At 45.7% G+C, this 144179-nt stretch overlaps 8 protein-coding genes and 1 pseudogene across 8 annotated transcripts; 8 read left to right on the top strand and 1 right to left on the bottom strand.

The window, feature by feature from the left end:
* The first annotated feature begins 15364 nt into the window (after positions 1-15364).
* Positions 15365-16300, top strand: LOC140895660 (olfactory receptor 51G2). The gene has a single exon (XM_073305950.1). The coding sequence runs from the start codon at positions 15365-15367 to the stop codon at positions 16298-16300; it is 936 nt and encodes a 311-aa protein (XP_073162051.1).
* A 10855-nt stretch (positions 16301-27155) lies between these two features.
* On the bottom strand, positions 27156-28091 carry LOC140895621 (olfactory receptor 51G2-like). The gene has a single exon (XM_073305812.2). It carries the CDS (start codon positions 28089-28091, stop codon positions 27156-27158), a length of 936 nt encoding a protein of 311 aa, XP_073161913.2.
* A 14487-nt stretch (positions 28092-42578) lies between these two features.
* Positions 42579-43514, top strand: LOC140895581 (olfactory receptor 51G2). Its single transcript, XM_073305666.1, has one exon. It carries the CDS (start codon positions 42579-42581, stop codon positions 43512-43514), a length of 936 nt encoding a protein of 311 aa, XP_073161767.1.
* Positions 43515-50683: 7169 nt separating this feature from the next.
* Positions 50684-51619, top strand: LOC140895544 (olfactory receptor 51G2). Its single transcript, XM_073305531.2, has one exon. It carries the CDS (start codon positions 50684-50686, stop codon positions 51617-51619), a length of 936 nt encoding a protein of 311 aa, XP_073161632.2.
* Positions 51620-63434: 11815 nt separating this feature from the next.
* Positions 63435-64451, top strand: LOC140905598 (olfactory receptor 51G2). The gene has a single exon (XM_073329112.2). It carries the CDS (start codon positions 63435-63437, stop codon positions 64449-64451), a length of 1017 nt encoding a protein of 338 aa, XP_073185213.2.
* A 15808-nt stretch (positions 64452-80259) lies between these two features.
* On the top strand, positions 80260-81195 carry LOC140895508 (olfactory receptor 51G2). Its single transcript, XM_073305396.2, has one exon. The coding sequence runs from the start codon at positions 80260-80262 to the stop codon at positions 81193-81195; it is 936 nt and encodes a 311-aa protein (XP_073161497.2).
* A 6697-nt stretch (positions 81196-87892) lies between these two features.
* LOC140905597 (olfactory receptor 51G2-like) lies at positions 87893-92239 on the top strand (annotated as a pseudogene).
* Positions 92240-101793: 9554 nt separating this feature from the next.
* Positions 101794-102729, top strand: LOC140895475 (olfactory receptor 51G2). Its single transcript, XM_073305259.2, has one exon. It carries the CDS (start codon positions 101794-101796, stop codon positions 102727-102729), a length of 936 nt encoding a protein of 311 aa, XP_073161360.2.
* Positions 102730-116522: 13793 nt separating this feature from the next.
* On the top strand, positions 116523-117458 carry LOC140895438 (olfactory receptor 51G2). The gene has a single exon (XM_073305124.1). The coding sequence runs from the start codon at positions 116523-116525 to the stop codon at positions 117456-117458; it is 936 nt and encodes a 311-aa protein (XP_073161225.1).
* The last annotated feature ends 26721 nt before the right edge of the window (positions 117459-144179 follow it).

The following is a 144179-nucleotide window of genomic DNA, read 5'->3' as shown; positions in this document are numbered from 1 at the left end:
TTCCATGGGTCCAGATGATGAAGTTGTCATCAATGTAGTGCAAGAAGAGTACCCAGAAGAGTACCCAGAAGTTAGTTGATTAATACCCCTGGCATAGATGCGGCGGTGAGATCTTTAGGAGGGTGTTTCCGTAATTCTGGACATTCCACTGAGATCTATGAATCGTAGTGTGTGGTCGATCAAGCCCAGTATCCTGTCCTCTGACAGTGGCCAATGGCAGGTTCCCCAAAGGGAATGAACAGACAGGTTATCATCAAGTGATCCTGATTCATGCCCTGTCACCCAATCCCAGCTTCTGGCAAACTTAGGCTAGGGACACCTGCCCATCCCAGTTAATAACCATTGATGGACCTAACTTTCATGAATCTATCTAGCTTCCTTTTGAACCCCGTTCTAATATTGGCCTTCACAACACCCTCTTGCAAGGAGTTCCAGTGGTTGACAGTGTGTTGCATGAAAAAATACTTTCCTGTGTTTGTTTTAATCCTGCTACCTATTAATTTTATTTGGTGGCCCCTAGTTCTTATATTACGGGAACAAGTAAATAACTTTTCATTATTTACTTTCTCTATACCACTCATGATTTTATGGACATCTATCATACCCCCCCCCCCTTTGTTGCCTCTTTTCTAAGTTGAAAAGTCCCAGTCTTATTAATCTATCCTCATACGGAAGCTGTTCTATACCTCTAATCTAATCTATTCGCTCCTTCTGACCCTTTTTCCAGATCGTTTGTGAATATGTTAAATAGGACTGGGCCCAGTACAGATCCCTGGGCGACAACACTATTTATCTCTCTCCATTCCGAAAACTGACCATTTATTCCTACCCTTTGTTTCCTATCTTTTAACCAGTTACTGATCCGGGAGACAACTTTTCTTCTTACCCCATGAGCGCTTATTTTGCTTAAGAGCCTTTGCTGAGGGACCTTGTCAAAGGCTTTCTGAAAATCTAAATACACTATATCCACGAGATATCCTTTGTCCACACACTTGTTGACCCTCTCAAAGAATTCTAGTAGATTGCTGATGCATAACTTCCCTTTACAAAAAACATGTTGACTCTTCTCCAACAAACTTTGTTCATCTATGTGTCTGACAATTTTGTTCTTTACGATAGTTTCAACCAATTTGCCCAGTACTGAAGTGAGGCTTACTGGCCTGTAGTTGCCAGGGTCACCAATGGAGCCCTTTTAAAAATTGGCATCACATTAACTATCCTCCAGTCATTTGGTACAGAAGCTGATTTAAATGATAGGTTACAGATTACAGTTAGTACTTCTGCAATTTCACATTTGAGTTCCATCAGAACTCTTGGGTGAATACCATCAGGTCCAGGAGACTTATTACTGTTTAGTTTATCAATTTGTTCCAAAACATCATCTAATGGCACCTCAATTTGGGACAGTTCCTCAGATGTCTCACCCAAAAAGAATGGCTCAAGTTAGGGAATCTCCCTAACATCCTCTACAGTGAAAACTGATGCAAAGAATTCGTTTAGCTTCTCCGCAATGGCCTTATTGTCTTTGAGTGCTCCTTTAGCATCTCGATCGTCCAGTGGCCCCTCTTGTTGTTTTGCAGGCTTGCTGCTTCTGATGTATTTAAAAATGTTCTTGCTATTACTTTTGGAGTCTTTGGCTAGCTCTTCTTCAACTTCTTGTTTGGTCTTTCTAATTATATTTTTACACTTCATTCGCCAGAGTTTATGCTATTTTCTATTTTCCTCATTTGAATTTATCTTCCACTTTTTAAAGGATGTCTTTTTGCCTCTCACTGTTTCTTTTACTTTGTTGTTTAACCATGGTGGCTCTCTTTTGGTTCTCTTACTATGTTTTTTTTAAATTGGGATATACATTTAAGTTGAGCCTCTATTATGGTGTCTTTAAAAAGTTTCCATGAAGCTGGCAGGGATTTTACTTTTGGTACTCTACCTTTTAATTTCTGTTTCCAGCTAGTTATTCTGAGCTAGCAAGCAGGAGCGGCTAAAAGGGGAGTTTGGCATGGGAGTTTACAGGGGGAGTGTGAGCAGGGGATAGATACACCTAACATTCTTTGCACTCAAAACACCACTTGATAAAAACAAATCACCAACAAGGGAACAAGCCTTGGGAGTAAAAAAAAAAAAATAAAGCAGGCAGAAGTCCAGCAACAAACAGAGTGGAAGCTACCCAGTTTACTGTACCCAATGCAGCATGCATGATTACCTGCCCTGTGGGCTGGTGGCATATGTGTGCACTGTGTGCAAGGAGCTCCTGGCCCTCAGAGACCGTGTACGGGCTTTGGAGACCAGGGTGGCTGAGCTGGAGGAGCTAAGGGAGACAGAGAGGTACAGAGATGAGGCTTTCTGGGACACAGTAGAACGGTCCCACCCCCAGTCTGACAGCCTCTGTGTTGTTGAGGAAGTTGAAAGCCTCAGGGAAGGAGAACATCCAACTGGAGCAGAGGGAAAAGACCCCACAGTTGGGACCCTCCTCTCAGATGATGTTGTGGTATCCTCTTGCTCTGAGGATACTTCTCTGCAGGAGGGAACTCCAGTTATTAGGAAGAGACAGGTATTAGTAATGGGCAATTTGATCATTAGAAACACAGATAGCTGAGTTTGCGATCATTGGGAGAACCTCATGGTAACCTGCCTGCCTAGTGTGAAGGTTGCGGATCTCTTGAGACATCTAGATAGGCTTATGTGCAGTGCTGGGGAGGCGCCGGTGGTCGTGGTACATGTAGGTACCAGTGACATGGGGAAGGATAGGAGAGAGGTCCTGGAGGCCAAATTTAGGCTCCTAGGTAAGAGATTGAAGTCTAGGACCTCTATGGTAGCATTCTCTGAAATGCTTCCAGTTCCATGCACAGGGCCAGTTAGACAGGCAGAACTGCAGGGTCTCAATGCATGGATGAGACGATGGCATAGGGAGGAGGGTTTAGATTTATTAGGAACTGGGGAAGCTTTTGGGACAGGGGGAGCCTCTACAGGAAGGATGGGCTCCACCTAAACCAAAAGGGAACCAGATTGCTGGTGCTTAAAATTAAAAAGGTCGTAGAACAGTTTTTAAACTAAGGGCTGGGGGAAAGCCGACAGGATTTTGAATTTGGGGACTTTGTGGTACGGCCCCTCTTGGGTTTGGTTTGATTTTAATATTATTACCTGACCCTTTTGGACCAGGTGATTGTTCTTGTCTAACAGTTTGTGGGCCTTTTACTTTGATTACTGATTTACGTGAGCCTCCTTGAGCAACTGCTGTAGGAGGGTGAGTTCTTTTGGAACCTTTTTGTTGAGTTTGAATATAGCCATAGGCTTTAGACAATAAGTCCAGCACTTCTGGAAGTGTGCTCCCGGGTTGACTTTGCCCCGAACTGCTGATAAAGAATGGTTAACAAGCAAATTAATAAATGGTGGTTCTGTTTCCTTTCTAGGCATTTTATTAGATGTCCAGGCTGCAGAAAGTCCGCTATGAAATTCATACAGTGTCTTGCCTTCCTGCAGCTTCATATGAACTACCAAAGGAACTTCTGCCTGGTCTGGATGCATATTATTTTGCTAACAGACACACAGTGTCTCTGAATGATTTTCCCCCTGTTTGAAATTCTGGTAGTCCATAAGTCTTAGCGTCCACTTAACTGTAACATTTCAACTAAATCCTCATTAGCTAACTGGAGGAGTTTCACTACGGTTCCCAAGTGTGCTGGGTGGGCAGCCGCTGGATCTCCCTTTTAAACTGGCCCTACCATTTTTGAAATGGCTTCTACGTTTTTTACATTTGCTAACATGGCTACTGGACAGATATGAGTAACTGGATTTGACTGGTTCCACTTTAGAAATTAATTCTTTCTCCTTCTTCATGGTTATATTGGGGAGTCTGGGTTCCATTTCCTCTCAAGGAATTCTTATCTCCCAAGTTTGGGCAACTTTAACAGTAGATAATTTAGGTGCAGGATCTTGCCTTAACCTTTTACATTTTCTTGGGGCTGGGGTAGGTGCCTGTAGCATAGAAAGGTCTGGAACTGGCATGGGTTTCTGTGGAGCTTCTGGTTTTGACTCTAAGGTGGCTTGGGGTACAATGAGCATATCAGATTTAAAATCAGTTATGTCACTTGTTCTTTTCATTATTCCTTCTGACTTAGTTCATTTAGAGTTATCAGAAATACTTCCTGGAATCTCAGGTTGCAAAGACTTTTGTTTTTCCTGAGAAGTGCTGTTATCTAAAATTGCTTCCTTACAGGCCTTTACATCATCTTCTACACTTTCCTGAGTTTCCTGTAACAAACAGCACAATTGCAGAGAGGTTTGTGACATGTCTGGCTAATTCATTCTTTGTCTCTCTTTCTCCTCACTCTCATGACAGCTACTCATTTCTGTTCATTCCATTTCTTGCTTTAACCTGCAATATTTAATTTTTGAAGAAAACTTTCATTAAGACTTTCTATGACTTGCTTTTTCCTTTCTTCACTACTGACAGCTTCTTCAAATCCTCCATTCTCTCCCCCTGAATCTTCTATGTCTGTGTCTTTGTTTGATACTTCCTCTATTCCTAACTCTCCAGCTTGTTCAGTTTTCTGTTGTTCTTCCTGTCTGAGTTTGGCTTTCAATCTGCTTCGTGGGGGTGAGATTTTTCCTCCGATTCCTGTGGGCTGTTTTTCCCCAGGTTCTGCTATAACTACTGGAACATCTGGAATTATATTTACAACATATAAGGTGGCAATTCCATCTCCACACTATTATTTTCCTCATCTACTTGGGGAATCTGCTCATTTTCAACTTCAACATCTATTACCTGACAATGCATATTCTCCAGAATGTCACAAACTATTCTCACTTCTTGCCTAAATAAATCCTGCCCCATCATTCTGTCTCATCACACCTGGATTTTATTACCGGCCTTTTGCAGCTGTTGCTTGTTGTGGTCCAGGTCTCTTGCCAAACTGTCCCTTTGATCAAGAAGTAAGGAAATTACTTCTCTTGTCCTGCTAAGCTGTTCTCTCAATGTGTCACTAGTCTCCTGCTCTCTGGACAAGGCTTGGCTTGCCTCTTCCAGTTGCTCTACCTGTCTTTTAAATCTTCTCCCCAAATATTACATGCCATATATACACAACCCATGGCCATTTGTTTCACCTCTTGAGCTTTTTTCTTTATTTTTCCCTTCTCAAAGAGGGAACACATTAAGTTCCAAGGATCTCTATGGGCCCACCAGATGCCACTGCGTGGTCTTCTAACGAATCCTCCCCCATTAAAATAAATGCCTATACAGATAATTTATTCGGTTTCATACTTTTCTTAGAAAAATAATAGAATGTGTCCCTTCCTTGCTCCTGATAAATATTATATAGGGATTTCTCTATTTGAGAAGGGTTTGTGGTGCTTACTTCTCCTTCAGCTGTTTACAGCTGTGTCTTAAATGTAAAGGGAAGGGTAACCACCTTTCTGTATACAGAACTATAAAATCCCTCCTGGACAGATGCAAAACCCCTTCACCTGTAAAGGGTTAAGAAGCTAAGATAATCTCTCTGGCACCTGACCAAAATGACCCAGCAGGAGACAAGATATTTTCAGAACTTGAGGGGGGCGGGGGAACAAAGGGTCTGTCTGTCTGTGTGATGCTTTTGCTGGGAAAAGATCAGGAATGCTCTTCAGAACTCCTGTAAAAAGTTAGTAAGCAATCTAGCTAGAAATGCATTAGATATTCTTTTTTTTTAAATGGCTGGTAAATGCTGAATGGAATGTATATTCCTGTTTTTGTGTCTTTTTGTAACTTAAGGTTTTGCCAACAGGAATTCTCTATATTTTGAATCTGGTTACCCTGTAAGGTATTTACCTTCCTGATTTTACAAAGGTGATTCTTTTACTTTTTCTTCTATTAAAATTCTTCTTTTAAGAACCTGATTGCTTTTTCATTGTTCTTAAGATCCAAGGGTTTGGATCTGTGTTCAACTGCGAAAATTGGTGAGGATTTTTATCAAGCCTTCCCCAGGAAAGGGGGTGTAGGGCTTGGGGGGGATATTTTGGGGGGGAGACGTCTCCAAGTGGGCTCTTTCCCTGTTCTTTGTTTAACATAGAATCATAGAATCATAGAATATCAGGGTTGGAAGGGACCCCTGAAGGTCATCTAGTTCAACCCCCCGCTCGAAGCAGGACCAATTCCCAGTTAAATCATCCCAGCCAGGGCTTTGTCAAGCCTGACCTTAAAAACCTCTAAGGAAGGAGATTCTACCACCTCCCTAGGTAACGCATTCCAGTGTTTCACCACCCTCTTAGTGAAAAAGTTTTTCCTAATATCCAATCTAAACCTCCCCCACTGCAAATTGAGACCATTACTCCTCGTTCTGTCATCTGCTACCATTGAGAACAGTCTAGAGCCATCCTCTTTGGAACCCCCTTTCAGGTAGTTGAAAGCAGCTATCAAATCCCCCCTCATTCTTCTCTTCTGCAGGCTAAACAATCCCAGCTCCCTCAGCCTCTCCTCACAAGTCATGTGTTCTAGACCCCTAATCATTTTTGTTGCCCTTCGCTGGACTCTCTCCAATTTATCCACATCCTTCTTGTAGTGTGGGGCCCAAAACTGGACACAGTACTCCAGATGAGGCCTCACCAATGTCGAATAGAGGGGAACGATCACGTCCCTCGATCTGCTCGCTATGCCCCTACTTATACATCCCAAAATGCCATTGGCCTTCTTGGCAACAAGGGCACACTGCTGACTCATATCCAGCTTCTCGTCCACTGTCACCCCTAGCTCCTTTTCCGCAGAACTGCTGCCTAGCCATTCGGTCCCTAATCTGTAGTGGTGCATTGGATTCTTCCATCCTCAGTGCAGGACCCTGCACTTATCCTTATTGAACCTCATCAGATTTCTTTTGGCCCAATCCTCCAATTTGTCTAGGTCCCTCTGTATCCTATCCCTGCCCTCCAGTGTATCTACCACTCCTCACAGTTTAGTATCATCTGCAAATTTGCTGAGAGTGCAATCCACACCATCCTCCAGATCATTTATGAAGATATTGAACAAAACCGGCCCCAGGACCGACCCCTGGGGCACTCCATTGATACCGGCTGCCAACTATACATGGAGCCATTGATCACTACCCGTTGAGCCCGACAATCTAGCCAGCTTTCTACCCACCTTACAGTGCATTCATCCAGCCCATACTTCTTTAACTTGCTGACAAGAATACTGTGGGAGACCGTGTCAAAAGCTTTGCTAAAGTCAAGATACAATACATCCACTGCTTTCCCTTCATCCACAGAACCAGTAATCTCATCATAAAAGGCGATTAGATTAGTCAGGCATGACCTTCCCTTGGTGAATCCATGCTGGCTGTTCCTGATCACTTTCCTCTCATGCAAGTGCATCAGGATTGATTCTTTGAGGACCTGCTCCATGATTTTTCCAGGGACTGAGGTGAGGCTGACTGGCCTGTAGTTCCCAGGATCCTCCTTCTTCCCTTTTTTAAAGATTGGCACTACATTAGCCTTTTTCCAGTCATCCGGGACTTCCCCGGTTCACCACAAGTTTTCAAAGATAATGGCCAATGGCTCTGCAATCACAGCCGCCAATTCCTTCAGCACTCTCGGATGCAACTCGTCCGGCCCCATGGACTTGTGCACGTCCAGCTTTTCTAAATAGTCCCAAACCATCTCTATCTCCACAGAGGGCTGGCCATCTCTTCCCCATTTTGTGATGCCCAGCGCAGCAGTCTGGGAGCTGACCTTGTTAGTGAAGACAGAGGCAAAAAAAAACATGCCTGGTGGTGGCAGCATAGGGTTCAAGGACAAGGCAAAGTTTGTACCTTGAGGAAGTTTTTAACCTAAGCTGGTAAGAATAAGCTTAGGGGGTCTTTCATGCAGGTCCCCACATCTGTATCCTAGAGTTCAGCGTGGGGAAGGAACCTTGACAAGCTGGAATGCACCAAGAGGGGGGGCAGTGACCAGAGTAACCCCACAAAGTTTTCCTTGATCCTCCATCGGTGGTGTAGTCTAGAGGAGTAATTTGGTAAATCATCTGACTCACTCTGCCATGCCTGATAGGGTTTCTACCCATACGTGAGTGCTAGGATTCTTTTACACAACAGTTTTTATTTTTTTCTATTTCTTTCCCATGAGCTTCATTCTTGAACATCACACAGACAGACAAACAAAACATAAAATGCAAGCAAGGGTAAGTGAAAGCAAGAAGTCTCCCATTTAGTTCATTACGACTTCTGATCTCTCTATATTATTCCTCAAACTTTTGTTTCTTATTGGTTTCATGTGTTCTATGGGGCCCCACATTGCGCAGCAAATCTGTAACCTTTTATTCTATTTAATGCTAATCATATTTCAGTGGGTTAGGCTCTGGCACCTAGACTTTTAAGTTTGTTCTAGATTTAGACTTCATAGCAACACGTGAAACCATAGGCAAATAACACATACAATTACAAGAGCGTCTATCTTTTAGTAGTTTTATGAAAGTTACCAACAGAGCTATAAATGTTACTGCATATACAATTCCTATATTGAAGTATGAAGAACTAGTTATACTTACAGCTATATTTACATCCTCGAAGATGATGTTAGAGTCTGCCCGCTCTCTCACGGATTGACCGTGGATATGGGAGTGGTTCCTGCTGGAACTTCCCATAAGAAGAACGGTTTTCCTGCTCTAGACACCCCTTTTTGTACTGTGAGTTTGTTTATACCTACGCTCTATGCATACATATGAAAGTGTTAACCCTCTCTTTTTTATTGGTTGGCGGCCCCTTGAAACACGAGGAATCCTGAATTCTATAGGTTGGGTAGTTGTTTTTCAACATTGCTGTAACACATTTGCCCTGTGGTTAGGGCACATGTTAGAGACAATATTTGTTGTTACAGCATTTTATTATTTAAATTTAAATTTCCCAGCTATACATGTGCAATATTACCTCTTTCCCACCATCTTTTGGGTTATTTCTCGGTCATCGACTTGCGCCATCGTTTCTTCTTTTCAAGGCCCAAAATAGCTGAGCTACAGTCTTGCAGGCCTCGGCATACAGGCTTTTGCATTTCAGCTTGTCTTACTTATGTCTCCTAGAGAGTTCCTCTTAAAACTGATTAATATTATACAGTTATAAATCTAGAAATTAACTTTAATTAACATACAGCAAACATATGTAATAAAACATATTGATTAATCAGAACATTACACGATACATGAATACTAAACTAAAATCATTGGCTACACATAGCAGCCATTATCCATAGGTTTCAGAGGGGAGCCGTGTTAGTCTGTATCAGATGAAGTGGGTTATAGTCCATGGAAGCTTATGCCCAAATCAATTTGCTAGTCTCTCAGGTGCCACAAGGACTCCTCGTTATTAGCCATAGGCTGTCTCTAGCATTTTCAGGAAGGCTCAGCAGGTGGGGGATAAACTTTTCCTAGGGCTTATTGTTTCCACTAATGGCCCATTACCCTGAATAAGCCTTTCACAACCAGCTGTCTGGACTGGAAGCATTTTGCCTAGTGGGTGCCAGTCAGGTATACCGACTTTTTAAATACAGATACATAGTCACTATTCATAACTTCATATACAAAAATGTACATGTATACGAATAGGATCATCATATTGTGCAAATCATAACTTTTCCATAGACCCTTCACAAGACACATTTTGTTCAAGCTGCATCATAATTATGTCATAATCATATCATAATAATAGTACACTGATGAATATGGGGGCATTGTCACAGCTGCCTCCTCAGGTTCCTTGGAACCTTCATGGCCCATATAACAACCTCAGGTTCATTGGGAAGAGACAAACCTTTCCTGTGGGGCCACATGAGATCTTAGGAGGGGAGGTGCAGTGTGGCTGTGAGGGCTCCGACCAACCCAGGGTTCCTGCAACCCCGCACGGGTGGGTGGAGATCAGGGCTCCAGCCACAGGAGTTAATGCTGTATGGGGAGATTTTGGTGAACCAGTAAAGTGTGTGAAACCGCTATGGCTTATTGCTAAAAGCAGCCAAGTCAGCAGGCCGTAAAGTGGCCATGCAACAGCCTCAGCTTAACCAAGGCAGGAGGGGAGTGGGTTTTTGGGTGCCACAGAAAGGACAGCTTCCCCTCCCCCACCCCATGTCCTTCCTGATAAGAATTGTGTTGAAATTACTGATACATTTGTCATCAATATAGAGAGAAGGATAGCATAAAATCCCTCCTTGGCAGCTATACTCAATCGCCTTACTTTTAAGGGCTTAAGTAGTTCAAATAATCTAGTTGGCACCTGACCAGAAGGACCAACGAAAAAGGAACATACTTTCAAATCTGGGGAAAGGTTTTGTTTGTGCTCTCTCTTTGTTGTCCCTCTCCGGACAGAGGGAGAAACAAAGCAGGCACAACATCTCCTGAAAGTATACCTCCAATAATCCATCTAAATTCACAGAAATTTTAAGTAGGGCAAGGAAATGTGTGAGGTTATCTTTTGTTTTAGCTTGTGAATTTTCCTATGTTACAGAGATAGTTTTATTCCTGTTATTGTAACTGTGAAGCTGAGCCCAGTTGGGAAGTCTCTGTGTTTAAAATCTTCTTACTATCCTGTAAGGTACATCCTGATTTTGCAGGTGTGAGTCTTTTATCTTTTTTTTCTAAATAAAGTTCTTTTTTTAAGAACATGATTGATTTCAGTGTCCTGAAGACAAAGGGACTGGTCTGTGCTCTAATTGCAAAGGCAATTGGTTGGTAGTTTATTCTCAAGCCTCCCCAGGAAATGAGGTGAAGGCGTTTGGGGGGATTTGGGGTGGGGGTATGGATTCCAAGTGACCCTTCCCTGAATTTTTGTGTAAATCACTTGGTGATGGCAGCAAAACTGTCCAAGGACAAGGAAAGGAATTTGTGCCTTGGGGAAATTTTAACCTAAGCTAGTAGACTATAAGCTTAGGGGGTCTTTCATGCAGGTCCCCACATGTGCACCCCACAGTTCAGAGTGGGGGGGAACCCTGACACATGCGTTTTAGGGGCCTCAAGGCATGCAAACTTTGAAAACAAAACACCTGGTTAATCAATGACCTGAAGGAAACCCCTTGCTTGACCTTCGAAACTCCTTGCTTAACACATTTTCTTTAAGTGACATGTCATTGTGTTACTAATGTATAAATTCGAGGAGAAAGTTTGAGTTAGGTGGACTCTTCGGGAAGGTTTCTTCAGGACTCTCCCTCTGGACGCATCTTGTGGTCCCCACTGGCAGGCAGAAGATTTGTCCACTGGAAGGTTCCACTGTGCCATTCGAGAGCCACAATCAGTTTAGGTAATTATCAAGGGTTGGGGGTGTTTTACTAACCTGTTGCGGATGTGGGTAAGTGCTTGAGCCTAAGTAAAGTTTAGCTATAAGTGAAAGCACTCTTGTGTTGCCATCTTTGTGCCAGCCATCTATCTGTCAGATGGTTGTGTCTCCCCTGATTTATTTCCTGACACCACCTCGCACAGAGTAAAAGTTACCAAGAGCTTTGGGTTAAAAGAACCCCGGGTAACAGTGCCTCAGGCAGAAGGAATTGGACCTTGGGGGCTAGTGTCCCTAAATTGGGCCTCCACACTCAGCCCTAATTTGGAATCATTAATAAAGGGATAGTTAATGAGAGAGAAAATATCATCTTGCCTCTATATACATATATGGTATATCCACACCTTGAACATCATATGCAATTCTGGTCACCCCATCTCAAAAAAGATATATTTGAATTGGAAAAAGTACAAAGAAGGATGACAAAAATGTTTAGGGGTATAGAACAGCTTCCAGATGAAGAGAGATTAAAAAGACTGAGACTTTTCAGCTTGGAAAATGGATGACTCCGGGGGGATAGAATAGAGATCTATAAATCCATGAGTGGTGTGCAGAAAAAGAATAGGGAAGTGTTATTACCCCTACACTAGAACCAGGGGTCACACAATGAAGTTAATAGGCAGAAGGTTTAAAACAAAGAAAAGAAAGTACTTTTTCACACACTGCACACTGAACCTGTGCAATCTCTCTTTCCTGTAATGCAGGAAAGGTGACTGCCAGAGAGAAATCTGGTCAAATATTCTTCTTCTTCATTATTTAATTTAAGAACGATCACAGCTGTGACAGCATCATGGTTACCACTCGGCTGCCCTTGAGGTAGCCTTGTGATTAACAGGAGACATAAGAAGAGTGATGACAAGCCCGAATTCCAGGAATAGAGCCTGCAGCAGGGCTGGTGCTGCAGTCCCTCGCCACTCATCCCCTGTGATTTGGCCTCTTGTATTTGCCATTGGCCACGGCGGGGGTTAAAGCTGGTGCACACAAAGCCAAGCAGCTGAGCTTCCCTGATGGCCAAGTGGCCTCCAAGGGAATCTGCAGGCATGCTTCATAAAGGCAGCTGGCCTCCCTATCTGAACAGATACAGCCTGCTGCCCATGCAGCATCTCTGATTACTTTGTCCTTTAGGGTGAAGACCTCTGTTGTCAGCAGCTCCCCGTCTAGCAGGATTGGGTACGTTGGCAGGTTTCACTGTCTTTAAAATATGAAGTGAAGGGGAAAGGCTGGAAGCTGTTTCCATTTGCAGATGTTCTGTGCAGCGGCAGAGGACTCAGCTGAGCTGTCGGGGTCACTCAGTGATGGGGCTGGAGAGCATGCAGCGCTAGGTAGCTTGGGAACCCCTCCTCTCCATCTGCCCATGCTCTACATTGGGCTGTTCAGGCTACACAGAAATATGAGATTCAAAGTGAGCTCGGAATGTTAAAACCCTGATGCCACGAGTCAGGATTTCTCATGGGCTCCCATTTCTGGAGATGCCATGTGCTCTGGGCCCGATCCTGGCAGGGGTTGTGAGAGAGGAGACCCCACGGAATGTCAGTGACTAGTTCCCAAATCAGCTCAGGTTTATTTGCTCCTGGAAATGAGAGCTGTGTTGCTCTGTGGTACCAGGGATGATAGGTCATATTTCTGTTTTCTGACAGGCTGAGGACTCCAGCATTTCTGCAATGTATATATCCCTCAGAATTACAGACACTCCTGCCTCTCTGTACCCTCTCTGGTCTCTAAGGGCCACATGTCTGGCCTCATAACTGACCTGTCAGGCTGTGAAATCCAGAGATCCTCCCACCCTTGAACTTGCCCCTGGCCTACTGCACACTGCGGGTGGACTCTGCTTACCCTGCAGGTTCGAATGGGTTCGGCCCTTGTGATTCTTCCCTCTAGGAGTCTGTGACTAGCGGTGAGGAGAGTGACCAGCCAGCCTTCTTCAACCAAAGTAGTATTTCATCTGAGCAATAGGAATAACACATAAAAGGAGAATGAGGGTTTTCAAAAAGCAGATCATAGGCAGTCAGAAAGCAATAGACTACCTTAATATGGGAAATGAATTTCCACATGCATTTGACTTTGAAATCCTCTTCCTGCAAACCCTCATCGTGCCTGAATAACAGGTGCTGGAGTTACTATGTACTAGAGAGTGAGACTACAGGGAATGAATATATTCTACACTGATTCCAATGCCTGTTACTTCTCTGGATAGAGGCTACCGACAGACAGAACAGAACATGAGGAGAACCAGTCAACTATTAAGCCAGGGACAGGGGAGCTAGTAGACTATTGTTTGCTAACAAGCGACTGAATGAAAGCTGAGATGCTGCAAAGTAATACATATATTATAAACCAAACGTTCATGACATGACTGTATATCGGAAGCGAGCAGCAGAGTTGTTATAAGCTCTATAGGAAGGAGCAGTGTTAACTTTATTGCTTAACTGGTTTTGCTTTACATAGTATTTCAGAAGTACTCCACATACTGTTTGCAATGGGTTTGTGCTATTAACTCTTTGTTCAGTGAACAGTTTTATGATGCTATGTCCTGGTAACTGACCAAATGCTGTTTATAACACTGACCTCAAGGGTCGTGAACACAATCGCTCAGCAATACCTGCGAAAGCCTTTCCAAAAAGTCCTGAGAGAACAGAACTGTTTGTCAGTGTTTCAGCAGATTACAGCTTAGATGCAGGAAAGGGGAGTGTCATAATGGTTGTATGTCATTTACACCCGTCACCTGTTACACAAGCATGGCTGAAGTAACTTGTTTCAGAGTAGCAGCCATGTTAGTCTGTGTTCACAAAAAGAAAAGGAGGACTTGTGGCACCTTAGAGACTAACATATTTATTTGAGCATGAGCTTTTGTCCTATGAAGTGAGCTGTAGGTCACGAAAGCTCATGCTCAAATAAATGTGTTAGTCTCTAAGGTACCACAAGTACTTTTTTTCTTCTTGACGTAACTTGCATACTCAACTGTATATTAGTGGAAATATATTGTTTGAACTCTTCATCCATTTGTGATGCCCACATGTCCCCCGCCGAAATGAGGTAACTGTCTATCTTAGCTTGTAACTTGGTGGATATCTACAAACACTTGCATGAGGACAGGATGCAGGTCCTGTGAGGATGAAGAGAAGCCTGTAGGTGGATCAAACTCTCTGGATTCAGAGAACACTGGCAAGGCAAAGCACTCCAGCTTCTCTTAGAGGGATTCTTGGGGGTCAGATTGTTTCACTGGGAGCATTTGATAAGGGAAAGTGAATAGAACCCAGTTCTGATCGAATTTACACATGTAAATCTGGAGTGATGCTGTTGAAATCAATGTTATTGAATTAAACACCTACCCCAAATAATTTGTCCCATGTGCTCAAAAGAGGCAATGGCATAATTTGAACTCTCAGGAGTGGAGAAAATTATAGATAGATCAATAGATCGATAGATAATGAGGCAAAAACCCCACATTTATGAATAGCTTCAATGCAGACAAAAAAATACGGCTGTTTTAACAATGCAATTGCCATGTGTTTACACACATGTCAAGATACAATGGGCCACACTTGGAATTGGAGGGCCAGAAAGGGTATAATTGGGAAGGTCACAACTGTAAAATCACAGAGTACTGAAGTAGGCTACAGAACTCCCAGCCACAAGTTATAAATGTGGCCAAGAGCTTAGCAGGATTCAAAGAGGGACTGGATGGGTATATGTGTAAACAGAAAATTCAATTACCATGATCAGGATTGATTGAAAAATGGTAGGAAGGGCTGTAAACCTTCAAGATTTATACCACAATATATGTCTAATTAGTGCTTGTCAGGGGGAAACTTTCCCTGGGTTCAGGTTATCTCATAGCTGCCTCTTGCAGGGCTTTTTCCACCTTCTTCTGAAGGATGTGGAATTGGCCACTGGATACAGGGCTAGATGGACCACAGGTTTCATCCAAACCGTCAATCCCTATCTTGCTATTGGTGCCGTATATCCAAGACTATTTTTTCGCTCTCTAGACTTGCATTGAGAGCAGAAAAATGTCTTCTTAAATATCATCTGTTCTTTTTCCTTTTAGAAAGGAAAGTTCAATACTCCTTGGACCTCCCCAGTTCATTATGTCACCTCTCAATGATACCATATTCAAATCTGCAATGTTCCTTCTTACCGGGCTACCAGGTCAGGAAGACATTCATCTCTGGATCTCTATTCCCTTCTGCTTCATGTATGCTGTTTCATTAGTAGGAAATTCAGTCATTCTGTTCATTGTAAAAACAGATTCAAGCCTCCATGAGCCCATGTACATTTTCCTTTCCATGTTGGCCGTTACAGACCTTGGCTTATCGATATCCACCACACCGACAATACTGGGCATATACTTGTTTAACTCTAGGGAGATCAGCTTCAATGCCTGTTTTGCCCAGCTGTTCTTCATCCACTCACTTCAGTGCATTGAATCCTCCCTGCTTTTGTTGATGGCCTTTGACCGCTTCATCGCGATCCGTGACCCGCTGAGATATGCTTCCATCTTAACCCTGCCAAGAACAGCCAAGATGGGACTGGTGTTTGTGCTAAGAGGGGTGGCTGTAATACTCCCACTCCCCTTTCTCCTGAAACATTTCCAATACTGTCGAGCCAATATCCTTTCCCATTCCTATTGCCTGCACCAGGAGGTCATGATGATGGCTTGTTCTGATATCAGAATCAACAGCATCTACGGTTTGTTTACTACACTCTTAACGATGGGGTTGGACTCGCTGCTCATCTTCCTCTCATATGTGATGATCATCAAAACAGTATTAAGTGTTGTTTCCCACACGGAGTGCCTCAGGGCCCTCAACACCTGCGTCTCCCACCTCTGTGCCGTCCTGCTCTTCTACACACCAGAGATCGGCCTGTCTGTGATACACAGATTCGGGAAGGACTCTTCTCCCATACTTCAGATCCTCCTGGGCTATATCTCCCTGTTGGTCCCGCCCCTGATGAACCCAATCGTGTACAGCGTGAAAAGCAAACATCTTCGTGTGAGGATAATCAGGGCCTTCATTAAGTGAATGGTCAATTCATCATCAGGGTCCAGCACTGGTGACATGGGAGACAGAAAAAAAAGGACCTCCTATTCCAACCGAGACCCTTACATCCAAGATGACATGAGCTACTTATCTCCACACTGTAGAGAGAGGTTCCCCTGGGGTCTAAGGTCTGGAACAAAGGTAGAGGATTGTGCCCACCTCCTGGTGAGGAAGGACAGTGTACTGGGCAAAGGAGATTAGAAATCACTGTTTTCGTTGACAGCCCAGGGACCGGTGGGATGTTGGCCTATAAAGAGCAGTATTGGTGGTGACTGCAAGCTCACTATATCTGTCGATAAAGTCAATAAAAGGAAGGGATGTGGATGCTGTTTCCTGTTACACCTGGCCTGTCACTCTCCCAGCTCACATTAAACATCCAGGGGCCATGAAAAAAGGCACAGAGCTGTTCTGTGGTCACAATTTTGGCCCTTAATGAGCACTCCGGGTGCTGTGTGAACCATGGGGGCTGCACCAGCTGTGGACAGCGTCTATTCAAGGGGCACGGACACCCACCCTTCCCCTAAGGCCTCAGCCAGGTGCTTGTGACTGAGTCGTGTCAGAGACATGATTAATGCAGAAACCCCAGGAGAAGCCATGGAGACATATTTGTCCACCCTCCCACCCCCGACCGTTGATGTATCTGCACACCACACACCTGCTCGGCCCTCTCCCCACCAAGGCAGAGCAGAGCTGCATGTGTGAGTGAGGGTCTGACACACAGGAGTCCTGGCACGAGACTCAGGCCGAGATTCCCTCCTACTCCCCTTTGTTTTCCTGCTCCATCTGCTTGGGAATTTGTGGAAATGGGATTCATCTCCCTCACAGAGGTACAGCTAGCTCCTATCCCAACCCTGACCCAACCTCTGCCTCCTTCTTCCCCCTTGATGCCCCACTCTCTGCTCCTCCTCTTCCCCTGAGACCCCACCCTCTGCCACATCTCTTCCGCCAACACTCCAACCTCTGCTTCTACTCTTTACCCAAAGCTCTTCCCTCTCTCCAGGCAAGAAGCCAGAGTTGAACCATGGTAAGAGACACAGGGAAACTAGGCTGGGTGCCACAGATTCTTCCCCAAAGAATGTAACTAGGGCTGATTTTGTTCCTGTAACTCCAGAGCAAAGCCTGTCTCACTCAGATTGTAATGATACATTAGATAGGTGAGTGTAGAAGTGTGACAGCTGCCTGGTATTTTAAAAACATTTTACATGAGAACATAAGAATGGGCATACTGGGTCAGACCAAAGGTCAATCTAGCCCAGCATCCTGCCTTCTGACAGTGGCCAATGCCAGGTGCCCCAGAGGGAATGAACAGAACAGGGAATCATCAAGTGATCCATCCCCTGTCACTCCTTCCCAGCTTCTGGCTACCAGAGGTTATGGAAACCATCCCTGCCCATCCTGGCTAATAGCCATTGATGGACCTATCCTCCATGAATTTACATAGTTCTTTTTTGAACCCTGTTACAATCTTGACCTTCACAATATCCTATAGCAAGGAGTTCCATAGGTTATCTGCATGTTGTATGAAGAAATACTTCATTTAATTTGTTTTAAACCTCCTGCCTATTAATTTCATTCGCTGACCACTATAAATAACACCTTCTTATTTACTTTCTCCACACCAGTCATGATTTTAAAGACCTCTACCATAACCCCCTTTAGTCGTCTCTTTTCCAAGCTGAAACATCCGTCTTGTTAATGTCTCCTCATACAGAAGCCATTCCATAACTCTAATAATTTTGTAGCCCTTTTCTGAAACTTTTTTCCGTTCCAATATATCTTATTTGAGATGGGGCGACCACATCTGCATGCAGTATTCAAAGTGTGGGCGTACCATGGATTCATACAGAGAAAATATGATATTTTATGATATATTATCTATCCCTTTCTCAATGATTCCCAATATTCTGTTTGGGGTTTTTTTGACTACCCCTGCACGTTGAGTGGATGTTTTCAGAGAACTACCCACAACGACATCAAGATCTCTTTCTTGTGTGGTAACACCCAATTTAAATCCAATCATTTTATATTTATCAACCCTGTTTTTTATCTGCCATTTTGTTGCCCAGTCACCCAGTTCTGTAGCTCTTTGCAGTCTGCCCTGGAGTTAACTATCTTGAGCAATTTTGTGTCATCTGCAAGTTTTGCCACCTCATTGTTTACCCCTTTTTCTTGATCATTTATGGATATGTTGAATAGGACTGGTCCCAGTATAGACCTTCTCGGGGATACCACTATTTACCTCTCTCCATTCTGAAATTTGACCATTTATTCTGTGACGGGTTTGGTCACAGAGACCCCCTTGGGACTGTTACCTGATGTGCCTCTGAGCCCATTTCCTCTGCCACTTTGGGACTCCAGAACCCTGTCTTGTTGAGTCAGGGACGCTAAGCTGCTGCAACACAGACCCAGGGTCTGACCCACACCCCCAAAGCTGCAGACTTAACTGAAAACAGCTTAACAAGTGCTCCTGTCTCTAGCACCCAGGCACCCAGTTCCCAATGCAGTCCAACCCCCAAATAAATCTGTTTTACTCTGTATAAAGCTTATACACCCTCTATAACACTGATAGAGAGAGATGCACAGCTGTTTGCTCCCCCACGTATTAATCACCTACTCTGGTTATTTAATAAACAAAAGTGATTTTATTCATTATAAACAGTAGGATTTAAGTGGTTGCAAGTAATAACAGACAGAACAAAGTAAGTTCCCAAGCAAAATAAAATAAAACACACAAATCTAAGCCTAATACATTATGAAACTGATTACAGATTATTCTCAGCCTCCGAGATGTTCCAATAAGCATCTTTCACAGACGACACTCCTTTCAAGTCTGGGCCCAATCCTTTCTCCTGGTACACTCCTTGTTCCAGCTCAGATGGTAGTTAGGGGATTTCTCATGAGTGCATTCCCTTTGTTCTGTGCCACCCCCTTATATAGCTTTGGCACAAGGCAGGAATCTTTTGTCTCTCTGGGTCCCCACCCCTCCTTCTAAATGGAAAAGCACCAGGTTTAAGATGGATTCCAGTACCAGGTGACACGGTCACATGTCCTGTGAGACCCCAAGCCTTCATTGTCCTGGCCTGACTCACAGGAAGGCTTGCAAGTAAACAGAGCCATTTACAACCAGTTGTCCTTGTTGATGGGAGCCATCAAGATTCCAAACCACCATTAATGGCTCACACTTTGCATCATTACAATAAGACCTCCGAGTTATATTTCATATGTAACCCTTCTGCCCGTCAGAGTTGGCAGCAACAAGGGCCGGGTTCAATATCTAGGGGTTCCATTCCAATAACACAATGCAAACCGGCTCGAGCCCCCACCCAGTGACCTGGGACAAATATATACCACCCCCGCTGGGCGCCTCCAAGAGGCAATACTTCCCCTCTCGCAAACACATAGTCTGAGTGTAGCAAAAGTCTTTTAATAACAGAGAGAAACAATGTGGCATTATGTTGGGGAAACACCACCAACAGGATTCATATCACAACCCATGAGCAAAAAAAAACCCACCCCAGGCAAATTGGGGCATGCCCTTTTCCCTTTGGTTCTTGAGTCCAGCAACCCCAAATCACCCAAAGTCCCAAAAGTCCAATGCCCCAAAAGTCTCTGTCCCTGGTCAGGGCAGCCCCAGAGTTCGAAAGTTTATCTGCGGAGCTTTACCTCCCAACCTGGGTAGAAATGGGACGGGGGTAAGAGGCACCTTACGTGATCTGAAGCTGACCGCCCCATAGCGGCGCTCCACTCCGCCAGCCGCCCCACAAACTCCTTCGCTCAGCTGCGCTCCGCTCCGCCAGCCGCCCCACGAACTCCTTCGCTCAGCTGCGCTCCGCTCCGCCAGCCGTCCCACGAACTCCTTTGCTCAGCTGTGCTCCGCTCCGCTCCGCCAGCCATCCCACGAACTCCTTCGCTCAGCTGCGCTCCGCTCCGCCAGCCGCCCCACAAACTCCTTCACTCAGCTCCACGGCCCACAAGCAGCTCCTGCCATCCACACACTGCACCACGTCGAACTGCTTCACCAGCCGTCCCGCAAACTGCTCCACAATATATCTTCTGGCTCCCCCACTACTTAACACAACACTCAGTGATTTCAGCTCTTAGGTGAATTCAGCTTATAATAGGGGAGCCCCAGTGCTGGTGCACTGTCAGCCCAAAGTGAGCTCAGCAGCCTATAACTAGACTTCTAATGAAATCAAAATTAGCTCTGATATTCCACAGTGGAGAGAGGAGGAAGTGCAATTAGCATGTAAGGCCCTCACCAAGGGGCCCATGCCACCAAGTATTAATACTTGTCCCCAGCCTCTCTCCATTCACACAGTTTTGGAACCCATGACCCTTGCCTAGCGAGTGCTACTTAGTTGATGGTGAATCCCTCCATCATAACAAAAGGCCACGTACAGTTCCAAGCACAGTTCCCATAATCAGGGTAATAACAATTTATTCTTCCTGCCCCAATAACAGAGACACTGGGGATCCCACAGCAGCCAAAGTGACCATTTAGGCAGCTATGGCCTCATTCTAGGTGTGGTGGGTGTGCCTATGCAAATGAGATCGGCCCCTGAAGTTCTTTTCCACAACTTGCCACACCTCACCACCAGATGTCAGGGTGGAGCTCATCCTGACACTGCTTACACATATTTCTAGTTTCAGATACAAGAATGATAATTTATACAAATAGGATAACCACAGTCAGTAGATTATAAGCTTTGTATTGATACCTTACAAAAGACCTTTTGCAGCAAGCATATTCCAGTTACATTATATTCACACTCAGAAGCATATTTTCATAAACTCATATGGAGTACAAGGTCACACCCATTTTCGAGATCACTTATGGATATGTTGAATAGGACTGGTCCCAGGATAGAGCCCCTCGGGGATACCACTATTTACCTCTCTCCATTCTGAAAATTGACCATTTCTTCCTAACCTTTGCAAAAAGAAAAGGAGTACTTGTGACACCTTAGAGACTAACCAATATATTTGAGCATAAGCTTTTGTGAGCTACAGCTCACTTCATCGGATGCATACTGTGGAAAATACAGAAGATATTTTTATACACACAGACTATGAAAAAATGGGTGTTTATCACTACAAAAAGTTTTCTCTCCCCCCACCCCACTCTGCTGCTGGTAATAGCTTATCTAAAGTGATCACTCTCCTTACAATGTGTATGATAATCAAGGTGGGCCATTTCCAGCACAAATCCAGGTTTTCTCCCCAGCCCCCACCTCCCAAACCCACTCTCCTTTTGGTAATAGCTTATCTAAAGTGATCACTCTCTTTTCAATAAAAAGAAAAGGAGTACTTGTGGCACCTTAGAGACTAACCAATTTATTAAAGCATAAGCTTTCGTGAGCTACAGCTCACTTCATCAGATGCAGATCGTGGAAACTGCTGCAGACTTTATATATACAATGAGAATATGAACCAATACCTCCTCGCACCCCACTGTCCTGCTGGTAAAAGCTTATCTAAAGTGATCATCAGGTGGGCCATTTCCAGCACAAATCCAGGTTTTCTCACCCTCCACCCCCCCACACAAATTCACTCTCCTGCTGGTGATAGCCCATCCAAGTGACAACTCTTTACACAATGTGCATGACAATCAAGTTGGGCTATTTCCTGCACAAATCCAGGTTTTCTCACATCCCCCCCACCCCCATACACACACAGACTCACTCTCCTGCTGGTAATAGCTCATCCAGACTGACCACTCTTCAAGCTTAAATCCAAGTTAAACCAGAACATCTGGGGGGGGGAGGGGAGGAAAAAACAGGCTAGCCTGTTGCCTCTTGTTTTTTCCTACCCCCCCCCCCCAGATGTTCTGGTTTAACTTGGATTTAAACTTGAAGAGTGGTCAGTCTGGATGAGCTATTACCAGCAGGAGAGTGAGTCTGTGTGTGTATGGGGTGGGGGGGATGTGAGAAAACCTGGATTTGTGCAGGAAATAGCCCAACTTGATTGTCATGCACATTGTGTAAAGAGTTGTCACTTGGATGGGCTATCACCAGCAGGAGAGTGAATTTGTGTGGGGGGGTGGAGGGTGAGAAAACCTGGATTTGTGCTGGAAATGGCCCACCTGATGATCACTTTAGATAAGCTTTTACCAGCAGGACAGTGGGGTGCGAGGAGGTATTGGTTCATATTCTCTGTGTATATATAAAGTCTGCAGCAGTTTCCACGATATGCATCTGATGAAGTGAGCTGTAGTTCACGAAAGCTTATGCTCTAATAAATTGGTTAGTCTCTAAGGTGCCACAAGTACTCCTTTTCTTTTTGCGAATACAGACTAACACGGCTGTTACTCTGAAACCTCTCTTTTCAATGTGTATGATAATCAAGGTCGGCCATTTCCAGCACAAATCCAGGTTTTCTCCCCCCCAACTCCACTCTCCTGTTGGAAATAGCTTATCTAAAGTGATCACTCTCCTTGTTTCCTATCTTTAACCAGTTACCAATCCATGAGAGGAACTTCCCTCTGATCCCATGACACCTTGCTTTGCTTAAGAGCCTTTGGTGAGGGATCTTGTCAAAGGCTTTGAAGATCTAAATACATTATATGCATTGGATCTCCCTTGTCCACATGATTTCTGAGCCCCTCACAGAATTCTAATATATTGGTGAGGCATGACTTTAGACCCTATGACATTCCAAATCTCTCCTCAGAAATCCACTCCCTACCCCTCACTGTCACCCATGAAATCCAGTATTTCTGCCACAAATAAGGTGCTGTAATCATGGGGATCCCAGAAGCCACCTGTCACAGGAGGCTGTGGTCAGAGGCCTTTTAAAAACAAATGTCAGGGGCCTTGCTCTCTGGAACCCTGACTCAGCCCTGATCTTAGACTATCTGAGCACCTTGAATGTATTTATCCTCCTGCCATCACTGTGAGGCAGGGCCGGGATATTATCCACCAGAGACAGCCAATGGTTTGCCCATAGAGGGAATTAAACCCAGCTATTTTGAGTCACAGAGCAGTGCCCACACCACAGAACCAGCCTTCCAGCTGTCTGATTGTTGACAGGCCCAGATGGCTTCTCTGCTGCACCTGCAGAGCACCCCCTCCCTGCCATGCTACAGAGAGCAGGGATGGCATGGAGCCAGTTACAGTGGTTTGATGTGTTGGCCTGTTCTCTCCTGGCCTCAGTGGAAGTTAGAGCAGCCTGGGGGCTGGGCTGACCTCCACCTGATTTTAATGGCTTCCAAGAGCACAGCACACTCTGGCCATGTCCCTGCAGATGGGGGCCACACCAGAGTGCTCCTTTGTGCCTTGAGGTGGCCCTGCAGGCACCCTGCCCTTCCCTCTAAGGTCCTTGCAATGACTTACTCTGAGCCTGGAATATTTAAAACAAGGGTTCCTTTTGTGGGGTCACATTTATTCAGTCTTCTCCAAAACACAAGGTCTCCTACCCTCCAACTTCTCCCTCCTCCATTACCCAGGAACACCCTAGCACCCTTGTTGGTGGTGTCTGCATTGCTTCTGACTTCCTGCAACCCTTTTTCCCCTGAGCCCCTGTCATAAATATAAAGGGAAGGGTAAACCCCTTTAAAATCCCTCCTGGCCAGAGGAAAAATCCTCTCACCTGTAAAGGGTTAAGAAGCTAAAGGTAACCTCGCTGGCACCTGACCAAAATGACCAATGAGGAGACAAGATACATTCAAAAGCTGGGAGGAGGGAGAGAAACAAAGGGTCTGGGGCTGTCTGTATGCTGCTTTTGCTGGGGACAGAACAGGAATGGAGTTTTAGAACTTTTAGTAAGTAATCTAGCTAGGTATGTGTTAGATTACAATTTCTTTAAATGGCTGAGAAAAGAGCTGTGCTGAATAGAATGACTATTCCTGTCTGTGTGTCCTTTTTGTAACTTAAGTTTTTGCCTAGAGGGATTCTCTATGTTTTGAATCTAATTACCCTGTAAGGTATCTACTGTCCTGATTTTACAGAGGTGATTTCTTTACTTCTATTAAAAGTCTTCTTGTAAGAAAACTGAATGCTTTTTCATTGTCCTCAGATCCAAGGGTTTGGGTCTGTGGTCACCTATGCAAATTGATGAGGATTTTTACCAAACCTTCCCCAGGAAGTGGTGTGCAAGGGTTGGGAGGATTTTGGGGGGAAAGACATGTCCAAACTACATTTCCCAGTAAACCCAGATAAAGTTTGGTGGTGGCAGTGGAAATCCAAGGGCAAAGGGTAAAATTAATTTGTACCTTGGGGAAGTTTTAACCTAAACTGGTAAAAGTAAGCTTAGGAGGTTTTCATGCAGGTCCCCACATCTGTACCCTAGAGTTCAGAGTGGGGAAGGAACCTTGACAGCCCCCCCCCCATCTCTTACCAATAGGTCCTGCCCCTGCTCCACTTCCCCTGAGGCTATGCCTCCTGGCCACCCTAGAGCATATAGATCACTTTTGCAACCACTGATATATATTTGCAACAAATCTTCTACAACATGTGTCATGTAAGAGGTCTATGAAATTATTATGATTTTCTGGTTACGGTTGTGCTGTCTGTATGCATGTATGATCTTTGTATTTGTAGGTATGACTATTGGCTCTGTACCTGAATTTTAAATGTTTGCTCCTAGGGTAATGTCCACAAAGTAGTTAGCCTGCAAATCTTGGAGAGACCATTCAAATTAAGGGCTCATCAAGAAACACTTAACTGAAAATGGACCCTGGGAGATGCCCATCTACACTGAATGGACTGTCCCGCAAACGTACTGTCAGGGTATGGGTAATGATTTCCTGCTGTGACTAAGCAAAATTATGGATGGAGATGTGACTTGCTTATGTGATTCCAAACCCCATCTTGTCACATGCAATTTTCCACTAGCTGTTCTGAGGGCTTTCTTTGAAACAATGGTTTTTTCTCCATATGACAGAAGCTATAAAAGGAAACACCTCCAGTTTGCCTCTTTCCTGGTCAAGCCTCTTGACTAAGAATTTATACTAATGGGAGCATTCTAACCAATGGACTGAGGTCCTTCCAGTGATTTGGAAGCAACCAGAGACTTATCAAGCCAGCAGCTTATTCCAACACTGCTACAAGCCTGAAAGAAGAACTTTGCATTTATTGTACATATTTGACACCTTTAACCAATTTAACTTCTTTCTTTCTTTAAAAATAAAAAAAGTCTGTTAATCTCTAAGGTGCCACTAGAACTCCTTTTCTTTAGATTTTAGATACCAAAGGATTGGCATCAGCATGATTTTGGGGTAAGATCTGAGTTATATATTGACCTGGGTGTGTGGCTCGTCCTTTGGGATCAGAAGCAACTGCCATTACATTAAACTGGATTTAAAGAACCACTCATCTTTAAATCTAGTGTTTTTGATGGGGATATAAGGACTAGAATATCTAAGGAACCTGTTTTTATGACTTCTTATTAGCCGGTATGGTGAAACAGAAGTTAACTTTGTGTTCCTGGTTTAGTATATCACATGGGAGAATAATCACCCGTTTTGGGGTCTGTCTGCCTTATTTCTCAGCAGTTTGTCCTGAATTTGGTATTTGCAGTTATGACCCACAAAAGCAGGGTTACAGCTACCCCGGGAGCCCAGGCTGCTGTGAGGATTTCCGGACACTCCATCTTCTCTGGGCAGACACATAGGCTGGTGCATTATCTTGGGCCCCTCAGCTCCTGCTCAGGGTAGGTACAATATCTGGGGCACCTCACAGTGGCTCTGACTCTCTTTTCAGCTCTTTCCCAGAGGGAGGGGCCTGCAGGGGGGAGAAGTGGGGCAGGTGTGTCATCACAGAGTGGTCATAACTCCTACATCTGTCCCATTTTTCACTCTTGAAAAGGTGGTCACTCTACACTGAATGGGCTGGGCTGGGATAGGAGCTAGCTGGGCCTCTGTGGGGGAGCTGAGGAACAATTTCACCCCTTTGCATTGATGGGGCAGTACAAATGGAGTGAACAGGAAGAGAATCTAGGCCTGAGTCTCTTGCCAGCACTCCTGTGTGTCGGACCCTAGCTCACACAAGCAGCTCTGTTGTGCCTCGGTGGGGAGTGGGCCCAGCAGGCGTGCGCTATGCAGACGTGGGTTGTGGGGGGCTGCCTGTCAGTCACAAGCACATGGCTGAGGGCATGGGGGAAGGAGGGATGTCCTTGCCCCTGGAATAGCCCCTGTCCACAGCTGGTGCAGCCCCCATGGATGACACAGCACCCAGAGCGCTCAGAAAGGGCCAGGACTACAACAGCAGAACACCTCTGCACCGTTTTTCATGCATGGACCGTTTTTCATGGACCCTGAATCTTTAACACAAGCTGGGACAGTGACAGGTGTAATGGGAAACAACAGCCCCATCCCTTCTCCGTATTGACTATATCGACAGGAACTCTGAGGTCAGAGCAGTCAAAAATACAGCTTGTTATGGGCCAACATCCCACCGGTCCCCTGACCCTCCACAAACACAGTCACTTTATACATAATGCGGACTCCTTGGTCTCCTTCCATCAGGATACTATCCTCCCACACCAGCCCCTCTCCCATTAGTCCAGGCTTTAGACCCCGCCTGAATATCTCTCTACAGAGTGGAGATCAGGAGCTCATGTCATCTTGTATGTAAGAGTCCAGAATGGAATAGGTGGCCCCTGATTTTCATCTCCAGTGTCAACAGGGGTGGAGCCAGCTGATGAAGCACATAGAAGATGAGGGTTGGAAGGGACCTCAGGAGGTGATCTAGTCCAAACCCCTGCTCAAAGCAGGGCCAATCCCCAATTTTTGCCCCAGATCCCTAAATGGCCCCCTCAAGGACTGAACTCACAACCCTGGGTTTAGCAGGCCAATGCTCAAACCACTGAGCTATCCCTCCACCCCCCATGAACTAACCCTTCACTTGACAAACACCCTGATTATCCTCACACGAAGGTGTTTGCTTTTCACGCTGTACACAATTGGGTTCATCAGCGGTGGGAGAAGCAGGGAGATGTAGCCCAGGAGATTCTGAAGCAAGGGAGAAGAGCCCTTCCCAAATCTGTGTATCATAGACAAGCTGATCTCTGGTGTGTAGAAGAGCAGGACAGCGCAGAGGTGGGAGACGCAGGTGTTCAGGGCCCTCAGGCACTCCGCGTAGGACGCGATGCTCAGCACTGTTTTGAGGATCATCACATAAGAGACGAAAATGAGCAGTGAGTCCAACCCCATCAGTAAAAGTTTAGTAAACAATCCATAGATGCTGTTGACTGTGATATCCGAACAAGCCATCTTCATGACCTCCTGGTACAGGCAGTAGGAATGGGAGAGGACATTGTCTCGACAGTATTGGAACCGTTTTAGGAGAAAGGGAAGTGGAAGTATTATGGCCATCGCTCTTAGCAAAACCACCAGTCCCATCTTAGCTATTGTTGGCAGGGTTAAGATGGAAGCATATCTCAGCGGGTTACGGATTGCAATGAAGCGGTCAAAGGCCATCAACAAGAGCACAGAGGTTTCAATGCATTGATGAAAATGGATGAAGAATAGCTGGGCTAAACAGGCATCAAGGCTGATTTCCCTAGAGTTAAACAAATATATGCCCAGTATCGTTGGCATGGTGGATATCGATAAGCCAAGGTCTGTGGTGGACAACATGGAAAGGAAAATGTACATGGGCTCATGCAGGCTTCGATCTGTTTTTACAATGAACAGAATGACTGAATTTCCTAATATCGAAATAACATATGTTATGCAGAAGGGGAAAGAGATCCAGAGATAGACGTCTTCCTGACCTGGTATCCCAGTGAGAAGGAACACTGCAGATTTGTATTTGGTGTCATTGACAGCTGACATAATTTACTAGGCAAGTCTGAAGGGTTCTGAAATTACCTACCTAAAAAAATAAATATGAGGAGATTAGATGGTATTTAATGAGAAATCACTCTGCTTTCAGTGCAAATCTATAGACCCCCAGAGCTCAAGGTAGATAAGAAAAAACTTAGTCTTGGATGTACATCACCGATAGGAAGATAGGCACTGTTAGACTGCATCAGACTTTTAGTTCATCTAGCCCAGTAACCAATGGTCATGTCCAGATGGTGCAGAGGAAGGTGTAAGAAGCCCTGCAATAGGTAGCTATTAGATAACCTGGTCCCAGGGAATTTCCCCCTGACATCCACTAGCTAGATGTATTTTGTGGTGTAAATCTGGAAGGTTTAGAGCCCCTTGAAAACTTTTTTTAAAACTATCCTCCCTACTGTAATTGGATTTTCTCCTTACCCAGCCCCTCCTTGAATCCTGCTAAGCTCTTGGCCCTATTGGTATATTGTGGTTGTGAGTTCTGCAACATACTTGAGCACTGTATGATTTTACCATTGTGACCTTAAAACATAAAAACATAAGAGCTGCCATATTGGGTCATACCAAAGTATCCTGTCTTCGACAGTGGCCAATGCCAGGTGCCCTAGAGGGAATGAACAGAGCAGGTAATCATCAAGTGAAGCCATCCCTGCCCATCCTGGCTAATAGCTATTGATGGACCTATCCTCCATTAATGTATTTAGTTCTTTTTTGAACCCTGTTACACCCTTCACACAGACATCCTTTCTGGCCCTCCACATCTGAGTGTGGCCCCTTGTATCATGGCATCTGTATAAACACATGGCAAGTGCATGGTGAAAAAGATCATTGTATTTATCTGTCCTGCACTGAAGCTATTTATAAATGTGTTTTATAGCTTCATTATATGTCTTACTTTATTCTGCGCTCTTGAGAATCCAGATTATTCAACTGCTTCTTTCCAGCATATGGGATAAATTCTTAGGGTCAGGTTCTTAATTCAATAATATTGACATCAACAGTCTCACTCCAGATTTAAATGTGTAAATTCAATCAGAACCAGGCTCTATCAACTTTCTGTTACAAAATCCTCCCGGTGATACACTCTGATCCCCAAGAATCCCTCCAGGAGAAGCTGAAGTGCTTTGCCTGGCCAACGTTGATGGAATCCAGAGGTTTTGACCATCCTATAGGCTTCTCTACCTCCTCACAGGACCTGCATCCTCTCAATGTGCAACGGTCTGTTGATATTTGGAAAATTACAAGCTAACACTGGCAGTTATTTCAGCTGGGCAGGGGAGGAGTTGGCATCACAAATGGGTCAATACTTCAAAACTTGGTATTGAACTTATATCCACTTGAGTGTACAAGTTACTTCAGCCATGCTCATGTAATTAGTGACAGGGGGACAATTACATACAACTACTATACCACTCCCCTTCCCTGCACCTCAGCTAAACTCTTTGCTGAAACACAGATCAGCTCTTCTGGTCTCTCATGACTTTCTGGAAAGTCTTGCACGAGTCTTGGAGAGGTATTGAGTGCATGACTCTGAATATAAGTGTTAGAAACGGCTTCTACTCAGTTACCAGGAGTCAGTATCGTACAACAGTTCACTGAAGAAAGAGTTGCAAACCCATTGCAAACACGATGTGGAGTACTTTTGAAATACTTTCTAAATCAAAAGTCATTAAGCAGTTAAGCATTACCCCTGCTCCTTTCTGTAGAGTTTCTAACATCTTTGCTTCTGGCTTTCGATATAATGAAAAATTTTTGGCATAACATTCACACATCTGTACCTTAGTACGCAAAATTAGTTAGTCGCTAAGGTGCCACAAGTACTCCTTTTCTTTTTGTGGATACAGACTAACACAGCTGCTACTCTGAAACCTGTCAACCACAGGTACTGAGCCCATTCAGACCTGCTCTGCAAGCATGGTTGACGCACAGTGTGCTCTAGCCCAGAGACCAGTCTGAGGGTTGTAGAATGGAGGGATTTCACCCCATGAGAGGGAAGGCTACGAGGCCTGACATCTGGCTCTCAGAGACTGAGAGAGGGAAGAGATGCTGGTAGCTCTGTAACAGTGAAGGTTAACTACAGGGCAGAAAGTCTGGTGCCCTCAGCTAATCAGGAAACAGAAATATGCCCTATCAGATCAGTTACCACAGAGCAACAGAGCTCTGAATTCCTAAATTCACAATTGAGCCCGTAAATAAAACCTTTGAAAATACATTTGCTGATTAAATTTCTAGGAGCAAATGAACCTGAGGCGATTTGAGAACTTGTCACTGATATTCCGTGGGGTCTCATCTCCCTCAGCCCCTGGCAGGATTGGATCCAGAGCATACGTTACCTCTAGAAATGGGACCCCTTGAGATACCCTGACTTGGGGCATTGGGGTTTTAACACTGTGAGCTTGCTTTGAATGTCAGGTTTCTGTGTAGCTTGAACAGCCCACAGCGGAGCATGGGCAGATGTAGGGGAGGGTTTCCCAAGCTTCCTAGTGCTGCCTGGCCTCCAGCCCCGACACTGAGTCACTCTGACAGCCCCTCTGAGTCCTCTTCTGCTGCATAGAACATCTGCAAATGGAAACAGCTTCTAGCCTTTCCCCTAAACTCCACATTTCAAAGATGGTGAAACCTGCCAACATACCCAAATTCCTGCTAGAAGGGAAGCCGCTGACAGCAGAAGTTTTCACCCTAAAGGACAAGGAGCTATCTGAGAGGTTGCACAGGCAGCAGGCAGTGTCTGTTCAGATAGGGAGGCAGGTGTCTTTATGAAGCATGTTTGCACATTCCCTGGGGAGCCAGTTGGCCATCAGGGAACCTCAGCTGCTTGTCTCAGTGTGCACGAGCTTTAACCCTCATCACGCCAATGGCAAACTGCAGGAGGCGAAATCACAGGGGATACGCAATGATTCTACCCAACCGGACTGCAGCACCCGCCCTGCTGCAGGCTCTATTCCTGGAATCTGGGCTTGTCATCACTGCTTGTATGGTTCTGATTAGTTACATGGCTACCTCATGGGCAGCTGAGTGATAATGATGATGTTGTCACAGCTATGATCTTGCTGAAAGAAAATAAAATATTATAATACTAATAATATAGGATCTGATTTCTGCCCGGCAGCCCCCTGTCCTACATTACAAACTTAGAGTGCAGGCCAGAGAAGTGAAGGGAGATTCCACAAGACTCCCTACGTGGAAATTTCCCTGAGACCGGTCCAGTAGAGGAGGACCCTTCCCTTCTCCCTGAGGAACAAGGAATAAGGAGAGGGATTTTGGAGGGGCGTGTGGGAGTGTCACGGGGATGCCGGGAGTTTCAGCACAGTCACCAGACCAGTCTTTGCAAACCATTGAGGCTGAAAGGATCTCACTGCCAAACAATGGAGCAGCAGACACAGGGGCCTCATCTTAGATGGTCTGGCTGGGAGAAAGCAGTCTGAGGGCAAAGGTCAGCTTCACACCTTGGCCTTGTAACACAGTCATGCCTGAGCACTAGGCTCGCACGGCCCAGGCTCACAGGGATTTCAGCAAAAGCTGCTTCCACAAGATGGAGAGATGCTCTCAGAGACACAGGGAAACTAGGCTGGGTCGAAGCAGGGGTGTAGCCATGGGTGGGATGGAGTGGGCCAGGGCCCACCACTTAGCATCCTGGCCCATCCAAATCAGGGCAAAGCCTCCCAGTCCACCAGCTGGAAATCCCGGTATCCAGCTGTTTCCCTCTTCTGCTGGTCTCCAGCGCTGATTTCCTGGTCTCGCGCTTCAGATGGGGGTGTGCCTCGTGGGGGCGGGTTTGGGTCAGTAGTGGATTAGGTACAGATCCTGGGCCAATGGGGTCACCTGGATATGCTCCGTCCACCTGGCAGTCCTGCGGGATAGCGAGGTCCGGGTGTGGGCAACTGCCCCTCTCCCACCACACGGCTGCCAAGTTGCGAGTCAGGGAGCTGGGACAGCATTGGGCGGTGGGCGTGGGGAAAGCCCAGCATCTCAGACATGCTCCCCAGCAGAATTGCTGGGTGGGGAAGCGGGATAAGCCCCCACCTCCTGACCGTGTGCCCTGACCACATTCCCTGGCAGGAGCGCTGGGAGGGGAGGGGAAGTAGGAAAAGCTCCCATGCCCTGACTCTACTTCCAGGTAGGAGCACTGGGCGGGGTGGGATGGTGAAAACCCCTGTGCCCCATTTTCCCAGCATGAGGCGGGGTATATAAGGGATGGGGAGGGAACCTTACTTTTTCTGATTGAGACAGGAACCCACAAAACCCTAATCTGCCTCTGTAGGGGAAGCTGGGCCCCCTGTCATTGCCTGCCCACTTAAAAGCTAGGCCCACCCAATTTTCCTGCTCTAGCTACACCACTGGTCCCAAGAGCCCCTTAGCTTCCCAAAAGAACATAAGTTGGATCATTTCTCGTTCTCTATCCCAGAGGAAAGCCTGTCTAACTTAGCTCATAGTGACACGTGAGATACACGAGTGTAGAGCTTGACAGCTGCCTGTTATTTCAAAATCATTGTCTCTAATGCTTTGTGGTGGTTGCTAATAAAGCTACTTGTTTTAAGGAGGCTGGGGAAACTTGTATAGCTCTGGTCACAAGCTCTCAAAGGGAAGAAACTGAGGTGTCCAGTCAGGCTCAAATAAATTGGTTAGTCTCTAAGGTGCCACAAGTACTCCTTTTCTTTTTGCAGTCAGGCCTGGTTAGTGATAAGCGTTTAGCATACAGGGAGTGTTGTTCCCAGCTCGACAAGTGGGACAAGTAAGAACATAAGAACGGCCAGACTGGATCAGACCAATGTTCCATTTAGCCCAGAATCCTGTCCTCCCACAGTGGCCAATAGAGTTTGACAGGTTTATGCAGCGGGCACTATGCTGGGATTGCCTTCCATAACAGGGGACTGGGCTCATTGACCAAGAGGTATTTTCCAGACCTATGTCCCTATGGGTCACATTCACCCATTTTGCATCACACTGGGGGGCTAATGTGAAGTTGCTTGGCCACTATGACCCCTGCTTTCGGCTGTGGCTGATGGATTTGTCCCACAACAGATTCAGGAGAAAGCATGACTCAGCGTTATCATCTGGAAAAGAAATTGTTCTTGGGTTCCTTTTTAGTGATGTCACTGGAGTTTAATTCCCTGAGTTTCTGATAATCTCAGCACACTCAGCTGCCAGCTGACCCCTCCCCAACCGCTACCCCAGAGAGGAAGGTTGCTTAAGCAGTTAAAGTGCTGGCCTGGGACTCAGAAGAACTGGCTTCTGTTCCAGGCTCTTCCACAGACCTCTTCTGTGACCTTGGGCAATCCACTTAGTCCCTCTATTCCTCAGTCATACGCGTTTTCACACGTATCAATGTAAAGGTGTACATCTAGGAAGAAGGGATGCTGGCCATCCTTACCGGATGAGTGACCCAGTGCTGGGAAGCAGTGACTGAAAAAGACTTGGGGGCCATAGTGGATAATCAGCTGAACATGAGCTCCTAGTGCCACACTACGGCTGAAAAAGCTAGTAAAAACTGGGATGTACAACCAGGGGAGTCTCGAGGAGGAGCACAGAGGTTAATTTACCTCTCGTGTTTGGGACTGGTGCGAGCACGGCTGGGGTCCTGTGTCCAGTTCTGCTGTCAACAGTTCGAGAAGTATGTTGATACACTGGAGAGGGGTTCAGAAAAGATCCACGGGAATGATTAAAGGATTAGAACACCTGCCTCAGAGTGACAGACTCTTTAGTTTACTGAAAAGAAGAAGGTTAAGGGGCGACTTGATCATAGTCTGTAAGTACCTCGCTGGGGAACAAACCATAGAATCATAGAATCATAGAATATCAGGGTTGGAAGGGACCCCAGAAGGTCATCTAGTCCAACCCCCTGCTCGAAGCAGGAAAAATTCCCAGTTAAATCATCCCAGCCAGGGCTTTGTCAAGCCTGACCTTAAAAACCTCTAAGGAAGGAGATTCTACCACCTCCCTAGGTAACGCATTCCAGTGTTTCACCACCCTCTTAGTGAAAAAGTTTTTCCTAATATCCAATCTAAACCTCCCCCACTGCAACTTGAGACCATTACTCCTCATTCTGTCATCTGCTACCATTAAGAACAGTCTAGAGCCATCCTCTTTGGAACCCCCTTTCAGGTAGTTGAAAGCAGCTATCAAATCCCCCCTCATTCTTCTCTTCTGCAGGCTAAACAATCCCAGCTCCCTCAGCCTCTCCTCATAAGTCATGTGTTCCAGACCCCTAATCATTTTTGTTGCCCTTCGCTGGACTCTCTCCAATTTATCCACATCCTTCTTGTAGTGTGGGGCCCAAAACTGGACACAGTACTCCAGATGAGGCCTCACCAATGTCGAATAGAGGGGAACGATCACGTCCCTCGATCTGCTCGCTATGCCCCTACTTATACACGTTTAACAATGGGTCCTTCAATCTAGCAGAGAAAGTTAAAGCACAATCCAATGGCTGGAAGCTGAAGCAAGAGACAGTCAGATTGGAACTAAGGTATAATTTTTTTTAACAATGAGGGTAATTAACCATGGGGACAATTTACCAAGGGCCGTGGTAGATTCCCATCACTGACAATTGTTAAATTAAGTCAGGATGTTCTTCTAACACAGGTAGGCAACCTATGTCCTGCGTGCCAAAGGCGGCCCGCGAGTTGATTTTCAGTGGCACTCACGCTGCCCGGGTCCTGGCTACCGGTCTGGGGTCTCTGCATTTTAATTTAATTTTAAATGAAGCTTATTAAACATTTTAAAAACCTTATTTACTTTACATACAACAATAGTTTAGTTATGTATTATAGACTTACGGAAAGAGACCTTCTAGAAACGTTACAGTGTCCTTCTAAAAACGTTAAAGTGTATGACTGGCACGCAAAACCTTAAATTAGAGTGAATAAATGAAGACTCAGCACACCACTTCTGAAAGGTTGCTGACCCCTGTTTTAATATCTCACTCTAGGAATTATTGCGGGGCAGGTCTCTGGCCTGTGTGATGCAGGGGGTCAGACTAGGTTATGACAATGGTGCCTTCTGGCCTTTGGATCTGCCCAGTGGTGTTAAAAGCACTGCCGTACCGCACAGGGTGTTGCACGGATAAATATGTTCCAGACTGTGAGGCACTAAGATGCTATAATGATTGGGGCCATAGCTATGTGCTTTAAGAGATTTCAGTTCTGTGTGCACAATAAGGACGATATGGGGCACTGGATTGAGAACCTGAACTCTTCCCAACAGCCCCTGGTGATGAAGTCTGTCATTAGCACAGCTACCTTTGACGAGGGAGTTCTGGGCCCCTCCTGCAGCTCAGCAGTAACAGGGGGGAATCAGGATGCGCTTTCAGAGAGCAAAGAATCTGGAGAGAATTGCCTGGCCGAGCAGAACCCTGATGGGCTGCCTCTCGGTTTGATCCTGACCCCCCAACCGCTCCATGAGCAATGAGAGCTGCTCTAGCGCTGGAGATAGACCTCCCAGCCTGCATCCAAATGTCCAACATCACCAAGTTTGGAGGTAGCTGGACCTGGGGGAAGGGGTTGTTTGGGTCCAATAGAGAAAGCAGGTATTCAGAAAGGCGCTTGGGTCAAGCCCCTTTCAATTAAAAATTTGCATGATCTTGCTTACCCAGCTTGTGCATGTCTCATGACTGAATACGAGGAGAGACCATCTGAGCTGTGCCTCAGGTACCAGTGACTCTGCGAGCCCGTCACTGTTATGTCCAGCTGTCTAAGACATAGCTGTATTCCTTACAATGGGGGGCTCTGTAAGCCAGTGCAGAGGGAACAGAAGAAAACAGTGTCTTTTCCACTGACCAACTGCATGACCAGAACTGTCCACTAACTAACTCTCAGTGCCTTTGTTGTTTGGGTGCTCCACTTTAGTTAGGGCCAGCAGGGCGCCCTCTTGGGATTTTATTGGGAGTCTCGCACAATTGCTTGTCTTTCTGAAAGCCCCAGCTGCTGGGATCTAGAGACTTCACAGGAACTTCAGCTTTCAGTTATCTTAAAAAAAACTTTATTTTAAAAGGTGAGTGGCAAAGAAGCTAGAAAACCTGAAGCACGTGAGCCCAAAGGCTGAGAAACCAAAGACACGTGAAAACAAACCCCACATTAGTATATTTTGAAATCTCATTATTTTAAATCAATCTCATGATTTTTTGCGGGTGTGACTCGTACTTGTGGAATGGGGTGTGTGGATACTGGTACCTAGTTCAAAAGATGTGAAAAGCAACTAGCAAATGACACAAAAAGTAACAACAATTTTTTTCAAAGCACACCAGAAGTGGTCAGCCAGCCAAACAATGAATGGGTCCACTGGACTATTGAGTTGCTAAAGGTGCACTCAAGAAAGATGAGGCTGTTGTGGAGAGGCTAAATGAATTCTTTGCATAGGTTTTCACTGCAGAGGATGTGAAGGAGATTCCCAGAGATGAGCCTTTTTTTTTTTTCTGACAGATCTGAGAACTGTCCCACATTGACGTGTTAATAGAGGAGGTTTTGGTAAATGAAACAGATTTAAGTCACCAGGACCAAATGGTATTCACCAAAATGTTCACATGAAACTCAAATACCAAATTGCAGAACTACTAACTGCAGTAGTGATCTATGGCTTAAATAAGCCTCTGTACCAGATGCCTGGCAAACAGCTAATGTGATGCTAATTTAAAAAAAAAAAGTTTTGGAGTCAAACCCGGCAATACAGGCCAGTAAGCCTGGCTTCAGTATCAGGAAAATTGGTTGAAACTATAGTAAAGAACAAAATTGTCAGACACATAGATGAACATAATTTGTTGGCGAAGAGTCAATATGGTTTTTGTAAGGGGAAATCATGCCTCACCAATCTACTAGAATTCATTGAGGGGGTCAACAAGCATGTGGAAAAGAGGATTCCAGTGGATATAGTGTACTTAGATTTTCAGAAAGCCTTTCACAAAGTCCCTCACCAAAGGCTCTTAAGAAAAGTAAGCAGTCATGGGAGAAGAAGGAATGTTTTCTCCTGGATCACTAACTGGTTGAAAGATAGGAGACAAAGGGTAGGAAAGGTCAGTTTTCAGACAAAAGGTCAGTTTTCAGAATGGAGAGAGGTACATAGTGGGGTCCCACAGAGATCTGTACTCAGACCAGTGCTGTTCCACATATTGGTGACAAGGTATGGAATTTGGGAGGCACTTTAGAATATTATGAATACCAATATTGTAAAATTGCAATGAGTTATGACAGTTGCACTGTGTAAGATATATGCTGTGCATCTGGGTGACACCCCCAGAGAGATTGGCATTAGCACTGCCTAGGCAGCTTGATGGCCCATCAAGGGGTATCAGCTATACAACTGACACATTGAGAGAAGGGAAGGAATACACCTTATTACACAGCAAGACATGCAGGGACATACCTATGGACAGAAATCTAAGGCTTGCAGTTCATGTGCTGGGCAGCTTGTGTCTGGAACAAAAGAAGTCAAGCCACATGGCAAAAGACTATAAAGATCAGCTGCATCGTCTCCATTTTGTCTTCACTCCGGCTTCTTGTCTTCATTCCTGCTTCTTCTAATCTCTGGAGTAATTTTTCTACAAAATAAGCTTTGAACAAAAGACTGAATGACCCATCCAATCTGTGAATGTTTTCCAGGGCGACTTTTTGAAGCCAGCAAACTCACCAATACTGTTAGGAACCTGATGGATTTTGAAGTCTTTGTATGTATGTGACTGTTTTTGCATTTAATATCTCTCTTCTTGTTCTTTCTTTATAATAAACCTTTAGTTTTAGACACTAAAGGCAGCATGGTATTTTGGGTAAGATCCAAACCTATACTGACTTGATAACGTGGCAGGGCCCTTGGGGTCAGAAGAACACCTTGTATAAGTTTCTTAAACAACATCTCACTGTTCTGGACCTAGGTGTTGATTGGGAGACAGAAACTGAAATGGAATAAAAGGGAGCTGTGTGATTTCTTTTTTGCATCTTGATAACCAGTGTGGGGGATCAGAAGCACAGTTTGTGACTGGGTGGGGAGTTTAACTTTAGTTTTACCCACCAGTCTTGGGAGCATCTGAGGTCTCTTTTGCAGCCTGCCCTGACCTGGGCATTTCCAGTGAGGGCTAACCTAGACACACCAGGTCAAAGTATGTATAAAAGGCCTGGAAAAGGGAGTAAACAGTCAGGTGGTAAAATTTGCAGATGATACAAAACTATTCAATATAAATAAGGTCTAAGCAGATTACAAAGAGTTACGAAGGGATCTTCCAAAACTGGGTGACTGGGCAACAAAATAGCAGATGAAGTTCAGTGCTGAGAAGTGCAAACTAATACACACTGGAAAACATAATCCCAACAATACATACAAAATGATGGGATCAAAATTAGCTCTTACCACTCAAGAAAGTGATCATGGAGTCATTGTGGATAGTTCTCTGAAAATATTCTATCAATGTACAGTGGCAATCAAAAAGCTAATAGAATATTGGAAACCATTAGGAAGGGACAGATAATAAAACAGAAAATATCATCTTGAATACTGGGTGTACTTCTGGTTTCCACATCTCAAAAATATAAATATTTGAATTTGAAAAAAATACAGAGAAGAAATGGGTTACCTAGGGAGGTGGTGACATTTCCATCCTTAGAGGTTTTTAGACCTGGCTTGACAAAGCCCTGGCTGGGATCATTTAGTTGCTGATGGTCCTGCTTTGAGCATGGGGTTGGACTAGATGACCTCCTGAGGTCTCTTCTAACCCTAATCTTCTATGGTTCTATGATTCTATGAATTGGAAAAAGTACAGAGAATGGCAACAAAAATGTTTAGGGGTATGGAAGAGCTTTCATATAAAGAGAGATTAAAAAGACTGGGGCTGTTCATCTTGGAAAAGAGATGGCTAAGGGGGGATATGGCAGAGGTCTAGAGAATCATGAGTGATGTGCAGATAGTGAATAAGGGAGTGTTATTTACCCCTTCACATGAACGAAGGGTCACCCAATGAAGTTACTAGACAGCAGGTTTCAAACAAACATACCATACAAAAGGGATTTAGATACGTTCATGGAGGATAGGTCCATCAATAGCAGTTAGCCAAGATGCTCAGGGACACAACCCCATGCTCTGCGTGTCTCTAAACCTCTGATTGCCAGAAGGTGGGAGCAGAGGAAAGGGGACGAATGACTCAATAATTGCCCCATTTTGTTTTTTTTTCCTTCTGAAGCAACTGCACCATCCCCTGACAGAAGACAGGACACTGGGCTAGATGGAGCATTGGTGAGACCCAATATGGACTTTCTTATGCTCTTAATTTTTTCCACTGATGGATGGGCTGCGGCACACAAGCCTTTTCCATGGGATCCCTCTGTAATAGAGTTGGCGTAGCCACCCTAGCAGATGTCCAGAGAGTGCTGAGTGTGGGAGGCTGATGGGGGACAATTGCTGCCATCTAGGGGTGTGGTCCTATAGCAGGAGTCACAGAGGCTCATGGGCTAGAGCTGGGCTGGAAGACAGAGAGTCTTCTCCCCCCCTCACCCCCAACACACAAACACAAACAATTTTTTGATCAAAACTATTTTTTTTTCCTTTTCACCCGTTTTTGGGGTGAGTTTTCATAGAAAAATGGATCATTTTTCTCTGAAAGCTCAGCTGCCATGATAGTGCCCGGCTGCAGCTGCCTGGATCCCCAAGAGAAACTGGAGCCTTTTCATCTGCTTCGTCCTTATAACGTCAATGAAGGTTGCAGTGATGGAGTCTATGGCTGCACTCAGGGAATGGTTCAAATCTCCTGACCAGTCTACGGCTGGAGTATTATGCCCCTCTGCTACTCTAACCAGCCTTCCCATCTCGGTGCAGCTTCCTCCACTCTGTACAACACCCGTTCAGCAGATCCTGCAGGCAGTGGCTGCTGTGACAGGCCCTGGTAGCACATCTCTGATGAGCCTGTGCTAGCGGGTAGCTGGAGAGGGTCCTAGAGCAGGTGTGGAGACCCAGAGATTATGCATGGGTGGGCCAAGCTATCAGAGGATCACTGAAATCTGTGAATAACTTTGGGATCTCCAGATCCTGGGTCCCCCAGTTATTCCTCAGGGAAAATTGTAGGACTAGATGACCTCTTGAGGTCCCTTCCAGTCTAGACCACTGAGCTCATGGCAGGACTAAGTATTATCTAGACCATTCCTGACAGGGATTTGACTAACATACTCTTAAAAATCTCCAGTGATGGAGATTCCACAACCTCCCAGGGCAATAACAATCCAAGGGTAATTTCCATGTATGGAGCATTGTGGATTCTCCATTCCCTGGCCTGCACCCTTGGCTTGTCAATAGTATTATTAATTATTATTATTATTAATTTCAGCAAGATCACAGCTGCGACAACATCATCGTTACAACCTGGTGTTCCGAAGGGAGCCATGTGACTAATCAACACCACATGAACAGTGATGACAAGCCCAGATTCCAGTAATAGATCCTGCGGCAGAGCAGGTGCTGCAGTCCACTTGGGCAGCATCACCACACGTCCCTTGTGATTTGGCCTCCTGCAGTTTGCCATTGGCCATGACGAAGGTTACAGCTGGTGCACATAAAGCCAAGCAGCGGAGGTTCCCTGATGGCCAAGTGTCCCACAAGGGACTGTGCCGGCATGCTTCATAAAGACACCTGCCTCCCTATCTGAAGAGATACTGCCTGCTGCCTGTTTCAGCTCTCCGATGACTCCTTCTCCTTTAAGGTGAAGATCTCTGGTCTCAGCAACTCCCCTTCTTGCAGGAATTGGGTGCGTTGGCAGCTTTCACTGTCTTTAAAATGCAAAGTGAAGGGGAAAGACTACAAGCTGTTTACATGTGTCAAAGTTCTGTGCGGTGTCAGAGGACTCAGCTGGGCTGTCGAGGTGACTCAGTGATGGGGCTGGAGGGCAGGCAACGCTAGGTAGGTTGGGCACCCCTCCCCTACAACTTCTCATGCTCCACAGTGGGCTCTTCAAGCTACAGAGAAACCTGACATTCAAAGCGAGCTCAGAGTGTCAAAACCCTGATGCCCCGAGTCAGGATTTCTCCAGGGTTTCATTTTCTAGAGGTGCCATGTGCTCTGGGCCCGATCCTGCCAGGGGCTGAGTTAGAGAAGACCCCACAAAATATCAGAGACTAGTTTCCAAATCAAATCAGGATTATTTTCTCCTGGAAATTTAATCAGCAAAAGCAATTTCAAAGTCATGAGAGAGCAGAACCAGTGGTTTGTTATTTAGCAGAATAGAGCAAAGGCGCAGGAAAGGGGACTGTAATAGTGTTTATATGTAATTTATGTCCATCATCTCTTACACGAGCATCACTAAAATAACTTGTACACTCAACAGGACATTAGTGCAAAACCAGTGATTGCAGTATTCACTCATGTGTGACGCCAACCCTGCTGCAATAACTGTCTATGTTAGCTTGTAACTTGCCAGATAACTACCGACCCTTGCAGGGGGAGAGTATGCAGGTCATGTGAGGATAAAGAGAAGCCTGTAAGATGATCGAAGTCTCTGGATTCCATCAATATTGGCCAGGCAAAGCATTTCAGCTTCTCATGTAGGGATTCTTGGGGGTCAGAGTGTATCACTGGAATTTGGTAAGGGTGAGTTAGTAGAGCCTGGTACTGATTGAATTTACACATGAAAGTCTGGCATGTGGCTGTTGATGTCACTGTTATCAAATTTAGAACTTGTCCATAAGAATTTATCCCATGTACTGCAAAGAGGCAGTAGCACAATTTGGACTCCCAGTAGTGGAGAAAATAAAAAAGGGCATACAATGAGGCAATGACATGCATTTATAAATAGCTTCAGTGCAGGACAGATAAATCCAATGACCGTTTTCACCATGCACGTGCCATGTATTTACACACATGCCATGATACAAGGAGCCACACTCAGAAGTGCAGGGCCAGAAAGGCTGTCTGTGTGAAGGGTGTAACAGGGTTCAAAAGAGAACTACATAAATTCATGGACAATGGATCACTTGATGATGACCTGTTTTGTTCATTCCTGTATCGAAGACAGGATACTGGGCTAGATGGACCGTTAATTTCACCTAGTATGGCCATCCCTATGTTCTCATGTTCTAAGATCACAGTGGTAAAATCATACTGTGCTCAAGTAGGCTGCAGAACTTAGCAGGATCCAAAGAGGGACTGAGTAACCAGAAAATCCAATTACAGTAGACAGGATTGTTTTAGAAAGGTTTTGGAGATTTACACCACAAAATATGTCTAACTAGTGGGTGTCAGGGGGAAACTCCCTGGGAGCAGTTTATCTCATAGCTGCCTATTTCAGGGCATCTTCCATCTTCCTCTGAAGCATCTGGACATAGCCACTGATTACTGGGGGAGATGGACTACAAGTCTGATCCAGTCTGATTAATCTGATTTGCTTATCTACCTTGAGCTCTGGGAGTCTGTAAACGTGCACTGAGAGCAGAATGATTTCTTGCTAAATATCATCTAATCTCCTCTTATTTTTCTTTTAGGAAGGGCATTTCAGAATTCCTTTCACCTGCCCAGTACAATATGTCTGCTGTCAATGAAACCAAATTAAATTCTGTAATATTCCTTCTCACCGGGCTACCGTGTAATGGAGATGCACATCTCTGGATTTCTATCTCCTTCTGCTTCATGTATGTTATTTCAGTAGTAGGAAATTCAGTCATTCTGTTCATTGTAAAAACAGATCCAAGCCTCCATGAGCCCATGTACATTTTCCTTTCCATGTTGGCCATCACAGACCTTGGCATTTCGATAACCACCATACCGACGATACTGGGAATATATTTGTTTAACTCTAGGGAGATCAGCCTCGATGCCTGTTTAGCCCAGCTGTTCTTCATCCACTTGCTTCAGTGCATTGAATCCTCAGTGCTGTTGCTGATGGCCTTTGACCGATTCACTGCAATCCATAACCCACTAAGATATGCTTCCATCTTAACCCCACCGAGAATAGCCAAGATGGGACTGATGGCTGTGCTAAGAGCGATGGTCATAATACTTCCACTTCCCTTTCTCCTGAAACAGTTCCGATACTCTCGAGCCAATGTACTTTCCCATTCTTACTGCCTGTACCAGGAGGTCATGAAGATGGCTTGTTCGGATATCACAGTCAACAGCATCTATGGATTGTTTACTAAACTCTTAACAATGGGGCTGGACTCGCTGCTCATCTTCCTCTCTTATGTGATGATCCTCAAAACAGTGCTGAGCATCGCATCCCACGAGGAGTGCCTGAGGGCCCTGAACACCTGCGTCTCCCACCTCTGCGCTGTCCTGCTCTTCTACACACCAGAGATCAGCTTGTCTGTGATACACAGATTTGGGAAGGGCTCTTCTCCCTTACTTCAGATTCTCCTGGGCTACATCTCCCTGCTTCTCCCACTGCTTATGAACCCAATTGTGTACAGCGTGAAAAGCAAACACTTGCGTGTGAGGATAATCAGGGTGTTCATCAAGTGAAGGGTCAGTTCACCACCTGGCTCCGGTGACATGGGAGACGAAAAGCATGGGCCAACTAGTCTACCCTGCACCCTTACATCTGAGATGACATGAGCTTCTGATCTCAACTCTGCAGACAGGTTCAGACGGGATCTAAGGCTTGTGAGCGGAGACAGGGATGCTGAAGGAGGACAGGGCCCTCGGGGAGGGAGACCAAGGCAGGCAGCAGCATTTACAAATTGACTGTTTGTGGAGAGCCAGGGGATCGGTGGGATGTTGGCCCACAAAGAGCCGTTTTGGTGGCTGCTCCGACCTCACAATTCATGTCAATAGTCAATAAGGAGAAGGGGTGTGGATGCTGTTTCCCATTACACATGGACTGTCCCTGTCCCGTCTCTGGCTAAACATCCAACGGCTATGAAAAAAGCTGCAGAGCTGTTCTTCATTCGCAGTCCTGGCCCTTCCTGAGAGCTCTGGGTGCAGCATGACCCGTGGGTGCTGCACCAGCTGGGAACAGGGGCTATTCAAAGGGCACGGACACTCAGTCTTCCCCTGCACACTCAGGCAGCTGCTAGTGACTGTGTGGTGTCAGAGACATGATTAATGCAGGCGCACCAGGAGAAGCCATTCAGGCAACCCCTCCAATAATGGCTTTTCACACAGTGCACCTGCTCAGCCCACTCCCCACTGAGGCAGGGCAGAACTGCATGTGTGAGTAACAGTCGGACACACAGGAGTCCTGGTAAGAGACCCAGGCCTAGGTTCCCTCCCCATCCGCTCCATTTGTGCTGCCCCAGCAATGCAAAACTGTAGAAAATGGCCTCAACTCAGACCCAGCTAGCTCCTATCCAAACCCAGACCATTCAGTATAGGGTGACCACCTTTTCAAAAGGCAAAAGCAGGCCACAGGCCAGGAGCCCCGTCCCCTTGGTGACCCCACCCCTGCCCCGCTTCCTCCCCTTGGTGGCCCCACTCTCTGCTCCTCCTCTTCCACCAAGGTTTCACCCCAGCCCCCGTCTAGGCCAGAAGCCAGAGCTGGGCCATGGAAATTGTTGCTCAGGGAGCCAGAGCCCCTGTGAGGAGCCCCATATTCTCCACCTGCCCTGGGCTGGGGACTTGGGAGACAAGAGAATGCCCCAGCCTATGTGTCTGCCCATCAGGATGCATCTCCAGAGAAGATGGAGTATCTGGAAATCCTCACAGCAGCCTGCGCTCCCGGGGTAGCTGTAACCCTGCTTTTGTGGGTCACAACTGCAAATACCAAATTCAGGACAAACTGCTGAGAAATAAGGCAGACAGACCCCAAAACTGGTGATTATTCTCCCATGTGATATACTGAACCAGGAACACAAAGTTAACTTCCGTTTCACCACACTGGCTAACAAGAAGTCATAAAAGCAGGTTCCTTAGATAATTCAGTCCTTATATCCCCATCAAGTTATCTTCCCTCCTGATTTCACAGAGGTGATTCTTTTATCTTTTCTTTAAATATTTTTTTAAGAACCTGATTGATTTTCAGTGTCCTAAAGACTCAGGGGTGTTGGTGTCTGTGCTCACTTTGTAACCAATTGGTTAGGATACTATTCTCAAGCCTCCCCAGGAAAGGGGGTGAAGGGACTTGGGAGGATATTTTGCGGGAATAGGAACTCCAAGTGGTCCTTTCCCTGAATCTTGTCTAAATCACTTGGTGGTGGCATAATACCATCTGTCCAAGGACAAAGGATTTGTGCCTTGGGGAAGATTTTAACTTAAGCTAGTAGAAATAAGCTTAGGGGGTCTTTCATGTGGGTCCCCACATCTGTACTACAGAGTTCAGAGTGCGGAGGGAACCCTGACACTCTGCTATCAAGGGTAGTGACTCTTGGAAATGTCCAGGTCATAGTGGATGGCTTTGCTGCAATGGGTTTCCCTAACTGTGGTGGGGCGATAGACGGAACCCATATCCCTATCTTGGCACTGGAGCACCTTGCCAACCAGTACATAAACTGCAAGGGGTACTTCTCAATGGTGCTGCAAGCTCTGGTGTATCACAAGAAACATTTCACCAACATCAACGTGGGATGGCCGGGAAAGGTGCATGACGCTCACATCTTTAGGATCTCCGGGCTGTTTGAGCAGCTGCAAGAAGGGACTTACTTCCCAGACCAGAAAATTACTGTTGGGGATGTTTAAATGCCAATCATTATCCTCGGAGACCCAGCCTACCCCTTGCTCCCATGGCTCATGAAGCCATGCATAGGCAGCCTGGACTGTTGTAAGGAGCAGTTCAACTATAGGCTGAGCAAGTGCAGAATGGTGGTAGAATGTGCCTTTGAATGTTTAAAAGCTCGCTGGTGCTGTTTGCTGACTAGGTTAGACCTCAGTGCAAGCAATATTCTCATTGTTATTACTGTTTGCTGTGTGCTCCATAATATCTGTGAGAGTAAGGGGGAGATGTTTCTGGTGGGGTGGGAGGTTGAGGCAAATTGCCTGGCTGCCAATTTTGAACAGCCAGGCACCAGGGCAAATAGAAGAGCACAGCAAAGTGCTCTGCACATCAAAGAGGCTTTGAAAACCAGTTTCATGACTAGCCAGGCTACGGTGTGACAGATGTGTGTGTTTCTCCTTGATGCAAACTCTCCCCTTTTGTTGATTTTAATTCCCTGTAAGCCAGCCACCCTCCCCGCTTCTATCACAGCTGGCAAAGGAAATAAAGTCACTACTGTTTTGAAACCATGCATTCTTTTTTAATTAAATAATAAAAAAGGGATACAACTGATAAGGTACCCGGGGGGGGGGGGGAGCAGTTGGATATGGGGTGGAGGAGGAGGGAAGGACAAGGCCACATTGTTTATTGTAGCCACACTACAAATCAAAACTGTTTGAATGACAGTCTTCTGTTGCTTGGGCCATCCTCTGGAGTGCAGTGGCTGGGTGCCCAGAGCCTTCCCCCCTCCCCCCGCCCTGCTTTCTTGGGTGTCTGGGTGAGGAGGATATGGAACTTGGGGAGGAGGGCAGGTGGTTGTAAAGTGGTTGTAGGTGTGGTCTGTGCTCTCACTGGTTTCTCTGCAGCTCCACCAGATGCCTGAGCATGTCCGTTTGCTCCCCCATTGGCCTCAGCATTGCATCCTGCCTCTTCTCATCGTGCTCACTTAATGCTTTCCTGGACTCTGCCACTGAATGCCTCCATGCATTCAGCTGTGCCCTATCAGCGTGGGAGGACTGCATGAGCTTGGAAAACATGTCATGGCGAGTGCGTTTTTTTCGCCTTCTAATCTGTGATAATCTCAGGGACTGAGATGATAGGGGGAGCATAGAAACATTTGCACCTATGGGATGATAAAAAGGTGATAAAATGTAAGATGATACATTTAAGAGAAGAAAAGGGAGACTCTTTCACAGTGAATCAAGCAATTCACAGCAGACAGCACACGTGCTTTAGGTACAAGGTTGTATTTTGCCTTTTATATTGAGCACCTGCCAGTATGGTGACACATCACACATGGCTGGGCAACAGAATTCAGTTTCCAGGCAGCCATGGTAAACGAAAGGGTATGTGGGTTTGGCTTCTAATGCCTTCATAACACGTGGGAATGTTTTCAAAATGCAGCGCCCTCCTTTCCATAGTAAGCAATTTCAGTTGGGTTTGCCATTTAAAAGGAGGGGCTGTGGTTTTCACGTGGATGTGCAGCACACACCTCCCCACACCCCTCAGCATGGCTATTTGGGATAATCCCTTTACTCCTCCCTCCACTGCATGGTGGAGACTTGGGATGCATTCGCGGCCAGTACAGCTACTGGAAAAGTCTGTTAATGTGTCTGGGGATGGAGTGGGAATCCTCCAGGGACATCTCCATGAAGGTCTCCTGTAGGTACTCTGAAATCCTTTGCAGAAGGTTTCTGGGGAGGGCTGCCTTATTTTGTCCTACATGGTAAGACACTTTACCATGCCAAGCCAGTAGCAAGTAGTCTGGAATCATTGCAGCACAAAGCATGGCAGCGAATGGTCCTGGGTTTTGGTTGCCTTCAAGCAACATTGGGTCTATATCTTTCCGTGTTAACCTCAGGAGAATGATATCATTCATGGTTACCTGTTTGAAATAGGGGAATTTTTGTAAGGGAACAGTAAAAGGACCCTGTTCATGCTGGTCTGTTTGTGTTTGGATAAAAGGCACCATCCCAAATTTGACCCAGCAAGGTCGGATTTACCACTACTCTCCTCGCTGGAGAGGAGTACAGAAGTTCATTTTAAGAGACCTTTAGGTCGACCGAACGGGGTTGCTTGTGTAGACGCATTCATTTTAAAATCGACCTAACGTGGCTAAATTACATCTAACTCCCATAGTGTAGACCAGGGCTCAGACTACTTCCTGCCAGCTAGATCATCTAAGATGAGGCTCCTGTGTCTTTTGCTCCATTGTTTGCAATGGCTTACAAATACCGGTCTGGTGACTGTGTGGACAAGCCCTGATTCTAGGAATACAGCCTGCAGCAGGGCTGGTGCTGCAGTCCAATTAGGTAGCATCACCATGTGTCCCCTGTGATTTGGCCTCCTGCACTTTGCCATTGGCTGTGATAGGGGTTAAAGCTGCTGCACAGGAAGCCAAGCAGCTGAGATTCCCTGAGGGCCAAGTTGCCCCCAAGGGAATATGCAAACGTGCTTCATAAAGACACTAGCCTCCCTATTTGAACAGATACTGCCTGTGAAACCATTACAATGACTGCTTGTCCTTTAGGGTGAAAACCTCTGGTGTCAGTGGCTCCTCTTCTAGCAGGAATTGGGTATGTTGACAGGTTTCACTATCTTTACAATATGAAGTGAAGGGGAAAGGTTGCAAGCTGTTTAAATTTGAAGATGTTCTGTGCCAATGCAGCGAACTCAGCTGGGCTGTCAGAGTGACTCAGTAACAGGGGCAGGAGGAGAGGCAGAATTAGGGAGCTTTGGGACCCCTCCCCTGCATGTTCCCAAGGTGCTCAGTGGGTTATTCAATTTACACAGAAACCGGAGCTTGGAGAGTTAAAACCCTGATGCCCCGAGTCAGGATTTCTCTAGGGGTCCCATTTCTAGAGGTTCCGTGTGCTCTGGGCTCAATCCAGCCGGGGCTGAGTGACAGGAGACCCCACAGAATGCCAGTGACTAGTTCCCAAATCTACTCGGGTTTATTTGCTCCTGGAAATTTAATCAGCACATGCATTTTCAAAGCTTTTATTCTCCGGCTTGATTGTGAACTCAGGAATTCAGAGCTTCATTGCTTTATGGTAACAGGTCTGAGAGGGCATATTTTTGCCCTATAGTTATAGGGCTACCAGCATCTCTGCCCTTTCTCTGGTCTCTGAGTTCAAAATGTCAGGCCTTGTAGCCTTCCTGCTAATGGGCTGGAATCCCTCAATTCTCCCACACTCAGACTGGGCACTGGGCTTCAGCACAGTGTGGGTCAACTGTGCTTCCGGAGCAGGTCTGAGTGGGTTCAGCACCTGTGGTTGACATGTGCATACTAAGGTACAGAAGTGTGAATGTTATGCCAAAACTATTCATTGTAATACAAATATTACAAACAGAACTTTCATGTAATGATTGTATATCGAAAGCCAGGAACAGAGTTGTTAGAATCTCTGCAGGAAGGAGCAGTGGTAACTTTACTGCTTTATGGCTTTGGCTTTAGAAAGTATTTCAGAAGCGCTCCACATACTGTTTGCAATGGGTTTGTGATATTATTTCTTTGTTCAGTGACAGTTGTATGACACTGTCTCCTGGTAACTGACTAGAAGCTGTTTCTAACACTTACATTCAGAGTCATGCACTCAATAACTCTCCAAGCCCTGTGCAAGACTTTCCAAAAAGTCGTGAGAGACCAGAACCACTGGTCTGTGTTTCAGCAAAGAGTTTAGCTTAGGAAAGGGGAGTGTAAAGGATGTTTTATCTAATTGGCCCCTGTCACCAATTACATGAGCATGACTGAAAGTAACTTGTACACTCAAGTGGATATTAGTGCGATACCAGGGCTTGTGGGATGTGATGTGATGTCAACTCTTCCTCTGCCCAGCTGAAATAACTGTCAGTGTTAGCTTGTAATTTTCCCAATAGCTACAGACCACTGCATGGTGAGAGAATGCAGGTTCCGGGGGGATAAAGAAAAGCCTGTAGGGTCTCTGCATTCCATCAACATTGGCCAGGCAAAGCCCTTCAGCTTTTCTTGGAGGGATTCTTGGGGGTCAGAGTTTATCAGTGGGAGCATTTGGTAATGGTAAGTTAATAGAGCCTGATTCTGATTGAATTTACATATGGAAGTCTGGCATGAGGCTGTTGATATCACTGTTATTGAATTAAGAACCTGACCCTAAAAATTTATACCATATGCTAGAAAGAGGCAGTTGCATAACCTGGACTGTTAGGAGCGCAGAAAAAAAGAGAATTCATATAATGAAGCTATAAATCACATTTAAAAATAACATCAGTGCAGGGCAGATAAATCAAATGACCATTTTCACCATGCATTTCCCATGTATTTACACACATGCCATGATACAAGGGGCCACACTCAGAGGTGAGGGTATCTGTGTGAAGGGTATAACAGAGTTCAAAAGAGAACTACATAGATTAATGGACAATGGATCACTTGATGATGACCTGTTCTGCTCATTCCCTCTGGGGCACCTGGCATAAGCCACTGTCGAAGACAAGATACTGGTCTAGATGGACCTTTAATTTCACCTAGTATGGCCGTCCCTATGCTCTCATGTTCTAAGATCACAGTGGTAAAATCATACTGTGCTCAAGTAGGCCGCAGAATTTAGCAGGATCCAAAGAGGGACTGAGTAACCAGAAAATCCAATTACAGTAGACAGGATTGTTTTAAAAAGGTTTTGGAGATTTATACCACAAAATATGTCTAACTAGTGGGTATCAGGGGGAAACTCCCTGGGAGCAGTTTATCTCATAGCTGCCTATTTCAGGGCTTCTTCCATCTTCCTCTGAAGCATCTGGACATGGCCACTGGTTACTGGGGGAGATGGACTACAAGTCTGATCCAGTCTGATTAATCTGATCCATGTAAATCCAACAGTATGTTTTTGCTTATCTACCTTGAGCTCTGGGAGTCTGTAGATGTGCACTGAGAGCAGAATGATTTCTTGCTAAATATCATCTAATCTCCTCTTATTTTTCTTTTAGGAAGGGCATTTCAGAACTCCTCGCACCTGCCCAGTACATTATGTCAGCTGTCAATGACACCAAATTAAAATCTGTAATATTCCTTCTCTCTGGGCTACCCGGTCATAGAGACGCACATCTCTGGACTTCTATCCCCTTCTGCTTCATGTATGTTATTTCAATAGTAGGAAATTCAGTCATTCTGTTTATTGTAAAAACAGATCCAAGCCTCCATGAGCCCATGTACATTTTCCTTTCCATGTTGGCCATCACAGACCTTGGCATATCCATAACCACCATACCGACGATACTGGGCATATACTTGTTTAACTCTAGGGAGATCAGCCTCAATGCCTGTTTAGCCCAGCTCTTCTTCATCCACTTGTTTCAATACATTGAATCCTCTGTGCTGTTGTTGATGGCCTTTGACCGCTTCATTGCAATCCATAACCCACTAAGATATGCTTCCATCTTAACCCCACCGAGAATAGGCAAGATGGGACTGGTGTCTGTGCTAAGAGCGATGGTCCTAATACTTCCACTTCCCTTTCTCCTGAAACGGTTCCAATACTGTCGAGCAAATGTCCTTTCCCATTCCTACTGTGTGCACCGGGAAGTCATGACAATGGCTTGTTCGGATATCAGAGTCAACAGCATCTATGGGTTGTTTACTAAACTCTTCCAGATGGGGCTGGACTTGCTGCTCATCCTCCTTTCTTATGTGATGATCCTCAAAACAGTGCTGAGCATCGCGTCCTACGACGAGTGCCTGAGGGCTCTGAACACCTGTGTCTCCCACCTCTGCGCCCTTCTGCTCTTCTACACACCAGAGATCAGCTTGTCTATGATACACAGGTTTGGGAAGGGCTCTTATCCCTTACTTCAGATTCTCCTGGGATACATGTCCTTGCTTCTCCCACCACTGATTAACCCAATTGTGTACAGCGTGAAAAGCAAACACCTTCGTGTGAGGATAATCAGGGTGTTCATGAAGTGAAGGGTGTTACGAATTATACCTGATAGGACACGCACACAACTGCTGCGAATTATACCTGGTAGGACACGCACACAAATGCTGTGAATTATACCTTATAGGTGACGCACACAAATGCTGAGAATTATACCTGATAGGTCACGCACAGTTCGAATCTAGGCTGAGGCACATAAACGAAGTCCACAACTGCAGAATTCCCAAAAAACACCAAGTTTATTACGCTCAAGTTTGGTGCCCCCCTGCTAGCCAGGAGGGGACCCCGAATACAGATTATACAAAGGTTATACACTTTTAACAAAGCATGTTGCCCTCATGCATTGGAAACCTTAGCCAATACACAAACCCTTTTCTTATCTACCACCTATCCCTGGTTGGTGCATTCCTTGTGCTAAACCAGTATGTTAATTACACAGCATGGTCCTAAAGCCATGCATCAGTAACTTTTATTATCAGGATGGGAGGCTTCACATCAAAGGCCAGGAGATAGGGAGTTAGAGACTGACAAAAAACAGATACTGGGAGTCAAGGCAGGCTGGAGACAAGGGGGAGGATTTTCACAGGGATGCAGTGTCTAAGGAACACTCCTCCTGGTGCATGATGTGCTTGCTTTTAGACAACGGTGGGCCCCAAACCAACATGGAGTCACATGTGCTAACTTTTCCTTAACAAGGGTCAGTTCACCACCTGACTCCTGTGGCATGTGTTAGGATATAGACATTCAGGCCTGTCTGTAAAGGCCTATAGTTTAAGAATTTAGGTGTATGTTTATCATTTAACTAGTTATAGAGATATAAAGGAAAGAATCTGTGTAAGGGTCTTCTCTCACTGTGACAGTCTGAGTCCCTGTTCTTAGGCTAATGCCTTTGGCCAAGCAGCAGAGGCAGCCATAAGCTGGGAAGCGAACGGTCACATCCTCACTTTCCAAATTAGTCATATTGAAATAAGGACATCTGGGGCTGTTAGGAATGTGACCCAATCTATCACCTCCAGAGAAAGGGAAGAGCCTAGAAGATGTAAAAGGAAATTTAGTTTGATAGGTTTCTGTCTGGTAAGAACTCACTTATCAATAGACGCAGTTGGGAAACCCTTATGTCTTCATAGATGTCGTTGTGAAATCCTCAGTTCTGCATTGTTTTGTCATTATAAATCCCACTTTGCTATATTTATTTGCATGGTTTCTGTCTGGTTCTGTGATTGTTTCTGTCTGCTGTATAATTAATTTTGCTGGATGTAAACTAATTAAAGTGGTGGGATATAATTGGTTAGAAAATTATGTTACAATATGCTAGGATTGGTTAGGTAAATTTCAGTAGAAGGATTGGTTAAGGTATAGCTGAGTATTTTACTATGTAAATTAGGGGCAAACAGGCAGTAAGTTGGGATTCAAAATAAGGAAAAAGGAACTTGTATTTAAGTTTGCTGGAAGTTCACCCCAATAAACATCAAATTGTTTGCACCTTTGGACTTCGGGTATTGTTGCTCTCTGTTCATGCGGAAAGGACCAGGAATGTGGGAGAGTGAAGGAATAAGCTCTCTAACAACATGGGAGACGAAAAACATGGGCTACCTATTCCATCCTGGACCCATATATCCAAGATGACATGATCTCCATTCCATAGAGAGGGTCTAAGACTGGTGAGGGGGGACAGGGCACTGCGGGAGGGAGACCAAGGCAGGCAGCAGCACTTACAAAGTGACTGTTCCTGGAGAGCCAGGGGATTGGTGGGATTGGTGGCTGATCCGACCTCACAATTCTTGTCGATACAGTCAATAAGGAGAAGGGACGTGGATGCTGTTTCCCATTAGACTTGGTCTGTCTCTGTCCCGTCTCTGATTAAACATCCAGGGGCCATGAAGAATGCTGCAGAGCTGTTTTGCAGTCACAGTCCTGGCCCTTCCTGAGCGCTCTGGGTGCAGCATGACCCGTGGGTGCTGCACCAGCTGTGGACGGGGCTATTCAAGGGGCACAGTCACTCAGTCTTCTCCTGCACACTCAGGCAGGTGCTAGTGACTGAATGTTGTGAGAGACTTGATTAATGCAGGCGCACCAGGAGAGGCCATTCAGGCAACCCCTCCAATCACGGCTTTACACACAGCACACCTGCTCAGTCCACTCCCCACTGAGGCAGGGCAGAACTGCATGTGTGAGTAGTGGTCGGACACACAGGAGTCCTGGTAAGAGACTCAGGCCTAGGTTCCCTCCCCATCCGCTCCATTTGTGCTGCCCCAGCGATGCAAAACTGTAGAAACTGGCCTCAGCTCAGTTTTAGGGCTACCTCCTATACCTGCTAGCTCCTATCCCAGCCCAGCCCATTCAGAGTAGGGTGACCACCTTTTCAAAAGTCAAAAGCGGGACACAGACCGGGAAAGGGGGCAGTGACCCCTCGGTGACCCCGCCCCTGCCCCCCTTCCTTCCCCTGGTGGTCCAGTCCCTGCTCCTCCTCTTCCACTGAGGCTCCACCTCCTGTCCAAGCCAGAGGCCAGAGCTGGGCCATGGAAAGACCTGATCAGGGAGACAGTGCCCCTGTGAGGAGCCCCATATCCTCTACCTGCCCTACAGGGGACTAGGGGGACAAGAGAATGCTCCAGCCTATGTGTCTGCTCCTCAGGACGAATCCCCAGAGAAGGCAGAGACTCTGGGAATCCCAACAGCAGCCTGGGCTCCCGGGGTAGCTGTAACCATGCTTTTGTGGATCACAACTGCGAAAATCAAATTCAGAACAAACTGCTGAGAAATAGAGCAGACAGACCTCAAAACTGGTGATTATTCTCCTATGAGATATACCAGAGTAGCAACATAAAGTGAATTTCTGTTTGACAACAATGGCTAACAAGAAGTCATAAAAGCAGTTTCCTTAGATATTCCAGTCCTTATATCCCCATCAAAACACTAGATTTAAAGATGTTTGGTTCTTTAAAACCAATTTAATATAATAACAGGTTCATTTGATTCCAAAGGACCAGTCACACTCGCAGGTCAATATAGAACTCAGATCTTACCCCAAAATCATTCTGATGCCAATCCTTTGCTATCTAAAATCTAAAGGCTTATTCATAAAAAGAAAGAAAGGTGAGATTTAAAATTTGTTAAAAGAGTCAAATACATACAATAAATGCCAAGATCTTATTTCAGGCTTGTAGCAGTGATGGAATAAGCTGCTGGCTTGATAAGTCTCTGGTTGCTTCCAAATCATTGGAAGGACCTCAGCCCATTGGTTAGAATGCTCCCATTAGTAAAAGTTCATAGTCCAGAGGCTTGAGCAGGAAAGAAGCAAAATTGAGGTGTTTCTTTTATAGCAATTTATAGCATCTGCCACATGGAGGGAAGTCCATTGTTTCAAACAAAGCCCTCAGCACAGCTGGTGGAAAATGACAGGTGACAAGCTGGGGTTTGGAATTACATGAGCAATCACATGTCCAGGCATAATTTTGCTTAGTCACAGCAGAAAATCATTACCTATACCCCGAGAGTACGTTTCCAGGACAGTCCATTCAGTGTAGATGGGCGTTTCCCATGGTCCATTGTGAGTTAAGGGCTTGATGAGCCCTTAATTTGAATACTACCAGGAGCAAACATTTGAAATCCAGGTATAGAGCCAATAGTCATACCTTTACATACAAAAATGATACATGCAGACAGACAGCACAACCATAACCAGCAAAACATAACCATTTCATAGACATCTTACATGCCACATTTTGTACAAGTTTGTTGCAAATATATAACAATGGTTGCAAAAGTGATCTACATGGTCATATTTTGATAAGCGAACATCACAGTAGCTCTTACCATGGCCCAGCTCTGGCGTGGCCAGGAGGTGGAGCCTCAGGGAAAGTAGAGCAGCAGGGGGGCAGGGCCTAGTGGTAAGAGATGGCGGAGAGGGGCTCAGGGGAAAAGGGGTTGCAGCAAGTCTGAAGCAATGCAGACACCACCAACAAGGGCAATAGTGTGTTCCGGACTGGTCAAGCTGGAGAGTAGGAGACTTTGTGTTTTGGAGAAGACTGAATAAATGTGAACCCACAAAGGGAGTTCTTGTTTTAGATTTTCCTGGCTTAGAGTAAGTCATTGCAAGAACCCTAGAGGAAAGAGCAGGGCGCCTGCAGGGCTACCTCAAGCCCCCAGAGCGCACTCTGTGGTGGCCCTGATCCACAGGGATATGGCCAGAGTGTGCGATGCTCTTGGAAGCTGTTAAAAACAGGCAGAGGTTAGCCAAGTATCCAGGCTGCTCTAAACTCTGCTGTGGTCGGGGGAGAACAGGCCAGCGAATCAAACCTCCGTAACTGGCTCCTTGCCATCCCTGCTCTCGACAGCATGGCAGGGAGGGGGAGCTCTGCAGCTGAAGCAGAGATTTCATCCGGGCCTGTCACCACTCAGATGGCTGGAAGCCTGGTGCTGTGATCTAGGCACTGCTCTGTGACTCAAGACAGGTGGGTTTAATTCTCTTGTAGTCTGTGACCATGGGCAAGCCATCAGCTGTCTCCAAGCCTGTGCTCAGGTGGATAACAGCCCGGCCCTGCCTCGCAGTGATGACTGGAGGATAAATACATTCAAGGTGCTCAGATACTCTGAGACCAGAAGATCAGGGCTGTGTCACTATCAACATCCTGGTCTGCTGATTGGTAATATATCCCTACTGCTATATTCCTCTTATTAGAGCATGGAATTACTATTTGTAGTGATCCTTTGATAGAGTTTGGTTCATTTAAGATTTTTACTTCATTTGTTTCAACACTTTCTTTAACATACAGTGCCACTCTTCCACCACCACGATCTGTTCTGTCCATCTGATATATTTTCTACCCTTTGATTATCCTCATTCCCCCAAACTTCTGTGATGACTATTATATCAATATCCTCCTTTAATATCCAGATAGACTCATAAGATCCTACCTTTATTTTATCATCTTCCATTCTCTCCTCTTTACTAGGAAATTGTCATAAATATAAAGGGAAGGGTAACCTCCTTTCTGTATACAGCGCTATAAAATCCCTCCTGGCCAGAGGCAAAATTCTTTCACCTGTAAAGGGTTAAGAAGCGAAGGTGTCCTGGCCAGCACGTGACCCAAAATGACCAATGAGGGGACAAGATACTTTCAAATCTGGAGGAGGGGAAAAGGCTTTGGTCTGTCTGTGTGATACCTTTGCTGGGAACAGATCAAGCCCTCCAACTCCTGTAAAGTTAGTAAGTAATCTAGCTAGAAAATGCATTAGGTTTTCTTTGTTTTGGCTTGTGAAATTCGCTGTGCTGGAGGAAATGTGTATTCCTGGTTTTGTGTCTTTTTGTAACTTAAGGTTTTGCCTAGAGGGATTCTCTAAGTTTGAATCTGACTGCCAGTAAGGTTATCTTCCATTCTGATCTTACAGAGTTGTTCTCTTGTCTTTTTTTTGTTTTTCTAATAAAGTTCTGTTTTTTTAAGAATCTGATTGTTTTTTTGGGGGGTCTTGAAAATCCAAGGCTGGGTTCCTTTTCAACAGGACATCACAGAGGTGTCTTGAGCCCCCATCCAGTAAACTGGGAAAATTACATCCCACCCCTTGGTGCCTCTGAAAGGCAATACTTCTCCACTCACAAGCACAAACTCTGAGTGTAGGAAAGTAACTTTTAATTAAAGGAGGGAAGTTATCCAATCTTAATTAGGGAAAATGTCACAAGCAGGAGACATACACATAAAACTGTGAGCAGGACAGAGTGTGTGGGGCAGTGGCTTCTGCCTCATATGCTTGAGTTCTACAATGAAAAGTTCCTTTACTGTGCCCCTCTCTTCTCCCTCACCTCACCCCACTCACTGAGGTCATCCTTGGTCAGCGATGGACCAAAATACTTCCTTTTATTTGCGTTAAACCTGCTGCTTATTAAATTTATTTGGTGGCCCCTAGTTCTTCCTTTTTTATTTTCTCCACACCAGTCAGGATTTTATAGACCTCAATCATATCCCCCCTTAGTTGTCTCTTTATCAAGTGGAAAAGTTACATTTCCAAGTTACCTTCATGAATACACTTACTCTGCCAAAGTATCCAGCAGATAGAGTGGTGATGTTCAAAGTGATCAGATTTGGTTAGTGTTGGGTTACAAATCACAGTAGTAAAGAGTGCTTTGAGGGTGAAATGTGAATAAAGGGGAGTAGAACTGTGCTTAACCTGCCCCAAATGAGTGGGTACCCTCAGCTGAAAGTACCACGTTAAGCCAAGGGCTCAAATGCCAGATTCCTGTGACGTTAATAGGAGTGGGACAGGTGTCCCATCCAGGATGTGTGAACTCTCCCTAAGGGTTCCAGGTCTGGTTTAATGTGTTCCTACCCACTGTTCAAAGATAGAGCTAAATAGGGTCCATTAGGAGCCTTTTGTTATTTTCAGTGATCAAATGAGAACTGAAATCACTGGTGGTGGGAGGGCATTTTTGCCTGGCCTGCTAAAAGTTGAAAATCACTAAAAGCTGACAACGACTAAGAAGACTGACCTTCCAAGATCAAAGCAGAGATATTGGTGGCAGTAGAAGGGAAGTACCAGTCGTCCAGTGGAGAGGAACTGCGTCTGGCGGGATGGCCAGCCAGATCAAGTGCTCAGTTGGTGGAGCAAGCAAGGTGCCTTCTTCCCCAGGTGGGAGATGAACTCACACATATGCACCTCTCAACCCTGTGCATATGAGTGTGAAGGCCCTGTGCTCTGGCCCCAAAGCAGAGACAAAAAAAAACAAAAACCCTCCTTTCAGCTGAAAACCTGCTTTCCAGCAGCCCAAAGGAAAAAAAAAATCCATTTTAAATCTGTGCTTCTTGTTCAAAAAATCTCAAATTGATCTCAAAATGATTTCAAGATAATCCCACCACTCTGCCACCATGTCAAGGTTCCTTCCCCACTCTGAACTCTAGGGTACAGATGTGGGGACCTGCATGAAAACCCCCTTAAGCTTATTTTTACCAGCTTAGGTTAAAACTTCCCCAAGGTACAAACTATTTTACCTTTTGCCCTTGGACTTTATTGCTGCCACCACCAATAAATACCTTCTAATAAATATATAACAGGGAAAGAGCCAGCTTGGAAACTTCCCCCCACCCCCAATCCTCCCAAAACCTACACCCCCTTTCCTGGGGAAGGCTTGATAAAAATCCTCACCAATTTCCATAGGTGACCACAGACCCAAACCCTTGGATCTTAGAACAATGAAAAAGCATTCAGTTTCCTTACAAGAAGACTTTTCGTAGAAGTAAAAAGTAAAAGAATTACCTCTGCAAAATCAGGATGGTGAATACCTTACAGGGTAATCAGATTCAAAACATAGAGAATCCCTCTAGGCAAAGCCTTAAGTTACAAAAACAGGAATATATATTCCATTCAGCACATCTTATTTTATCAGCCATTTAAACAAAACAAAATCTAACCCATATCTAGCTAGATTACTTACTAAATTCTAAGACTCCATTCCTGTTCTATTTCCGGCAAAAGCAACACACAGACAGAGAGAACCTTTGTTTCTCCCCCGCTCCAGCTTTGAAAGTATCTTGTCTCCTCATTGGTCATTTTGGTCAGGTACCAGCGAGGTTACCTTTAGCTTCTTAACCCTTTACATGTGAAAGGGTTTTTCCTCTGGCCACAACCGATTTTAAAGGTGTTTACCCTTCCCTTTATATTTATGACAGGAGGCAACACATTTTAATAGCTCTGGGCCCCCAGAAGAATTAATCCGGCCCTGCTCCTATATCACTACAAGCTAAGTTAGACAGGCTTTGCTCTGGAGATAAAGAAACAGAAACGATCCAATTTACATTCTTTTGGGAAGCCAATGGGATCTTGGGAACAGTGATGTAGCTAGAACAGGAAAACTGGGTGGACCCACCTTTCAGGAGCCCCATCGCCCCCTACAGGGGCAGATTAGGGTTTTGTGTGGCCCTGGCTCATCCAGAAAAACTGAGGTGCCTTCTTCATCCCTTCTGAAGCCCCCCTCCTGCTGGGGAAATGGGGCCAAGGGTGAAGGGGTTTGCACCCAGTGCTCGTGCCGGGGAGTGAGCTTCAGGGCAAGTGGTGAGGTGGTGGGGGCTTATTCTGCTTCCCCCCCACAGCAATTCTGAGATGCTGGGCTTGCCCCATTCCTACTGCCCAGCTCTATTCTAGTGCCCTGACCCACTCTACGACAGCCAGGTGGAGGGAGAGGAAATCCCCCGCACCCGGACCTTGTTTCACCTCAGGAGAGGAAGGTGGGTGGAATGGAGCAGGGTGACACCATTGGCCCAGGACTAGTGGCTAATCCACTACTGGCCCAAACCCACCCCCACAAGGCACACCCCCATCTGGGGCAAGAGACCAGGGAATCAGCTCTCTGCACCAGCTGGAGAGGGATACAGCTGGGCACCAAGCTGGAATCAGGAGTCCCAGCTGGTGGATTGGGCTTTGATGCTAAATGGGTGGCCCCTGGCCCCCCAAGGCCCACCCATGGCTACACCCTGGCTCTGATCCAGCCTTGTTTCCCTGTGTCTCTGAGGCCATCTTTCCATCTATTTGCCCATTCCTTGTGGAAGCAGCTCTTGCTGAAACCCATGTGAGCCTGGGCCCTGTCACCACAGTGCTCTGTGCTCAGTGTGTCACAGGGTCAAGGTGTGAAGCTGACCTTTGCCCTCAGACTGCTTTCTGCCAGCCAGACCGTCTAAGATGAGGCCCTGTGTCTGTTAGTCCATTCTTTGCAATGACTTGGAAACACAGGTCTAGTGACTGTGCAGAAACTCCCGGCATCCCCGTGACACTCCCACACGCCCCTCCAAAATCCTCATTCTTATTCCTTTTTCCTCATGGAGAAGGGAAGGGTCCTCCCCTACTGGAAAGAACTGAGGGAAATTTCCATGAGAGGAACCTTTAGGAATCTCCCTTCCCTTCCCTGGCCTGCACCCTGGGTTTGTAATGCTGAAAAGGGGGCTGTCAGGGAGTAATCAGGCCCCATGTTATTATTCTATTGTATTTTATTTCAGCAAGACCACAGCTGTGACGGCATCATCATTACCACTCAGCCACCCTTGAGGGAGCCATGTCACTAATCGGCACCATTTGAACAGTGACGACAAGCCTGGATTCTAAGAATAGAGCCTGCAGCAGGGCTGGTGCTACAGTCCAATTAGGTAACATCACCACGCGTCCCCTATCATTTGGCCTCCTTCAATTTGCCATTGGCTGTGACATGGGTTAAAGCTGTTGCACACAAAGCCAAGCAGCAGAGATTCTCTGAGGGCCAAGTGGCCCCCCAGGGGACTGTGCCAGCATGTTTTATAAAGACACCTGCATCCCTGTCTGAACAGAGACTGCCTGCTGCCTGTGCAACCTCTCCGATGACTCCGTGTCCTTTAGGGTGAAGACCTCTGGTGTCAGCGGCTCCCCTTCTAGCAGGAACTGGGTATGTTGGCAGGTTTCACTATCTTTACGATGTGAAGTGAAGGGGAAAGGCTGCAAGCTGTTTACACTGGCAGATGTTCTGTGCTATTGCAGTGAAGTCAGCCAGGCTGTCAGAGTGACTCTGTAAGAGCGGCAGGAGGACAGGCAGCAAGGTGCTCAGTGGGTTATTCTGGTTACACAGAAACTGGAGCTTGGAGTGTTAAAAGCCTGATGACCCAAGTCAGGATTTCTCTAGGGGTCCCATTTCCAGAGGTGCCCTGTGCTCTGGGCCCGATCCTGCCAGGAGCTGAGTGACAGGAGACCCCACGGAATGTCAGTGACTAGTTCCCAAATTTACTTGGGTTTATTTGCTTCTGGAAATGTAATCAGAAAATGCATTTTCCAAAGCTTTTTTTCTCTGGCTTGATTGTGAACACAGGAATTCAGAGCTGCATTGCTTTGTGGTACCAGGTCCGAAGGGCGTATTTTTGCCCTATAGTTACTATATTTACAGGGCTACAGGCATCTCTTCTCCCACTCTGGTCTCTGAGTGCAAAATGTCAGGCCTTGTAGCCTTCCCGCTCATGGGATGGAATCCCTCAATTCTCCCACACTCAGACTGGGCCCTGGGCTACAACTCAGTGTGGGTCAACTGTGCTTGCAGAGCAGGTCTGAGTGGGTTCAGCACCTGTGGTTGATGTGTGCGTACTAAGGTACAGAAGTGTGAATGTTATGCCAAAAAATAAAAATGTTACAAACCAAACTTTCATGTCATGCCTGTATATTGAAAGCCAGCAGCAGAGTTGTTAGAATCTCTGCAGGAAGGAGTAGGGATAACTTTACTGCTTTGGCTTTAGAAAGTGTTTCAGAAGTGCTCCACATACTGTTTGCAATGGGTTTGTGCTATTAACTCTTTGTTAAGTGAACATTTGTGTGATACTGTCTCCTGGTAACTGACTAGAAGCTATTTCTAACACTTAAATTCAGAGTCATGCACTCAATAACTCTGCAAGGCTTGTGCAAGACTTTCCAAAAGGCCATGAGAGACCAGAACCGCTGGTCTGTGTTTCAGCAAAGAGTTTAGCTGAGGTGCAGGGAAGGAGAGTGGTAGAGTAGTTGTGTGTAATTGAGCCCAGTCACCATGGCTGAAGTAACTAGTACACTCAAGTGGATATAAGTGCAGTACCAGGGTTTGAAGTATTGACCCATTTGTGAAGCCATCTCCTCCCCTGCCCAGCTGAAATAACTGTCAGTGTCAGGTTGTAATTTTCCAAATATCTACAGACCGTTGCATGGGGAGAGGATGGAGGTCCCCGGGAGGGAGGGGTATAAAGAGAAGCCTGTAGGATGATCAAAATCTCTGGATTCTGTCAACATTGCCCTTCAGCTTCTCTTCAAGGGATTCTAGGGGTCAGAGTTTATCACTGGAAGCTTTTGGTAAGGGTGAGTTAATAGAGCCCAGTTCTAATTGAATTTACACATGAAAGTCTGGTGTGAGGCTGTTGATATCACTGTTGTTGAATTAAGGACCTGACCCTAAAAATTTATCCCAAATCCTGGAAAGAGGCAGTTGCATAACGTGGACTGTCAGGAGTGGAGAAAAAAAGAATTCAGATAAGGAAGCTATAAAACACATTTAAAAATAGCATCAGTGCAGGACAGGTAAATACAATGACTGTTTTCACCATGAACTTGCATGTATTTATACAGATGGTATGACACAAGGGGCCACACGCAGAAGTGCAGGGCCAGAAAGGGTGTCTGTGTGAAGGGTATAACAGAGTTCAAAGGAGAACTACATAAATTAATGGATGATGGATCACTTGATGATGACCGTTCTGTTCATTCCCTCTGGGGCACCTGGCATAAGTCACTGTCGAAGATAGATACTAGGCTAGATGGACCCTTCGTCTCACCCAGTATGGGCGTTCTTATGTTTGTATGTTCTAAGGTCACAATGGTAAAATCATACTGTGCTCAAGTAGGCTGTGGAATTCACAGCCACAAGATATCAATGGGGCCAAGAGCTTAGCAGGATTCAAAGAGGGACTGAGAAATCAGAAAATCCAATTACAGTAGAGAGGATTGTTTTAAAAAAGTTTTGGAGAGGCTCTAAACCTTCCTGATTTACACCACAAAACATATCTATCTAGTGGGTGTCAGGGGGAAACTCCCTGGGAGCAGGTTATCTCATCACAGCATAATTCAGGACTTCTTCTACCTTCCTCTGAAGCATCTGGACATGGCCACTGGTTACTGGGGGAGATGGACTACAAGTCTGATCCAGTCTGATTAATCTGATCCATGTAAATCCAACAGTATGTTTTTGCTTATCTACCTTGAGCCCTGGGAGTCTGTAGATGTGCACTGAGAGCAGAATGATTTCTTGCTAAATATCATCTAATCTCCTCTTATTTTTCTTTTAGGAAGGGCATTTCAGAACTCCTCGCACCTGCCCAGTACATTATGTCAGCTGTCAATGACACCAGATTAAAATCTGTAATATTCCTTCTCTCTGGGCTACCCGGTCATAGAGACGCACATCTCTGGATTTCTATCCCCTTCTGCTTCATGTATGTTATTTCAATAGTAGGAAATTTAGTCATTCTGTTTATTGTAAAAACAGATCCAAGCCTCCATGAGCCCATGTACATTTTCCTTTCCATGTTGGCCATCACAGACCTTGGCATATCCATAACCACCATACCGACGATACTGGGCATATACTTGTTTAACTCTAGGGAGATCAGCCTCGATGCCTGTTTAGCTCAGCTCTTCTTCATCCACTTGCTTCAGTGCACTGAATCCTCCCTGCTCTTGTTGATGGCCTTTGACCGCTTTATCGCGATCTGTAACCCGCTGAGATATGCTTCCATCTTAACCCTGCCAAGAATAGCCAAGATGGGACTGGTGGCTGTGCTAAGGGCAATGGTCATAATACTTCCACTTCCCTTTCTCCTGAAACGGTTCAGATACTGTCAAGCCAATGTCCTCTTCAATTCCTACTGCATGCACCGGGAGGTCATGACAATGGCTTGTTTGGATATCACAGTCAATATCATCTATGGATTGTTTACTAAACTCTTAACAATGGGGTTGGACTCGCTGCTCATTTTTCTCTCTTATGTGATGATCCTCAAAACAGTGCTGAGCATCACATCCCACAAGGAGTGCCTGAGAGCCCTGAACACCTGTGTCTCCCACCTCTGCGTCCTCCTTCTCTTCTACACACCAGAGATCAGCTTGACTGTGATACACAGCTTTGGGAAGGGCTCTTATCCCTTACTTCAGATTCTCCTGGGCTACATCGCCCTGCTTCTCCCACCACTGATGAACCCAATTGTGTACAGCATGAAAATCAAACACCTTCGTCTGAGGATAATCAGGATATTCATCAAGAGAAGGGTCAGTTCACCACCTGGCTCTAGTGACATAGGAGACAAAAAACATGAGCCACCTATTCCATCCTGGACCCATATGTAACCCTTCTGCCAGTCAGAGTTGGCAGCAACCAGGGCCAGGTTCTGTGTCTAGGGGTTCCATTCCAATAACACAATGCAAAACTGGCTCAAGCCCCCATCCAGTGACCTGGGACAAATATATACCACCTCCCCCCCCAGGTGCCTTTAAGAGGCAATACTTCCCCTCTCGCCCACACAGAGTGTGAGTGTAGCAAAAGTCTTTTAATAACAGAGAGAAACAATGTGGCATTATGTTGGAGAAACACCACCAACAGGATTCATAACACAACCCATGAGAAAAAACCCACCCCAAGCAAATTGGGCCATGTCCTTTCCCTTTGGTTCTTGAGGCCAGCAACCCAAAAATCCCCCAAAGTCCAACAACCCCAAAGTCCAGCAACCCAAATGTCTCTGTCCTTGGTGAGTCCAGAGTTCAAAAGTTCATCTGCACTGTTTGAACCCCACCACACATGTGTTGAAATGGGGGGGGGGGGAGTAAAGGCGCACTTTACATGCTCCAACAGTCGACTGCCCCGCCTCTCTGTGGGTTTCTGCTGCAACCCTCACCACCTCCTGCTCCCCACTCCACCAGCTGCTCCTCTCCAGTAAGAGTTCTGTAAGCCATTCACCAATTACCTTCAGGCCCTCTGTTACTAGTACTCAGTGATTTCAGCTTATAGTAGGGAAGTCCCAGTGCTGGTGCACCATTGACTCAAAGTGAATTCAGCTCTGCAATCTGTAACTAGACTCCTAATAGAATCAAAATTAGCTGTGCTATTACACAGTGGAGAGAGAAGACAGTACAGTTGGCATTAGAGACCTCACAAGGGTCCCATACCACAAGGTACAAATAGCTGCCCCCAACCTCTCTCCCCTCACTGAGTTTTGGAACCTATGTCCCTTTCCTAGAGAGTGCTACGCAGTTGATGGTGAGTCCCTCTATCATAACAAAAAGCCAAGTACAGTTCCACTGTACTTGATTCACATAATCAGGATAATAACACTTTATTCTTCCTGCCCCAATAACTGGGGATCCCATAGCAGCCAAAATGACCATCTAGGTGGGGTGGGTGTGCCTATGAAAATGAGAACAGCCCCTAAAGTTCTTTTCCACAACCTGCAACAACTCACCACCAGATGTCAGGGTAGAGCTCATCCTGACTCTGCTTACACTTACATCCAAGATGACATGAGTTACTCATCTCCACTATATAGAAAGTTTCATATGGGGTCTAAGCCCTGGTCTACACTAGGAGTTGAGGTTGACTTTAGCAGCGTTAAATCGATTTAAGCCTGCACCCGTCCACAAGATGAAGCCCTTTTTTTCAACTTAAAGGGTTCTTAGAATCGATTTCTTTACTCCATCCTCAACAAGGTGATTAGTGCTGAAATCAGTCTTGCCAGGTCAAATTTGGGGTACTGTGGACACAATTAGACGGTATTGGATTCCGGGAGCTATCCCACAGTGCCCCGTTGTGACCGCTCTGGACAGCGCTCTCAGCTCAGATGCACTGGCCACGTAGACAGGAAAAGGCCCTCGAACTTTTGAATTTCAATTTCCTGTTTGGCCAGCGTGGCAAGCTGCAGGTGAGTGCAGAGCTCATCAGCAGAGGTGACCATGATGGAGTCCCAGAATCGCAAAAGAGCTCCAGCAAGGATCAAACGGGAGGTACGGGATCTGATCCCTGTATGGGGAGAGGAATCCGTGCTATCCGAACTCCGTTCCAGTTTTCGAAATGCCAAAACCTTTGTCAAAATCTCCCAGGGCATGAAGGACAGAGGCCATAACAGGGACCCGAACCACTGCTGCATGAAACTTAAGGAGCTGAGGCAAGCCTACCAGAAAACCAGAGAGGCGAACGGCCGCTCCAGATCAAAGCCCCAAACATGCCGCTTCTATGATGAGCTGCATGCCATTTTAGGGGGTTCAGCCACTACTACCCCAGCCGTGTTGTTTGACTCCTTCAGTGGAGAGGGAGGCAACACGGAAGCAGGTTTGGGGAACAAGGAAGATAATGATGATGAGGTTGTAGATAGCTCACAGCAAGGAAGCAGAGAAACCGGTTTTCCTGAGAGCTAGGAACTGTTTCTCACCTTGGACCTGGAGCCAGTACCCCCCGAACTCACCCAAGGCTGTCTCCTGGACCTACCAGGCAGAGAAGGGACCTCTGATGAGTGTACCTTTTTAAATAGTATACATGGTTTAAAAGCAAGCGTGTTTAATGATTAATTTGCCCTGGCATTCGCGGCCAGTACAGCCACTGGAAAAGTCTGTTAACGTGTCTGATGATGGAGTGGAAATTCTCCAGGGACATCTCCATACCATAAAGCTCTCCTGGAGGTACTCCCAAAGCCTTTGCAAAAGGTTTCTGGGGAGGGCAACCTTATTCCGTCCACCATGGTAGGACACTTTATCACTCCAGGCCAGCAGCACAGAGTCGGGAATCATTGCATAACAAAGCATGGCAGTGTATGTTTGCTGGCATTCAAACAACATCCATTCTTTATCTCTCTTTGTTATCCTCAGGAAAGTGATATCATTCATGGTCACCTGGTTGAAATAGGGTGCTTTTCTTAAGGGGACATTCAGAGGTGCCCATTCCTGCTGGGCTGTGTGCCTTTGGCTGAACAGAAATGTTCCCTGCTGTTAGCCACGGGGAGGGGTGAGGGGATAGCCACGTGGTGGGGGGAGGCAAAATGTGACCTTGTACCAAAAGCACATGTGCTATGTATGTAATGTTAACAGCAAGGTTTACCATGAAAGAGTGTACCCATTGTTCTATAAAATGTGTCTTTTTAAATACCACTGTCCCTTTTTTTTCTCCACCAGCTGCATGTGTTTCAAGGATCGCAGGATCTTCTCCTTCCCAGAGGCTAGTGAAGATTAGAAGGCAAAAAATAACAACAAAAACCGCACTCGTGATGAAATGTTCTCTGACCTCATGCTGTCCTCCCACACTGACAGAGCACAGACGAATGTGTGGAGGCAGACAATGTCATAGTGCAGGAAAGCACAAAACGGGAGGAGAGGTGGCAGGCTGAATAGAGTAAGTGGAGGGTTGAAGAGAGGGTTGAAGCTGAAAGGTGGCAGCAGCGTGATGATAGGAGGCAGGATTCAATGCTGAGGCTGCTGGAGGATCAAACTAATATGCTCCAGCATATGGTTGAGCTGCAGGAAAGGCAGCTGGAGCACAGACGGCCGCTACAGCCCCTGTGTAACCAGCCACCCTCCTCCTCAAGTTCCATAGCCTCCTCATCCAGACACCTAAGAACACATGAATGTGAAGCAACAATGACTTTATTGCCTCTGCAAGCGGTGATCGAAGCAGGGATGGGGAGGGTGGTTAGCTTACAGGGAAGTAGAGTGAACCAAGTGGGGGGGATTCATCAAGGAGAAACAAAGAGAACTTTCACACCATAGCCTGGTCAGTCATGAAACTGGTTTTCAAAGCTTCTCTGATGCACACCACACCTTCCTGTGCTCTTCTAACCGTCCCAGTGTCTGGCTGCATGTAACTAGTGGCCAGGTGATTTGCCTCAGCCTCCCACCCCACCATAAACATCTCCCCATTACTCTCACAGATATTGTGGAGCGCACAGCAAGCAGTAATGACAGTGGGAATATTGGTTTCGCTGAGGTCTAACTGAGTCAGTAAACTGCGCCTGCGCACTTTTAAACGTCCAAATGCACATTCTACCACCATTCTGCACTTGTTCAGCCTGTAGTTGAACAGCTCCTGACTACTGTCCAGGCTTCCTGTGTATGGCTTCATCAACCAGGGCATTAAGGGGTAGGCTGGGTCCCCAAGGATACATATAGGCATTTCAACATCCCCAACAGTTATTTTCTGGTCTGGGAATAAATTCCCTTCCTGCAGCTTTTGAAACAGACCAGAGTTCCTGAAGATGCAAGCATCATGTACCTTTCCCAGCCATCCCACGATGATGTTGCTGAAATGTCCCTTGTGATCCACCAGTGCTTGCAGCACCATTGAAAAGTACCCCTTGCGGTTTATGTACTCGCTGGCTTGCTGCTCCGGTGCCAAGATAGGGATATGGGTTCCGTCTATGGCCCCACCACAGTTAGAGAATCCCATTGCAGCAAAGCCATCCACTATGACCTGCACATAATTTCCCAGGGTCACTACCCTTGATATCAGCAGATCGTTGATTGCGTTGGCTACTTGCATCACAGCAGCCCCCACAGTAGATTTTCCCACTCCCAAATTGATTCCCAACTGACTGGTAGCTGTCTGGCATTGCAAGCTTCCACAGGGCTATTGCCACTTGCTTCTCAACTGTGAGGGCTGCTCTCATCTTGTTATTCTTGCACCTCAGGGCAGGGGAAAGCAAGTCACAAAGTTCCATGAAAGTGCCCTTATGCATGCGAAAGTTTCGCAGCTACTGGGAATCGTCACAGACCTGCAACACTATGCGGTCCCACCAGTCTGTGCTTGTTTCCTGGGACCAGAATTGGCGTTCCACCACGTGAACCTGCCCAATTAGCACCATGATGCCCACATTGCCAGGGCCCGTGCTTTGAGAGAAGTCTGTGTCCATGTCCTCATCACTCCCGTCACCGCGCTGACGTCGCCTACTCGCCCGGTTGCACTTTGCCAGGATCTGGTGCTGCATATACTGCTGGATAATGCGTGTGGTGTATAATGTGCTCCTAATTGCCAAAGTGATCTGAGCGGGCTCCATGCTTGCTGTGGTATGGCGTCTGCACAGAAAAAAAGAGTGGAACGATTGTGTGCCGTTGCTCTGACCGAGGGAGGGGGCGACTGACAACATGGCTTACAGGGTTGGCTTACAGGGAATTAAAATCCACAAAGGGGGTGGCTTTACATCAAGGAGAAACAAAAACAACTGTTTCACAGAATGGCCCCCTCAAGGATTGAACTCAAAACCCTGGGTTTAGCAGGCCAATGCTCAACCCACTGAGCTATCCCTCCCCCTAGTATTTCAGGGAGGACTGAATCTCCATTAAACTTTTCAAGGTACCCTTGACAGACCTCACCAAAACAATTGTCAGCTGTTGCTTTCACAAAGGGAGGGATGGAGGGGGGAGCAAATGACTACAAAACAATTCTGGTCTATTTCTTGTTTTGATCCACTCCATCTATCTCTGACATCTTTGGCTGGCAGCAGATGGTGTAGTAGGACTGCTAGCCATCCTCATCTCCTGGCTGCTCAGCAGAAGATGGTGCAATAGGACTGCTGGCAGGACTAAAGAGAATGACCAGGTTGAGTCACTCCTATTTTAGTCCCTGCGCCCATGTCTGCCCAGGCACTCCTGACCGACCTTACCGAGGTGGCCGGGAGTACCTCAGGCATGATGATGATGGTTATCAGGCCTATCGCACCATCTGCTGCCACAAGGCAATGGGTTACTGCTGCTGTGTAGCAATGCAGTACTGCGTCTGCCAGCACCCAGGAGACATACGGTGACAGTGAGCTGAGTGGGCTCCATGCTTGCCGTGGTTAGGCGTCTGCACAGGTAACTCAGGAAAAAAGGCACAAAATCATTGTCTGCTGTTGCTTTCACGGAGGGAGGGAGGGCCTGACGACATGTACCCAGAACCGCCCGCAACAATGTTTTTGCCCCATCAGGCATTGGGACCTCAACCCAGAATTGCAATGGGTGGCGGAGACTGTGGGAACTGTGGGATAGCTACCCACAGTGCAGAGCTCCGGAAGTCGACACTAGCCTTGGTACTGTGGAAGCACTGCGCCGAGTTAATGCAATTAATGCACTTAGAGCGTTTTGTGTGGGGGCACACACAATCGACGATATAAAACGATTTCTAAAAAAAATGACTTCTATAAATTTGACCTAATTTCGTAGTGTAGACATACTCTAAGGCTGGTGAGGGAGGACAGGGATAGTGAGGAAGGACTGGGCACTGGTGGAGGGAGATCAAGCCAGGCAGCAGCATTTACAGAGTGACTTTTTGTGGAGAGCCAGGGGATTGGTGGGATGTTTGCCCGTAAAGATTCGTATTGGTGGCTGCTCTGACCTCGCAATTACTGTCGATAGTCAATAAAGAGAAGGGATGTGGATGGAACTTCAGAAAGATCTCACAGAACTAAGTGATTGGGCAACAAAATGGCAAATTAAATTTAATGTGGATAAATGTAAAGTAAAGCACTTTGGAAGAAATAACCCCAACTATAAATACAATATGATGGGGGCTAATTTAGCTACAACTAATCAGGAGAAAGATCGTGGATAGTTCTCTGAAGACGTCCAAGCAGTGTGCAGCGGCAGTCAAAAAAGCAAAGGGAATGTTAGGAATCATTAAAAAAGGGATAGAGAATAAGATGGAGAATATCTTATTGCCCTTATATAAACCTGTGGTACACCCACATCTTGAATACTGCATACAGATGTGGTCCCCTCATCTCAAAAAATATACTGGCATTAGAAAAGGTTCAGAGAAGGGCAACTAAAGTGATTAGTGATTTGGAAAGGGGTCCCATATGAGGAGAGAGTAAAGAGGCTAGGACTTTTCATCTTGGAAAAGAGGAGACTAAGAGGGAATATGATAGAGGTCTATAAAATCATGGGTGGTGTGGAGAAAGTGAATAAGGAAAGGTTATTTACTTGTTCCCATAATATAAGAACTAGGGGCCACCAAATGAAATTAATGGGTAGCAGGTTTAAAACAAATAAAAGGAAGTTCTTCTTCACACAGCGCACAGTCAACCTGTGGAACTCCTTGCCTGAGGAGGTTGTGACGACTAGTACTATAACAGAGTTTAAAAGAGAACTGGACAAATTCATGGAGGTTAAGTCCACTAATGGCTATTAACCAGGATGGGTAAAAAATGGTGTCCCTAACCTCTGTTTGTCAGAGGGGGGTGACAGATGGCAGGAGAGAGATCACTTGATCATAACCTGTTAGGTTCACTCCCTATGGGGCAGCTGGCATTGGCCACTGTCAGTAGACAGGATAGTGGGTTGGATGGACCTTTGGTCTGACCCACTATGGCCTTTCTTATGTTCTTATGTTAGCATGACCCATGGGTGCTGCGCCAGCTGTGGACAGGGGCTATTCAAGGGGCACAGTCACTCAGTCTTCTCTTGCACACTCAGGCAGGTGAGAGACATGATTAATGCAGGCGCACCAGGAGAAGCCATTCAGGCAACCCCTCCAATATTGGCTTTTCACACAGCGCACCTGCTCAGTCCACTCCCCACTGAGGCAGGGCAGAACTGCATGTGTGAGTAGTGGTCGGACACACAGGAGTCCTGGTAAGAGACTCAAGCCTGGGTTCCCTCCCCATCCGCTCCATTTGTGCTGCCCCAGCGATGCAAGACTGTAGAAACTCACCTCAACTCAGGCCCAGCTAGCTCCTATCCCAGCCCAGCCCATTCAGTGTAGGGTGACCACCTTTTCAAAAGGCAAAAGCAGGCCACAGGCCAGGATCTCCATCTCCTCGGTGACCCCGCCCTGCCCCTCTTCTTCCCCCTGGAGGCCCCACTCCCTGCTTCTCCTCTTTCACCAAGGCTCCACCCCCTGCCCAGGCCAGAAGCCAGAGCCTGGATATGGAAGGTGCTGATCAAGGAGCCAGAACCTCTTTGAGGAGCCCCAGATCCTCCAGCTCCCCTGCAGGGGACTAGGGGGACAAAAGAATGCCCTAGCCTATGTCTCTGCCCCTCAGGATGAATCCCCAGAGAAGATGGAGAGTCTGGGAATCCCCACAGCAGCCTGCGCTCCCGGGGTAGCTGTAACCATGCTTTGGTGGATCACAACAGCAAATACCAAATTCAGGACAAACTGCTGAGAAATAGGGCAGACAGACCCCAAAATTGGTGATTATTCTCCCATGAGATATACCAAAGCAGCAACACAAAGTAAACTTCTGTTTGACCACAATGGCTAACAAGAAGTCATAAAAGCAGTTTCCTTAGATAATTCAGTCCTTATATCCCCATCAAAAATGCTAGATTTAAAGATGAGTGTTTTTTTAAACCAATTTAATGTAATTGCAGGTGCTTCTGATCCCAAAGGACGAGCCGCACACCCAGGTCAATATATAACTCAGATCTTACCCAAAAATCATGGTGATGCCAATCCTTTGGAATCTAAAGTCTAAAGGTTTATTTACAAACAGAAAGAAAGAAAGGTGAGATTTAAAATTTGTTAAAGAAGTCAAATACGTACACTACATAGGAAGTTCTTATTTCAGGTTTGTAGCAGTGTTGGAATAACCTGTTGCCTTGATAAGTCTCTGGTTGCTTCCAAATCATTGGAAAGACTTCAGTCCATCGGAGAGAACGCTCCCATTAGTATAAGTCCACAGTCCAGACACGTGAGCAGGAAAGAAGCAAAACTGAGGTGTTTCCTTTTATAGCCATTTATAGCATCTGCCATGCAAAGGGAAACCCATTGTTTCAAACAAAGCCCTCAGCACAGCTGGTGGAAAATGACAGGTGACAAGCTGGGGTTTGGAGTCACCTGGGCAAGTCACATGGGCATGATAATTTTGCCTAGTCACAGCAGAAAATAATTACCTATACCCTGGACAGTACATTTGCAGGACAGTCCATTCAGTGCAGATGGGCATCTCCCAGGGTCCATTTTCAGTTAAGTGTTTCTTGATGAGCCCTTAATTTGAATATTCCCTCCTAGATTTTCAGTCTAACCACTTTGTGGTTAGGATCAAACATTTGAAATCCAGGTATAGAGCCAGTAGTCATACCTTCAAATACAAAAATGATACATGCCGACAGACAGCAGAACCATATCCAGCAAATCATAACCTTTTCATAGACCTCTTACATTTCACATTTTGTACAAGATTGTTGTAAATATATAACAGTGGTTGCAAAAGTGATCTATATGGTCATATTTTGATCAGAGAACACCACAATAGCTCTTACAACTGCCCAGCTCTGGTGTGGCCAGGAGGCGGAGCCTCAGGGGAAGTGGAGCAGCAGGAGGCAGGGCCTAGTGGGAAGAGATGGGTGGTGGGGGACTCAAGGGAAAAAGCATTGCAGAAAGTCTGAAACAATGCAGACACCACCAACAAGGATGATAGGGTGTTCATGAGTAAAACAGACTGGTCAGGCTGGAGGGTAGGAGAACTTGTGTTTTAGAGAAGACTGAAAAAATGTGACCCCACAAAGGAAGCTATCATAAATATAAAGGGAAGGGTAACCACCTTTCTGTATACAGAGCTATAAAATCCCTCCTGGCAGAGGCAAAAGCCTTTCACCTGTAAAGGGTTAAGAAGCTCAGGTAACCTCCCTGGCACCTGACCAAAAATGACCAATGAGGGGACAAGATTCTTTCAAATCTGGCGGGGGGAAAGGCTTTTGTCTGTCTGTGTGATACCTTTGCCGGGAACAGTTCAAGGATGCAAGCCCTCCAACTCCTGTAAAGTTAGTAAATAATCTAGCTAGAAAATGCATTAGGTTTTCTTTGTTTTGGCTTGTAAATTTGCTGTGTGGAGGGAATGTGTATTCCTGGTCCCCTCGTCCCTGTTCCTCAGACATTCTTGTTAAACCCTGGATTTGTGCTGGAAATGGCCCACCTTGATTATCATACACATTGTAAGGAGAGTTATCACTTTAGATAAGCTAGTACCAGCAGGAGGGTGGGGTGGGGGGAGAGAAAACCTTTTGTAGTGTTAAACACCCATTTTTTCACGGTCTGTGTGTATAAAAACATCCTCACTTTTTTTCATGGTCTGTGTGTATAAACACATCCTCACTATTTTCCACTTTATGCATCCGATGAAGTGAGCTGTAGCTCATGAAAGCTTGTGCTCAAATAAATTGGTTAGTCTCTAAGGTGCCACAAGTACTCCTTTTCTTTTCAAGGTGCTCAGATACTCAGAGACCAGAAGATCAGTTCTGTGTCAGGGATCCACAGAGCAAAAACTCAGTCAGTATCAACATCCTGGTCTGCTGATTGGAAATATATCCCTACTGCTATATTTTTCTTATTAGAGAATGGAATTACTATTCATTGAGATCCTTTGGTAGAGTTTGGTTCATTTAAGATTTTTACTTCATTTGTTTCAACACTTTCTATAACATACAGTGCCACTCTTCTATGCAGCACGATCTGTTCTGTCCATCTGATATATTTTCTACCCTTTGATTATCCTCATTTCACAAAGCTTCTGTGATGACTATAATATCAATACCCTCATTTAATACGAGGCAATCTAGTTCCCTCTCTTATTATTTGGTCCAGTTAGGTAGCATCACAACACTGGCCCTGTGATTTGGCTTCCTGCACTTCGCCATTGGGGGTTAAATCTGTTGCACAGGAAGCCAAGCAGCTGAGATTCCCTGTTGGCCAAGTGGTCCCCAGGGGAACGTGCAGGCATGCTTCATAAAGACACCTGCCTCCCTGTCTGAACAGATACGGCCTGCTGCCTGTGCAACATCTCCAATGACTCCTTGTCCTTTAGGGTGAAGACCTCTGGTATCAGCACCTCCCCTTCTAGCAGGAATTGGGTACGTTGGCAGGTTTCACTATCTTTAAAATGTGAAGTGAAGGGGAAAGGCTGGAAGCTGTTTAAATTTGAAGCTGTTCTGTACCACCCCAGCGAACTCTGCTGGGCTGTCGGGGTCACTCAGTAACAGGGGAAGGAGGACAGGCAGCACTAGGTAGCTTGGGCACCCCTCCCCTGCATGTTCCCACGGTGCTCAGTGCGTTATTCAAGTTACATAGAAACCAGAGCTTGGAGTGTTAAAACCCTGATGCCCCGAGTCAGGATTTCACTAGGGGTCCCATTTCTAGAGGTACCGTGTGCTCTGGGCCCGATCCTGCCAGGGGCTGAGTGACAGGAGACCCCAAGGAATGTCAGCGACTAGTTCCCAAATTGCCTCCGGTTTATTTGCTCCTGGGAATGTAATCAGCGCATGCGTTTGCAAAGCTTTTATTCTCTGTCTTGATTGCGAACTCAGGAATTCGGAGGTCCATTGCTTTGTGGTAACGGGTCCGAGAGGGCATATTCTTGCCCTATAGTTACAGGGCTACAGGCATCTCTTCCCCGTCTCTGGTCTCTGAGTTCCAAATGTCAGGCCTTGTAGCCTTCCCGCTCATGGGATGGAATCCCTCCATTCGCCCACCCTCAGACTGGACCCTGGGCTACAGCTCAGTGTGGGTCAACTGTGCTCGCAGAGCAGGTCCGAGTGGGTTCAGCACCTGTGGTTGACACATGCCTGTATATTGAAAGCCAGCAGCAGAGTTGTCAGAATCTCTGCAGGACAGAGCAGGGGTAACTTTACTGCTTAATGGCTTTGGCTTTAGAAAGTGTTTCAGAAGTGCTCCACATACTGTTTGCAATGGTGTCAAGTATCAGGGGGTAGCCGTGTTAGTCTGTATCCACAAAAACAACAAGGAGTCCAGTGGCACCTTAAAGACGAACAGATTTATTTGAGCATGAGCTTTTGTGGGTAAAACTTCACTTCTTCAGAAGCTTGGAGTGAAAGTTACAGATGCAGACATAAATATACTGACACATGAAGAGAAGAGAGTTACCTCACAAGTGGAGAACCAGTGCTGACAGGGCCAATTCGGTCAGGGTGGATGTAGTCCACTCCCAACAATAGATGAGGAGCTGTCAATTCCAGGAGAGGCAAAGCTGCTTCTGTAATGAGCCAGCCACTCCCAGTCCCTATTCAAGCCCAAATTAATGGTGTTAAATTTGCAAATTAATTTTAGTTCTGCTGTTTCTCTTTGAAGTTTGTTTCTGAACTTTTTTTGTCCAAGCACAGCTACTTTCAAATCTGTTAAGGAATGTCCAGGAAGATTGAAGTGTTCTCCCACTGGCTTTTGTGTGTTACCGTTCCTGATGTCCGATTTGTGTCCATTTATTGCTTTACGTAGGGACTGTCCGGTTTGGCCAATGTACATGGCAGAGGGGCATTGCTGACACATGATGGCATATATCACATTAGTAGACTTGCAGGTGAAAGAGCCTCTGATGGTGTGGCTGATGTGGTTGGGTCCTCTGATGGTGTCGCTAGAGTAGATATGGGGACAGAGTAGGCAACGAGGTTTGCTACAGGGATTGGTGCCTTGGTTAGTGTGTCTGTGGTGTGGTGTGTAGTTGCTGGTGAGTATTTGCTTCAGGTTTGGGGGCTGTCTGTAAGCAAGGACTGGCCTGTCTCCCAAGGTCTGTGAGAGTGAGGGATTGTTTTCCAGGATAGGGTGTAGATCGTTGATAATGTGCTGGAGAGGTTTTAGCTGTGGGCTGTACGTGATGGTCAGTGGTGTTCTGTTATTTTCCTTGTGGGTCCTGTCCTGTAGTAGGTGGTTTCTGGGTACCCGTCTCACTCTGTCAATCTGTTTTCTCACTTCCCAGGTGGGTATTGTAGTTTTAAGAATGCTTGATAAAGATCTTGTAGGTGTTTGTCTCCGTCTGATGGATTGGAACAAATTTGGTTGTATCTTAGGGCTTGGCTGTAGACAATGGATCATGTGATGTGTCCTGGATGGAAGCTGGAAGCATGTCGGTAAGTATAGCAGCCAGTAGGTTTCCGGTATAGGGTGGTGTACTTTCTTTTGCTACTCCTCACTGGGGTAAGAGGATAGTAGCCTGTAGAATGTGGTGTTGGAGAGTTGCCTGTCAGCCTCCTGTTCATAATCTGACCTGTTCATTATTATTACATCACCTCCTTTGTCAGCCCCTTTGATTATAATGTCAGAGTTGTTTCTGAGGCTGTGGATGGCGTTGTGTTCTCTACAGCTGAGGTTATGGGTCTGTTTGTTCATAATTTCAGCCTGTGCACGTCTGCGGAAGCACACTATGTAGAAGTCCAGTCTGTCATTTAGACCGTCAGGAGGAGTCCACGCACAATTCTTCTTCTTGTAGTGTTGGTAGTGTCGAGGACTTGAACCCCAGATGGCATGGTTCATTGTCTGACCACAGAGAGACAGGCAACCCCAGCAAGGTCCAAACACAAGGTCTTTATTGAGGAGTGCACACAACAATAGAGAGCGGTCCGTCTCCAAGGAGAACCAGCTGCCTCTTAGGTAAAACTAGTAGGTTTTTATAGACAGTTCCATCGCATCACAGATTATTTATTAAGCAACCCCCCCCCGTTAGTTAAAAGGTTTTTTTTTTATTATGCATGCATACTTATCCCCCTATTGTATATAGCTTTTAGCAAGTCGCAATGCCTCACCAAACTTTTTTTATTAGTATTGTTGTTAAACCGGAGATGAGGAGTTAAGAACAGAGATAGAACAGAAACAGGGAGTGGAGACAGTGTGTCTCCTTATCTAAACAAACCGTTTTCAGAACATCTGGTACAAAAATGCAGGAATGCAGGTCTCCCCTTATTTTATTCCTGCAACTTAAACAAGTATTCTTTCATTCTACTTATTTTGTTCAGGGACTTTCCCAGCAACCTTTATTGGCCTGACTTTGGTTCGGTTGGCATAACTGCTTTATGTTTAATTATTCTCACCTAACAGTAAGAGGGGGTCCTGTGGGTCAGTGCACTGTTTATTGGTGTGTTGAAAATATTCCTTAAGTAAAAGATGACGAATGTAGCCTTCCAGATCACCTCAGAACAGTACCATGTTTGTGGGGGTGTTGGGGCAGGAAGAGAGTCCCCGAGATAGGACAGACTCTTCACCCAGGCTAAGTGTGCGGTTGGATAGATTAACTACATTGTTAGGTGAGTTGAGGGTACCACTGTTGTAGCCCCCTGTGGCATGTAGGAGTTTAGATAGTTTACTGTCCTTTTTCCTCTGTAAAGAAGTGAAGTGTGTGTTGTAAATGGCTTGTCTCGTTTTTGTAAAGTCCAGCCACGTGGAAGTTTGTGTGGAAGGTTGGTTTTGTATGAGAGTCTCCATTTTTGAGGGCTCATTCTTGATCTTCTTCTGTCTGCTGCACAGGATGCTGATCAGGTGGTTCCTCAGATTCTTTGAGAGTGTGTGGCACAATCTTTCACCATAGTCAGTGGAGTATGTGGATGGCAATGGATTTTTTACCTTCAGTCCAGTTGGTATGATGTCCATCCATCTGCACTTGGAGAGAAAGATGATGTCTGTCTGTATCTGTGTGAGATTTTTGTTGAGGTTGATGGATTTCCACTCCATATGGCTTAATTTAGTGCCTTGCATGGTGTCAAGTGTCAGAGGGTAGTCGTCTTAGTCTGTATCCACAGAAACAACAAGGAGTCCGGTGGCACCTTAAAGACTAACAGATTTATTTGAGCATAAGCTTTCGTGGGTAAAAACCTCACTTCTCCAGTTTGCAATGGGTTTGTGCTATTACCTGTTTGTTCAGTGAACAGTTGTATGATACTATCTCCTGGTAACTAATTGACTAGAAGCTGTTTCTAACGCTTACATTCAGAGTCATGCACTCAATACCTCTCCAAGGCTTGTGCAAGACTTTCTAGAAAGTCATGAGATACCAGAACCGCTGGTCTGTGTTTCAACAAAGAGTTTAGCTGAGGTGCAGGGAAGGGGAGTGGTATAGTAGTTGTATGTAATTGACCCCAGTCACCAATTACATGAGCATGACTGAAGTAACTTGTACACACAAGTGGATATAAGTGCAATACCAGGGTTTGCAGGATTGACCCATTTGTGATGCCAACTCCTCTGCTGCCCAGCTGAAATAACTGTCAGTGTCAGGTTGTAATTTTCCAAATATCTACAGACCGTTGCATGGGGAGAGGATGCAGGTCCCGGGGGGATAAAGAGAAGCCTGTAGGATGATCGAAGTCTCTGGATTCCATCAACATTGGCCAGGCAATGCCCTTCAGCTTCTCTTGGAGGGATTCTTGGGGGTTAGAGTGTATCACTGGAAGCTTTTGGTAAGGGTGAGTTGAAAGCCCAGTTCTGATTAAATTTACACATGAAAGTGTGGCATGAGCTGTTGATATCACTGTTATTGACTTAAGGACCTGACCCTAAAAATTTATCCCATATCCTGGAAAGAGGCAGTTGCATAACCTAGACTGTCAGGAGCACAGAAGAAAAGAATTCACATAATGAAGCTATAAAACACATTTAAAAATAGCTTCAGTGCAGGATAGATAAATCCAATGACCGTTTTCACCATGCACTTACCATGTATTTACACAGATGCCATGATACAAGGGGCCACACTCAGAAGTGCAGGGTGAGAAAGGGTGTCTGTGTGAAGGGTGTAACAGGGTTCAAAAGAGAACTACATAAATTCATGGACAATGGATCACTCGATGATGATCTGTTCTGTTCATTCCCTCTGGGGCATCAGGCATAAGCTACTGTAGAAGACAGGATCCTGGGCTAGATGGACCTTTTCTCTTACTCAATATGGCCGTTCTTATGTTTGTATATTCTAAGGTCACAATGGTTAAATAATACAGTGTGCAAGTAGGCTGTGGAATTCACAGCCACAAGATATCAATGGGGCCAAGAGCTTAGCAGGATTCAAAGAGGGACTGAGTAACCAGAAAATCCAATTACAGTAGACAGGATTGTTTTAAAAAGGTTTTGAGGAGGCTCTAAACCTTCCTGATTTACACTACAAAACATGTCTAACTTGTGGGTGTCAGGGGGAAACTCCCTGGGAGCAGGTTATCTCATCACTGCCTATTTCAGGGCTTCTTCCACCTCCTCTGAAGCATCTGGACATGGCAACTGGCTACTGGGGGATGTGGACTACAAGTCTGATCCAGTCTGACTAATCAGAACCATGTAAATCCAACAGTATGTTTTTGCTTATCTACCTTGAGTTCTCTGAGTCCATAGACATGCATTGAAGGCAGAATGATTTCTTGCTAATATCATCTAAACTCCTCTTACTTTTCTTTTAGGAAGGACATTTCAGAATTCCTCGGAGTTGCGCAGTACATTATGTCAGCTGTCAATGACACCGAAATAAAATCTGTAATATTCCTTCTCACTGGGCTACCGGTTCATGAAGATACACATCTCTGGATCTCTATCCCCTTCTGCTTCATGTATGTTATTTCCACAGTAGGAAATTCAGTCATTCTGTTCATTATAAAAACAGATCCAGCCCTCCATGAGCCCATGTACATTTTCCTTTCCATGTTGGCCATCACAGACCTTGGCATTTCGATAACCACCATACCGACGATACTGGGCATATATTTGTTTAACTCAAGGGAGATTAGCCTCGATGCCTGTTTAGCCCAACTCTTCTTCATCCATTTGCTTCAATACATTGAATCCTCTATACTGTTGTTGATGGCCTTTGACCGCTTCATTGCGATCCATAGCCCTCTGAGATATACCTCCATCTTAACCCTGCCGAGAATAGGCAAGATGGGACTGGTGTCTGTGCTAAGAGCGATGGTCCTAATACTTCCACTTCCCTTTCTCCTAAAATGGTTCCGATACTGTCATGCCAATGTTCTCTCCCATTCCTACTGCCTGTACCAGGAGGTCATGAAGATGGCTTGTTCGGATATCACAGTCCACAGCATCTATGGATTGTTTACTAAACTCTTCCAGATGGGGTTGGACTCACTGCTTATTTTCCTCTCTTATGTGATGATCCTCAAAACAGTGCTGAACATCGCGTCCCACGAGGAGTGCCTGAGGGCCCTGAACACCTGCGTCTCCCATCTCTGCGCCCTCCTGCTCTTCTACACACCAGAGATCAGCTTGTCTGTGATACACAGATTTGGGAAGGGCTCTTCTCCCTTGCTTCAGATTCTCCTGGGCTACATGTCCCTGCTTCTCCCACCGCTGATGAACCCAATAGTGTACAGCGTGAGATGCAAACACCTTCGTGCGAGGATAATCAAGCTGTTCATCAAGTGAAGGGTCAGTTCACCACCTGGCTCCAGTGGCATGGGAGAAGAAAACCATGAGCCACCTGTTCCATTCTGGACCCTTACATCTGAGATGACGTGAGTTACTGATCTCCACTCTATACCTACCTAGGCAGAATAAGTGTGTTTATGAAAATAAAGGTTGCTCCTGAAGTCTCTCCCCTCCTGGATAGCTGTCAGGGGAGAACTCACTCAGACCCTGCGTACACAGGCTTATTCACAGGATGATATGCCTGGGTCACCTGCCATAAGAGAGGACCAGGCACACTGACCCAGGATGTCTTTCCAGGCCTATGTCCATATTGGTCACATTAGCCCATTTTGAGTCACACTGGGAGCTCATGTGGAGTTGCTTGTCCAATATGACCCTGCTCTGTGGCCTGGCCAGTGGATTTGTCCTTCAGTAGAGTCAGGAGAAAACATGACTCAGCCCCAGAGAGGAACAATGGTTGGGTACAAGGCTCACACAGGTTTCAGCAAATGCTCCTTCCACAAGAAAGAGGTAAACAGATTGGAAGATGCTCTCAGAGACATGGGGGAACTAAAATGGATCCCAAGTCCTCCTTGGCTTCCCAGAAGGATGTAACTTGGAAACGTATATTTCTATCTTGGAGAAGAGACAACTAAGGGGAAATATGATTGAGGTATGTAAAGTCATGACTGGTGTGTAGAAAGTAAAGAAGGAAGTGTTGTTTACTATGTCTCATAACACAAGAACTAGGGGCCACCAAATGAAAATAAGAGGCAGTAGGTTTAAAACAAATAAAAGAAGTATTTCTTCACACAACGCACATTGAATCTGTGGAACTCCTTGCCAGAGGATGTTGTGAAGGCCAAGACTATAACAAGGTTAAAAAAAGAACTGCATACATTCATGGGGGAGGCGTCCATCCATGGCTACTAGCCATGATGGGAAGGTGTGGAGTCCTTAGCCTCTGTTTCCCAGAAGATGGGAAAGAACAACAGGGAGCTGCCGTCCCCCGCCTCCTGACTACAGCCGTGTCACTGCAAGCGTCAAGAAGCTACTTCCAAAGCTGCAGGGGTTGGTGCCTGCAGGCAAGCGCAGGGCCGTGTGGACCCACCTGCACCCCCCACCAAATGGGACCTACCCCAGGTCAGTACCGAGCACCCCAGCCCTAAGCCCCCTTGCGCACTCTTACTCCTGCCCAGGTCCTGCACCCCAATCCCCGGTCTGCTCCTGAACCCTAACTCCCTCCCAGACCCCCACACCAACCACCAGCCCTGAGCCCCCTCCTGCACTCCAAACACCTCATCCTCACACCCACCCCAGAGCCCACACCCACAACTGGAGCCCTCACCCTCTCCTGCACCCACCTCCAGCCTCAACCCGTAGCCCCCTCCCACACCCTGAACCCCTCATCTTTGTCCACCGGAGCCAAGGGGGCCCCACAAACTCTAATAGCCCTGGGCCCCCAGAAGAGTTAATCCGGCCCTGATCACATAGCTAAATTAGGCAGGCTTTGCTCTGAAGCTAGAGAAACAGCTTTCAGGAGCCACATCTCCTGAGGCAGATTAGGGGTTTGTGTGGCCTTGGCTGAGCCAGGAAAACTGAGGCTTCCTCTCCTTCCCTTCTGCAGCCCTCCTCCTGCTGGGGAAGCGGGGTTAAGGGTGAAGGGGTTTCCACCCAGCACTCATCTTAGGGGAGTGGGGTCCAGGAATGCGGTCAGGCAGTGGGGGCTTATTCTGCTTCCCCACCCAGTGATTCTGAGATTGCCCCATTCCTAAGCTCAGTGCTATTCCAGTGCCCTGAGCCGCTCTCCGGCAGTCGGGTGTGGGGAGAGGGGCAATCCCCTGCATCCAGACCTCACTTCACCACAGGAGAGGCAGGTGGGTGGAACGGAGCAGGGTGACACCATTGGCCCAGGACAAGTGGCTGATCTACTACTCACCCAAACCCACCCTCACAAGGCACACCCCCATCTGGGGCAAGAGACCAGGGAATCAGCACTCCGCACCAGCTGGACAGGGATACAACTGGGCACCAAGCTGGAATCGGGAGTCCCAGCTGGTGGATTGGGCTTGGATGATAAATAGATGGGTCCTGGCCCCGCAAGGCCCACCCATGGCTACACTCCTGCTTCGACACAGCCTTGTTTCCCTGTGTCTCTCAGAGCATCTTTCCATCTGTTTGCCCCTTTCTTGTGGAAGCAGCTCTTGCTGAAACCCATGTGAGCCTGGGCCCTGTCACCACAGTGCTCTGTGCTCAGTGTGTCACAGGGTCAAGGTGTGAAGCTAACCTTTGCCCTCAGACTGCTTTCTGCTAGCCAGACCATCTAAGATGAGGCTCCTGTGTCTGTTAGTCCATTCTTTGCAATGACTTGGAAACACAGGTCTAGTGACTGTGCAGAAACTCCCGGCATCCCCGTGACACTCCCACACGCCCCTCCAAAATCCTCATTCTTATTCCTTGTTCCTCACGGAGAAGGGAAGGGTCCTCCCCTACTGAAAGAACTGAGGGAAATTTTTATGTGGGGACCCTTGTGGAATCTCCCTTCATTTCTCTGGCCTGCACCCTGGGTTTGTAATGCAGAAAAGGAGGCTGACGGGGAGAAATCTGGTCCTATATTATATTATTATTATTTTATTTTATTTCAGCATGATCGCAGCTCTGACAGCCTCATTGGAATCATTCGGCTGCCCCCTAGGAAGCCATGTGACTAATCGGCACCATATGAACAGTGATGACAAGCCTGGATTCCAGGAATAGAGCCTGCAGCTGGGCTGGCACTTAAGTCAGGTTGGGCAGGATCAGCATGAATCCCTTGTGATTTGGCCTCCTGGAGTTTACCATTGGCTGTGACGGGGTTAAAGCTGGTGCACATGAAGCCGAGAAGCTGAGATTCCCTGATGGCCAAGTGGACCCCAAGGGAATGTGCAGGCATGCTTCATAAAAACACTTGCCACCCTATCTGAACAGATACTAGCTGATGCCTGTGAATCCTCTCTGATGACAACTTGCTCTCAGGCTGAAGACCTCTGATGTCAGTGGCTCCCCTTCTAGCAGGAATTGCGTACGTTGGCAGGTTTCACTATCTTTAAAATGTGAAGTGGAGGGGAAAGGCTGGAAGCTGTTTCCATTTGCAGATGTTCTGTGCAAAGGCAGAGGACTCAACTGTGCTGTCAGGGAGACTCAGTGAGAGGGGGTGCCATTTCTAGAGGTGCTATGTGTTCTGGGCCCGATACTGCCAGGGTCTGAGTGAGAAGAAGCCCCACGGAATTTCAGTGACTATTTCCCAAATTGCCTCAGGTTTATTTGCTCCTGAACATTTAATTAGCAAATGCATTTTCAGAGGGTTTACACTCTGGCTTGATTGTGTACACAGCAATTCAGAGCTGCGTTGCTTTGTGGTAACTGGTCTGCTAGGGCATATTTCTATTTCCTCACTGGCTGAGGGCTCCAGCATTTCTGCTCTGTAGAGACCTCTAAGAGTTACAGGGCTACCTGCATCTCTGCCCCCTCTCTGGTCTGTGAATGCCAGATGTCAGGCCTTATAGCCTTCCCTCTCACAGGGCCCTGGGTTACAAATGCAGGTCAACTGTGCTGCCGAGCAGGTCTGAGTGGGTTCAGCAACTGTGGTTGTCATGTGAGTACTAAAGTACAGATGTGGAAATATTATACCAAAACTTTTCATTGTAAGACAATATTACAAACAAAACTTTCATGACATGCCTGTATATCGAAAGCCAGCAGTAGAGTTGCTGGAATCTCTGCAGAAAGGAGCAGTGGTAACTTTACTGCTTAATGGCTTTGGCTTTAGAAAGTGTTTCGGAAATACTCCACATACTGTTTGCAATGGGTTTGTGCTATTGTGTTTGCAATGGGTTTGTGCTATTTTGACACGGTCTCCCACAGAATTCTTGCCAGCAAGATAAAGAATTATTGGCTGGATGAATGGACTATAAGGTGGATAGAAAGTTGGCTAGATTGTCGGGCTCAATAGGTAGTGATCAATGGCTCCATGTCTAGTTGGCAGCCGGTATCAAGTGGAGTGCCCCAAGGGTCTGTCCTCAGGCTGGTTTTGTTCAATATCTTCATAAATGATCTGGAGGATGGTGTGGATTGCACCGTCAGCAAGTTTGTAGATGACACTAAACTGGGAGGAGAGGTAGATACACTGGAGAGTAGGGATAGGACACAGAGGGACCTAGACAAATTAGAATCTTGGGCCAAAAGAAATCTGATGAGGTTCAACAAGGACAAGTGCAGAGTCCTGCACTTAGGATGCAAGAATCCCATGCACCGCTAGAGACTAGGGACCGAATGGCTCGGCAGCAGTTCTGCAGAAAAGGACCTAGGGGTTACAGTGGACGAGAAGCTGGATATGAATCAACAATGTGCCCTTGTTGCCAAGAAGGCCAATGGCATTTTGGGATGTATAAGTAGGGTCATTGCCAGCAGATCGAGGGACGTGATCATTCCCCTCTATTCAACCTTGGTGAAGCCTCATCTGGAGTAGTGTGTCCAGTTTTGGGCACTACACTGCAAAAAGGATTTGGAAAAATTGGAAAATGTCCAGCGGAGGGCAACAAAAATGATTAGGGGACTGGAACACATGACTTCTGAGGAGAGGCTGAGGGAACTGGGATTGTTTAGTCTGCGGAAGACAAGAATGAGGGGGGATTTGATAGCTGCTTTCAGCTACCTGAAAGGGGGTTCCAAAGAGGATGTATCTAGACTGTTCCCAGTGGTAGCAGATGACAGAACAAGGAGTAATGGTCTCAAGTTGCAGTGGGGGAGGTTTAGGTTGGATATTAGGAAAAACTTTTTCACTAGGAGGGTGGTGAAACACTGGAATGTGTTACCTAGGGAGGTGGTAGAATCTCCTTCCTTAAAAGTTTTTAAGGTCTGGCTTGACAAAGCCCTGGCTGGTATGATTTAGTTGGGGATTGGTCCTGCTTTGAGCAGGGGGTTGGACTAGATGACCTCCTGAGGTCCCTTCCAACCCTGATACTCTATGATTCTGTGACTGAATTTCCTACTATTGAAATAACATGCCTGAAGCAGAAGGAGATAGAGATCCAGTGATGGAAATCTTCCTGCCCAGGTAGCCCAGTCAGAAGGAACACTGAAAATAGGAACTTGGTGTCATTGACAGATGACATAATGTACTGGACAGGCCTTAGGAGTTTTCCACTTTTCGTCCTAAAAAGAAAAAGAAAAGGAGATTAGATGATATTTAAAGAAACATCTTTCTGTTCTCAATGCAAGTCAAGAGATGCCCAGGAGTTCAAGGTAGATCAGCAAAAACATACTCTTGGATTTACACCACTGATAGAAAGAAAGACACTCCCAGAATGGATCAGAACAGTAGTTCATTTAGTCCAGTGTCCGGTGGCCAATTCCAGGTGCTTCAGGGGAAGGTGGAAGAACCTCTGCAATGGGAAACTATGAGATAACCTGCTCCTAGGGAAAGTTTCCCCCTGACACCCACTAGTTAGACATATTTTGTGGTGTAAATCAGGAAAGTATATAGCCCATAACAAGATCTTTTTTTAAAAAAAAATCTCTACTACTGTAATTGAATTTTCTGGTTACCCATAGACACATCCAGTCCCTCTTTGAATCCTGCTAAGCTCTTGGCCCCATCAGTATCTTGTACCTGTGAATTCTGCAGCCTGTTTGAGAAGTGTGTAGTTTTAAAATTGTGACCTTCACAGAGACACTCTTTCTGTCCCTCCACTTCCGAGTGTGGTCCATTGTGTATTGACATGTGGTAAACACATGGCTAATGCATGCTGAAAAAGGTCATTGTATTTATCTGTCCAGCATTGAAGCTATTTCTAAAAGTGTTTCATTGCCCCATTAACTATCCTATTTATTTTCCCCTGTCCTGAGGGTCCAAATTATGCCACTACCTCTTTCCAGCACATAGGATAAATTCTTAGCGGCAAGTGTTTAATTCAATAACATTGACTTCAACGGCATCACTCCAGATTTACATGTGTAAATTCAATGAGAACCAGCCTGTAATAACTTTCCCTAACAAAATCCTACTGGTGATATACTCTGACCCCCAAGAATTCCTCTAAAAGAAGCTTCTCTTCACCCTCACAAGACCTGCATCCTCTTTCCATGCAAGGGTATTTGGCATGTTACAAGCTAACACAGACAGTGACTTCAGCTGGGTGAGGGAGGGACTGGCACCATAAATGGGTGAATAATGCAAATACTGGTGTTGCACTAATGTGCAGTTGAGTGTACAAGTTACTTCAGCCATGCTCCTGAAACAGGTGATGAGTGTGAATTACTTACAACCACCATTACACTCCACTTTCCTGCACCTCAGGTCTACTCTTTGTTGGAATACTGACCAGTGGTTCTGCTCTCTCATGGCTTTTTCAGAAGTGTTGTACAGGTTTTGCAGAGTTATTGTGCGCACAATCTTGAATGTAAATGTTAGAAACAGCTTCTGATCAGTTACCAGGAGAGAGTATCATCCAACTGTTCACTGAACAAAAGCTTTGCTAAAGTCAAGGAACAACACATCCACTGCTTTCCCCTTATCCACAGAGCCAGTTATCTCATCATAGAAGGCCATTAGATTAGTTAGGCATGACTTGCCCTTGGTGAATCCATTCTGACTGTTCCTGATCACTTTCCTCTCCTCTAAGTGCTTCAATCATTCGGTTCATTATAAAAAACAGATCCAAGCCTCCATGAGGCCATGTACATTTTCTTTTCCATGTTGGCCATAACAGAGCTTGGCTTATCGATAGCCACCATGCCAACAACGCTGGGGATATTCTTGTTTAATTCTAGGGAGATCGGCCTTGATGCTAGTTTTGCCCAGCTCTTCTTCATCCACTCACTTCAATGCAATGAATCCTCTGTGCTCTTGTTGATGGCCTTTGATCACTTCATCGCTATATGTAACCCACTGAGATATGCTTCCATCGTAACCCTGCCGAGAATACCCAAGATGGGACTGGTGTGTGTGCTAAGAGGTGTGGCTATAGTACTCCCACTGCCCTTGTTCCTGGATCATTTCCAATACTGTCATGCCAATGTCCTCTCCCATTCCTACTGCCTGCACCAGGAGGTCATGAAGAGGACTTGTTCGGATATCAGTGTCAACAGCTGTCATAAATATAAAGGGAAGGGTAAACACCTTTAAAATCCCTCCTGGCCAGAGGAAAAATCCTTTCACCTGTAATGGATTAAGAGGCTAGGATAACCTCGCTGTCACCTGACCAAAATGACCAATGAGGAGACAAGATACTTTCAAAAGCTGGGAGGACGGAGAAAAACAAAGGGTCTGTGTCTATCTGTGTGATGCTTTTGTCAGGGACAGAACAGGAATGGAGTCTTAGAACTTTTAGTAAGTAATCTAGCTAGGTATGTGTTAGATTATGGTTTCTTTAAATGGCTGAGAAAAGAACTGTGCTGAATAGAATGACTATTCCTGTCTGTGTGTCTTTTTGTAACTTAAGGTTTTGCCTAGAGGGACTCTCTATATTTTGAATCTAATTACCCTGTAAGGTATTTACCATCCTGATTTTACAGAGGTGATTCTTTTTTACTTTTTACTTCTATTAAAATCCTTCGTTTCAGAAACTGAATGCTTTTTCATTGTTCTTAAGATCCAAGGGTTTGGGTCTGTGGTCACCTATGCAAATTGGTGAGGGTTTTTACCAAACCTTCCCCAGGAAGCGGGGTGCAAGGGTTGGGAGGATTTTTTGGGGAAAGACATTTGGAAACAACACTTTCCTAATAAAAATTAAGCCAGATAAACGTTTGGTGGTGGTAGTGGAAGTCCAAGGGCAAAGGGTAAAATAGTTTGTACCTTGGGGAAGTTTTAACCTAAGCTGGGAGGGAATGGGAAAGGATGTTTCTACCTACATCTGGTCTTGTGAAGTATGCCAAAGAGTGGGAAAACCCCAAGACCAGGTCAAAGCCCCTCTCCAGCCACTCCCCATCATCGAAGTTCCATTTCAGCGAGTAGCTGTGGATATTCTGGGTCGTTTTCCAAAAAAGACACCCAGAGAAAAGCAGTCCGTACTGACTTTCATGGATTTTGCCACCCGATGGCCGGAAGCAGTAGCTCTAAGAAACCCCAGGGATAAAAGTGTGTGCCAGGCACTAGCAGACCTTTTCGCCAGGGTAGGTTGGCCCTCCGACATGCTCACAGATGCAGGGACTAATTTCCTGGCAGGAACCATGGAAAACCTTTGGGAAGCTCATGGGGTGAATCACTTGGTTGCCACTCCTTACCACCATCAAACAAATGGCCTGGTGGAGAAGTTTAATGGAACTTTGGGGGCCATGGTACATAAATTCATAAATGAGCACTCCAATGATTGGGACCTAGTGTTGCAGCAGTTGCTCTTTGCCTACAGAGCTGAACCACATCCCAGTGTAGGGTTTTGACCCTTTGAACTTGTATATGGCCACGAGGTTAAGGGGCCATTACAGTTGGTGAAGCAGCAATGGGAGGGGTTTACACCCTCTGCAGGAATGAACATTCTGGACTTTGTAACCAACCTAAAAAATACCCTCTGAACCTCTTTAGCCCTAGCTAAAGAAAAATTGCAGGATCCTAAAAAAGAGCAAAAAGCCTGGTATGATAAACATGCCAGAGAGCGTTCCTTCAAAGTAGGGGACCAAGTCATGGTCTTAAAGGCGCTCCAGGTCCATAAAATGGAAGAATCGTGGGAAGGGCCATTCATGGTCCAGGAGCCCCTGGGAGCTGTTAATTATCTCATAGCATTCCCCACCTCCAACCGAAAGCCTAAAGTGTACCATGTTAATCCTTTCAAGCCCTTTTATTCCAGAGAGTTAAAGGTTTGTCAGTTTACAACCCAGGGAGGAGACAACGCTGAGTGGCCTGAAGGTGTCTACTACAAATGGAAAAGTGCTGGTGGTGTAGAAGAGGGGAACCTCTCCATGACCCTTGTGCATATCCAATGACAGCAGATCAAGGAGCTGTGCACTAGCTATGTGCCGATGTTCTCAGCCACCCCAGGACTGACTGAACAGGCATACCACTCCATTGACACAGGTAATGCTCGCCCAATTAAAGGCCAACCTTACCGGGTGTCTCCTCAAGCTAAAACTGCTGTAGAATGGGAGTTCCAGGATATATTACAGATGAGTGTAATCCGCCCCTCTGGAAGTGCATGGGCATCTCCAGTGGTTCTAGTTCCCAAACCAGATGGGGAGATACATTTTTGCGTGGACTACCGTAAGCTAAATGCTGTAACTCGCCCAGACAACTATCCAATGCCACGCACAGATGAACTATTAGAGAAACTGGGACGGGCCCAGTTCATCTCTACCTTGGATTTAACCAACGGGTACTGGCAGGTACTGCTAGATGAATCCGCCAAGGAAAGGTCAGTCTTCACCACACATCTCGGGCTGTATGAATTTAATGTACTCCCTTTCGGGCTGTGGAATGCACCCGCCACCTTCGAAAGACTTGTAGATGATCCCTTAGCGGGATTAGGAGAATATGCAGTCACCTACCTTGACGATGAGGCCATACTTTCGGATTCCTGGGCAGAACACCTTGGACATCTACAAAAAATCGTTGAGCACATAAGGGAGGCAGGACTAACTCTTAAGGCTAAGAAGTGTCAAATAGGCCTAAACAGAGTGACTTACCTTGGACACCAGGTGGGTCAAGGAACTATCAACCCCCTACAGGCCAAAGTGGATGCTATCCAAAAGTGGCCTGTCCCAAGGTCAAAGAAACAGGTTCAATCCTTCTTAGGCTTGGCCGGTTATTACAGGTGATTTGTACCGCAATACAGCCAAATTGCCACCCCACTGACAGACCTAACCAAAAAGAAACAGCCAAGTGCCGTTCAGTGGACCGAAAAGTGTCAGAAGGCCTTTAACCAGCTTAAAGCAACACTCATCTCTGACCCTGTACTAAGGGCCCCAGACTTTGACAAACCGTTCCTAGTAACCACAGATGCGTCCGAGCGTGGTGTGGGAGCAGTTTTAATGCAGGAAGGACCTGATCAAGAATTCCACCCTGTAGTGTTTCTCAGCAAAAAACTGTCTGAGAGGGAAAGCAACTGGTCAGTCAGGGAAAAAGAATGTTATGCCATTGTCCACGCTCTGGAAAAGCTATGCCCATATGTTTGGGGATGGCGTTTCCACGTGTAAACCGACCATGCTGTGCTATGGTGGCATACCACCAAGAGAAATCACAAAAAAACGTCTTTGGTGGAGTTTAGCTCTCCAAGATTGATTTCGACATCCAACACATCTCAGGAAATTCTAACAAAGTGGCTGATGTACTCTCCTGTGAAAGTTTCCCAGAATCAACTGGTTAAAATCGTCCTTGAGATGTGGAAAATATTGTTAATCTTTATGTACTTGGTAGTATATTTAGAGGTGCATGTGTCTTATTAACTCTGTTTTTTCCAAGCGCTCCAGGAAGACATCCCAGCCAGCGTTTCACCCTAGCTGAGATTTGCAGGGCGTGTCATAAATATAAAGGGAAGGGTAAACCCCTTTAAAATCCCTCCTGGCCAGAGGAAAAATCCTTTCACCTGTAAAGGGTTAAGAAGCTAAAGGTAACCTCGCTGGCACCTGACCAAAATGACCAGTGAGGAGACAAGCTAACCTAAGATAGTAAAAGTAAGCTTAGGAGGTTTTCATGCAGGTCCCCACATCGGTACCGTAGAGTTCAGAGTGGGGAAGGAACCTTGGCAACAGCATCTATGGATTGTTTGCTAAACTCTGAACGATGGGGTTGGACTCACTGTTCATCTTCCTCTCTTACATGATGATCCTCAAAACAGTGCTTAGCATCGTGTCCCATGCAGAGTGCCTCACGGCCCTGAACACCTGCATTTCGCACCTCTGCGCTGTCCTGCTCTTCTACTCACCAGAGATCGGCCTGCCTGTGATACACAGATTTGGGAAGAGATCTTCTCCCTTACTTCAGATTCTCCTGGGCTACATCTTTCTGCTGGTCCCTTCCCTGATTAACCCAGTTGTGTACAGCTTGAAAAGCAAACACCTTCATGCAAGGATAATCAGGGTGTTCATCAAGTGAAGGTTCAGTTCATTACCTGGCTTCAGAGCTGGTGACATGGGAAATGAAAAACTCATGTCACAGCCACATATTATATCCTGGATCTGTATATCCAAGATGACACAAACTACTGTTCTCCACTCTGTAGAGAGAGGTTCAGGTGGGGTATAATGCCTGGAAGAATTGGAGAGGGGCTGGTGAGGAAGGACAGGGCACTGGGGGAAGGAGACAAAGGCAGACAGTAACATTTACAAAGTGATTGTGTTAATGGAAAGCCAGGGGCCAGTGGGATGTGGGCACATAAAGAGCCATATTGTTGGCTGCTTCACCTCAGAATTCCTGTTGATACAGACAATAAATAGAAGGGATGTAGATGTTGTTTCCCATTACACCTGACCTGTCACTGTCCCATCTCTGGTTAAACATTCAAGGGCCATGAAAATGTCACAGTCCTTGCTTTTCCTGAGTGCTCTGGGTGCTCCGTGATCCATGGGGGCTGCACCAACTTTTGACAGGGGCTATTGAAGAGGCATGGACCCCCACTCTTCCCCTATGCCCTCAGCCAGGTGCTTGTGACTGAGTCATGTCAGAGATATAATTAATGCAGAATCCCAAGGAGTATCCATCCAGGCACCTGACCCCTACTGTTGATGGCTCTATACACAGCACCCGCGCTCAGCCCACTCCCCACTGTGGCAGTGCAGAACTGCATGTGTGAGTAATGGTCTGACACACAGGAGTCCTGGTAATAGACTGAGGCCATGGATCTCTCCTCGGCACCTCTGTTTGTACCTCGACAGCGGGCATACTTCCCAGTGCCAGGAGCCTGTCTTCACTGGCAAGTCGTTGCACTGAAACTTGCTGCTCTCATGGGGATGATTTTTCACGCTCCTGAGTGAGAAAATTTTAGCACAGTAACTTGCCAGTGTAGACAAGCCCTTAGTGATGGTTGGCTCTTAGATATTTTCAGCTTGTAGCAGGCTGGGCAGAAATGCTGTCCCACCACAACTGATTTCAGCTCTCATTTGAGCACTTAAAATAACAAAGGCTCCTAATGGACCCTATTTTGCTCTACCTTTGAAGAGTGGGGAGGAAGAAATTGAAGTAGACTTGGCACCCTTAAGGAGAGTCCACACCTTCTTTCTGGGATACCTGTCCCCAGCCCACCTACTTTCACAGAGCTCTGGCATTTGAGCCCCTGGCTTAATCAGGTCCTTTCAGCTGAGGGTGACCCCATCATTTGGGACAGGTTAAGCACAGTTTTGCTCCCCTTTATTCATACAGTAAAGACAGCAACACTGATAACAGCATTTCACTACCCTGAATTCAGTACTATAGTGATTAGTAACCCAACACCAGCCAAAGTTGATCACTTTGACCAACACCACTCTATCTGCTGGATACCTAGGCAGAATAGGTGTGTTTGTGTAAATACAGTTTGCTCCTGAAGTATCTCCCCCTCCCAGATAGCTGTGAGGAGAAAACTCATTTAGACCCTATTTATACAGGTTTATGCACTGGGTGATATGATGGGGACACCTGTCATAGCAGAGGACTGGACTCACTGATCCAGGAGGTCTCTTCCAGGCCTATGTCCCTTTGGGTCACATTAGCTCATTTTGCATCACACTGGGAGCTCATGTGGAGTTGCTTGTCCACTATGACCCTGCTCTGGGCCCTGGCCGATGGATTTTCCCCTCAATAGATGCAGGAGAAAGCATGACTTAGCGTTATCATCTGGAAAAGGAATTGCTCTTGGGCTCCTGTTTAGTGATTTCACAGGAGTTTAATTCCCTGAGTTTCTGGTAATCGCAGCATGCCGAGCTGCCAATTGCCTCCTCCCCAGCCAGTCACCCCAGAAAGAAAAGATGGTTCAGGGGTTACAGTGCTGGCCTGGGACTCAGAAGAACTGGCTTCAGGTCCATGGTGTTCCACAGACTTCTCCTGGGGCAACTCACTTAGTCCCTCTGTGTGTCAGCCACAGGTGTTTTATTATGGCTCATATCACTACCTACTGCCCAATTTATAAATAGGAAGGAGGCATTGCTTCAATAAATTCTGTTATTCTTGATGTAGCCATTTGGCCATTTGGCTTCATTTACTTCAGATGAAATGGTAGTTGCTGCTCAATTCCCACCATACAAAAGAAAAAATCAGCACAGCACCCTTTGAAGAGGGAGTTCTGAGCCTCTCCTGCAGCTCAGCAGTTAGGTGGGGGAATCAGGACATGGTTTCAGAGAGCAAAGGATCTGGAGAGCATTGTCTGTCCAAACAGAGCCCTGCTGGGCTGCTCCTCGGTCAGGTTCTGACCCCCACCTGCTCCATGAACAGTGATAGCTGCTCCAGCATTGGGGATACCTCATACCTGCATCCAAATTTCCAACATCACCAAGTTTGGGGGTAGCTAGATCTGGGTGGGGGGTTGTTAATGTCCAACAGAGAGCAAGCAGCAGATATTTGGAACTGGGCATGGGTTACACTCATTTTTAATAAGAATGTGCATGGCCTTGCTTACCTGGCATGTTCATGTCTGATGCCTGGGGGCTCTGTACCCCAGTGCAGAGGGGAAAGTGTCTCTCTCACTGATGAATGAAATGTTCACTAACTAACCCTCAGTGCCTTAATTTGTGGCTGCATCACTTGAGATGCGGCCAACAGAATCCCCCTTGGGATTTTATTGGGAGTCTTGTACTAGTTCCTGTTTTTTTCCTAAAGCCCCAATTTCTGGAATTAAGGGACTGCATGGGAATCTCAGCACTCAGTTTTCTTTACAAAGTTTCTTTTAAAAATGTGTTGCAGAAAAGCTAGAAAACCTGAATTAGGTGCCCCCCAAGGGCTCAAAAACTAAAGTCAAATGAAAAAGAAACTCATATATGTATATATCTAGAAGTCATTATCTTTAAACCAATCTCATATTTTTTGGGGTGTGTGTGTGTGACTCATACTTGTTGAATAGGGCTTGGTAACATCAAGAAGGAATTAAATAAGTAGTAAAGAGTTATATCAAGCACAATGCTCCTATGTTAGACAAAGCTATACATTAAGAGCTATACATTCTCCTAAGTGGACCTCTTTTTCACAAACATATGTAAGCAGTTACTGTGCTGGCCACACACAGTCCCTGCCTTGCAAACAGAGAAGGTGGTTACCAATTTACAGAAGGCTTCTCTTCTCCTTGTCTGTTCTTCTAAACCAGGGGTGATCAAACTTTTTGGCCCTACGGCCACATCGGGTACAGAAATTGTATGGAGGGCCAGGTAGGGAAGGATGGGGTAGGCTTTGCCTCCTCAAACAGTGAGGCGTGGCCTGGCCCCTGCCCCATATCCAGCCCCCCAGAACCTCTACCCCTATCCAACCCCCCCCCTGCTCCCCACCCCTGATTGCCCCAGGGACACCTGCATCCTATTCAAACACCCCTGCTCCCCACCCCCTGACCACCCTTTTGGGGTCCCCTTGCCACCTATCCAACCATCCCTACTCTCCCCACCTCATGTTACCTATGGGATGGGGGAAAGGGGGGCTCAGTCCTTTCCCTGTGCATTTCCCCTGCTGGTTTGGCTGCTCTCCCTGGCAGTTGGGCAGGGCTCACTCCCTGTCTGGGCTTGGCTGCTGGGGACAGGGGCCAAGCATGCTGGGGGTGCAGGCATGTCCAGTGGGCATGTGGTTACTAATTTTTACCTAATTAGCATTTTAGAAGGGAATGGGGGGGTACCAACCAAAGATCATACCAAGTTTACTCACTCATCAGTCATTCACTCTGGCTCTCTGTGTGATGTTTCTGTGTGATTATGACCAGGTCAGTTTGTGCTCCATGCTGGAACTTTATACATGTGATATTTACTTTTCCATGGGCCCATATTTACCGACCAATAGGTTCAATCTCGATCATACACACAGACTGTGACGGTCCTTTATCACACTTGCTTCTGCTTAAAGTGACCTTGCTCCCAAGATCCTCTGCAGCCTCCCAGACATGTTTAAGCCATATCACGTTATGCTCACATCATTCATTCAGTAAATCACACCAATTTGGCACCATCCCAACATAGTGTACTTGGACTTTCAGCAAGTCTTTGACAAGGTCCCTCACCAAAGGCTCTTAGGGAAAGTAACCTGTCATGGGACAAGAAGGAAGGTCCTCTTCTGGATCAGTAACTGGTTAAAAATGTGAAACAAGGGTTAGGAATAAATGGTCAGTTTTCAGAAGGGAGAGAGGTATATTGTGGTGTCTGCAGGGGTCTGTACTGGGACCTGTGATGTTCAACATATTGATAAATGATCTGGAAATAGGGGTAAACAGTGAGGTGGCAAAATTTGCAGACGATACAAAACTACTCATGGTATTTAAGTCCCAGGCAGAGTACGAAGCGCTACAAAAGGAGCTCTCCAAACTGGGTGACTGGGCAACAAAATGGCAGATGGACTTCAGTGTTGATAGGTGCAAAGTAATGCATATTGGCAAACATAATCCCAACTATACATATAAAATGATGGGGTCTAAATTAGCTGTTACCACTCAAGAAAGAGATCTTGGAGTCATTGTGCATAGTTCTCTGAAAACATCCACTTAATGTGCAAGTGCATTCAAAAATGCAGACATAATGTTGGAAATCGTTAGGAAAGCAGTTGATAATAAAATAGAAAAGATCACAATGCCACTATATCAATCCATAGTATGCCCAAATCTGGAATACTGTATGCAGTTCCGGTTGCACCATCTCAAAAATATATATTGTAGAAAGTCCAACGGAGGGCAACAAAATTTGTTAGGTGGGCTGGGGCATATGACTTACGAGGAGAGGCTGAGGGAAATGTGCTCATTTAGTCTGCAGAAGAGAAGAGTGAGGGGGGATTTGATAGCAGCCTTCAACTACCTGAAGGGGGGGTTCCAAAGAGGAAGGAGCTCGGCTGTTCTCAGTGGTGGCAGATGACAGAACAAGGAGCAATGGTCTCAAGTTACAGTGCGGGAGGTCTAGGTTGGATATTAGGAAACACTATTTCATGAGGACTATGGTGAAGCACTGGAATGGGTTACCTTGGGAGGTGGTGGAATCTCCATCCTAGAGGTTTTTAAGACTCAGCTTGACAAAGCCTTGGCTGGGATGATTTAATTGGTGTTTGTCCTGCTTTGAGCATGAGGTTGGTCTAGATGACCTCCTGAGGTCTCTTCTAACCCTAATCTTCTATGATTCTATGAATTGGAAAAAGTACAGAGAATGGCAACAAAAATGTTTAGGGGTATGGAAGAGCTTTCATATGAAGAGAGATTAAAAAGACTGGGGCTGTTCATCTTGGAAAAGAAATGGCTACAGGGGGGTATGGCAGAAGTCCATAGAAGCATGAGTGGTGTGGAGATAGTGAATAAGGGAGTGTTGTTTACCCCTTCACACGAACTAAGTGTCAACCAATGATGTTACTAGGCAGCAGGTTTAAAACAAACAAAAGAAAGTACTTTTTCTCAGAATGCACAGTCACCCTTTGGAACTGTTTGCCAGAAGATGTTGTGAAGGCCAAAAGTATAACTATCCAAAAAAAAAAAGAAGTAGATAAGTTCATGGAGGATAGGACCATCAATATCTATTAGACAAGATGCTCAGGGACACACCCCATGCTTTGGGTGACTCTAAACCTCTGACTGCCAGAAGGTGGGAGCAGAGGAAAGGTGATGAATGACTCAATAATTGCCCCATTTTGTTTTTTCCTTCTGAAGCATCTGCACTGTCCCCTGTTTGAAGACAGGACACTGGGCTAGATGGAGCATTGTTGAGACCCAATATGGACTTATGTTCTTACATTTTTCCACTGATGGGTGGGGTGCTGCAGACAAGCCTTTTCCAGGGGATCCCTCTGTTACAGAGCTAGCATAGATACCATAGCAGACATCCAGGGGCTGCTCTGTGTGGGAGGCAGATTGGGGTTAGTGCTTCCACCTAGGGATGTGGACGTGTAGCATGAGTGACAGAGGCTCATAATTTGAGATACAGCTGGGCTGGAAAACAGAGAGATTTTTACACCTACCGAAAATGTTTGACTCAAATGAAAATGCTTCTGTGTGACACCCCAGAGAAGTTGGTGTCAGCTCTGCCTAGCCTGCTTGATGGCCCATTAAGGACCATCGGCTGTACAATTGACCCATTGAGAGAAGGCAGATACACCTTGTAACTCAGTAAGACATGCAGGGACATGCCTATTGACAGAACTCTTAAGATTTTTCCGTGCCATGTGATGGGTAGCTTGTGTTTGAAACAAAGGAAGCACAGGCCACATGTCAAAGGACTATAAAAGGCAGCTGAATCATCTCCATTTTGACTTCAGTCCTGCTTCTTACCTCTGGAGGAACTTTGCTACAAACTGAAGCTCTGAACAAAGCACTGAATGACCCATCCCAGCTGTGGATGTACTCCAGAGACTTGATTTGAACCTGCAGTTTATTCCACCACTGCTACAAGCCTGAACCAAGAACTTTGCCATTACTGTATGTCGTTGATTCCTTTCACCAGTTTTTGCTCTAATCTATATTCCTTTCTTTTTATGCATAAACCTTTAGATTTTTAGATTCTAAAGAATTGGCAACCGTGTGATTTGTGGGTAAGATCTGACTTGTATATTGACCTGCGTCTGGGGCTTGGTTCTTTGGGATCGGGGGAACCTTTTTTCTTTTACTGGGGTATTGGTTTTCATAACCATTCATCCCCAAAAGGAGTGGTGCTGGTGGTGATACAAGGGAACAGGAGTGTCTAAGGGAATTGCTTGTATAACTTCTTGTTACCCAGTGGGGTAAAACTAAAGTCCTCTCTCTTTGGCTGGTTTGGTGTGCCTTATTTAGGAAAGGGACTCCAGTATTGGGCTGTAACTGCCCTGCTCTAAGCAATTTATCCTGAATTGATACTCCCAGTAGTGTCCCACCAAAGGGAGCATCATTACAGAGACTTGTGGAATTTCCCTTCCCTGGCCTGCACCCTGGGTTTGTAATGCAAGACAGGGGGCTGCCAAGGAGAAATATGGTCCTATATTATTAATTATTATTATTTTTATATTTTATTTTATTTCAGCAAAATCACAGCTGTGATAGCGTCATCGTTACCACTTGAACGCCTTCGAAGTAGCCCTGTGACTAACTGGAATTATACAAAGAGTGATGACAAGCCAAGTCCTCTTCGGTAGCATGATTACGCATCCCCTGTGATTTGGCCTCCAGCAGTTTGCCATTGGCTGTGACGGGGCTAAACCTGGTGCACACGAAGCCAAGCAGCTGAAGTTCCCTGCTGGCCAAGTGGCCCCCAAGGAAATGTGCCAGCACGCTTCATAAAGACACTTGCCTCCCTATCTGAACAGTTACTAGCTGCTGCCTGTGTAACCTATGCAATGACTCCTTGTCCTTAAGGGTGAAGACTTCTGATGTCAGCCACTCCATGTTGAGCAGGAATTGGGTACGTTGGCAGGTTTCACTATCTTTAAAATGTGATATGAAGGGAAAAAAGCTGGAAGCTGTTTCCATTTGCAGATGTTCTGTGCTGTGGCAGAGGACTCAGCTGAGCTGCTGGGGTGATTCATTTCTAGAGGTGCTATGCGCTCTGGACCTGACATTGCCATGGGCTGAGCAAGAAGAAACCCCACATAATATCAGTGACTAGTTCCCAAATTGTCTCCAGTTTATTTTCTCCTGGAAATTTAATCAGCAAATGCATTTTCAAAGGGTTTATTCTCTCGCTTGATTGGAAACGTAGGAATTCCGAGCTGCGTTGCTTTGTGGTAAGTAGTCCGGTAGGGAATATTTGTATTTCCTGACTGGCTGAGGTCTCCAGCACTTCTGCCCTGTAGACACTGCTCAGGATTACAGGGCTACCTGCATCTCTGCCAGATGTCAGGCCTCATAGTCTTCCCTCCCATAGGGTGGAATCCCATGATTCTCCCACCCTCAGACTGGGTCCTGGGCTACAACACACTGCGGGTTGACTGTGCTTGCTAAGCAGGTCCTGGTGGGTTCGGCGCCTGTGGTTCACATGTGCGTACTAAAGTACAGATGTATGAATATTATGCCAAAACTTTTCATTGTAATACATTATTACAAAGAAAACTTTCATGACATGAATGTATGTCGAAAGCCAGCAGCAGCGTCACTGGAATCTTTGCAGGAGGGAGCAGAGGTAACTTTACTGCTTAACAGTTTGGGCTTTAGAAAGTATGTCAAAAGTACTCCACATACTGTGTGCAATGGGTTTGTGCTGTTAACTCTTTGTTCAGTGAACAGTTGTATGATACTGTCTCCTGGTAACTGACCAGAAGTTGTTTCTAACTCTTACATTCAGGGTCATGAACACAATCCCTCTGCAATACCTGTACAAGTCTTTCCTAAAAGTTACTAGAGAAAAGAACCACCGGTCAGTGATTCAGAAAAGAGTAGAATTGAGGTGCGGGAAAGGGGAGTGTAATAGTGGTCATAAGTAATTCACACTAATCACCTGTTACAGGAGCACTGCTGAAGGAATCTGTACACTCAACGGCACATTAGTGCAACACCAGTGTTTGTACTCTTCACCCATTTGTGACACTAACCCCACTCTCACCCGGCTGAAGTAACTGTCTGTGTTGGCTTGTAACTTACCAAATATCTACAGACTGTTGCATGGGGAGAGGATGAGGTTCATGTGAGGATGAAGAGAAGTCCGTAGGATGATTGACCTCTCTGGATTGAGTCAAGAACGGAGAGGCAAAGAACTTCAGCTTCTCTTGGAGGGATTCTTGGGGGTCAGAGTGTATCTCCGGGAAGATTTGGTAAGGGAAAGTTAACACAGCCTGGTTTGGATTGAATTCACATATGTAAATCTGGAGAGACACACTTGAATCTGGAGTCAATATTACTGAATTAAGATTCTGGCCCTAAATATTAATGCCATGTTCTGGAAAGAGGCAGTGGTATAATTTGGACTCTCAGGAGTGGGGAAAATAAATACTATTATTACTGGTGCAATGAAACAGCTTCAGTGCAGGGTCTGATCACTTTCAGCATGCGTTTGCCGTGTGTTTACCACATGTCAAGCTACAATGGGCCACACTCAGAAGTGGAGGGCCAGACAGGGTGTGTCTGTGAAGGTCATCATTTTAAGATTACACAGTTTTCAAAAAGGCTGTGGAACTTAACAGCTACAAGATATTGATGGGGCCAAGATCTTAGCCTGATTCAAAGAGGGATTGAATGTTTCTATGGGTAAACAAAAAATTCAATTACAATAGGAAGGATTTTTTAAAAGAAGTCTTAGTAGGGCTATACACCTTCCTGATTTACACCACAGAATATGTCTAACTACTCTGTGTCTCCAGGAAACTTTCCCTTGAAGTAGGTTATCTCATAGCTGCCCATTGCAGGGCTTGATCTGATCCAATCTGGCAATATCTATCTTCCTATCATTGGTGTAAATCCAAGAGTATATTTTTGCTGATCTACCTTGAGCTACTGGGCACCTATAGCCTTGCATTGAGACCAGAAAGATTTATCATTAAATATCATCTAGTCTCCTGTTCTTTTTTCTTTTAGGAAGGAAAGCTGAAAATTCTCCGGACCTTCACAGTACATTATGTCAGCTGTCAATGACACCAAATTTCAATTTGCAGTGTTCCTTCTGACTGGGCTACCTGAGCAGGAAGACATGCATCTCTGGATCTCTATCCCCTTCTGCTTCATGTATGTTATTTCAATAGTAGGAAATTTAGTAATTCTGTTCACTATAAAAACTGAACCAAGCCTCCATGAGCCCATGTACATTTTCCTTTCCATGTTGGCCGTCACAGAGCTTGGCATATCCATAGCCACCATTCCAACGATACTGGGCATATACCTGTTTAACTCTAGGGAGATCAGCCTCAATGCCTGTTTTGCCCAGCTGTTCTTCATCCACTCGCTTCAATGCTTTGAGTCCGCCGTGCTCTTGTTGATGGCCTTTGACCGCTTCATTGCGATTTGTAATCCACTGAGATATGCTTCCATCATAACCCTGCCAAGAATACCCAAGATGGGACTGGTGTTTGTGCTAAGAGGGATGGTCATAGTATTCCCACTCCCCTTGTTCCTGAAACGATTCCAATACTGTCGCACCAATGTCCTCTCCCATTCCTACTGCCTGTTCCAGGACGTCATGAAGATGGCTTGTTCGGATATCAGTGTCAACAGCATCTATGGCTTGTTAGCTAAACTCCTAATAATGGGGTTGGACTCGCTGCTCATCTTGCTCTCTTACATAATGATCCTCAAAACAGTGCTGAGTGTCGCATCCTCCAAAGAGTGCCTCAGGGCCTTGAACACCTGTATCTCCCACCTCTGCGCCGTCCTGCTCTTCTACATACCAGAGATTGGCCTGTCTGTGATACACAGATTCGGGAAGGGCTCTTCTCCCTTACTTCAGGTTTTCCTGGGATACTTTTCCTTGCTAGCCCCACCCCTGATTAATCCAATTGTGTACAGCTTGAAAAGCAAACACCTTTGTGCAAAGATAATCAGGGTGTTCATCAAGTGAAGGGTCACTTCATCACCCAGCTCCAGCACTGGTAAAGAGAGACAAAATCAAGAAGCTAACCAAATGCTTCACTGATGCTTTTTAGAATCAAACATATTGAGATACAAGTACCTAGCTAATATTCATAACTTCAAATACAAAATGATACACACATACAGACAGCATAATCATAACCAGCAAATTACAACCTTTTTATATACACCTTATTTGACCTCCTTTGTCCAAGTTTTGGTGCCACTATAGGACCTTGGTTGCAACAATGATCTATACAGTCAAAAGTTTGTGTCAATAACGTCACACCTCCTCTGGCACACTGTGTAAAATTCTGGTCAGTCATATTCCAGAAAGAAGAATTCAGAAGTTCAGAGAAGGGCTCCTAGGATGGTCAGCACAGTGGAGATCCTGTCTTACAAGAAGACTTGAACAACTTGGCTGGTTTAGCCTACCACAATGCAGGCTGAGTGGGGATCAGAGTGGTGGTAAACACCAGGGAGGGAGATGAGCTCCTGAAGCTAGAGGATAGAACTTGCACAAGAACAAATGGGGACAAACTGACCAGGAGCAAATGGAGGCTTGGAAGGAGAAGGAGGTTTCTGACCATCAGAGGAGGGAGGCTCTGGAACAGCTGCCCAAGAGGAACAGTGGGGGGCAAACAATCTAGCTGGTTTGAAAAGGAGTTTGACAGGTTTATGCACTGGACCAAATGCCAGGAGGTCCCTTCCAGGCCTATATCCCTAAGGGTCAAAATAGCTCATTTTGCATCACACTGGGAGCTCATGTGGAGTTGCTTGTCCACTGTAACCCCACTCTGTGCCCCGGCTGATGGATTTGTCCCTCGATAGAGTCAGCAGAAAAGCATGACTCAGTGTTATTGTCTGGAAAAGGAATTGTTTTGGGGTTCCTGTTTGGTGATGTCACAGAAGTTTAATTCTCTGAGTTTATGGTAATCTCAGCATGTTGAGCTGCCAGCTGCTCTCTCCCCAGCCACCAATCCCAAAGAGGAAGGATGGTTCAGTGGTTAAAAGCCTAGCCTGGGATTCAGAAGAACTGTCTTCAATCCAAGCTCACTCAAGGAATTCTTCTGTGACCTTGGGCAACTCACTTTGTCCCTATGTGTCACAGCAACATGTGTTTTAATATGGCTCATTGTAAATGTTTACATCTAGGAACAAGGGATGCAGGCCATCCTTACTGGATGGGGGACCCAATCCTGGAAAGCAGTGACTCTGAAAAAGATTTGGGGGTCATAATCAGTTGAATATGAGCTCCCAGTGCGATGTTTCATCTAAAAAAAACTAGTGCAATCCAGGATGTACAACCAGGGGAATCTTGAGTAGGAGTAGAGAGGTTATTCTGTATTTTGCACTGCTGGGATCCTATGTCATAGAATCATAGAATATCAGGGTTGGAAGGGAACTCAGGAGGTCATCTAGTCCAACCCCCTGCTCAAAGCAGGACCAATCCTCAATTTTTGCCCCAGATCCCAAAATGGCCCCCTCAAGGATTGAACTCACAACCCTGGGTTTAGCAGCCAATGCTCAAACCACTGAGCTATCCCTCCCCCTCATCTACTTCTGCTGTCTACAGTTGAAGAAGTATGTTGATAAATTGGAGTGAACCACAAGAATGATTAAAGGATTAGAAAAGCTGCCTTAAAGAGAAAAAGAAAAGGAGGACTTGTGGCACCTTAGAGACTAGCAAATTTATTTGAGCATAAGCTTTTGTGAGCTACAGCTCACTCAAGAACCTTAATGAAGAGAAGGTGAAGGGGTGATTTGGTCACAGTCTGTAAGTACCTGCATGAGGAACACATGTTTAACAACGGGCCTTCAATCTAGCAGCAAAAGTTATAACAGGATCCAATGGCTGGAAGCTGAAGCTAGACACATTCAGACTGGAACTAAGGTGTAATTTTTTAACAGTGAGTGTAATTGCAACAATTTACCAAGGGCCGTGGTAGATTCTCCAGCACTGACAATTGTTAAATCACAGCTCTGCTTTAGGACTGTTGTGGGGCAGGTCTCTGGCTTGTGCTCTAGAATTGGTCAGACCAGGTGATCATAATACGTGCCTTCTGGTTTGGGGATTTGCTGTAGCCCAGGGGGACAGCTTACCACTATTATATTCACTGCTTTGCATTATATTCTGCTTCATTATAATCAGCAGTAATGCAAGGAATTTACAGGTTTGTAGCATGTGAGATATTGCCTTCAGCAGTTAGCATGAGGCTTGAGACCTACGAACTTTGGCATATATAAATCTCAGTAACTCATAAATTGTGGGGAACTGGAAGTGGAGTGTAGGGGGGAATTTTGTCCATGACGACATCAGTACATGAACCAACACCAGCTTCTGCAAGGTTTTGGGATGGAACATCCAATTGGACGAGTGTCATGGCATCAAAATGAAATGTATGATAATGGGGTGAAATTATAAATACACTAACCTTTAAAAGAAGGACCCCTTAACATTGGTAAAGGGAGGAAATACAAATAAGGAAGAGGGGAGAAACCCCTATTGAATACGTATTAGACATGGTAATGTCAGAATAACATATTAGAAAAGTGGCATACCAGGGCAGTAGGAGAGAGTGATGTAGCCCTTGGGAGGGAACAGAAGTTGATGGCTAACATTTCAGGTTGTTCTGCAAGGGATGGTGTGAGTATGGATGTTCAGATGTACTTTCTGTATTTTCTCTGTCCAACTTACTGAGTTACAGTGTGTGTGACTTTGCCAAATGTATTAATAAATATTTATTTGTAAATATAAAAGAGTTCCTGTCATGCGAGTGTCGCACCTGTGCATGTCACAGTCCCCAGCTATTTAATAATTTTAATAATATTGGGCCTGATCTTGGGTCAAGAACCTGTCAACCCTCAAAGTAATAACTAGGATTTTTGATTCATCATCTATAGATAGGGATACACAGCCCAGTGCTGTTAATAACACTGCCATACTGCATGGGGTGTTGTTCTGATAAATATGTCAGAGATTGAGAGGCACTTGGACACTACAATAGTTGAGGTCATAGCTAAGTGCCTTAGAGAGATTTCAGCTCTCAGATTTGGGGCACTGTGTGGAGAACCTGAACATGTCCCAACACCCCTTGGTAATGAGGCCTGTCATTAGCACAGCCCCCTTTGACAAGGGAATTCTGAGCCCCTCCTGCAGCTCGGCAGTAAGAGGGGGAATCAGGACATGCTTTAAGAAAGCAAAGGATCTGGAGGGTGTTTCCTGGCTGAACAGAGCCCTGCCCCTCAGTCTGAGCCTGACCCCCACCCATTCCATGAGCACTGATAGTAAATCTAGTGCTGGAGATAGACCTCACACCCTGCATCCAAATTGCCATCATCACCAATTTTGGGGGCTGCTGGATGGGGGTGGGCTGTTTCGGTCCAACAGAGGCATTTGGAGCCGGGCTTGAGTCATGCCCCTTTCTATTAAGAATGTGCATGGCCTTGCTTACCCAGCTTGTGCATGTCTCATGCCTGAACAAGAGGAGGAGACTCTCTGAGCTGTGCCTGAGGAACCTGTGAATCTGCAAGACAGTCACTGATATGTCTGGCTGGCTGTGGTGTAACCCTGTTCCTTACAACAGGATGCTCTGTATCCCAGTGCAGAGGGAAAGAGCATCTCTGCCACTGGTCTGTGTGACCAGAAATGTCCACTAACCAACCCTCAGTTCCTTCATTTGTGGGTGCTCCACTTGAGATACAGCCAGCAGCGCCAACTGCTGGGACTTTACTGGGAGACTCGCACGATTTCCTGTTTTTTTCTTAAAGCCCCAACTTCTGGAATCAAGACACTGCACAGAATCTCAGCTTTCTGTTTTCTCAAAAAAAAAAAAAAAAGAAATGGTTTAAAGAAAGTTGCAGAAAAGCTAGAACATCCGAAGTGGCTTACCCCTACGACTTGGACACAAAAGGCAAATGAAAACAAACCCCACATTCATGTATTTTTAAATCTACTTATTTGTTACCAACCTCAAGGGTTTGGGGGGAGTGACTTATAATTCTTGAATGAGGCTTGGTGATATCTTGGCGTACCTAGTTCAAAAGATCTGAAAAGCAGCTAGCAAATGAAATGAAAAATAACATCATTTTTTTTAAAGTACATCAGAAGCAGGAAGACTGTCAAATAATGAGTGGGGCCACTGGACGATTGAGGTGGTAAAGGAGCACTCAAGGAAGATGAGGCCATTGCGGAGAAGCTAAATAAATTCTTTGCATCAGTCTTCCCGGCAGAGGACGTGAGGGAAATTCCCATACCTGAACTATTTTTTTTAGGTGACAATTCCTGGAAACACCAGAGGAACAAAGACTGAAATGGGGGAAGTACTGGACCCAGGCTAAAAGGATTTCTAGCCTGCATATGAAAACTTGGTGGACGGCTTGTATCAACAGTCAGGATGAGAAATTGCTAATTCATATTTAATCTATCTAGTATGTTAGGTTTAGTTTGCATTTTTGTTTATTTGATAGGTAATCGGCTTTGATCTGGGGAGGCAGTATGTGTTACTCAGCTTCCTGGGTTCATCAGTGATCTCCCTGGACTCCATAGAGATTACTGATGAACCCAGGAAGCTGAGTAACATATACCACTGTGAGAGATTGTCACCCCTGGGGTGCAGTCTGGGAGCTGTTGGAACCTCTGTGCCCCTTAACCCCCCAGCTGGGCTGGCCAATTTTACACGGCTTTGTTGGTGAACACAGCCAGCCTCTTCAAGCCCTGTTATCACCGAGTATGACATCAGATGATGGCGCCACAAACCCAACTGTGCTGCCTGAGTGCTTTACCTAAGCCACTCAAAGACAGGCAGGAGACAACAGCCAATTTCCCAGCTCCCCACGGCATGTTTCCTAGAGTATAAACCTAGAATTATACCATCTTTCACTGCACAGGTATCTGTACAGCATCATTATTAATCTAGGTCATTAATATAGGTTACTTTCCCTTGATGTGGGAAAGATATGTAACAGCATTTGTAGATAGAGCTGAATTTTCACCAGACATGTTACTCAAGACATGCTGGTAAATATAAAGCATAAAACAAATTTATTAACTACAGAAAGATGGATTTTAAGTGATTAAAAGGGTTCCAACAGCTCCCAGACTGCACCCCAGGGGTGACAATCTCTCACAGTGGTATATGCTACTCAGCTTCCTGGGTTCATCAGTAATCTCTATGGAGTCCAGGGAGATCACTGATGAACCCAGGAAGCCGAGTAACACATACTGCCTCCCCAGCCACACTGGAACCTGCATGGTGCATAATAATAAGCAAAAACTTCCCTCAATAAACCCTGCAACTGGTGGTCAGCGGCCACAGCTGTGACAGGGGAGGTTTATCCTGTACTGGCCTATTATATCCACCATCTATTTTTCCCAGCATTCTGTTAGCTTTTTTGACTGCCTCTGCACATTAGTCAGATGTTTTCAGGGAATGATACATGACTCCAAGATCTCTTTCTGGAGTGGAATGGCCAATTTGGAACCATCATTTTGTAGGTATAGTTGGAAGTATGTTTTCTAATGTGCATTACTTTGCCTTTATCTACACTGAATTTCATCTGCCATTTTGTTGCCCAACCATCAAATTTTGTGAGATCCCTTTGTAACTCTTTGCAGTCTCCTTTGGACTTAAGTATATTGAATAATTTTGTCTTGTCTGCAAATGTTGTCATCTCACTCCATACCACTTTTCCAGATCATTTATTAATATGTGGAACAGCACTGGTCCCAGTATAGAACCCTGTGGGGCACCACGAGTTACCTCTCTCCATTTTGAAAACTGACCATTTATGCCTACCCTTTGTTTCCAATGTGGAAGAAAATAAATCCTCACTGTCAGGTTGGAATGCAACAAAATCAGAGACAGCTTTATTTCAGGCAATTGCCAGGGAAGAAATACAGCTGACAGAGAGCATCTCTGCCTCAGTTTCTCCAAAGTACAAACAATAAGCCACCAACATTTATACGCTTTTATGGAATGCATTAATTAAAAACATCTGCAATTTATTTATGTTATGGCCTGTCCATTCCATTATTTTCTCACTTCTGTCTCACTTCTGTTCTCACAACATCATTATCTTCAAGATTAGGTCACACTGAATCTGCGTTGTTTCCCGCCCGCTTCAGACACAGAGTCTGCTTTCCCAAGTCTTGCATTATGAGACTTCAGAATTAGCTTGACTGTGCTCTGTCTTGACATAACTGAGGAGCCTATAGTCAAATCCTTTAACCCTTGTTTCCACACCAGTGTTTTAACTAGTTACTGATCCATGAGAGAACCATCCTTCTTATCCCATGACTGCTTAATTTTCTTAAGAGCCTTTGGTGAGGGACCTTGTCAAAGGCTTTCTGAAAGTTGAAGTATACTATATCCTCTGGATCACCCTTGCTCACATTTTTGCTGACCAACTCAAAGAATTCTTATATATTGGTGAGGGATGATTTCCCTTTGCAAAAGCAGTGTTGACTCTTCTCCAACAAATCATGTTCATGTATTTGTCTGAAAATTCTGTTCTTTATTATAATTTCAACCAATTTACCTCGTACTGAAGTTTGGATTACTGGCCTATAATTTCTGGGATCACGTCTGGAGACTTTTTAAAAAATCAGCATCACATTAGCTATTTGCGAATCATCCAGTACAGAGTCTGATTCAAGTGATAGGTTACATTTAGTAGTTCTGCAATTTGATACTTGAGTTCCTTCAGAACTCTTGGGTGAATATTATCTGGTCCTGGTGATTTTTCTTTTTTAAATTATCAGTTGGTTCGAAAACTTCTTTGACGGGTTGTCACCCCTGGAGTGCAGGCTGGGATCCCGTGGACCTGCAGAGACCCCTAATCATTCAGTTGGGCTGGCCTCTCTCACATTGATCTGCTGCTGACACAACCAGCCTCTCCAGGCCCTGTTGTCACCCAACACAACAGCAGGTGGTGCCACACACATGACTAAGGTACCTGAGTGCTTTACCTAAGCCACTCAAGGACAAACAGGAATCATAGAATCATAGAATATCAGGGTTGGAAGGGACCTCAGGAGGTCATCTAGTCCAACAACCAATTCCCCAGCTACCCAGGCTTGCACTCTTGCAGGAGCATACATCCAGAATTATACCATCTTGCACTACACAGGGATCTGTATAATGCAAACTCGTTAATATAGGTCACTTTCCTCTTGAAGTGGGATAGATATGCAACAACCTTTGTTTACAGAGCTAACATTTTGGATCCCCAAAAGAAATTGGAGGCTTTTCATCTGCCTCTCCCTCGTAACATAAACAATGGTTGCAGTGACTGCGTCTATGGCTGCACTTTGGGAATGGAAAGGTCGAAACCTCCCAACCAGTCTATGGCTACTCTAACCAGCCTTTCCATATCCATGCAGTCTCCTCCAGCCTGTGCAATGCCCCCTTCAGCAGATACTGCGGGCAGTGTCTACTGTGACAAGCCCAGGTAGAACATTTCTGATGAACCTGTGCTAGCAGGGAGCGAAAGCAGTTGTGCAGTCACAGAAATTGTGGGTGGGCTGAGCTACCAGTGGATCACTGAGATCTGTGCATAACTTTGGGGATCCCTGGATCCTGGGTCCCCTTTTCATTCCTCAGGGAGAAGGGAAGGAACCTCTGTTACTGGAAAGAACCAAGGCAAATTTCCCTGTAGGGAACCTTGTGGAATCTGCCTTCCCTGGCTAGCACCTTGGGTTTACAATAGAGGGAAAGGGGCTGCAGGGGAGAAATCTGGTCCTATATTATTATTAATTATTATGATTATGATTATTATTTTATTTCAGCAAGATCACAGCTGTGACAGCATGATTGTTACCACTTTGCTCCACCCAAGGTAGCTATGTGACTAATCGGAATCATATGAATAGTGATGACAAGCCCGGATTCCGGGAATAGAGCCTGCAGCAGGACTGGCACTGCAGTAAGGTTGGCGGGCATAAGCAGGCGTCCCCTGTGATTTGGCCTCCTGCAGTTTGCCATTGGCTGAGACGGGAGTTAAAGCTGGTGCACAGTAAGCCAAGCAGCTGAGGTTCCCTGATGGCCAAGCGACCCCCCAAGGGAATATGCAAGCACACTTCATAAAGACAGCTGCCTCCCTCTCTGAACAGATACTGCCTGCTGCCCATGCTACCTCTCTGATGACTCCTTGTCCTTTAGGATGAAGACCTCTGGTGTCAGCGGCTCCTCTTCTAGCAGGAATTGGGTACGTTGGCAGGTTTCACTATCTATAAAATGCATAGTGAAGGGGAAAGCCTGGAAGCTGTTTCTTTTGCAGAGTTTCTGTGCAGAGGCAAAGGCCTCAACTGGGCTGTCGGGGTAATGCAGTGATGGGGCTGGAGGGTAGCTCCCTTACACCTGCCCATGCTCCATGGTGGATCATTTAAGCTACACAGAAACCTGACATTCAAAGTGAACTCGGAGTGTTAGAACCCCGATGCCCCTAGTCAGGATTTCTCAAGGGCTCCCATTTCTAGAGGAGCCGTGTGCTCTGGGCCTGATCCTGCCAGGGGCTGAGTGAGAGGTGACCCCACAGAATATCAGTGACTAGTTTCCAAATCGCCTCAGGTTTATTTGTTCTTTAATTAATCAGCAAATGCATTTTCAAAGGTCTTGTTCTCTGGCTTAATTGTGAGCTCAGGAATTCAGAGTTGCGTTGCTCAGTGGTAACAGGTCCGATGAAACATATTTGTATTTCCTGACTGGCTGCGGGCTCCAGCCTTTCTGCCCTGAAGAGATCCCTCAGAATAACAGGGCTACCAGCATCTCTGACCCCCCTCTGGTGTCCAAGTGCCAGATGTCAGGCCTTGTAGCCTTCCCTCTCATGGGGTGGTATCCTGCGATCCTCCCACCCTCAGACTGGGCCCTGGCTACAGCACACTGCAGGTCACTTGTGCTTGCTAAGCTGGTCCAAGTGGGTTCAGCACCTGTGGTTCTTCCCTCTGGGAGTCTGTGACTAGTGGTGAGACGAGTGACCAGCCAGCCTTCTTGAACCAAAATGCTGTTTAATCTGAACAGCAGTGTAACATGGGAGAATCAGAGGGTTTTCAAACAACAATCTGTTCACATCTCTGACCCCAAGCCTTCCCGCTCTGATGGGAACCCAGGCAGGCCGAGGGGCTTCAGACTTCCCCAGCCGTGTTTGTGCCTGTCAGTCTAAGGAGCTTCTCACAACAGCTGCTCCACCTGTGTACTGACTCCCAGTGCTGTCAAAACAAGCTGGGTAATATGGCTGGAGCCTGGAAATAGGCTCTTCCCACGTTCCCAGCTTGTAGCTCTAGTGTTGTCTCTCAATCTCCCCGTGGTGGCCACTGAGCGACAGATTTTCTTGAGCTGTTGCTTCCCTTCCTGCTTGTTTTCCAGCAGCCTGCTGCTAAACTAAGAAGAGCCACACTGGTTTCACCTAATATAGACATAACATAAACATCCCGATAGTTAACACCAAATAGCCACAACATAAACATCCCTCAGAACCAGGGTTCAGAGGTGCAGCTGTGCGATTTCACCTCCCACCCGGGGAAGAAGGCACCTTGCTTTCTCCCACCCCGCCAGCCATGGCTCCTCTCTCCTGGCTGCCCCACCAACCACTTGCTCTACTCTGGCTGGTTGACTGTCAGTTACCTTCTGCTGCCACCTGCCACTCTGCTGTGACCTCTGCAGGTCTATCGCTTAGTGATTGACAGCTCTTCATGACTGTCAGCTTTAGAAGGCTGGGCAGAAATGCTTTTCCACTGCCAGTGATTTCAGCTCTCATTTAAGCACTTACAATAAAAAAGCCTCCTAATGGAGTCTGTTCAGCTCTATCTTTGAACGGTGGGAGGGAACAGATTAAACCATACCAGGGACCTTAAAGAGAGCCCACAACTTCTGCCTGGGATACCTGCCCCCATCCCTCTTACTTTTACAGGGCTCTGGCATTCAAATCCCTGGCTTAAAGAGATACATTCAGCTGAAGGTGACCACCTTTTTTGGGACTCGTTAAGCATACTTTTGCTCCCTTTTATTCATACAATACAGACAACAACATTAATAACAGTATTTCACTGCCCCTGCATTCAGTACTAAGGGATCTGTGCATCAGCCAAAGTTGAACACTTTGAGTAACATCTCTCTATCTGCTGGATATCTAGGGACAGTAGGTGTGTTCATGTGTTCAAATAGAGTTTGCTCCTCAAGTCTCTCTCCCTTTCAGGTAGCTGTGAGGGGATAGTTCATTCAGACCCAGTTTACATATGCTACTTTTTAAGTCCCACTTTGACCTGAGAAATCTTCTCTGAAAGAAGATTTGTTATATTGAAACTTTTAATTGTAATACAAATATTACAAACCGAACTTTCATGAGATGTATGTATATTGAGAGCCAGCAGCAGAGTTGTTGGAATCTCTACAGGAAGGAGCAGTGGTCACTTTACCACTTAATGACTTAAGCTTTAGAAAGTATTTCAGAAGTACTCCACAAACTGTTTGCAATGCATTTGTGCTATTAGCTCTTTCTTCAGTGAACAGTTGGATGCAGTGGTGAGCTGGAGCCGGTTTGCACCGGTTCGCTAGAACCGGTTGTTAAATTTAGAAGCCCTTTTAGAACCAGTTGTTCCGTGAGGGACAACCGGTTCTAAAAGGGCTTCTAAATTTAACCGGCCCAAAGTGGCACCTTAGGTGCCGACTCTATGGGTGCTCCAGCCCTGGAGCACCGAAGGAGAAAATTTGGTGGGTGCAGAGCACCCACCGGCAGCTCCCCACCCCACCCCCAGCCCAGCTCACCTCCGCTCTGCCTCCACCTCCTCCCCTGAATACGCTGCCCCGCTCCGCTTTTCCGCCCCCTCCAAGCTTCCCGCAAATCAGCTGTTCGCACGGGAAGCTGGGGAGGGCAGAGAAGCAGGTGGCAGCTTCCCGCTCAGGCCCAGGGAGGCGGAGGTGAGCTGGGGTGGGGGTGGGGGCCTGAGGAGGGCCGCCCATGCTGCGGCAGGTAACCGGGGGGGGGGCGGCACAGGTGCAGGGGAACCGATCCCCACCCCAGCTCACCTCCACCACCCTCGGCCTGAGCGGGAAGCCGCCACCTGCTTCTCAGCCCTCCCAGGCTTCCTGCTGAACAACTGATTCATGGGAAGCCAGGGTGGGGGCGCGGAGAAGCAGACCGGGGCATCACATTCAGGGGCAGAGGTGGAGCGGAGGTGAGCTAGGGCCGGGTGCAGGGCGGGGAGCTGCCAGTGGGTGCTCTGCACCCACCAAATTTTCCCTGTGGGTGCTCCAACCCCGGAGCACCCACAGGGTCGGCGCCTAAGGAGCCACTTTTGATGTGGTCAGTAGGGGGGAGCGGCCGCTCCCCCTGCTCCTCCCCTAGCTACACTCCCCCACCCCTAGAAGCCAGAGGGAGCTGCCGGATGCTTCCCAGGTAAGCACCCCTGGGATTCCCCACCTCGCCCCCCGGCAGGTCCCTCTGGCTCTTAGGGATGGGGTGGGCACCAACTACGGTGGCCCATGAAACCCTCCTGCCCGGTTCTGGGGGCAGTCAGGGGACGGGGAGGGGGTTGGATGGGGCAGGAGTTCCAGGGAGCGGGGGTGGGCAACGACCCCCTCATGGGGTGAGGAGGGAACCAGTTGTAAAGATTTTGGCAGTTCATCACTGGTTGTATGATACTATCCCCAGAAGCTGTTTCTACATTCAGGGTCATGAACACAATCCCTCTGTAATACCTGCGCAAGACATTCCAAAAAGTCTTGAGAGACCAGAACAGCTAGTCTGTGTTTCAGCAAAGAGTAGAGCTGAGGAGCAGAAAAGAGTAATATTGGTTGTATATAATTTAATCCCATCACCTCTTACACAAGAATGGCTGAAGTAACTTGCACATTCAGTTAGATATTAGTGCAAATCTAGTGTTTACGCTATTCTCTCATTCGTGACACCAACCCCTCCCCTGCCTAGCTGAAGTAACTGTCTATGTTAGCTTGTAACTTTCCAGATATCTACAGACCATTGCATGGGGAGAGCATTTAGGTCCTGTGAGAATGAAAAGGAGCCTCTGGATTATAAAACTCTGGATACAGTTTACGCTGGGCAGGCAAAACACTTCAGTTTCTCTTGAAGGGATTCTTGGGGGTCAGAGTGTATCACTGGGAGCATTTGATAAGGGAAAGTTAATAGAGCCTGGTTCTGATTGAATTTACAAATGTAAATCTGAAGTGATGCTGTTGAAGTCACTGTTATTGAATTAAGCATCCGGCCCTAAGAATTTATCCCAAAAAAACTGCAAAGGGGCAGTGGCATAATTTAAACTCTCAGGAGAGGAGAACATTTTTTATATATAAATGTATATATATAACGCACATAAATACCGTTTTCACCATGCACTTGCCATGCGTTTACCTACATGTCATGATACAAAGGACCACACTCAGAAGTGGAGGGCCAGAAAGGGTGTCTGTATGAGGGTCACAATTGTAAAATCACACAGTGCTCAGATAGGCTGTGGAACTCACAGTCAAAAGATATCACAGAGGCCAACAGCTTAGAGGATTCAAAGAGTGACGGGATGTTTATATGGGTAACTAGAAAATCGAATTATAGTAGTAAGGCTTTTTAAAATAATGTCTTGTAAGGGCTCTAAACCTTCCTGATTTATATCACAAAATATGTCTAACTAGTGGGTGTCAGAGGAAAATTTTCCTTTGGAGAAAGTTATCTCAGAGCTGCCTATTGCCGGGCTTCTTTCACCTTCCACTGAAACATCTGTAACTGGCCACTGGATACTGGGTGTCATAAATATAAAGGAAAGGCTAACCACCTTTAAACTCCTCCTGGCCAGAGGAAAAACCCTTTCACCTGTAAAGGGTTAAGAAGCTAAAATAACCTCGCTGGCACCTGACCAAAAGGACAATGAGGAGACAAGATAGTTTCAAAGCTGGAGTGGGGGGGAAGCAAAGGGCTCTCGCTGTCTGTTGCTTTTGCTGGGACCAGAGCAGGAATGCAGGTCAGAACTCCTGTAACGGGTTAAAAAGCAATCTAGTTAGATATGCGTTAGATTCTGTTTTGTTTAAATGGCTGATAAAATAAGCTGTGCTGGATGGAATGTATTTTCCTGTTTTTGTATATTTTTGTAACTTAAGGTTTTGCCTAGAGGGATTCTCTATGTTTTGAATCTGATTACCCTGTAAGGTATTTACCATCCTGATTTTACAGAGGTGATTCTTTTACTTTTTCTTCAATTAAAATTCTTCCTTTAAGAACCTGATTGCTTTTTCAGTGTTCTTAAGATCCAAGGGTTTGGGTCTGTGTTCACCCATGCAAATTGGTGAGGATTTATATCAAGCCTTCCACAGGAAAGGGGGTGTAGGGCTTGGGAGGATTTTGGGGTGAAAGACTTTTCCAAGTGGGCTCTTTCCCAGTTATATTTGTTAGATGCTTGGAGGTGGCAGCAATAAAGTCCAAGGGCAAAAGGTAAAATAGACTGTACCTTGGGGAAGTTTTAACCTAAGCTGGTAAAAATAAGCTTAGGGGGTCTTTCATGCAGGTCCTCACATCTATACCCTAGAGTTCAGAGTGGGGAAGGAACCTTTACACTGGGCTATATGGACCACAGGTCTGATCCAGTCTGGCAGTGCCTGTCTTCCTATTGGTAGTGTAAACCCAAGGCTATGTTTTTGCTGATCTTCCTTGAACTCCTGGGAGTCTCTAGACTTGCACTCAGAACAGAAAAATGTGTAATTAAATATCAATTAGTCTGCTGTTCTTTTTCCTTTTAGGAAGGAAAGTTCAGAACTCCTGGGAACTGCATAGTACATTATGTCAGCTGTCAATGACACGAAATTGAATGCTGCAGTGTTCCTTCTGACTGGACTACCTGGACAGAAAGACATACATCTCTGGATCTCTATCCCCTTCTGCTTAGTGTATGTTATTTCAATAGTAGGAAATTCAGTCATTCTGTTCATTATAAAAACAGATCCAAGCCTCCATGAGCCCATGTACATTTTCCTTTCCATGTTGGCTGTCACAGACCTTGGCTTATCGATAACCACCATACCAACGATACTGGGTATATACTTGTTTAACTCTAGAGAGATCAGCCTTGATGCCTGTTTTGCCCAGCTGTTCTTCATCCACTCTCTGTCATTCATTGAATCCTCCATTCTCTTGTTGATGGCCTTTGACCGCTTTGTTGCGATCTCTAACCCACTGAGATATGCTTCCGTCTTAACTCTTCCGAGAATAGCCAAGATGGGACTGTTGTTTGTGTTAAGAGGGTTTGTCCTAACATTCCCACTCCCCTTTCTCTTGAAGCGGTTCCAATACTGTCAAGCCAATATCCTCTCCCATTCCTACTGCCTGCACCAGGAGGTCATGAATCTGGCTTGTTCAGATATCACAGTCAACAGCATCTATGGCTTATTTATTACACTCTTAATGGTGGGGTTGGACTCACTGCTCATCTTCCTCTCTTATGTGATGATCCTCAAAACAGTGCTGAAAGTTGCGTCCCCCACAGAGTGTCTCAGGGCCCTGAACACCTGTGTGTCCCACCTCTGTGCTGTTGTGCTCTTTTACACACCAGAGATCGGCTTATCTGTGTTACACAGATTTGGAAAGGCTTCTCCTCCATTACTTCAGATTCTCCTGGGCTATGTCTATCTGCTGGTCCCACCTTTGATGAATCCAATTGTGTATAGTGTGAAAAGCAAACACCTTCGCGAGCAGATAATCAAGGTGTTTGTCAAGTGATGGGTCAGTTCATCACCTGGTTCCATCATTGGTTACATGGGAGATGAAAACCAGGGGCCACCTATTCCATCCTGGACGCTTACATCCGAGATGACATAAGCTATTGATCTCTACTCTGTAGAGAGAGGCTCAAATGGGATCTAAGGCCTGGAATAATGGAATAGGGGCTGTTCCTGCTTCTTGGTGAGGGAGGCTAGTGCACTTGGGGAAGGGTGGCCAAGGCGGGCAGCAGCAATTACAAAAGGACTATGTTCCTGGAGAGCCAGGGGAATGGTGGAGTGTTGGCCCATAAAGAGCTGTATTGGCAGCTGCTCCAACCTCAGAATTCCTCTCAATACAGTCAATAAAGAGACGGGATGTGGATGTTGTTTTGCATTTTAACTGGCCCATCACTGGCCCGTCTCTGGTTAAACATCCAGGGGCCACAAAATAAAAGTGCCGAGCTGTTTTTTCAGTTTCAGTCCTGCCCCTTCCTGAGCGTTCTGGGTGCTGAGTGATCCATGGGTGCTGCACCAGCTGTGGCCAGGAGCTATTCAAGGGGTAGGGACACCCACCCTTCCCCTACCCCCGTAGCCAAGTCCTAATGACTGAGTCATGTCAGAGACATGACTAACGCCAGCACCCCAGGAGAAGCCATTCACATAGCCCCCCACCCAACCCTGTTGGTGGCTCTGCACACAACACATCTGCTGAACCCACTACTCATGTAGGCAGGGCAGAGCACATGAGTGAGGGTCTGACACACAGGAGTCCTGGCAAGAGAGTCAGGACCAAATTCCCTCCTACTCTTCCCCTTCTTTTGCCCTGCTGCAGGGTGGAAACGATCCTCAACTTCGCCACCGAGGCACAGTGAGTTCCTATCCCAGGTCAGCCCATTCGGTACAGGGTGACCACCTCTTCAAAAAGCAAAAGCAGGAGCCACATACTGCATTGACCCTGCTCCTGCTCCTCTTCTTCCCCTGAGGCACCTCCCTCTGACCAATCCCTTCCTCCAAACCACACCTTCTGCTCCTCCTCTTTACCTGAGGCTCTCCCCCCTCTCCAGGCCAAGACCAGAGACCAGCTGCCCTAAGAGCTGCCCAGGGATCCAGAGCCACTGTGAGGAGCCCCAGACCCTCCTCTTGCCCTGGGCTAGTGGCTGGGGGGCCCGAGAGCAGCCCCTAGCCTGTGACTCCACCCTCACCCCCCCCAGATGCACACCCTTAGGGAAGTTGTAGAGTTTGAGGCTCCCAACAGAGGCCTGCACTCCCAGGGCAGCTCTTACCACAGCCCAGCTCTGGCCTGGCCAGGGGGAAAAACCTCAGGGGTAGTGGAGGAGCAGGGGGAAGTGCCAGGTAGGAAGTGATGGGGGCAGGGTATCAGGGGAAGAGAATGGGCAGCGGGTGCAGCAAGTGAATCAATGCTAACCTCAGCCAGCAGGGCGGTGGGTAGCTCTTGAGTAAAGGAGGAAGGGGGGGCTGAGGGTTAGGAGACCTTGTGTTTTGGAAAAGACTGAATAAATGCGACCCCACAAAGGGGGCTCTTGTTTTAAGTATCCCATGCTGAGACTCAGTTATTGCAAGGACCTTAGAGGGAAGCACAGGGCACCTACACGGCTACCTCAGATCACAAGGAGTCACTCTGGGGTGGCCCCTGTTTGCAGGGACTTGGACAGAGTGGAATGTGCTCTTGGAAGCCATTACCACTGGGCGGAGTTCCACCCAACCCTCAGGCTGCTCTAAACTTTGCTGAGGCAGTGGGAGAACAGGCCAGTGAATCAAACCGCTGTAACTGGCTCCTTGCCCTCCCTGCTCTCTGAGTCCAGCCGGACCTGTCACCGCTCAGATGGCTGGAACGCTGCCTGTGGTCTGTGCATTGCTCTGTGACTCAACAGAGCTGGGTTTGATTCCCTTCCCCAGGAGACCGTGGGCTATTGGCTGTCTCTGAGCCTCTATATTGAATCTATTTCCCCATGTCAAGTATCCTCACACCTTCTTGTCAACTGTCTAAATGAGCCATCTTGATTATCACTACAAAAGTTTTTTTTTTTCTCCTGCTGATAATAGCTCATCTTAATTAATTAGCCTCTTACAGTTTGTATGGCAACTTCAACTTCTCTGTATGTGTATATATCTTCTTACTATATGTTCCATTCTATGCATCTGATGAAGTGGGTTCTAGCCCACAAAAGCTTATGCTCTAATAAATTTGTTAGTTTCTAAGGTGCCACAAGTCCTCCTGTTCTTTTTGCACAGGTGGGTAATAACCCTGCCCTTCCTTACAGCGTTGGTGAGAAGATATATACATTCAGTGTGCTAAGATTCTCTCACAGGGGAGCCACGTGAGACCCTAAGATCTGGGTGTGGCACTACGTCCCATATTTTTCATAGAAATATTGTTATGAGATGATTATAGCATACCTAGGATGTATTTCATGCAAGATGAATCACGTAAGGTGTCATTGGAAAGGTTATGATTTACTGGATACGATTATCCTATTTGTATGCACGTATCATTCCTGTCTCTGAAGTCAGGAATATTGACTATGTAACAATTACAGCTGTGTTTACACCTGGAGAACACCCACCACATATTAAGCAATCAGCCTGATGGGTTATTAGGGAGAATAATAGGAGTTTGAAGATGCTAATATCCCACCTTCCTGAGAAGCTTCCTGGGATGCTGTCCTGGCACTGCAGCCTCATGTGATCATATCACCTGGTACTGGACCCCATCTTGGCCTGCTAGTATTTTTCCAAAAATAAGGGGTGAGGATCAAACTGGAAAACAAAAGATTCCTGCCCTGCATAAATCTTATTTAAGGCATAGAATTGAGTTAATCAGGGTCGGTTCTTCACAGAATCCCCACCCAGGATGACTGCTTAAAACACCTAAGACTGATCTGGGGAAGAAAAGACTGGGCCCAGGCTAGAAGGTGTCTGGCCTGTGAAAGAAATACCTGGAGTTCTATGCTGCAAGCAAGAAACTCTGCAACCTGCTTAAAATAAAATGTAGGGATAGAAATGACTACTTGCTACTTGCCACCCGTTTCTTTAGTGCATTAAACTTAGTTTGGGTGTTTGTTTTATTTGCTCAGTAATCCAATTTGATCTGATTGCTGTACCTTATAATCACTTAAATCTTTCTTTCTGTGGTTAATAAACTTGTTTTTGTTTATTCTAAAACCCAGGTTGTGGAATTCATAATGGACAAGGGGAGCTGTGCATATATTCCTCCACATTCAGGGAGGGGGTGCTGTACAGTTCTCTGTGCAGCGCAGGAAAATACAATTTTGGGTTACACTCCTGATGGGGTGTGTATTTGAGTGCTGGGCAATTCCTGAGCTGAGTCTTCCTATGCAGAGCTGATTTCAGTGTCTGTGGCTTTCTGCAGCTGGATGTGTCCCTACCCGTGTGTGTGTGCTGGAGGAGGCTTGAGGGCCTGGCTCAGCAGGACAGTGTAAGAGAGCCCAGGCGGGCTCAGTGATACCCCAGTACATCAGGTGGCACCCTAGAGGAGGGAGAAGTCTGTCACACAGGGCTATCTCAGCGTTCCAACGAGCAACACCTCCGACATTTGTCTATAAGAGGCTTCTTATCCTGAAACACAGACACAGCTGAGCACTATGGTGCCTGGGCCCAGGCTCACAGAAGTTTCAGCAAAGGCTCTTTCCACAAGAAAGGGGCAAACAGATGGGAAGAGGCTCCCAGAGACACAGGGAAACTAGGCTGGGTCCCAAGAGCTCCTTTGCTTCCCAAAAGAATGTAAGTTGGTCCAGTTCTTTTCCTCTATCTCCAGAGCAAAGCCTGTCTAACTTAGCTTGCAGTGGTATGTGAGATGGGTGAGTGTAGACATGTGACAGCTGCTTGTTATTTTAAAACTATTTTCTCTAATGCTTTGTTCTGTTTACTAATAAACCTATCTGTTTTAAGGAGGCTGATTGCTCTGGTCATAAGCATCCAAAGGGAAGCGACTGAGGTCCCATCAGACCTGCTTGGTGATAAGCATTAGCATAGATGGGATGTTGTTCCTAGCTCCAAGAGTGGGACAATTGTGAGATTCCCCCCAAGACAAGATAGGGCCTGGTTTAGGGGATAAAGAAACCATATATCCCAGTGTCAAGGCTGATTCCCCACTCTGGCACTTCAAGTGCAGAAGGCAGGGACCCGCGAGGACTTTAAAAAATGAATACTTGCCACTCCACATTTGTATTAAACTCCCAAGGTTACAGATGCCCCTGGCCTTGGTTAGTCGTGCTGCCACCACCCAAGTGCAGAACCCCTTGGAGAGCCAGGAAGGCGCATTTGGGAATTCCTTCCTGTGGGGTACCCTCAAGCCCTTTCATCCCTCCTCTAGGGAAGAGCAGAGAAAAGGGAAAAGAGAAATAAACCAGCTGTTGCTACTAGCTAACTGAAAAACAGGTGCAGAGATCTTTTAAGATACAGAAATCCAATTATGTTCTTAAAAAAGGTAAATTTAATTTAAAAAGATAGAAGGAGAACACATCTGGAAAATCAGGCTGTTGCTAGATATTAAAAGAGCAACTGCAAGGATTAAACACCAAGAGTGGCTTTCTTGGGGTCCAGCTTAAAGGTTACAAAAGAAAACAAAGGTACCTGTGTTAGCACAGAGCAATCCACAAGCCCAAAATAAAGAGATAAACCAGATCACATCTAACTAAACATTTCCTTATCTACTTACATATCTGTGGTTCCAAATGAGTAGTTTCTAGTGATGATGCTGATGATTTTTCATACCTGGCCCAAGCCCTACAGCATACCTACTGCTCTCTGTGTCTCTTCAACAGAGAGAACACCACAAAGGGAAGGATTTTTTTTCCCCCAATTTTAAAAGTTTTTAGTCTTCCCATTGGATCTTTTGGCCAGGTGCAAACTCACTTCCTCTTACCTAAGCATTTCAGTGAGACTTCTTAACCCTTTACAGGTAAGGCAAGTAGAGAACAGCTACTAAGAAGGATTTTTATAGCTAACTGACTGGTTAGGTGTCTGTAAAATGTGTGCTACACCCACCCATCCCATTTACCGCACCCAATTCTTCTTGGTTAACATATATACTTGCTCAGTGCCAATCAGCATTCAGAGTAGCAACTTTTTCAAGTTGCATCCCAGATAAAGATCCACTCAAGACAATGATTCATGGAATTTAAGGCCAGAAAGTACCGTTAGATCATCCAGTCTGACTTCCTGTATATCATAGGCTGCAGAATTCCACCCAATTACCCCTGTATTGGGCCCAATGACTTGTGTTTAACTAACGTATCACTTGTGTTCCTCTAAAGTGTATCTTCCAGGAAGGCATCCAGTCTTCATTTGGAGGTATCAGGAGACTCCACCACCTTCCTTGGGAGTTTGTTCCAGTGGTTAAGAACCCTCACTGTTAAAAACGTGTGCCTCATTTCCAAATTTCATTTGTCTGGCTTCAGTTTCCACCCATTGGTTCTTGTTATACCTTTCCCTGCTAGGTTAAAGGGCTCATTAGTAGCTGGTATTGTGTCCCTGTGATGGTGCTTGTACACTGTCATCAAGTCAGCTCTCAGCCTTCCTTTTGCAGATTTAGCTCTTCAAGTCTCTCACTGTCCAGCATTTTCTCCAGCCCTACAATCTTTTATTCTGCACCCTCTCCAATTTTTCAATCTGGGCACCTGTCATAAATATAAAGGGAAGGGTAAACCCCTTTGAAATCCCTCCTGGCCAGGGGAAAGCTCCTCTCACCTGTCAAGGGTTAAGAAGCTAAAGGTAACCTCGCTGGCACCTGACCAAAATGACCAATGAGGAGACAAGATACTTTCAAAAGCTGGCAGGAGGGAGAGAAACAAAGGGTCTGTGTCTGTCTGTAGTCGTCTTGGCCGGGGATAGACCAGGAATGGAGTCTTAGAACTTTTAGTAAGTAATCTAGCTAGGTATGTGTTAGATTATGATTTCTTTAAATGGCTGAGAAAAGAATTGTGCTGAATAGAATAACTATTTCTGTCTGTGTATCTTTTTTGTAACTTAAGGTTTTGCCTAGAGGGGTTCTCTATGTTTTTGAATCTAATTACCCTGTAAGATATCTACCATCCTGATTTTACAGGGGGGATTTCTTTATTTCTATTTACTTCTATTTTTTTATTAAAAGTCTTCTTGTAAAACACTGAATGCTTTTTCATTGTTCTCAGATCCAAGGGTTTGGGTCTGTGGTCACCTATGCAAATTGGTGAGGCTTTTTATCCAACATTTCCCAGGAAAGGGGGGGTGCAAGTGTTGGGAGGATTGTTCATTGTTCTTAAGATCCAAGGGTCTGGGTCAGTAGTCAGGTAGGCAAATTGGTGAGGCTTTTTACCAAACCTTGTCCAGGAAGTGGGGTGCAAGGTTTTGGGAAGTATTTTGGGGGGAAGGACGCGTCCAAACAGCTCTTCCCCAGTAACCAGTATTAGTTTGGTGGTGGTAGCGGCCAGTCCAAGGATAACGGGTGTAATATTTGTACCTTGGGGAAGTTTTGACCTAAGCTGGTAAAGATAAGCTTAGGAGGTTTTTCATGCAGGTCCCCACATCTGTACCCTAGAGTTCAGAGTGGGGGAGGAACCTTGACATGAACCTTGCACCCCACTTCCTGGACAAGGTTTGGTAAAAAGGCACTGGGTGGAGAATCTGAACTCTTCCCAACACCCCTTGGTGATGAGGTCTGTCATTAGCACAGCACCCCTTGACGAGGGAGTTCTGGGCCCCTCCTGAAGCTCCGCAGCAATGGGGGAATCAGGATGTGGTTTCAGAGAGTGAAGGATCTGGGGAACGTTGCCTGGCTAAACAGAGCCCTGCCGGGCTGCCCCTCACTCTGATCCTGACCCTCACCCCCTCCATGAGCACTGAGAGCCCCTCTAGAGCTGCAGATAGACCTCACACCCTGCATCCACATTTCCAACATTACCAAGTTTGCGGGTTGCTGGATCTGGGAAAGGGGTTGTTTGGGTCCGATAGAGAGCTAGCCGCAGGCACGTGGAGCTGGGCTTGGGTCACGCCCCTTTCTATTAAGAATCTGCATGGCTTTGCTTAGCCGGTGTGTGCATGTCTCATGCCTGAGGAAGAGGAGGAGACCCTCTAAGCTGTTCCTCAGGAGCCAGTGGCTCTGCGAGCCCGTCACTGTTATGTCCGGCTGTCTGTGGTGTAACCCTGTTCCTTACAACAGGAGGCTCTGTAGCCCAGTGCAGAGGGAAGCAGTGTCTCTGCATAGATGGACTGTGTGTCCAGAAATGTTCACTAACCAACCGTCAGTACTTTGATTTGTGGGTGCAGCCAGCAGTGCCAGCTCCTGGGATTTTATTGGGAGTCTCACACTATTTCCTGTCTTTTTTAAAGCCCCAGCTTCTGGAATCAAGACACTGCTCAGGAACCTAAGCTTTCAGTTTTTTTTAAAAAAGTTTCTTTTTAAAAAGTGAGTTTCAGAAAAGCTAGAAAACTCGAAGCAGACGCACCTCAAAGGCTGAGAAACCAAAGGCACATGAAAACGACCCCCACATTCATGTATTTTAAAATGTCATTATTTTAAAACCTATCTCATGATTTTTAGGGGTGAGACTCATACTTGTTGAACAGGGCTGGGTGATACTGCATACCTAGTTTGAAAGATACACTCTCATTCAGCCACTGGGTGCTGGGCTCAACACTAGAATTTGCTGAGTGAAATTCCCTGGTCTGTGTTTTGCAGAAGCTCAGTACAGGTGACAGAAATGGACCTTTCTGTCCCTAATATATATGAAGGTGGGTACATAAAATCTGACATGCCCCAGATCACTGGACAATGGAAAACGTTCTCCTTGACCCTTCTCGGTCTCTCATTTCCCTGCTGTAATAACGCCAATAATTTTCTTTGCAGTGCACAAGCCAAAAAGGAATGTATCCTCTATCACCCAATGAGCTCTTGCGAGCTATAAACCTATTACCTGACGTTCCCATTTGAATGACTTCAGTTGACAGGAGTTGTGCACTGTACCGGGAAATATTTACAGACTGTGCAGCCTCTGGAGAGAGAGGTGTCAAGGTTCCTTCCCCACCCTGAACTCTAGGGTATATATGTGGGGACCTGCATGAAAGACCCCCTAAGCTTATTCTTACCAGCTTAAGTTCAAAAATTCCTCAAGGTACAAACTTTGCTTTGTCCTTGAACAGTATGCTGCCACCACCAAGTGATTTAAACAAAGAACAGGGAAAGAGCCAACTTGGAGACATCTTCCCCCAAAATATCCCCCCAAGCCCTACACCCCCTTTCCTGGGGAAGGCTTGATAAGAATCCTCACCAATTTTTACAGGTGAACACAGACCCAAACCCTTGGATCTTAAGAAAAATGAAAAATCAATCAGGTTCTTAAAAGAAGAATTTTAATTAAAGAAAAGGAAAAAGAATCACCTCTGTAAAATCAGGATGGTAAATACCTTATAGGGTAATCAGATTCAAAACATAGAAAATCCCTCTAGGCAAAATCGTAAGTTACAAAAAGACACAAAAACAGGACTATACATTCCGTCCAGCACAGCTTATTTTACCAGACATTAAACAAAAGGAAATCTAATGCATTTCTTGCTAGATTACTTACTAACTTTACAGGAGTTGTGAGACTGCATTCATGATCTGTTCCCAGCAAAAGCATCACACAGGCAGACAACCCTTTGCCTCCCCCACCCCCAGCCAGATTTGAAAGTATCTTGTCCTCTCATTGGTCATTTTGGGTCAGGAGCCAGTGAGGTTACCTTAGCTTCTTAACCCTTTACAGGTGAAAGGGTTTTGTCTCTGGTCAGGAGGGATATTATAGCACAGTATAGAGAAAGGTGGTTACCCTTCCCTTTATTTTTATGACAGAGGCACTGACTCTGTGGTATCCCTCGGGGTGCCGGACCCCCTCTCCATCCCAGGCCCTGGCCCCACTCTGCCCCCATCCTGCCTCTTTCCACCTCCTCCCCCAAACACGCAGTACATTATATAGTACAAGCAGTGTTATCCGACACTTTAATATCCTGAAAACTCTGTTAACTGGGATCTGGGGCTGGAGCACTCGCTGGGGAAAAGCCGGTGGGCCTGAATTCAGTAACTCCTCCCCCACCCTCCCAGAGCTTCTGGAGCACCACAAATGAGGTCAGGAAGGGAGGGCGAGGAGCTGGGGGGGGTGCTCTGTGGAAGAGGCAAATTTAATAAGAATCTGACTGGGCCTGATCTTGGGACAAGACTTGGAATTTAATTCATAATCTTTAGACCAGGTTACACCCCAAAAATAATAAATCCAGGGTCCCACTTCACTTTGACTCATTGTGAATAAAAAACGATGCACTGCCTTTCCCCGCTTTTTTCCTCTCCCTTTTTCTGGCTACAATGCCAAGCAGCTTCACTTCCTCTCTCCTTAGATTTACTCCTGCACAGCCATCAGATTCATCTTCCTAACTGGAGTTTCTCCTTCCAACTGTATTGTCTGAATTCGCTGTTGGAGATAGAGTGAGCAGGGCAGTCTGCTGAATGGTTTTCTGTGTTCTTAGTGCATGTGATTGGCAGGCATATCAACTCTCTTCAATTATGTGCACAAATCTGGAGTCAAGCCAGTCTGCAAATCTGGTGTCAAATCAGGAAACACAATGGCATTGTTCCAGATTTACACCAGTGTAGGTGAGATCAGAATCTGACATCTATTTTTATATCAATGAAAAATCACTGCTGGTAACATTTGTGAGTGGCACAAAGATTGGTGGGGCAGTAAATAATGAGGACAGGGCACCATCCCACAGAGACATCCGGGCAAGCTGGGCCCATTCGAACAACATGCATTTGAATACTGCCAAAAACAAAGATAGACATCTCCGATCAAGGAATGCAGGCAGACCTACCGTTTGGGGGACTATATCCTGGGAGGCAGTGACTCTGAAAGGGATTATGGGGTCATAGTGGACAAGCAACTGAGGACGAGCTCCAGAGTGATGCTAGGGATGATGCAATCATTGGATATATGAATGGGGGTAGTGACCAGAGTGCAGGGAGGAGATTTTACCTCTAGTGGGCATTGGTGAGACCAACACTGGGATGCTGCATCCAGCTCTGGTGCCCTCATTTTAAAAAGGATGTTGAAAAATTAGAGAGGGTGCCAAAAAGAGCCACATAACTAATTTATGTGGGAGAAAGAAAATGCCTCACATGAGAGACTTAAAGAACTGTCTGTTCATCTTACTGAAAAAGAGATGTGTGTAAGGACTTTTCTGGGGCAAACACAAAGGGTACTAATGAGCTCTTTAATCTAGCAGAGAAACACACAGCAAGATCCCCTGTCTTCAAGCTGAATTCAGACAAGCTGAAATTAGAAATTATTCACCATTTTTAAACAGGAATGGAGATGAACCATTGGAACAAACTCACAAAGGAAGTGGTGAATTTTCCATCTTCATTATTTTCAGACCAAGACCGGACACCTTTCTGGAAGATGTTTTAGCCAATCAAATGTTTTGGTTTAGTCGAATGTAACTTACTGGACTCAATAAAAGGGTAATTGGATGAACGGGAATGGCTTGTGCTAGACAGAAGGGCAGACTGGATGATCTAAAGGTCCATTGTGGCCTTAACACTATGAATCAAGTCATAATCTGTGGGATATTAGATCCTGTGTGTTCCCATCCACAACTGTAAACTCTCCTAGCCAGATGTTATAAATCTGATGCAGGGATTACCATGTGAAATTCTATGGTTTGGGTAGGCAGGAGGTCAGACCAGATTATTGTTTATAATAAATGTTGATCTCACTCTGTTCGATATTAGACCACTCTAATTCCATATGAGACTAGGTGTGAATGATCACAACCTTATTTCATTTGCTGTGTAAACACAGAATATACTCCTGCCAGTGAGATGTGTATACTTTGTATCTTGTGGACACAGTGCTCTTCTGAAGTGGGATCATGGGACACAATGGGGGAACCCTGATTTCAGACATTCAGGGTGAAACTCTAAGCAGCAGGCTTGAGAATTGACACCGCATAAAGAATTTTCTGGTAGTCCCTTTCCAAGTTTTCCGAGTGCTTGGCCTTCCCTTCAGCATCTTAATACATTAATGAAGCCTCACGATACACCTGTGAGGCCGGTGAGTCATTAGGATTAGTCCCTCTTTTAGAATTCTACAAGATTCAGGGTATTCTGGGGCAGCTTCTCCCCTCCATCACACTAGTATAAATCTGGAGTCAAACCAGGAAAGTCAATGTCAGATGTACCCCAGTGTAACTGAGCTCAGAATCCAGCCTATGTATTGCACAGACCCATGTATTGCACCAGAGGAATCGCCTTCTATGATGAGATTACTGGTTCTGTGGATGAAGGGAAAGCAGTGGATGTGTTGTTTCTTGACTTTAGCAAAGCTTTTGACACGGTCTCCCACAGTATTCTTGTCAGCAAGTTAAAGAAGTATGAGCTGGATGAATGCACTATAAGGTGGGTAGAAAGTTGGCTAGATTGTCGGGCTCAATGGGTAGTGATCAATGGCTCCATGTCTAGTTAGCAGCCGGTGTCAAGTGGAGTGCCCCAAGGGTCGGTCCTGGGGCCGGTTTTGTTCAATATCTTCATAAATGATCTGGAGGATGGTGTGGATTGCACTCTCAGCAAATTTGTGGATGATACTAAACTGGGAGGAGTGGTAGATACGCTGGAGGGCAGGGATAGGATACAGAGGGACCTAGACAAATTGGAGGATTGGGCCAAAAGAAATCTGATGAGGTTCAATAAGGATAAGTGCAGGGTCCTGCACTTAGGATGGAAGAATCCAATGCGCTGCTACAGACTAGGGACCGAATGGCTAGGCAGCAGTTCTGCGGAAAAGGACCTAGGGGTGACAGTGGACGAGAAGCTGGATATGAGTCAGCAGTGTGCCCTTGTTGCCAAGAAGGACAATGGCATTTTGGGATGTATAAGTAGGGGCATAGCGAGCAGATCGAGGGACGTGCTTGTTCCCCTCTATTCGACATTGGTGAGGCCTCATCTGGAGTACTATGTCCAGTTTTGGGCCCCACACTACAAGAAGGATGTGGATAAATTGGAGAGAGTCCAGCGAAGGGCAACAAAAATGATTAGGGGTCTGGAACACATGACTTATGAGAAGAGGCTGAGGGAACTGGGATTATTTAGTCTGCAGAAGAGAAGAATGAGGGGGGATTTGATAGCTGCTTTCAACTACTTGAGAGGTGGTTCCAGAGAGGATGGTTCTAGACTATTCTCAGTGGTAGCAGATGACAGAACAAGGAGTAATGGTCTCAAGTTGCAGTGGGGGAGGTTTAGATTGGATATTAGGAAAAACTTTTTCACTAAGAGGGTGGTGAAACACTGGAATGCGTTACCTAGTGAGGTGGTAGAATCTCCTTCCTTAGAAGTTTTTAAGGTCAGTCTTGACAAAGCCCTGGCTGGGATGATTTAATTGGGGATTGGTCCTGCTTTGAGCAGGGGGTTGGACTAGATGACCTCCTGAGGTCCCTTCCAACCCTGATATTCTATGATTCTATGATTCTATGAACCGACATACTCGCCAAATTCAGGCATGAACAGAGAGCAGGAAATGGGGATGCTCTTCATCAGACAGGGATGAGATTCATGTAGGGTTTTCATGCAGAGCATGCAGTGCCTGTCAGGCTCTCTCTGTGGCACTGTTATATGGGTTCCCTTAAAAAACTCCCCAGGGGCTGCTGATCATCTGGGAACAAAACATTTCTGTGTGTTCTTTAACCCTATAAGTGCTGCACATCAAGCACCAGTTTCTTAGTTAGTGTTAATCAGCTCAGCTCCATTGACCTCCATTGAGCTGCTCTGAATTACATGAGTTCAGGATCTGGACCATTGACATGACTGGTGCTACACCTGTTTACACCAGCTAAGGATCTGGTCCTTTGATCTTAACAGAACTACACCAATTTACATCAGCTGTTGATCTGATCCATTGATATCACTGGAGCTTGCCAATTTGCACCAGTTGAGTATCTGGTCCATTGACATCAGTGATGCTACACCTGTTTACACCAGCTGAGGATCTGGACCCAAACTATTAAGACATAATAAGGACATCTATATTTTTAATGTGCTATGTTCTGGGTTGTCAATTCTCAGTGTTCTTCTCCAATCTCCACTCCTGCAACCTCCTCTATTTGGCAAACTGGTTTTGAAAAATGTAAGCTCCCACATAAACATCTGTCTACTTCTAAAGCCAGCCTGAAACTTTCTGGAGAGCTCTGGCCTCTGCATTTAGCTCCGCCAGCTCCACATGTTCTTTTCTATTTCATTTGACATTTTTCACCTGCCTCCTCACGTCCCATGGTTCAGCCAGGACTGGAATTGGAAGTCCAGAGACACTTTGGCCTGGGAACATCCACAGTTAAAAGCAAGACCCAGTGAGCTTGAGCTAAAGGACCAGAGGCTTTAGCTGAGAGCTGTAACAGATTTGTATTGTCAGGATCAGGCACAGAGGAAAATGTAACACACCCTGTCCCGTGTGTTATACAAGCTCTCCCCCTTCTTGGGGTTTAGTTTTCTTAATGCAGAAATTAGCAATAATAAAACAGGAAGTTCAGCTCAAACCTCCTCTACTGGTTAGTATGTTCATATGGATCCTCCCTCCTGGCTGCTCAGCCCACACTCTAGATCCTCTCTTCCCACAGAACCCCTCCCCTCTCTGAAACAAAGGAAAACATTTGCTCCTGGTTCAACTGTAATCCCAAATTTCTAGGGCAGTACCTTTCAACAATACTGGAATATTCATAGATTTTAATACCAGAAGTGGCCAGAGGACCAGGGGAGGAGGGAGCAGAGAGAGACAATGTGAGTGGAAAGTGAGGATAAATACTCGCACGAGTGGAGGAGCAGGGAGAGAGAATGCAAGAGTAGCAGACGACTGAGTGGGGGCAGTAAGGGTGATAAGGAAGGAAGGGAGAAGGCTAGAAGGACAGGGAGGGACAGAACAGCAGGAGAGATTAACTGGAGACCCGCAAGTCTGTTGGTGCGTTTAAGGTTGGGATTGAAACCTGAAATGCTCACATATGAATTGGGGATGGCAACTGCCCTCTAAATGTTCAAAAAACAGAATATTACCTTGACACTCTAATATCCTGTAGCCAACACGGCTACAAGGACACTGCACACACAAAACGGAAGGCAGCTGAAAGGTCCTGCAATAGTAATAATAATAAATTAATAATTACTGCTAGGATCACATGGCTTTTCTGTCAATCTCATGATTTTTTTGTGTGTGGGGAGGAATCTGTCCCATGGATGTTGAATGCTTTGGGTTGACAATAATGAGAGGCAACTTCGCTGACGAACTCCACTCCATGGCTGTTCCTATACACAGGGGCTGTGAGCAGTAAGGCCTGGGTGAGCTGGGAGAAGGGTTAGGCCAAGGAATCAATGGCTATAAATCATCCCATCCTGCCCCGCAGAAGGAGGCTGCACCACCTGGCCCAGCCATGGGGTTGCAGCAGCCTCTGAGAAGCAAATGTGAGCTTCCTCCATGGCCTGTCCTCTGCTCAGCTGCCTAGGATCCAGATCAGGTATGAAGTCTGTGGTGTGCTTTAAAACTGTGTTGGAATTGTGGACTGTCACTTTAATTTACAAGGGGTTTACTGGTCCTGCTTGTAGGAAAGGAGCTCTGTAGGGAAGTGAGAGATCAGAATCAGTAGAGTAAGGTGAGGTAAGTTGGGCATCTCTGCCTTAGGGATCAGCCTGTTTTCTCTCTCTCTGCTTTGGGGTTCTTCTGTGTGAGGGCTTTGAATTATAAGAAACAAAGCAGGGATACACTGCAACCTTCCAGTAAGAAGATTTTTTGTTGTCAGACAAAAACTATGTTTATAGTCAGTTAAGGTTGCAGCAGAACTCACCCCATCCACTCTTGCACAAACAGAAAGAAAAAGTTCCAGGGTGTGTTGGTCAATCACAGGATGACTATGAGTCACCAATGTGATGCAGCTCTGAAAAATGCTATTAAAATCCTAAAATGCATCAGGGGAGGTATTTCAAATAGTGACAGGGAAGTGTTATTGCAATTGTACAAGGCATTGGTGAGACCTCACCTGGAATACTGTATGCAGTTCTGGTACATAATGTATAAGAAAGATCATAGAATCATAGAATGTCAGGTTTGGAAGGGACCTCAGAAGGTCATCTAGTCCAACCCCCTGCTCAAAGCAGGAACAATCCGCAACTAAATCATCCCAGCAAGGGTTTTGTCAAGCCTGACATTAAAAACTTCGAAGGAAGGAGATTCCAACACCTCCCTAGATATCCCATTCCAGTGCTTCACCACCCTCCTAGTGAAAACATTTTTCCTAATATCTAACCTAAACCTCCCCAACTGCAATTTGAGACCATTACTCCTCATTCTGTCATCTGGTGCCACTGAGAACAGTCTAGAGCCATCCTCTTTGGAACCCCCTTTCAGATAGTTGAAAGCAGTTATCAAATCCCCCCTCATTCTTCACTTCTGCAGAATAAATAATCCTAGTTTCCTCAGCCTCTCCTCATAAATCATGTGCTCCAGTCCCTTAATAATTTTTGTTGCCTTCCGCTGGATGCTTTCCAATTTTTCCACATACTTCTTGTAGTGTGGGGCCCAAAACTGGACACAGTACTCCAGATGAGGCCTCACCAGTGCTGAATAGAGGGAAATGATCACGTTCCTTGATCTGCTGGCAATGCTCCTACTCATATAGGCCAAAATGCCGTTAGCCTTCTTGGCAACAAGGGCACACTGTTGACTCATATCCAGCTTCTCGTCCACTGTAAACCGTAGGTCTTTTTCTGCAGAACTGCTGCCTAGCCATTCAGTCCCTAGTCTGTAGTGGTGCATGGGATTCTTCCGTCCTAAGTTGCAGGACTCTGCACTTGTCCTCGTTGAACCTCATCAGATTTCTGTTGGACCAATCCTCTAATTTGTCTAGGTCCCTCTGTATCCAATATCTACCTTCCAGCGTATCTACCACTCCTCCCAATTTAATGTCATCTGCAAACTTGCTGAGGGTGCAATCCACACCATCCTCCAGATCATGGAATGAATTCAAACTGAACCAGTGCAGAGAAAGGCTACGAGGATGATCAGAGGAATGGAATACCTACCTATACTTTGATTTTTCTAGAATGTAATTTCTATCCATAGAGATTCTATGGTACAGTTTTGATTTTTACTTTATTTGACTCTATACTTTCTTTCACATATAGTGCCACTTCCACACCAGTGCAATCTATTTTGTCATTCCTATATATCTTGTACCTTAGTATTACTGTGTCCCATTGATTATCATTGTTCTGCCAAGTTTCTGTGATACCTATTATATCAATGTCCTCATTTAATACCAGGCTCTCTAGTATTAGCATTTAGACTTTTAGCTCTTGTATATAAGCATTTGTACATTTTGTCAATATGCAATTGCTTGCCTGCTAATCTTATATTTGAATGGGATTCATTCATGTTTGACTGTTACTTGCTAACTCCCATTTATAGAATCATAGAAATGTAGGACTAGAAAGGACCTCAGAAGGTCATCTAGTCCAGCCTCCTGCACTCAAGGCAGGACTAAGCAATAACTAGACCATTCCCAGCAGGTGACCTATACTATCCCTGATCTAACCTGTTCTTCAAAATCTCCAGGGATAGAGATTCCACAACCTCCCTAGCTATTTGTTCCAGTGCTTAACTACCCTGACAGTTAGGAAGTTTTTCCTAATGTCCAACTAAGCCTCTGTTGCTGCAATTTAAGACCATTGCTTCTTGTCCTATCCTCAGAGGTTAAAGAGAAAAAAAATCCACCCTCCTTCTTGTAACAAACTTTTATGTACTTGAAAAATGTTATCATGTCTGGGACTTTTCAGCTTGGAAAAGAGACAGCTACCCAGGGATATAATAGAGGTCTATAAACTCATGACTAGTATGGAGAAAGTAAATAAGGAAGTGTTATTTATTTCTTCTTGTAATGCTCAAACTAGAGGGTCACCAAATGAAATTAATAGGCAGCAGGTTGAAAACAAACAAAAGGAAGTATTTTTTCACACAACACACAGTCAATCTGTGGAACTCCTTGCCAGAGGATGTTGTGAAAGCCAAGACTCTAAGAGGGTTAAAAGAAACTAGATAAATTCATGGAGGATAGGTCCATCAATGGGGGTAGTGACTGTGATGGGTTGGATCACAGAAATCCCCTGGGAGCTGCTGCCTGATGTGCCAAGACTACTTCTGCCTCTGCTTTCCTGTCCTGTCAGCTTAGAACTTCAGTGCCCTGCCTGGTTTGAGCCAGACCCGCTAGCTTGCTGCAAACCCAGACCAGGTCTGATCCACGTCCCCTATCAGCTGTAGGCTTAACTGAAAGCAGCTTACAGAAGTGTTCCTGTCTTTGACACTCAGCTGCCCAACTCTCAATGGTGTCCAAACCCCAAATAAATCCATTTTACCCTGTATAAAGCTTATACAGGGTAAACTCATAAATTGTTCACCCTCTATAACACTGATAGAGAGATATGCACAGCTGTTTGCCCCACCCAAGTATTAATACATACTGTGGGTTAATTAATAAGTAAAAAGTGATTTTATTAAATACAGAAAGTAGGATTTAAGTGGTTCCAAGTAGTAACAGACAGAACAAAGTGAACTTACCAAGCCACTAAAGTAGAAGCTGGAGAGTGTTCATCATCTGCTCCTGAGGAAACAGAGTTTGAACACTCTGCACAGAAACATTCCCTCTCTCTGTCAGACACGCAGTGTGGAAGTATTTATAGTGCACCTGGTAAAAGCTCTTGAGGATGAGTTAATCAACTAGGAATCACCATGGATTGCACTGTTACATGTTTTAGCTCGACCAGCACAAATGGAAAATACTTAAAAGGTAAATGATCTGAAGTATTTCTGCACCGACTTAGTTTTTCACTGGTGCAGCTTCCAGGATTAAAGGGTAACACAATTCTCAAAATGTTTTGGAATATTCAGCAATCGTCCACCTCAGAGCTGGTTTGAATGGTGTAATTATGTGAGTCAGGGGACTGGCACTGACTTGCTCTCAGTCAGGATTTGAGTCTGATTTTTTTTTTCTCAAAGAGAAGTTAGTTCTTGTGAGAGGTGCCAGACTGACAGACCTGGAGATGGCTGTGCTTTGTTGAGCCAAAATTCCATGTGTACTATTATGGAATTATAAAACTGGAAGGGATCTTGAGAGGTCATCTGGTCCAGTTCCCTGCACTCATGGCAGAACTATGTATTATCTAGATTCTAGACCATCCCTGACAGGTATTTCTCTAACCTGCTCTGAAAAATCTCTAGTGAAGGAGAATCCACAACCTCCCTAGGCAATTTATTCCAGTGCTTAACTACCCTGACAGTTAGGTAGTTTTTCCTCATGTCCAACCTAAACCTCCCTTGCTGCAATTTAAGTCCGTTGCTTCTTGTCCTATCCTCAGAGGTTAAGGAGAATAATTTTTCTCCCTCCTCCTTGCAACAAGCTTTTATGTACTTGAAAGCTGTTACCATGTCCCCTCTCAGTCTTAAGAGCATAAAAATGACCAGACTGTGTCAGAACAAAGGTCCATCTAGCCCAGTATCCTGTTTTCTGACAGTGGGCAGTGCCAGGTGCCCCAGAGGGAAAGAACGGAACAGGGAATCATCAAGTGATCCATCCCGTCTCTCATTCCCAGCTTCTGGCAAACAGAGCCTAGGGACAACATCCCTGCCCATCCTGGCAAATAGCCACTGATGGACCTCTCCTCTACGAATTTATTTAGTTCCTTTTTTAACCCTGTTATAGTCTCGGCCTTCACAACATCCTCTGGCAAAGAGTTCCACAGGTTGACAGTGTGTTGTGTGAAAAAATACTTCCCTCTATTTGTTTTAAACCTGCTACCTATTAATTTCATTTGGTGGCCCCTTATTCTTCCTTCTTTACTTTCTCCACACCAGTCATGGTTTTATAGACCTCTATTATATCCCTACTTAGTTATCTCTTTTCCAAGCTGAAAAGTCCCAGTCTTATTAATGTCTCCTGATAAAGCACCTGTTGCATGCCCCTCATATTTTCCTTGCCCTTTTCTGAAAGTTTTCCAATTTCAATATATATATATTTGAGATGGGGCGACCACATCTGCACGCAGCATTCAAGGTGTGGGAGTACCAGAGATTTATACAGAGGCAATATGACATTTTCTGTCTTATTATCTGTCCCTTTCTTAATGATTCCCAACATTTTGTTCACTTTTTGGGCTGCCACTGCACACCGAATGGATGATTTCAGAGAACTATCAACAATGACTCCAAGATCTCTGTCTTGGGTGGTAACAGCTAACTTAGACCCCATCATTTTATATGTATAATTGGAATTATGTTTTCCAATGTGCATTGTTTTGCATTTAGCTGGCTAGTCACCCAGTTTTGAGAGATCCTTTTGTAGCTGTTTACAGGCTGCCTGGGGCTTACCTACCTTGAATAGTTTTGTGTTTTCTGCAAATTTTGCCACCTCACTGTTTTCTCCTTTTTCCAGATCATTTATGAATATGTTAAATAGGACTGGGCCCAGTACAGATCCCTGCTGGACACCACAATTTACCTCTTTCCATTCTGAAAACTGACCATTTATTCCTACCCTTTGTTTCCTACCTTTAAACCGGTTACCAATCCATGAGAGAACCTTCCCTCTTATTCCATGATAGCCTACTTTGCTTAAGAGCCTTTAGTGAGGGACCTTGTCAAAGTCTTTCTGAAAATCTAAGTATGCGAAATCCACTGGATCCCCTTGTTCACATGCTTGTTGATCCCATCGAAAAATTCTAGTAGATCGGTGAGGCATGATTTTCCTTTACAAAAACCATGTTGACTCTTCTCCAACAAATTATGTTCATCTATGTGTCTGATAATTTTGTTCTTTACTTTAGTTTCAACAACTTTGCCCATGACTGAAGTCAGGCTTACTGGCCTGTAATTTCTGGGATCACCTCTGGAGCCCTTTTGAAAAATTGGAGTGACATGAGCTAGCCTCCAGTCCTTTTGTACAGAAGCTGATTTAAATGATAGGTTACAGATGACAGTTAGTACTTCTGCAATTTCACATTTAAGTTCCTTAGAATCATAGAATCATAGGACTAGAAGTGACCTCTAGAAGCCATCAAGTTCAGTCCCCTGCACTCATGACAGGACCAGCACTATCTAGAACATCCTTGACAGGTGTTTGTCTAACCTGCTCTTAAAAATCTACAATCATGGAGATTCCACAATCTCCTTAGGCAATTTATTCCAATGGTTGACCACCCTGACAGTTAGCAAGTTTTTCCTAATGTCCAACCTAAACCTCCCTTGCTGCAATTTAAGACCATTTCTTCTTGTGCTATCATCAGAGGCTAAGGAGAATAATTTTTCTCCTTCCTCCTTGTAACAACCTCTGAGGTACTTGAAAACTGTTATCATGCCCCCTCTCCGTCTTCTCTTTTCCATACTAAACAAACCCAGTTTTTTCAATCTTCCTTCATAGGTCATGTTTTCTAGACCTTTGTCCACATCTTTCCTGAAATGTGGCACCCAGAACTGGGCACAATACTCCAGCTGAGGCCTAATCAATGCAGAGTAGAGTGGAAGAATTATTTCTCGTGTCTTGCTTACAACACTCTAGCTAATACATCCCAGAAGGATATTCCCTTTTTTTTGCAGGAGTGTTACACTGTTGACTCATATTTAGCTTGTGATCCATTATGACCCCCTTTCCCTTTCCCTTTCCCTTTCCCTTTCCCTTTCCCTTTCCCTTTCCCCAGAACTCCTTCTTAGGCAGTCATTTCCCATTTTGTATGTGTGCAACTGATTGTTCCTTCCTAAGTGGAGTACTTTGGATTTGTCCTTATTGAATTTCATCCTATTGACTTCAGACCATTTCTCCAGTTTGTCCAGATCATTTTGAATGTTAATCCTATCCTGCAAAGCATTTGCAATCCCTCTCAGGTTGGTATCATCCACAAACTTTATAAGTGTACTCTCTATGCCATTATCTAAATCACTGATGAAAATATTGAATAGAACTGGACCCAGAACTGATCCCTGAGGGGCCCCTCCAGCATCACTGTGAACCACTGATAACTACTCTCTGGAAATGGTTTTCCAACCAGTTATGCACCCACCTGATAGTAGCACCATCTTGGTTTTATTTCCCTTGTTTGTTTATGAGAAGGTAATGCGAGACAGTGTCAAAAGCTTTACTTAAGTCAAAATATACCATGTCTATCACTTCACCCCATCCACAAGGCTTGTTACCTTGTCAAAGGAAGCTTTCCAGTTGGTTTGACATGATTTGTTCTTGACAAATCCATGCTGACTATTATTTATCACCTTATTATCTTCCAGATGTTTGCAAATGGATTCCTTAATTATTTGCTCCATTATCTTTCGGGATACAGAAATTAAGCTGACTGGTCTGTAATTGCCCGGGTTGCCCTTATTTCCCTTTGTATAGGTTGGCACTATATTTGCCTCTTTCCATTCTTTGTGAATCTCTCCTGTCTTCCATGACTTTTCAAAGATCATTGCTAAGGGATCAGATATCTCCTCAATCAGTTGTGTGAATATTCTAGGATGCATTTCATTAGGCCATGGTGACTTGAAGACAACTAATTTGTCTAAGTAATTTTAAACTTGTTCTTTCCCTATTTTAGCCTCAGATCCCACCTCATTTTCCACTGGAATTCACTATGTTAGACATCCAATCACCACCAACCTTCTTGGTGAAAACCGAAACAAAGAAGTCATAAGCATCTCTGCCATTTCCACATTTTCTGTTATTGTTTTCCCTCCTCATTGAGTAACGGGCCTACCATGTCCGTGGTCTTCCTCTTGCTTCTAACGTATTTGTAGAATGGTTTATTGTTACCCTTTATGTCTCTGGCTTGTTTGATCTTGTTTTGTGCTCTGGCCTTTCTAATTGTGTCCCTATATATTTGTGTTATTTGTTTATTTCATCCTTTGTTATTTGACCTATTTTCCACTTTTTGTAGGACTCTTTTTTGATTTTTAGATCTCTGAAGATCTCCTGGTTAAACTAGGGTGGTCTCTTGCCATACTTCCTATCATTCCTATGCAGTGGGATAGTTTGCTCTTGTGCCCATAATAATGTCTCTGGAAAGTTGCCCACTGTCTTCAATTGTTTTTCCCCTTACCCTTGCTTCCCATGGGATCTTGGGAGTTGCCTACCAACTCCCAGAATTTGCTGAAGTCTGCCTTCTTGAAATCCATTGTCTTTATTTTGCTGTTCTCCCTCCTACCATTCCTTAGAGTCATGAACTCTACCATTTCATGATCACTTTCACACAAGCTGCCTTCCACTTTCAAATTCTCAACCAGTTCCTCCCTATTTGTCAAAATCAAATCTAGAATAGCCTCTTTCCCAGTAGCTTTCTCTATCTTCTGGAATAAAAAAACCTCTCCAGTACATTCCAAGAACTTGTTGGATAACCTTTGCCCTGCTGTGTTATTTTCCCAATAGAGGTGTGGGGAGTTGAAGTCCCCCATCACCACCAAGCCCTGTGATTTGGATGATTTTGTTAGTTGTTTAAAAAAAGCCTCATCCACCTCTTCTTCCTGGTTAGATGGTCTGTAGTAGACCCCTAGCATCACATCACCTTTGTTTTTTACCCATTTTATCCTTACCCAGAGACTTTCAGGAAGTCTGTCTCCTATTTCCAACTCAACCTCAGGGCAAGTGTGTACATTTTTAATATATAAGCAACACCTTTTCCCCTGTCTGTCCTTCCTGAGCAAGCTGTATCTTTTTATACCAATATTTCAGTCATACATATTATCCCACCAAGTCTCTGTGATGCCAGCTCTGTCATAGTTTTGATTTATTTACTAGTATTTCAAGTTCTTCCTTCTAATTCCCCATACTTCTCACATAAGTATACAGACATCTATGATACTGATTTGATCCCCCGCACCTCCAGTTCTGTGCTGCCTCTCCTTTATCCCTACTATAACAGTCATGCTCTCCCCAAATTCTGACCCTTCTGTTAGGTCTCCATGTTTTTTACTTACCTGTGTGCTCTGGTCACTTCCCAAAGTTATACATTTCAAGGTTTATCATTTATATGACGACTTCACAAGTTACACATCTCTTCACCCGTGATTAATATTCATAGGCACGGAAAGTAGGGGTCCAGGGGATACTGCAGCCCCCCAGGTTTTGCACTTGGTGTTCCCATGCCCAGGGCTGGCCCCAGGTCCCCGTTAGCTCTGCCAGTGCCAGTCCAGCTGATGGACCCAGCAGGTTCTGCTGCTCCCGGCATCCCACCGCCCTCCCAGGCTCTGCCGAGCCCCTGAGGCCCACCACCCACTGGGGGCATGCCATCTGCTGAACTTGAGGGTTCTGCCGCCCGGGGTCCCACCATGGCCCAGGTCTTCACAACTGCCCCAAGCTCTGACTGCAGCCTTGGGCAATGAGGGGCACTGCATGGACAAGGGTAAGGGTGGTGCAGCTCAGCACCCCCATCCTAAAAATAATTCCAGCACCGTTACTAATATCCAACCCTCATTTTGTCCCAGTTCCCTACTTTAGTGTGGGGAACATTCCTGGCTTCTGCATTACCCCAGGGGAATTGCGAAGTGAAAGGGTCTAAGTCCCCACTCCCACTCTCTTTATCAGAAGCCTACCTCATCTCAAGGATTCCCCTTCCACTTTCCTGTGTGAAAATGGTGACACAGCTGGGCCCAGGATTCCTGGGAGACTGAAGACCCAGTCTCATAGTCGCTTAGGTCAAGGGCTAGGTTGTTCCCACCCCAGGGCACTCTCTTCACCCTGGACGATTCCCTGACCCACTGATAACTACACGAAGTTCAACCCAAATATAATTTATTAAACAGCAATTTAAAAAAAAAATAATGAAAAAATGAGAAATGTTCAAGGAAACTTGGAACCTCACTCTATGAGCATGTGAAACACCACAAAGAGCTGTCTCTGGGATGAGAAAAATGTTTCCAGTTTATTCCTCACATGTCCCAGGTCTCCTGCCCAGGTCCTGGCTATGCTGTGTTGATCCTCTGGGTCCAACACTTGCTCTGGCAATGGTCACACGCCCAAGGGCTGTAGGAGGCAGGACCCTTCTCCCTAACATAGAATCATAAAATATCAGGGTTGGAAGGGACCCCAGAAGGTCATCTAGTCCAACCCCCTGCTCAAAGCAGGACCAATTCCCAGTTAAATCATCCCAGCCAGGGCTTTGTCAAGCCTGACCTTAAAAACCTCGAAGGAAGGAGATTCTACCACCTCCCTAGGTAACGCATTCCAGTGTTTCACCACCCTCCTAGTGAAAAAGTTTTTCCTAATATCCAACCTAAACCTCCCCCACTGCAACTTGAGACCATTACTCCTTGTCCTGTCCTCTTCTACCACTGAAAATAGTCTAGAACCATCCTCTTTGGAACCACCTCTCAGGTAGTTGAAAGCAGCTATCAAATCTCCCCTCATTCTTCTCTTCTGCAGGCTAAACAATCCCAGTTCCCTCAGCCTCTCCTCATAACTCATGTGTTCCAGACCCCTAATCATTTTTGTTGCCCTTCGCTGGACTCTCTCCAATTTATCCACATCCTTCTTGTAGTGTGGGGCCCAAAACTGGACACAGTACTCCACATGAGGCCTCACCAATGTCGAATAGAGGGGAACGATCATGTCCCTCAATCTGCTCGCTATGCCCCTACTTATACATCCCAAAATGCCATTGGCCTTCTTGGCAACAAGGGCACACTGTTGACTCATATCCAACTTCTCGTCCACTGTCACCCCTAGGTCCTTTTTCGCAGAACTGCTGCCTAGCCATTCGGTCCCTACTCTGTAGCTGTGCATTGGGTTCTTCCTTCCTAAGTGCAGGACCCTGCACTTATCCTTATTGAACCTCATCAGATTTCTTTTGGCCCAATCCTCCAATTTGTCTAGGTCCTTCTGTATCCTATCCCTCCCCTCCAGCGTATCTACCACTCCTCCCAGTTTAGTATCATCCACAAATTTGCTGAGAGTGCAATCCACACCATCCTCCAGATCATTTATGAAGATATTGAACAAAACCGGCCCCAGGACCGACCCTTGGGGCACTCCACTTGATACCGGCTGCCAACTAGACATGGACCCATTGATCACTACCCATTGAGCCCGACAATCTAGCCAACTTTCCACCCACCTTATAGTGCATTCATCCAGTCCATACTTCTTCAACTTGCTGACAAGAATATTGTGGGAGACTGTGTCAAAAGGTTTGCTAAAGTCAAGAAACAATACATACACTGCTTTCCCTTCATCCACAGAACCAGTAATCTCATCACAGAAGGGGATTAGATTAGTCAGGCATGACCTTGCCTTGGTGAATCCATGCTGACTGTTCCTGATCACTTTCCTCTCATGCAAGTGCGTCAGGATTGATTCTTTGAGGACCTGCTCCATGATTTTTCCAGGGACTGAGGTGAGGCTGACTGGCCTGTAGTTCCCAGGATCCTCCTTCTTCCCTTTTTTAAAGATTGGCACTACATTAGCATTTTTCCAGCCATCTGGGACTTCTCCCGTTCGCCACGAGTTTTCAAAGATAACGCCCAATGGCTCTGCAATCACAGCCGCCAATTCCTTCAGCACTCCCGGATGCAACTCGTCCGGCCCCATGGACTTGTGCATGTCCAGCTTTTCTAAATAGTCCCTAACCACCTCTTTCTCCACAGAGGGCTGGCCATCTATTCCCCATGTTGTGATGCCCAGCACAGCAGTCTGGGAGCTGACCTTGTTCGTGAAGACAGAGGCAAAAAAAGCACTGAGTACATTAGCTTTTTCCACATCCTCTGTCACTAGGTTGCCTCCCTCATTCATTAAGGGGCCCACACTTTCCTTGGCTTTCTTCTTGTTGCCAACATACCTGAAGAAACCCTTCTTGTTACTCTTGACATCTCTCGCTAGCTGCAGCTCCAGGTGCGATTTGGCCCTCCTGATTTCATTCCTACATGCCCGAGCAATATTTTTATACTCTTCCCTGGTCATATGTCCAACCTTCCACTTCTTGTAAGCTTCTTTTTTCTGTTTACGATCCGCTAGGATTTCACCATTAAGCCAAGCTGGTCGCCTGCCATATTTTCTATTCTTCCGACTCATCAGGGTGGTTTGTCCCTGTAACCTCAACAGGGATTCCTTGAAATACAGCCAGCTCTCCTGGACTCCTTTCCCCTTCATGTTAGTCCCCCAGGGGATCCTACCCATCCATTCCCTGAGGGAGTTGAAGTCTGCTTTCCTGAAGTCCAGGGTCTGTATCCTTCTGCTGACCTTTCTTCCCTGTGTCAGGATCCTGAACTCAACCAACTCATGGTCACTGCCTCCCAGATTCCCTTCCACTTTTGCTTCCCCCACTAATTCTTCCCGGTTTGTGAGCAGCAGGTCAAGAAAAGCTCCCCCCCAGTTGGCTCCTCTAGCACTTGCACCAGGAAATTGTCCCCTACGCTTTCCAAAAACTTCCTGGATTGTCTATGCACCGCTGTATTGCTCTCCCAGCAGATATCAGTTAAATTAAAGTCACCCATGAGAACCAGGGCGTGCGACCTAGTAGCTTCCGCGAGCTGCCGGAAGAAAGCCTCATCCACCTCATCCCCCTGGTCCGGTGGTCTATAGCAGACTCCCACCACGACATCACTCTTGTTGCTCACACTTCTAAACTTAATCCAGAGACACTCAGGTTTTTCTGCAGTTTCGTACTGGAGCTCTGAGCAGTCATACTGCTCCC

This window comes from Lepidochelys kempii, chromosome 1 (assembly GCF_965140285.1).
Source record: "Lepidochelys kempii isolate rLepKem1 chromosome 1, rLepKem1.hap1, whole genome shotgun sequence".
Lineage (NCBI taxonomy): Eukaryota > Metazoa > Chordata > Testudines > Cheloniidae > Lepidochelys > Lepidochelys kempii.
The sequence above is the reverse complement of the archived record's forward strand: the minus strand, read 5'-3'. Positions and strand labels throughout refer to the sequence as shown.

What these genes read in the sequence shown, in the direction of transcription:
- LOC140895508 (XM_073305396.2), top strand. Translation starts at nt 80,260, where the DNA reads ATGTCAGCTGTCAATGACACCGAAATAAAATCTGTAATATTCCTTCTC.
- LOC140895438 (XM_073305124.1), top strand. Translation starts at nt 116,523, where the DNA reads ATGTCAGCTGTCAATGACACGAAATTGAATGCTGCAGTGTTCCTTCTG.
- LOC140895544 (XM_073305531.2), top strand. Translation starts at nt 50,684, where the DNA reads ATGTCAGCTGTCAATGACACCAAATTAAAATCTGTAATATTCCTTCTC.
- LOC140905598 (XM_073329112.2), top strand. Translation starts at nt 63,435, where the DNA reads ATGTCAGCTGTCAATGACACCAGATTAAAATCTGTAATATTCCTTCTC.
- LOC140895475 (XM_073305259.2), top strand. Translation starts at nt 101,794, where the DNA reads ATGTCAGCTGTCAATGACACCAAATTTCAATTTGCAGTGTTCCTTCTG.
- LOC140895621 (XM_073305812.2), bottom strand. Translation starts at nt 28,091, where the DNA reads ATGTCAGCTGTCAATGACACCAAATACAAATCTGCAGTGTTCCTTCTC.
- LOC140895660 (XM_073305950.1), top strand. Translation starts at nt 15,365, where the DNA reads ATGTCACCTCTCAATGATACCATATTCAAATCTGCAATGTTCCTTCTT.
- LOC140895581 (XM_073305666.1), top strand. Translation starts at nt 42,579, where the DNA reads ATGTCTGCTGTCAATGAAACCAAATTAAATTCTGTAATATTCCTTCTC.